Here is a 144,179-nt window from a genome sequence, read left to right on the forward strand (position 1 = left end):
ATAAAAGTGACCCCATCTAAGAAACTACACCCCTCAAGGTATTCAAAACTGATTTTACAAACTTTGTTAACCCTTTAGGTGTTGCACAAGAGTTATTGGCAAATGGGGATGAAATTTGAGAATTTAATTTTTTTGCCTAATTTTCCATTTTAACCCATTTTTTCCACTAACAAAGCAAGGGTTAACAGCCAAACAAGACTGTATCTTTATTGCCCTGACTCTGCCGTTTACAGAAACACGCCATATGTGGCCGTAAACTACTGTATGGCCACACAGCGGGGCGTAGAGTGAAAGGTGCGCCGTTTGGTTTTTGGAAGGCATGTTTTGCTGGACAGTTTTTTTGACACCATGTCCCATTTGAAGCCCCCTGATGCACCCCTAGAGTAGAAACTCCATAAAAGTGACCCCATCTAAGAAACTACACCCCTCAAGGTATTCAAAACTGATTTTACAAACTTTGTTAACCCTTTAGGTGTTGCACAAGATTTAATAGAAAATAGAGATACAATTTCAAAATTTCACTTTTTTGGCAGATTTTCCATTTTAATATTTTTTTTCCAGTTACAAAGCAAGGGTTAACAGCCAAACAAAACTCATTATTTCTGGCCCTGATTCTGTAGTTTACAGAAACACCTCATATGTGGTCGTAAACCACTGTACGGTCACACGGCAGGGCGCAGAAGGAAAGGAATGCCATACGGTTTTTGGAAGGCAGATTTTGCTGGACTGGTTTTTTTGACACCATGTCCCATTTGAAGCCCCCCTGATGCACCCCTAGAGTAGAAACTCCAGAAAAAGTGACCCCATTTTAGAAACTACGGGATAGGGTGGCAGTTTTGTTGGTACAAGTTTAGGGTACATATGATTTTTGGTTGCTCTATATTACACTTTTTGTGCGGCAAGGTAACAAGAAATTGCTTTTTTGGCACCGTTTTTTTTTTTTTTGTTATTTACACCATTCATCTGACAGGTTAGATCATGTGGTAATTTTATAGAGCAGGTTGTCACGGACGCGGTGATACCCAATATGTATACAATTTTTTTTATTTATGTACGTTTTACACAATAATTTCATTTTTAAAACAAAAAAAATGTTTTAGTGTCTCCATAGTCTAAGAGCCATAGTTTTTTAAATTTTTGGGCGATTATCTTAAGTAGGGTCTCATTTTTTGTGGGATGAGATGACGGTTTGATTGGCACTATTTTGGGGTGCACATGACTTTTTGATTGCTTGCTATTACACTTTTTGTGACGGAAGATGACAAAAAATGGCTTTTTTTACACCGTTTTTATTTTTATTTTTTTACGGTGGTCATCTGAGGGGTTAGGTCATGTGATATTTTTATAGAGCCGGTGAATACGGACGCGGCGATACCTAATATGTATACTTTTTTTTATTTATGTAAGTTTTACACAATGATTTCATTTTTGAAACAAAAGAAATCATGTTTTAGTGTTTCCATAGTGTAAGAGCCATAACTTTTTCAGTTTTTGGGCGATTATCTTGGGTAGGGTATGATTTTTGCGGGATGAGATAACGGTTTGATTGTTACAATTTTGGCATAGATGCGACTTTTTTGATCACTTTTATTACCTTTTTTGGGAAGTAAGGTGGGCAAAATTCCAATTTCATCATAGTTTTTAATTTTTTATTTTTATGGCGTTCACCGTTCGGGTAAAGTAACATTACCGTTTTATAGATCAGGTCGTTACGGACGCGGCGATACCAAACATGTGTAGGGAATTTAATTTTTTTCATTTTTAATCAGTGATAAATGTGTTTTTTGATTTTTACTTTATTTTTCACTTTTTTCACTTTTTTTTTGACCCAGACCCACTTGGTTCTTGAAGATCCAGTGGGTCTGATGTCTGCATAATACAGTACAGTACAATATATAGTACTATACTGTATTTTACACTTTGTCTGAACAGATCTATGCCTTTCAGCACAGATCTGTTCAGCACCATGGACAGCAGGACGCCTGAGAAGGCGTCCTGTTGCCATGGGAACCTTCCCCGTCTGCTCAGTAGTGGCCAGAACTGCGCAGACGGGGAAGGGTAAGGATGGGGCTTGGGGGGGCTGTCTGGAAGCTCTCTCCCTCTCCATTCGGGGGACTGCAAAGGCACAGCAGCCCCCCGATGGGAGAGGGAGGGAGCTCCCTCTTACTGTTAACCTTTTCCATACAGCGGTCCGTACGGACCGCTGTATGGAAAGGGTTAAACGGCTGACATCGCATCACGATGTCAGCCGTTTATACCAGGGTGCCAGCAATGTGCTGGCACCCTGGTATACCCACTAGACGCCAACGATTACGCAATGGGAGGCGGGCGGGGGATCGCGATCCCGCCTACCGCACCGCCCGCCTCCCGCACCGCCCGCACCGCCCGCAACCCTCCCCCTGCACCTCCCACCGGGCAAAAATCACTAAGGGGTGCAGGGGGGGGGGGATACAGATGCACTTTAGGAATACTAAAGTTTCTGATCCCCGCGGTCAGGGACCGCGGGGATCAGAAACTGCAGAAATCGCAGCAAACCGCAGGTCTGAATTGACCTGCGGTTTGCCGCGATCGCCGACATGGGGGGGTCACGGGACCCCCCCGCGCATTTAGCCTAGGTGCCTGCTCAATGATTTGAGCAGGCACCGGGGTCCGATCACTGCCAGCCGCACGGCAGTGATCGAAAATGCACAGGGCGTACATGTACGCCCTGTGTCCTTAAGTACCAGGGCACAAGGGCGTACCTGTACGCCCTGTGTCCTTAAGGGGTTAAGGAGTTAAATAAAGTAATATTTTTTAAAAGGGATATAATGTTACTCATTGGCTTTTTGATAATGTGTTGCTATAATGTGTAGCTGTCCCAAAACTTTTGTCCATAGCAGCATGGCATTGTCACCCGATCCACTTGAGTGTATGGGCGCACAATTTTTAAACTATTACTAATAGGTAAACTTTACTCATAACATCAGCAGCTAAGCAGCCTTTTCTATCAGTGCGATAGACTTTGAATGTAGCAGAAGGACACTTGTCTTGAGGCAGAGAACCAGTGTCTCCTGTCACTATCATGGAATGGATTAAACAAAGGGACTGGATTTATCTCCAATCCTAATTGCTGTATGGGGATAACTGTGTAATACAGCCAGCAACCTTGGTGTATGGAGTGGGCTTAACTCCTGAGCATGGTATATACGTTACCATTGATGTAAATGTATGTCATTTTTTATTAATGGGTTAACTGACAATTTTAAAATTGATGCGGTGACCTTAGGCACAGGTTGAACTGAAGTATAAGTAAATGTAGGTAAATCATTTGCAAGTGTAGTTAGTACTTGTGTACTTTACAGTAAAGCAAAGCTAGATTCTGCCCATCTGGGTAGATCATTAGAGATAAAGAAGAAGGTATAATAAACTATTCTGGAGCAGGAGTGTGTGATGAAGATGTCATAAGAATGTACTTATAAGAAGTGCCTACTGGTAACACCGGGGGCAATTTGTACTGCCGGGTTGACATCCCATTTTGTTTTCAGTTCTTATGATCTATCAGAAGAACAAAAAACAAAAAAAAAACGGATCCAGTATTTTAAGCATCTGTTTTAGCCATTTAGCTGTCTGAGATACGTTATTTTACACAGGAAAAAAAATACACGAACACTACCTACACAAAACGCAAAGTATTTTATTTTCCATCTTAAATAACGGATCTCATGTGGAAATAACTAAAACGGATACCAAGTGTGAATAACTGAGTATAACGGATGCCTTAAATACAGGATCTGTTTTGTGGTCTTCTGGCAGATCAGGAGAACGGAAATTGAAATGGTGATGTCTGTCAACCCTGTGATGTCTGTTTTCACCCCGTCTGCAGAAGCCCATATCATTTGATTTGTTGTTTTGGACTTATGAGGTGTTCATCCAAGACATCAACCTTCACAGACCAACTGTGAAAGACATATTCCTGGTGTATGGCCAGCTTAAAGGGGTTTTCCTCAGGACAGGTCATCAATATCTGATTGGTGGAGGTCTGACTTCAGTGACCCCTGCTATTTAGCTGTTGGGAGGGACCTGTGATGTAAGGTCCATTGGTCACATTACCTCTATGCAGCTCACTTTTGTCCAAGCGAATGGAATTGAGTTGCAATGCTTGGTATACCATGAATAGGCCAAATGCCTCATCTGGGTGCTGCTGAACTTTGAAATCAGCAGGGTTCCTGAGAGTTGAGCCCTCACAAATCGATATTGATGACCTATCTCAGAAAACCCCTTTAAGGCATCATGATTTATCAGTAGATCCCTTCTGGTTGCCTACCTTAACCTTAAAGCTTATATACACATAACAGTTTTGATGCTTTTTTTCAGCAAATTCCACAATAAAACTGTGGCCTATAAATAAGTTATTAAAGGGGTTATCCCATGATTAATATAGAAAATGAAGATCAGACATCATACAGTACATGACAGTGTCTCACCATTCATTTCTCTGCTAGATTTATATCAAGCTGACAGCTCACAGAGAGTGCCTTTTCTGCTGCAGCTCAGGGTGGACGTGTACTTTCTTCAGCAGCTCTCTTCCTGTAACTGTCACAGCTTCTAACAGTAGATCCAACTGGTGCCAATTGTAGGATGGATCTAAGGATGTGCGTCCACCTAAGCAATGTAACTGAGGTGGACAGAGAAGTAAAGAAAAGAACAAACAGCAGGTGGCACTATACAGATACATTTTGTTGAATTAGTACCTATACTTTATTTCTAAATACCGTACGTAGAATTAGAGATGTATTCAGATAGACATGTGGGTTTGAATAATGTACAATATTTTTCATGGGACAGCCCCGTTATTCATAGTAGTATAGTTTAATAGTTTTCTTTAGAACTGAAATCTTCCATGCCTCATATTAAGTTGGTTGCCCTTCTTTGTACTCTCTCTAGCACACATCTTTTTTTATTGACTGGTGCCCAAAACTGGACTGCTCACACAAGATGTGTTCACTCTATTGCTTTCTGAAGGAGAAAAATGATTCTTGTCTAGAAGCACTGCCTTTCCTGATACAGAGGTGATAACCAGCATGGGTTTACCAAGGACAGAAGTTGTCAGACTGACCTGATATGTTTTTATGAGGAGGTAAGTAGTAGCCTGGACAGAAGGGCGGCTGTGGATGTAGTGTTTCTGGTTTTTGCAAAGGCTTTTGATACTGTCCCTCATAGACGCTTAAAAGTAATGTAAGGTCTATTGGCTTGGAAAGTATACCGTATTTCTCGCCCTATAAGACGCACCGACCTATAAGACGCATGGAAAATCTGACAAAAAAGGGAAATTCTGACATTTCAATTGCTGTATTTTTTGCCCTATAAGACCTGCCCATAAGATGCACCTAGGTTTTTGAGGAGGAAAATAAGAAAAAAAATATTTTTAACCAAAAGGTGTGCTTTTGGTGGGTTTTGAATTAATGGTGGTCTGTGCATGACACTATTATGGGGGATTTGTGGATGACACACTGTCATGTGGGGGACCTGTGGATGGCACTGTTATGGGGGATCTGTGGATGGCGCTGTTATGAGGGACCTGTGGATGGCGCTGTTATGGGGGACCTGTGGATGGCGCTGTTATGGGGGATCTGTGATTGGTGCTGTTATGGGGGATCTGTGGATGGCGCTGTTATGGGGGCTCTGTGGATGGCACTGTTATGGGGGATCTGTGGATGGCGCTGTTATGGGGGACCTGTGGATGGCGCTGTTATGGGGGACCTGTGGATGGCGCTGTTATGGGGGATCTGTGATTGGTGCTGTTATGGGGGATCTGTGGATGGCGCTGTTATGGGGGATCTGTGGATGGCACTGTTATGGGGGATCTGTGGATGGCACTGTTATGGGGGATCTGTGGATGGCACTGTTATGGGGGATCTGTGGATGGCACTGTTATGGGGGATCTGTGGATGGTACCGCTATGGGGTGGGAGATCTGTGGATGGCATTGTTATGGGGTGTGGGGATCTGTGGATGGCATTGTTATGGGGTGGGGGGATCTGTGGATGGCATTGTTATGGGGGGGGGGATCTGTGTATGACACTGCTATATGTCATTCACAGATCCCCCTCATAACAGTGTCCCCCAATACACCGGCCCTCTGCTCACCGAAGTATTTATAAACATGAATCCTTATCCTGTTATTAAGTTTAACTAACGCTGTGCTTTCCCATGTTCCCCTGTATCCCCACAGCACTTACGAACAAGCTTCAATAGCAGGCAGAGCGGACGGCATCAGTAACGTCACTCACTGACGTCGAGCTCCTGCTCCTCCCACTTTATGAATGGAGCAGACGGAGCAGGCACGTGATGTCAGTGAGTGACGTTACTGATGCCGTCCGCTCTGCCTGCTATTGAAGCTTGTTCGTAAGTGCTGTGGGGATACAGGGGAACATGGGAGAGCACAGCGTTAGTTAAACTTAATAACAGGATAAGGATTCATGTTTATAAATACTTTGGTGAGCGGCTGGGCCCAGTGTAAGGGCTGTTTCACATGAGCGAGTCCATTGCGGGAATCACGCTCCGTGTGTGGGTGTGATCCTCTGCTCTGGACTTGCAGGAGCGCACGGCATTATCATGATTTATAATGCTATGTGCCTCTTCATATCCTTTTTTCCACAGAATCATAGTGACATAAAGCTGTCAGTATGATTCTGTAGAAAAAAGGCCATGCAGAGACACATAGCATTATAAATCATGATAATGCCGTGCGCTCCTGCAAGTCCAGAGCAGAGGATCACACTCACACACGGAGCGTGATTCCCGCAATGGACTTGCTCGTGTGAAACAGCCCTAAGAGTACAGTGACTGCCCCGGGCCCCGCCCCTAGTTCCGTACTCCAGCCCCTCCTCTCTCCTGGCTCATACATCGCAGTCTGCGATACTGCAGCGTCGCAGACTGCGATGTAAAATGGAAGCATTCGCCCCATAAGACGCAGGGGCATTTCCCCCCCACTTTTTTTGGGGGGGGGAAGTGCGTCTTATGGGGCGAAAAATACGGTAGTTTGTAATTGGATTGAAAACTGGCTGAAGGACCGTGTCCAGAGAGTTGTGGTCAATATTTCCTATTCTCAATAGTCCCAGGTTATAAGTGGTGTACCCCAAGGTTCAGTGCGGGGCCTTTATTATTTAATTTATTTATTAATGATATTAAGGATGGAATTAATAGCACCATTTCTATTTTTGCAGATGACACTTAGCTATGTAGTACTATGCAGTCTATGGAAGATGTCCATAAACTACAAGCTGACTTGAACACTGAGTGATTGGACATTAACTTGGCAAATGAGGTTCAATGTGGACAAATGTAAAGTTATGCATCTTGGTAGTAATAATCTCTGTGCTTCATATGTCCGAGGTGATGTAACACTGGGAGAGTCACTTATAGAGAAGGATTTGGGTGTCCTTGTGGATGGAAGATTAAATTACAACGCACAATGTCAATCAGCTGCTTCTAAGGCCACCAGGATATTGTCATGCATTAAACGAGGCATTGACTCGCGGGGCAGGGATGTAATACTACCACTTTACAAAGCACTTGTGCGGCCTCATCTGGAATGTGCAGTCCAGTTCTAGGCACCAGTACATAGAAAGGATGCACTGCAGCTGGAAAAAGTACAGAGAAGAGCGACTAAAATTATAAGGGACATGGAGGGTCTTAGTTATAAAGAAAGATTAAAAGAATTTAATTTATTTAGTCTTGAGAAAAGACGTCTAAGGGGGGGGACATGATTAACCTATACAAATATATAAATGGGCCATACAAAAAATACAGTGAAAAACTGTTCCATGTAAAATGCCCTCAAAAGATACAGGGGCACTGCCTCCGACTGGAGAAGAAAAAGTTCAGTCTCCAAAAGCGTCAAAGCTTCTTTACTGTAAGAACTGTGAATCTGTGGAATAGACTTCCTCAGGACGTGGTCACAGTAGGAACAGTGGACAGTTTCAAAAAGGGTTTAGATGAATTCTTAAAAGTAAAAAACATTAATGCTTATGAAATCTGAGTCTCACTTCCTTCTGGGATTCGCATCCCCACCTATCCCTTGGTTGAACTTGATGGACGTATGTCTTTCTTCAACCATATTAACTATGTAACTATGTAGGAATATCAATGATATATGTGTATAAGATAAATAATAGAATAGGGTTGTTGCGGGTATCGAAATTTTGATACCCAATCTATACTTTTGTCCCGGTATTGATACGATCCCGGGATTTCCATTTTTTCGATATTAGCCTGCGCTTCTGCGCAGTCTAGTATCTCTGAACATGAGCGCGCTCATGTTCCCTCAGTAGCACAAGGGAGAAGGAAGCAGTCTCTCCCATCCCCTTGTGCTGCCGCTGCCACCAATGGGGAGAGAGGGGCGGGCGCACTGCGCCACCAATGATAGGACTTTTCCTGGGTCCGGACTTTAAGCAGCAGGCTACACAGAGCGGCGCCCAGAGATGTCCCAGCACTTACTATTATTCCTGGGCGCCGCTCCGTTCGCCCGCTGTGCGCCTTTGCCCCATTACCGTCTCCTGCAGTCCTGCTCCATATGCTAATTACTATCGGAGCAATGGGGAGGAGACATCAGCTTCTCTAGTGGGCGTTCCTTCTCCCCTGGCTGTAGCGCTGTCCAATCGCAGGGAGAAGGAACGCCCACTAGAGAATCTGCTGTCTCCTCCCCATTGCTCCGATAGTAATTAGCATATGGAGCAGGACTGCAGGAGACTGTAATGGGGCACAGGCGCACAGCGGGCGAACGGAGCGGCGCCCAGGAATAATAGTAAGAACTGGGACATCCCTGGGCACCGCTCTGCGTAGCCTGCTGCTTAACAAAGTCCGGACCTGTGGCGAAACCAACCTCGCCACAGTGTTTTGGAGGGGGCTGTTTGAAGGCCTCTTGCCTCAGGATTATGGCCCATAGTAACTTTAAAAGAGAAGACAGACCGGCCAGGTTTAAGTACCCATCAATCCGGTATTCTCTTGACAGAACCTCATAAAAACTTCCTTTCTGCAGCCATAGTGTCTCCAATACCAGCAGGGGTCTCACACCTTTAGCCTGGGCAGCAAGCTTCAGAAGAAAAAGGACAGATCCTTATCACACAGCTGGTTGGTACAGGAGGAAAGATGACCTGAAAGTCACCTCCAATCCATAAACTTCATATTCTTCCCATATTTTCCTAATATTTCATGGGTTATGGAAATGGGAAAGGAACCATCTTTTCAGAGATGGTTTTGGTTCTCCTAACCCACCTTCTAGGAAACCCGCGGACAAATCAGAGATTCCCGCTCTGAGATATAAAGGTTCTCGGGCACCCTGTATTATCTTCTAGTCGTATTTGTTATCAGATGATGCGTAAAATTGTACTGATTATCAATATCTACTATATTTCTTGATTGGACTTACGGGATATGGAGAAATGGGCAAAGCAAAGATGCTGCCAGGTTTTCTCCCTATGGGGCAAAGGACTGCCCCTGTTCCAATTACCCAAGGCTGGACCTGAACGTGTCATAACCACTCCCCGCTTCAGAGTAGGTAAAAACAGTGACACACTGAGGTCCTGGGTCCTTCATCTACCATCTGACGTCGTCTAACATCTCGACCGCCCGCAGGGACACGGGCACCCCACCATCTTGGATTATTATTTCAAAGACTTTGCCTATTACTGGACACTACCACGGTAATTCTGAACTTACAGACATTCTATTCCCTTCCACCTCTTACCTATTTCTATCCAAACCAATCTGTTCAACTGGCCGGTATATTTATCTGTCAGCTTTAATATATATATTTTTGTGTGTAGTTTTAGAATAAAAACTAACGATTTCATCGTTCCAGTTTTGCCCTTGTTACTTGATGACCTGATCTATGCTAAGAACGCTGTCCTCAGAAGACATACTACCAAATTGTGTTATTTTTATAAATTGTTAATGTACTAGCTAGGTTGCAAATAACCGTTTCGTCCCTTTAGGATTAGCTAGCCGGGGTCTCTTCGCCCCGATTCAATACGAAGAGTGGTGGCAGCAAATTAATTTGATTTCCAGCGTGAAATCAGTAATTTTATTTTTACCGATTGTACATACAATCGTGATTGCATCCTTTCTGGGCCCACCAACCAATCTTAAACGTCTTCTGTGCTCACAGTGGATTCGCCTCCAGAAGTCTCTAGTGGAGACCTGTATGGCAACTGTGGCATAGTACGACGGGATTGGCGGGTGGTCGTCACAGTATGTTTCTTATGAATAAAAGAGGCTGTACTTGAAGTACAGTCAGACCACTGCTGACCCTCAAGACGGAGCCTTGTCTCGTTATTGGGGGGATTCCCTATATGCTTTTAGAGACTGATTGCCAGCTGACTGTACGCTTTTCCTGTTCGTCTGCCGGCAGCTATTCGCAAGGTTCCAGTTTGGAGTGCTATTTTGTATCCAGTTCGGGAGGTTGGTGTTCTGCAGTAGCTGTGCCTGTCTCTCAGAAAGGGGCATATCGCCTAAACGGATTTTAACCCCTTGTCTGCTGAAACGGTCCGTTACAGGACCCATATAAATAAGGTCGTCTAACTTTTAATACAGGAGGCAGGTGCCGGCAGCAGAATCGCATAGCCGACATCCTGCCTCTGACAGGGAGCTGCGATCAGTAGCAGTTAACACCTCATGTGCGGCACCTGAGGGGTTAACTGCAGCGAATCGCAGCTCCCTGTCATAGAGGTCGGGTGTCGGCAATTTGATTCCAGCACCCGCCTCCTGTATTTGTATTAACAGATCAGTTATCTTAATTGGCGGCGCAGTGCGCCCCCCCAACACCCCAGTATAATGAACATTGGTGACGCAGTGCCAATGAGGGTTAAAAAAATAAAAAATAAAAATTAACTCACCTCCTCCAATTGATCGCGTAGCTGCCGGTCTCCTGTTCTTTCTTCAAGACCTGTCAAAAGACCTGTGGTGATGTCACTGAGCTCATCACATGGTTCATTACCATGGTGATAGACCATGTGATGAACGCAGTGACGTCACCACAGGTCCTTTTTCTCACAGATGAAGACAGAAGAGAAGTCGGGCTGCGCAAAAAAGTGGATTAAGGTGAGTTAAATTATTTTAACATTTTTTTCAACCCCTCCAGCCCTATTTTACTTAACCATGTTATAAGAGAAAATAATTAAATCTACACAACCTTGAACCCAAACCTGAACTTCAGTGAAGAAGTTCGGGTCTGGGTACCACAGTCAGTTTTTTATCACGCGCATGCAAAACACATTGCACCCGCGCAATAAAAACTGAACAACAGAACGCAATCGCAGTCAAAACTGACTGCAATTGCGTACCTACCCGCGCGGGTTTGCCGCAATGCACCCGGGACGCATCCGGAGCCAAAACGTGACACCCGTCTGAAAGAGGCCTAAGGCTACTTTCACACTTGCGGCAGTGTGATCCGGCAAGCAGTTCTGTCGTTAGAACTGCCTGCCGGATCCGCCGATCTGGATGTGACTGAAAGAATTTGTGAGACGCATCTGGATGCGGATCCATCTCACAAATGCATTGCAAGAACGGATCTGTCTCTCTGCTTGTCATGTGGACAGACGGATCCGTCTTGTATCTTTTTACTCATTCCGGTATTTTGAATGCCAGATTCGGTGTAACGTTACATTACCCTACTTCGTGAGATTTCCCTACCTCATAACTTCCGGTCGCACCAGAAATGCGCCGGAGAGCCTCACCAGCCTTAGGGTAGGGAAACATTACGGCCCAGTGCGCAAGCGCGGCTAACTACAGAACATCCATCCGATCTCCGCACCTGCGCAGTGTGGGGGTAGGGAGATCTGATGGCCATTTTTTCTGGGCCGTAATTTTTCCCTACACTAAGGCTGGTGAGGCTCTCCGGCGCATGCGCAGTGTCCCGGTGTCTAGCTGAACTCCGCTGTGAGATTTCCCTAAACCGTCGTTTTGCGCATGTGCAGATCGGCACAACTCCGGCACGCCTCCTCACGTCATTTTCGGTGCGACCGGAAGTTATGAGGTAGGGAAATCTCACAAAGTAGGGTAATGTAACGTTACAGCGGCACTAATACATTCCTATGGGGAAAAATGCCGGATCCGGCATTCCGGCAAGTCTTCAGTTTTTTTCGCCGGAGATAAGCATGCTACGGTTTTATCTTTTGCCTGATCAGTCAAAATGACTGAACTGAAGACATCCTGATATATCCTGAACGGATTACTCTCCATTCAGAATGCATGGGGATATGCCTGATCAGTTATTTTCCGGTGTAGAGCCCCTGTGACGGAACTCTATGCCGGAAAAGAAAAACGCAAGTGTGAAAGTACCCTAAAATATTAAGTTTAAATCCCCCCTTTCCCAATTTTACATATAAAATATATAAACAATAAATAAATAAACATATTACATAGCGCTGCGCCCGAAAAGTCCAACTATTAAAAAATATCACCTATGCGGTGAGCGCCGTAACAGAAATAAATAAATTGAGGGCATGGAAAAATTGACTCCAAAGGTGTACATAGCCTTTAAAACCAGTTTAGGCTGTGTTCACTCTGCTTATTCAGTGGCAGCAATTGTTGCGGTTTCAACTGTGTTTTTTCAATTTCAGTGCTGCCCATTTGTTTCGGCTAAACTGCAAGCAGACTCCTGCCTCGGTTCCCTATTGTGTCCGCGCTGATATGTCCATTTTTGGCACGGTCTAGAAAACTACACATAAATAACCCCCAGCTGTTTGAATGCTGTACGGACACTGAGCAGTATTTGGAACAGAATTCACACTGAAATCTGCAGCAAAGCTCCGCCATTGGAACATGACTTAACTAGGTCTCGGGAAATATACAGTACAGACCAAAAGTTTGGACACACCTTCTCATTCAAAGAGTTTTCTTTATTTTCATGACTATGAAAATTGTAGATTCACACTGAAGGCATCAAAACTATGAATTAACACATGTGGAATTATATACATAACAAAAAAGTGTGAAACAACTGAAAATATGTCATATTCTAGGTTCTTCAAAATAGCCACCTTTTGCTTTGATTACTGCTTTGCACACTCTTGGCATTCTCTTGATGAGCTTCAAGAGGTAGTCACCTGAAATGGTCTTCCAACAGTCTTGAAAGAGTTCCCAGAGATGCTTAGCACTTGTTGGCCCTTTTGCCTTCACTCTGCGGTCCAGCTCACCCCAAACCATCTTGATTGGGTTCAGGTCCGGTGACTGTGGAGGCCAGGTCATCTGGCGCAGCACCCCATCACTCCTTCATGGTCAAATAGCCCTTACACAGCCTGGAGGTGTGTTTGGGGTCATTGTCCTGTTGAAAAATAAATGTTAGTCCAACTAAACGCAAACCGGATGGAATAGCATGCCGCTGCAAGATGCTGTGGTAGCCATGCTGGTTCAGTATGCCTTCAATTTTGAATAAATCCCCAACAGTGTCACCAGCAAAGCACCCCCACACCATCACACCTCCTCCTCCATGCTTCACGGTGGGAACCAGGCATGTAGAGTCCATCCGTTCACCTTTTCTGCGTCGCACAAAGACACGGTGGTTGGAACCAAAGATCTCAAATTTGGACTCATCAGACCAAAGCACAGATTTCCACTGGTCTAATGTCCATTCCTTGTGTTCTTTAGCCCAAACAAGTCTCTTCTGCTTGTTGCCTGTCCTTAGCAGTGGTTTCCTAGCAGATATTCTACCATGAAGGCCTGATTCACACAGTCTCCTCTTAACAGTTGTTCTAGAGATGTGTCTTCTGCTAGAACTCTGTGTGGCATTGACCTGGTCTCTAATCTGAGCTGCTGTTAACCTGCGATTTCTGAGGCTGGTGACTCGGATGAACTTATCCTCTGCAGCAGAGGTGACTCTTGGTCTTCCTTTCTTGGGGCGGTCCGCATGTGAGCCAGTTTCTTTGTAGCTCTTGATGGTTTTTGTGACTGCACTTGGGGACAATTTCAAAGTTTTCCCAATTTTTCGGACTGACTGACCTTCATTTCTTAAAGTAATGATGGCCACTCGTTTTTCTTTACTTAGCTGCTTTTTTCTTGCCATAATACAAATTCTAACAGTCTATTCAGTAGGACGATCAGCTGTGTATCCACCTGACTTCTCCACAACGCAACTGATGGTCCCAACCCCATTTATAAGGCAAGAAATCCCACTTATTAAACCTGACAGGGCACACCTGTGAAGTGAAAACCATTTCAGGTGACTACCTCTTGAAGCTCATCAAGAGAATGCCAAGAGTGTGCAAAGCAGTAATCAAAGCAAAAGGTGGCTACTTTGAAGAACCTAGAATATGACATATTTTCAGTTGTTTCACACTTTTTTGTTATGTATATAATTCCACATGTGTTAATTCATAGTTTTGATGCCTTCAGTGTGAATCTACAATTTTCATAGTCATGAAAATAAAGAAAACTCTTTGAATGAGAAGGTGTGTCCAAACTTTTGGTCTGTACTGTATACCTCACAAGAATAAATGTGCTAGATGCAGGAGAAAATCAGCGTGGTTGAGGCTCCTTTCACACGGCTGTGTATGGTCCATGTGATAGCCATATTTCCTGGACTGACCTTGGCTCATGTGACGTGAACTTACTGCATTATAGAGATCTAATGCTCCTGTTCTCACATGTGAGTATGGGGCATTGGACCTGCATTTGGGCTGGAACTCACAGCATGAAAGATCACTATCATTCAGTGAATGTGGCTCACATAACCACACATGGCTATGTGACAGCAGCCTAGGGCCTCATGCACACGGCTGTGCCGTTTTGTGCGGTCCGCACAGCACGGAGTGCTGTCCTCATCTTTTGCTGCCCCATTGAAGTGAATGGGTCCAAAACGGCGGCTTGGATGCGGACCCAAACAACGTGCATGAGGCCTAAATAAAAGGGTAAGGGGCGCAATGATATAAAGAAATCATACTAAAACCAAAAGGCAGCAATGAGGCATTAAAGGCTGCAAAAGAGGATTATTACCGAAGAAAGTAAAAAATAAACTAAAAGTATTCATTATTTTTCATTATACAAAGAATAAGGGCTAAAAACTGAAATAGGACCTACACTGAGAACGGAGACCCAAAAATTGTGCAGGGCGCACTGTGCATGCGCAGCCACCCTCCATTCATTTCTATGGGGCCATCAAAAATAGCCTGCTAGTTCCATCGGCCGCATGGAAATGAATGGGAGTGGTGGCCACGCAAGCGCGGTGCGCTCCCTTTACTATTACCGTTAGGCTACATTCACACGTCAGTATTTTTCTATAATCCGAATTTCGGTCCGTTTTTTGCGGATCCGTTGTTCCTGAAAATGTTTCCGTATGTCATCCGTATGTCATCCGTTTTTTGCGGATCCGCAAAAAACGGAAACATGTATACATTTCAATAATCAAATAAAGTTGTTTGGATTTCTTTGAAAAAAAATAAAAAATTTGCTATGTGTTTCCAGGAACGGATTCCGCAAAAAACGGAAGATATACGGAATGACATCCGAATGTCTTCCGTTTTTTGCGGAACCATTGACTTTGCATTGTACCAGGATCCGATTTTTCAGGAACATAATAGGACATGTTTTATATTTAAACGGACATGCGGAACGGAACAACGGAAACGGACAGCACACATTGTGCTGTCCGATTTTTTCCAGGACTCATTGAAAATGAATGGGTCCTGATCTGGTCCTGATCTGTTCCGCAAAAAACGGAGCAGATCAGGAAAGAAAAAACGGACGTGTGAATGGACCCTTAGAGCGCTTGGTGGTGGCCGGACCCCGGGTTTTCCACCTTCCGGTGCAAGTAACTCGAGCTTCACTGGAAGCAAGCATCGGGGAACAGATAAGGCTACTTTCACACTTGCGCTTTTCCTTTCCGCTATTGAGATCCGTCATAGGAGCTCAATAGCGGGGCAAAACACCTCAGTTTTGTCCCTATTCATTGTCAATGGGGACAAAACTGAACAAATCGGAATGCACCAAAATGCATTCCGTTCCGTTTGGCTGCGTCCCCATCGCAGACAGAAAAACGCTGCAAGCTGACACACAATGTAAGTCAATGGGGACGGATCTGTTTTCTCCGACACAATAGAAAAGGGATCCGTCCCCCATTGACTTATAATGGTGTTCATGACGGATCCGTCATGGCTATATAAGGCATAATACAAGCGGATCTGTTAATGACGGATGCAGATGGTTGTATTATCATAACAGAAGCATTTTTGCTGATCCATGACAGATGTGAAAGTAGCCTAAATGGAGATAATGCTGCTGCCAGTGAGGGAGGGGTTGGCAGGGGACAATAATGCTGAGTATTTTGTACTTCATCGTGGTATTTATTTGGTGCTGTTCGGGAGATATTTAGTGTTGCAATGTGGTATTATTTATATGGCGATTTTTGGGTTAGTATTGTGGACTGCATGCTGGTATCAGATGCTGCTGTGAGCATGGTATGTGTTGCTGTTGGGGAGGGTAACGTATGTCCCTGACCACATGGTTAGGCATTTTTATGTTCCGCTTTTAGTTCCTTTCTTGTTTTGATGGTTTACATAGGGTCATGACTAGTAAAGCAAAATTCACCTCCTCAGGGTCCAGTCACAGTCAGTATTTTTCCGTTCCAGATTTATGTTCCATGTTTCCGCAAAAACCTTCTGTTTTATTCCAAATGTGCATCCGTTCCGTGTTTCCGCAAAAAAAACGGAAGGAGGAATACATGTTGCTAGGGTACCAAAAAAAATAAAAAATAGATGTTTAAAACAGAGGACATGTGATAGTACAGGCGCCATTTTATTATGCTTTTGGTATCGTTCAGAGCTGGCATTGTTTTCTTTCTATTTCTTAGCGATCATCATGGCAGAAGACCTTATGAATGAAGTACTATTTCACAGGATTCTTTCTTCGGACTGCAGTCAGCGATGCTGGATGAAGAATCGGGGAGGAAGAGGAGACGGCAGTGGGTCAATCCTCTTCTCGCTCAGCGCCTTCACAAAGGTGAATTTCATACCTTGTATAACGATCTGTGACGTAACCTCATCAAGTTCAAGAACTATTGCCAGATGTCCATGGAAGCTTTTGATCACCTGCTGGTCTGTCTTCATCCTGACCTGACTTTCATGGACACCAGTATGAGGTAAAACACCAAAAAATAAATACCGTAAATATCCTGCGTGGTTATTCGTATATCACCTATAACGCTCAAAGAGCTACCACACAAGTAAATGTTATCAATTAATCCTTTATTAAGCATCCATATACAATACATTAATAATATGTTTAATAAAAATTACATAAAGCAGCAACCATGGAAACACAGAAGTGTATTAGAAAATTAAAAACAGAGTGAGCTCCAGAGCATAAGGGACTAGTATATACACAATTGGCAGCATCAAACAGGTGGGGCTCATATAGCATAGTGCACACAAACTGTAATACACTGCACAGCACTGGTCCGTGCACCCCTACGATATGAGGCTGCTAAAGGGAAAAATACATTAAATCACATATGTTACTGACCCAGTCTGGAGCAGCCGCCCGACCATCGTTTCGCTTCACGCTTCCTCTAGGAGCTCACTCTGTTTTTAATTTTCTGATGCACTTCTGTGTTTCCATGGTGGCTGCTTTATGTAATTTTTAAACATATTAATGTATTGTATATGGATGCTTAATAAGGGTTAATTGATAATTAATAATTAATTGATTTACTTGTGTGGTAGCTCTTTGAGCGTTAAAGGTGATACACCAGTATGAGGTGCAGCATCGCATTAGAACAAAGGTTGATAGTCACTTTTATTATTTATTTTTTATTTTTTTAGATTTCTTGCAACTGGAAACACATTTGCATCTTTACATTTTGAGTTTCTTTTTGGGATCTCAACAATCTCTGGTATTGTCTGTCATACCTGCAAAGTCATTTAGCAGCGACTCAGAGAAGCAGTGATGCCCACCCCTAAGGCGGAATATTGGCTTTGTATCGCCGAGGGATTTTACCAATCCACGCAGTTTCCTATCTGCATTGGGGCACTGGATGGAAAACATATTCGTGTAAATAAGCCACCACACTCAGGGTCCCGGAACTTCAATTACAATCAGTATTTTTCTGTAGTGCTGTTGGCCTTGGCTGACAGTAATTACAGGTTTGTAATTGTGGATATCGGGACCTATGGGAGCACTTAAGACGCCCGCATCTTTACTGCTTCCAGAATGGGTGAACGGCTTCAGACAACCCAGCTTGCCCTGCCAGAGCCCAGAAGACTACCCGGATCAGTAGATCCGCCGGCTCCATTTGTGATCGTGGCAGGTGAAGGATTTGCATTATTACCCCACCTGATGCAGCCCTATTTAAAATTGGTGTCTGGATTAGTGATGAGCGGGAGGTGCCATATTCGATTTCGCGAATATTCGATTGAATATTCGTTTTATATTCGTCGAAATTGAATATTTGTCATTAGTCTATTTCTCGCGAATAATATGCGATTTAATTATTCGCGTATTGCGATTTTCTTTTAACTGTATAAGGCAACTTTCCTATTGGTTGGCTATGGCTATGGCTAATACAGTCCTGATCAAAAGTTTAAGACCAATTTGAAAAATTGCAAAAAATCATATTTAGCATGGCTGGATCTTAACAAAGTTCCAAGTAGAGCTCCAACATGCAACAAGAAGAAATGGGAGAGACAAAACATTTTTTGAGCATTCAATTTAATGAAACAACGAATAAACTGAAACAGGCTGTTTTCAGCTGCTCAAAAGTTTAGGACCACACCTCCAAAAAAAAAAAAAACGAAACCCCCCCCAAAACAGAAATCCAACTTCCAAACATGAACTCAGTAATGAGTAGCTCCGCCGTTATTGTTTATCACTTCCTAAATTTGTTTCGGCATGCTTGATGCAAGCGTTTCCATGAGGTGAATGGGAACATTTCTCCAAGTGGTGAAGACGGCCGCACGAAGGCCATCTACTGTCTGGAATATGTTGTCCATTTTTGTAAACTTCCCTTGCCATCCATCCTCAAAGATTCTCAGTTGGATTTAGATCAGGGGAACACGCAGGATGGGCCAAAAGGGTGATGTTATTCTACTGGAAGAAGTCCCTTGTCCTGCGGGCATTGTGTACTGTAGCGTTGTCCTGCTGAAAAACCACACAGACGAGGGCCCTCAGTCATGAGGAATGCTCTCTGCAACATCTGGACATAACTAGCGGCCGTTTGACGCCCCTGCACTTCCTGAAGCTCCATTGTTCCACTGAAGGAAAAAGCACCCCAGACCATTATGGCGCCCCCTCCACTGTGGCACGTAGAAAACATCTCAGGTGGGATCTGCTTGTCATGCCAGTAACATTGGAAACCATCAGGACCATCAAGGTTAAATTTTTTCTCATCAGAGAATAAAACTTTCTTCCACCTTTGAACGTCCCATGTTTGGTGCTCTCTTGCAAAGTCCAAACGAGCAGTTCTGTGGCATTCAAGGAGACGAGGTCTTTGAAGACGTTTTTTGTTTTTGAAGCCCTTCAGTCTCAGATGACGTCTGATGGTAATGGGGCTGCAGTCAGCACCAGTAAGGGCCTTAATTTGGGTCGAGGATCGTCCAGTGTCTTGACGGACAGCCAATTGGATCCTCCGGCTCGGTGCTGATGACATTTTTTTGGGTCTTCCATTTGACTTTTTTGTTCCATAACCCTCAGGATCATTTAAGAATTTAAGAAATTCCTAATGACTGTCTTACTGCGTCCCACCTCAGCAGCGATGGCACGCTGTGAGAGACCCTGCTTATGCAGTTCAACAACCCGACCACGTTCAAAAAGGGAGAGTTTTTTGCGTTTGCCATCACAACGTGTGACTACCTGACAGAAAATGACAATGGATCCACATCTTTGCACAGATTTGTCCTTTTAAAGGCATGTGGTCCTAAAATGTGGATCAGCTGAAAAACAGCCTGTTTCGGTTTAATTGTTATTTTCAATTAATTAAATGCTCAAAAAATGTTTTGTCTCACTCCCATTTCTTCTTGTAGCATGTTGAAGCTCTACCTGGAGCCTTGTTAAGATCCAACAATGTAAAATATGATTTTTTGCAATTTTTCAAGCGGTCAGGACTGTATGTGTATTTTACGAATATTCTCTATATTGCTATAACTTCGTTTTTTAGAATATTACGAATATTATGAATATTCTAAAAAACGAGTTCTAGCACTATAGCGAATATTCGAAAAATACACTGTAATTTAGCTAATATAGTGCAATAGTATTTTTTTTAATAGTGTGAATTTTTCCCAAATATGAAGTTCAGAAGAAAAAAAAAATTACAGTCTATTTGTCTATTTTACGAATATTCGCTATATTGCTATAACTTAGTTTTTTAGAATATTCTAAAAAACAAAGTTATAGCATTATATCGAATATATATTCTTTTTTTTCGAGGTGTACTGTTATTTCACTTCGGCATACTGCTCCCCGACAAGCGTCCCGTCACCATGGGAACGGCTGTGGGTTATATAATATACCATTAGATTTAAGTTTTTCCTGCGATCGTGAAAACTCAGATCCGATGGTATATTCTAACCCACAGTTGTTCCTGGGGTGACAGGGACGCTTGTCAGGGAGGAGTATGCCGAACAACTGTACTAGTTGAAAAAAAAAAAGAATATTCTAAATATCGATTTTTTTTTTCTCTCTAATATTCGCTATATAGAAAGAAGTAGGGTGGAATCAATCTTTATATTCAAATTTTTGCCAGAAAATCGGAAACGTTATGAATGATCGCGTGAGGACGCGATAGTCTGACGTAATCTCGTCACATGACCTGGTTTTGGTATTGCTTTGGTTACTAGTGGATTGGCAGTCTTCCGAAAATAAAATCCTATAGATAAAATGATGCGAAAAACCTTTAATGAGGATGAAGAAGAAGTTATTCTCACTGTAAGTAATATTGTATTACAGTACTGTATTTTATTATATATTGCATGCCAGAACAATATTTTTCAATACTCGAACAATGTATAAACTATTCATATGTAGATCGACTGTTGCAAAATATTCGTATATGCCAATAAGAACTACATAGATACGTTTTTTGTTTGTTTGTTTGTTTTCCTCCCCCCCCCCCCCCCCCAATAGTAGATATTACAGATTGGTGCACTAAGTATTCTTGTTACTTCGCAGCACTATGTCAGTAGCATGTATGCATGGACAACAGATAAATATCTATCACATGCACATAGCACGTCCGTTTTCCTGCCATACAATATATACCACACACTATATACCATACACACAATATATATATAGATTTAATTTTATGTCCATGAGGTTTTTTTGTTGGACCAAAAGTATTTGCTGGTTTATTTAGCGTTACCCAGGGTGCACAACGGGGATGCAAACCAGCTTTACACCCCATACCGTATCATCACTCACTAGACAGGTACATTGCAGCTTAGCTGGCTAATATCTGATTGCTCAGACCTCACACACATAGAATCGCAATACAATCCGATCTTATAACATTAAATCTAATATTTTCCCTTCAAAGGCGTAACTACTTTTTGCGTATTTGTTGAGGATATTTTTTTTTATATTTGTATAATAAAACAATGGGGATTATATGCTTTAATCTTTATCCTTCAGCGCTTTCTGGAGCGGGGATATCATCTGACCCGGAAACACAAATAAAAAGAACGGATCATAATGTCTGTCCGGACCGAACTTTATTTAAAGCACGGGAAAAGGCACAAGAAGGAAGCCTTACAAAAGAAGTTTTGTGACCTAAAGCGCCTTCACCCTGATCTTGTCAACGAATATAGTCGGCGATTATGCCCAGGTACAATGCTTACATGAATTTTGTATTTCTCTCTACAACACTCTGTAATGTATATATTCAGTAATGCTGCTAATCCGTACAGATGTAGTATGGTTAACACACGACCTCTCAAATTTCTTAACTCATCCCGTAATCTTGAAACATAAAGCCATTTAAAAAAATAGCGTAACGCATTTAATTGCATTAAGTTTACATAACACGTCTCATAAAGCATGTGTGTTAACTCTACTACATCCGTGTTTCATCCCTTTTCAAATGATTACTTAATACCTGTTGTGACATGTCCAAAATATTCTGATTACATCATATATCTCTACCTCGCTGAGATTGTGTATATATATATATATATATATATAGAGAAGGAAAGTCCGCAGCACTCCTTTAAGTAAAAAAGTGAATTTTATTCACACATGTCAGACAACGTTTCGGTCCTCTCACAGGACCATTTTCAAGTCAAGACTTGACTTGAAAATGGTCCTGTGAGAGGACCGAAACGTTGTCTGACATGTGTGAATAAAATTCACTTTTTTACTTAAAGGAGTGCTGCGGACTTTCCTTCTCTACTGAATTTGTCCCATATCGAGGGACCACCGCGGGCACCTGCATTATTTCTGCACTAAAGGGAGTGCTGCCTGAATCTTTTTATGGATATATATATATATATATATATATATATACACTACGTGCAGAATTATTAGGCAAATGAGTATTTTGACCACATCATCCTCTTTATGCATGTTGTCTTACTCCAAGCTGTATAGGCTCGAAAGCCTACTACCAATTAAGCATATTAGGTGATGTGCATCTCTGTAATGAGAAGGGGTGTGGTCTAATGACATCAACACCCTATATCAGGTGTGCATAATTATTAGGCAACTTCCTTTCCTTTGGCAAAATGGGTCAAAAGAAGGACTTGACAGGCTCAGAAAAGTCAAAAATAGTGAGATATCTTGCAGAGGGATGCAGCACTCTTAAAATTGCAAAGCTTCTGAAGCGTGATCATCGAACAATCAAGCGTTTCATTCAAAATAGTCAACAGGGTCGCAAAAAGCGTGTGGAAAAACCAAGGCGCAAAATAACTGCCCATGAACTGAGAAAAGTCAAAGGTGCTGCTGCCAAGATGCCACTTGCCACCAGTTTGGCCATATTTCAGAGCTGCAACATCACTGGAGTGCCCAAAAGCACAAGGTGTGCAATACTCAGAGACATGGCCAAGGTAAGAAAGGCTGAAAGACGACCACCACTGAACAAGACACACAAGCTGAAACGTCAAGACTGGGCCAAGAAATATCTCAAGACTGATTTTTCTAAGGTTTTATGGACTGATGAAATGAGAGTGAGTCTTGATGGGCCAGATAGATGGGCCCGTGGCTGGATTGGTAAAGGGCAGAGAGCTCCAGTCCGACTCAGACGCCAGCAAGGTGGAGGTGGAGTACTTGTTTGGTATCATCAAAGATGAGCTTGTGGGGCCTTTTCGGGTTGAGGATGGAGTCAAGCTCAACTCCCAGTCCTACTGCCAGTTTCTGGAAGACACCTTCTTCAAGCAGTGGTACAGGAAGAAGTCTGCATCCTTCAAGAAAAACATGATTTTCATGCAGGACAATGCTCCATCACACGCGTCCAAGTACTCCACAGCGTGGCTGGCAAGAAAGGGTATAAAAGAAGAAAATCTAATGACATGGCCTCCTTGTTCACCTGATCTGAACCCCATTGAGAACCTGTGGTCCATCATCAAATGTGAGATTTACAAGGAGGGAAAACAGTACACCTCTCTGAACAGTGTCTGGGAGGCTGTGGTTGCTGCTGTACGCAATGTTGATGGTGAAGAGATCAAAACACTGACAGAATCCATGGATGGCAGGCTTTTGAGTGTCCTTGCAAAGAAAGGTGGCTATATTGGTCACTGATTTGTTTTTGTTTTGTTTTTGAATGTCAGAAATGTATATTTGTGAATGTTGAGATGTTATTTTGGTTTCACTGGTAAAAATAAATAATTGAAATGGGTATATATTTGTTTTTTGTTAAGTTGCCTAATAATTATGCACAGTAATAGTCACCTGCACACACAGATATCCCCCTAAAATAGCTAAAACTAAAAACAAACTAAAAACTACTTCCAAAAATATTCAGCTTTGATATTAATGAGTTTTTTGGGTTCATTGAGAACATGGTTGTTGTTCAATAATAAAATTAATCCTCAAAAATACAACTTGCCTAATAATTCTGCACTCCCTGTATATAGTTATACACATAGCGCGGTACTGATGTATGATGTCACCGGATGATTTCATACGTTTCACACACATAAATATATATAGGTCTTTTTGTTTATATCTACATAAACTGCAAACATGATTCAGTATTCAGGTCAAAGTCCCCGACCATTACATACATCCCCCACGTAATTTGCATGGGATTCAAGAATATAGATACATATATATATATATATATATATATATATAGTATGAAAAATTCCACGGCGCCTCTAAGGCGTAAAATCTGAAAAAACTTTTATTCACCAGACACGCGACGTTTCGATCCTCCTCCTGGGATCTTTCTCAAGCAGTGACAAGCAATACTAGTGCCCACCATATATTTATACAACTTACATCCTTGTTCAATCAAATTATAACAAGTATCAATTAATAAAACCATCAAAAATCAAAAGATAACCCTCCAGATACATCAAATATAAAGTGTAAATAGTGACATGATGAGTGTATCATGCAATAAGTATACTGCAGATATATATAATTAAAGTGTACTCATAAATACCATATTTAAACATACGGTCATCATAATTCATCAATTCCTAGACATCTACATACAGGTGTGCCTATAAACATAATTACATACAGGTGTACCTTTAAAAACCAAAACAGGACAGGTCCTAGAGAGAGCGTGGAAGGAGATCAGTGAGGGGTTTGGGGTTTGGCGTGCCGGTCTTTCATCTGCGCATGTCGCAGGACCTTAGAAAGCTTCTGGATCACGTGACTCAAAATCCGATCACATGATCGCTATGTGTATATGAATCCGACGTTCTGCGTTCCAGCGTGGAGCGCAAAGCGTCAGTATACGTCACCGCGTCTGTGTATTGAATCTGAGCTTGCGTTCCACAGATCAAATGGAACGCAAGCAACTTCAGAGCAACATGACATTCAGTCATATGGGAGGGCAAACTCCAGTGTATGCACCCGGTCCGTGCTCAGACACAGCACACAGCATGGGTCCAAAGTGGCAGCGCAGGGTACACTCCACGATCGGAGGCAACCCGGAATAAGGCGGATGGGATAACTGTCTATACATACATCAAAGATGTATATAGTTAATACCTAAAGAGATCTAATTAGTAGTAGAGATCAGATCATCTATTTTAGACCAATGCATCAATGTAGGATGACTCAAACTGGTCTATATTAATTGTAAACATATAAAAACAGTATCCATGTGCTGGACATAACCCCTAGTCATACGAGGAATCTGACCAGAGTATACCTGTTGTTTACACAGGGAAACCCGTCAAAGTGCTATCGCCGTCAGTAGATTGCCACTCCTGGCAGTCAATCTGACTGGTCGACAGTCTCATCCTCTAGATTATGGGGATATTGTCCCTACTCTATAGGTGAAACTGATTAAATAGTCCATCCACCATCTCCAGGTGAAACCCCAACAAAAGTGGGGCACCCACCGGTGCCAATCGGACAAAGAGTCAATGACTCACATGCTGTCGCGATGTCCAACACGGAACCTGTGCACCGACCAGAGAAGCCCAAACCCACAGCAAACGGCATATGGCTGCAAAGTATATATGATAAATCACTAGCGGTCGGGACAGTATAATAATTACAAATGTATATATAGAGTAATAACTTTATTCTTGTAGAAATTAGATTGTTAGATTCAAATTTCAGTGCTTCCTCCTATCCATCAATCTCATTCCAACGCTCCCCCTTCACATTAAGGACCACTCCTGAATAATAAGCTGCAAGAGAGTAAAAAACAAAACAAACAATTAATTAATTCCATATAACCACTGTATAAAACAGGGGGCACTAGTACATGTGCCCAAGAACAAAAAGCCAGCAACATCCGAATAACCCAATCAGGATAATATCCAAGGTCTATAGTCTACATTAAGTCCCTGAGGTTTTAATGTGTTCAGTTTGGAGATCCATTGGTTCTCACTTTTTTTTTAAAGTGACTGTTTCCACCCTGCTGAGGAGTGGGAATATGATCTATTAACATAAATCTCAAATCTCTTTTTTGATGTCCAAGATCAACAAAATGTTTGGGGACTGGGAGATCTAAACGTTTCTTTAGAATCGTGTATCTGTGTTGATTGATTCTCGATTTAAAATCTAATGATGTTTCCCCAACATATAGCAGTTGACATGGGCACCAAAGTATATATACAACAAACGCCGAATCACATGTCAGAAAATGTTTAATCGGATACTTCTTTTATGTCATGGGATGCAAAAAGAAGCTACCCTTATGCATGTAGCGGCAATTTACGCAGTTTAAACAGGGAAAGATTCCTAGTTTAGGACAGCGTAAAAATGTTTGACCAATTGGACGTTGTGGGCCTATATCGGTGTGCACCAATTTATCCTTCAGATTTCTTGCTCGTTTGAAAGACATGAGAGGAAGAAGTATGAATTCTTCAATCTCATCATGTCCACTTTTCAGAATAGACCAATGTCGTGAGACAATCTGTCGAATATGCATGCTATCCTCAGTGTAAACCGTGACCAATGGAATCCTGTTACTGCTCTTCCTAGTTAATTTCCTCCTATTTAGCAACTCAGTATGGGACCTTCTTTGTATAGTATCTAGATGTTCATGTAGTAATGGTGAAGGAAAGCCTCTATCCTTAAACGATTGTGACATAATGTCCAGTGTATCAGTCAGTTCCTGGTCATTACTCACAATACGTTTAGCACGTAAAAATTGACTAAGTGGAAAGGATTTTACCATTGCTCTGGGGTGTGCACTATTAAAAGTCAGTAGTGTATTCCGAAAATGTATCTGTTTATTAGAGTGTTCCAAAGTGAATTTAATATCCACATCTATGGTGTTCAGAAAAAAAAAAAATTCCAAGAGTTGATCCCCAGATCCAGTCCAAATCAAAAAAATATCATCTATGTATCGCCACCACCTCAGCACATGGCGAAAGTGGGGCGATACATAGATGTGTGTCTCCTCGAGGATGGAGACCTCTCAAGCAGTGACTGATGTATGATGTCACCGGATGATTTCATACGTTTCACACACATAAATATATATAGGTCTTTTTGTTTATATCTACATAAACTGTAAACATGATTCAGTATTCAGGTCAAAGTCCCCGACCATTACATACATTAAAGGGGCGGTCACCATGAAACTCACTGTTAAAGGGCCAGTCACTGTGAAAGTCACTGTTCAAGGGCCAGCCATCGCTAAAGTCACTGTTATTTAATATAAAATTGCTATGAATAAATACAAGAGCAACGCCGGGTCATTGACTAGTATATATATTGTAGGGATTCCCAAATGGTAGCCGTCATATAAATACACAGCAGCCTTTTTCCGGTGAAATCTTAAAATAACAAGTGTCCTTTATTGTTGGCACACAAACAATCAACAGGCAGCATTAATCGGCTTACTCCAGCCGACGCTTAAAGAAAAAACAATCACACAAGTAAGGTACAGTACCGTAAACCCCACAGAGTATCTTGCATTGTCCTCTGTATCCCAGCAGAGACCCTCTGGTCTTTCACTCAGTTCCAAACACAAACACCCAGCCATCCAGAGCTTCACCATCAGCCATGTAATCACCCCCACCTGACCCTGCTGGCTGACTTTTGTAAGCCATTCAAAACCTGGCCTGGATTGTGTAGAGAAGTCACCCGTCCAACTCTATGACTACTCCCAATAAGAACCATCCCGTAGCTTTTCACAGCATTGCTAACTACCAAAGTGTCCGTCAGTAACTGCTGCGGACATATGCACTAGTGGCTCCTACTGCACCGAGGCCAGAATCCTCGGTGACACATATCTTCCATCTATTATAGTCCCTTGTGCCTTTCTACGATAAATTATATATATATATATATATATATATACACACACACACACCCCCCCCACCCAGTAAATTAACCTCATAAACCACAAATTAAATGCTATATGAAAGGTAAGATTGTATAAAAAATGCGGCTGGGCAGACAGTATAACGATGACAGCCAAAAACATTAATATACCCAACATAATACCATGAAATAACCCCTGTTACGTCATCCTACCTTTTAAGTTAGGCCAGTTTTACCCATCTGTAAAAATGGTTTTGGCATGTTATATAACACCAAAATGAGGCAAATCCACCGTGTGGATAATCAGAATCCCATGCAGATCCCTCCATATAGGAATTTTTATTATATTTACATTTGTTATGATTTATGAGTTGTCTAAATTCCTAACATTCTGTGATTACAGGGGTTCCCGTTCCTTCTGTGAGACACATAAAATCTAAAAAGAAGGTGGTCGCAACGGGTGAGGAGGAAGAGTTGGAGGAGGAGCAGCAATAGAAAAAAAATATCAAATTAAAAAAACTCTGTAAACTACATTAAAACCATAAATTACCCAACTAATTCACATTAAACATTACATAACTATAACAAAGTAATTCTGTACTCTCATTAAGAAATACCAAATAAGAGTTGTGGCGGCTTGATACCTTTTAATGGCCAAAAAATAATAATTACTATGTCACATAGTGAGCTTCCAAGAACTCACCAGTCCCTTCATCTGTCATATATACAATAAGGAGGGAGACATGGCGGAATGAATGGGCATTTGAAATATAAGATACAAACATATCAAAGACCATCATAATAATTCCGTTATTATCTTGCCGATAAGGGGCTGAGTACATATTATTGTCTTTAAATTGATGGCATCTCCGATACCTGGTGCCATGGATATGTCTATAGAAGACTATTTAGATCTTGTAGTGTGTCCAAAATCCCTGTTGAAAATTAAATCCAGTCTTCGAAGTGTCAATGTCACAACCATGGTCATGACTCCTGTGACCGCATGCAGTTGCCTGTGGTCTGGTCTGGTTGTCAATCACAGGTGAGGGCTGAAGTATGTTGGCTCGCCTGTGGTTGCCGTTGGAAACATTATGTGGCAGCATATCAGCCTGAGCTGGTGCTAGGCAGCTTGCTGTAAGTGCATGCGGTTGCACCTGGCAACCTGTCTATGTAGGTGTGCCTTGTCTCTCTTTTTATGCATGAGGTTTATTTATGGGTGCACGACCCCTTTGGGTGGCTGTCTTCCCTTCCCTCGTGTGAGAAGAGTTAATTTCCTTCTTAGTGTTTGTGCACTGGGTGTGTCTGTGTGGGTGTGGCAACATGGGCTATTTAGCCTCAGTTGAGACCTGATGTCTGATGGGTACTTCAGGCATGTTGCTGAAGTCATCCTCCTGGTCTTTTACCATCTGCCAGTGAGGGCCACCCTTGTGGTCATAAATGTTATACATGATGTTTAGTTGATGTTGTTTTCTCTTTCATGTTTAATGCACCTATGGATCTGGGTTCCTGTGTGTTGATGTGTGTGTGTGCTGTGTCCATTTATGTTTGGGTGTGGACATCAGATTGTTGCGCACGGGATCCAGTCAGTGTGTCTGTGGCAGGTAGGTGTGGAAGTGCTTTTCATCCTCCTGCCATATCCATAGGCTGTTCATGTTTTTATCACCTTGCAGCTTGGCCAGTTTAGACTCCTGTTTCTCCGTGTCCAGGAGGAACAGGTTGTCTACCCAGCTCCTAGTCCAGGGCCACCCTGAGGGCTAGTAGGAATATTAGGTTCCGGAGTATGAGCCCTCCTACCATCAGGGTCGGCTCATACGGCTAGGAGACAGGGTCAGAATTAGGGATTGATAGGAGGTGACCTGATTCCTGTCCTGGCCTTGCAGCGACCAACATCTTCCGTCATCGCATGGCTAAGGGTTTTCCCCATCCTCAGCCGTGACAGTCAAGTAGTGTTTTCAAATTCCATTCAAAAAATCTTATAGCTCTTTTGTATTAGAAGTTTTATTTTAATATGAGAACTTTCATGTGTTTTCATATTGACCATGTCCATGCACTAGTGGCTCCTACTTCAACGAGGCCAGGATCCGCGGTGACACATATCTTCCATCTATTATAATCCCTTGTGCCTTTCTACAATATATATATATACACACACACATTATATATATATATATATATATATACACAGTACAGACCAAAAGTTTGGACACACCTTCTCATTCAAAGCGTTTTCTTTATTTTCAGGACTATGAAAATTGCAGATTCACACTGAAGGCATCAAAACTATGAATTAACACGTGGAATTATATACATAACAAAAAAGTGTGAAACAACTGAAAATATGTCATATTCTAGGTTCTTCAAAGTAGCCACCTTTTGCTTTGATTACTGCTTTGCACACTCTTGGCATTCTCTTGATGAGCTTCAAGAGGTAGCCACCTGAAATGGTCTTCCAACAGTCTTGAAGGAGTTCCCAGCACTTGTTGGCCCTTTTGCCTTCACTCTGCGGTCCAGCTCACCCCAAACCATCTCGATTGGGTTCAGGTCCGGTGACTGTGGAGGCCAGGTCATCTGGCACAGCACCCCATCACTCACCTTCATGGTCAAATAGCCCTTACACAGCCTGGAGGTGTGTTTGGGGTCATTGTCCTGTTGAAAAATTAATGATGGTCCAACTAAACGCAAACCGGATGGAATAGCATGCCGCTGCAAGATGCTGTGGTAGCCATGCTGGTTCAGTATGCCTTCAATTTTGAATAAATCCCCAACAGTGTCACCAGCAAAGCACCCCCACACCATCACACCTCCTCCTCCATGCTTCACGGTGGGAACCAGGCATGTAGAGTCCATCCGTTCACCTTTTCTGCGTCGCACAAAGACACGGTGGTTGGAACCAAAGATCTCAAATTTGGACTCATCAGACCAAAGCACAGATTTCCACTGGTCTAATGTCCATTCCTTGTGTTCTTTAGCCCTAACAAGTCTCTTCTGCTTGTTGCCTGTCCTTAGCAGTGGTTTCCTAGCAGATATTCTACCATGAAGACCTGATTCACACAGTCTCCTCTTAACAGTTGTTCTAGAGATGTGTCTGCTGCTAGAACTCTGTGTGGCATTGACCTGGTCTCTAATCTGAGCTGCTGTTAACCCGTGATTTCTGAGGCTGGTGACTCGGATGAACTTATCCTCCGCAGCAGAGGTGACTCTTGGTCTTCCTTTCCTGGGGCGGTCCGCATGTGAGCCAGTTTCTTTGTAGCGCTTGATGGTTTTTGTACTTGGTGACACTTTCAAAGTTTTCCCAATTTTTCGGACTGACTGACCTTCATTTCTTAAAGTAATGATGGCCACTAGTTTTTCTTTACTTAGCTGCTTTTTTCTTGCCATAATACAAATTCTAACAGTCTATTCAGTAGGACTATCAGCTGTGTATCCACCTGACTTCTCCACAACGCAACTGATGGTCCCAACCCCATTTATAAGCAAGAAATCCCACTTATTAAACCTGACAGGGCACACCTGTGAAGTGAAAACCATTTCAGGTGACTACCTCTTGAAGCTCATCAAGAGAATGCCAAGAGTGTGCAAAGCAGTAATCAAAGCAAAAGGTGGCTACTTTGAAGAACCTAGAATATGACATATTTTCAGTTGTTTCACACTTTTTTGTTATGTATATAATTCCACATGTGTTAATTCATAGTTTTGATGCCTTCAGTGTGAATCTACAATTTTCATAGTCATGAAAATAAAGAAAACTCTTTGAATGAGAAGGTGTGTCCAAACTTTTGGTCTGTACTGTATATATAGACACACACACACACCCCACCCAGTAAATTAACCTCATAAACCACAAATTAAATGCTATATGAAAGGTAATATTGTAATAGGGGTAAGGTAAGGGAGATCAGGATGTTAGTAGAGTAAAATAGGATTTTACATGACAGACTCCCTTTAACCACTGAATAGAACAGCGCTAAACAGTGCCTAAATAACATATAGGAATCTAGTCAGCTTGCCACCTCTCTGCAAGCTACTTTACCCCTCCTTCTATTAATAAAGTGACCGTGACAACAAAATCAACAGGGAGTGAAGACAGACAGCAGATATTTAAAATGCGGCTGGGCAGACAGTATAACGATGACAGACCAAAAATATAATATACCCAACATAATACCATCAAATGACCCCCGTTACGTCATACTACTTTTTAACTTAGGCCAGTTTTACCCATCTGCAACACTGGTTTTGGCATGTGATATAAACCCATAATGAGGCAAATTCACTGTGTGAATAATCAGAATCCCATGTAGATCCCTCCATATAGGATTTAAAAAAAATTGTATTTACCTTTGTCATGATTTATGAGTTGATTGTCTAAATTCTTAGCATTCTGTGACAACAGGGGTTCCCGTTCCTTCTGTGAGATACAGAAATTCTAGGAGAGCAGAGGAGGAGCAGCCTGGACCTGATCCAGGACGATCGCAGCCAGGGGATTCCTCTCCCCCACCTCCAGAAGAGGGGGAGAAGGAGGGTAAATATGTGCACACAGCTATATAATTAAATATCCATACGATGTTTATAAGAAAAAGGGCCTAAAATGATTTAAAATAGCGAAAGGTTGAGAAATAGATTTTTTTTAAAGTACAATAACTCTGTAATCTACATTAAAACCATAAAATCTATCTAACTAATTCACATTAAACATTACATTACTGTAACAAAGTAATTCTGTGCTCTCTTTAATAAATACAAAATAAGAGTTGTGGTGGCTTGATACATTTTAATGGCCATAAAATAATAATTAATATGTCACATAGTGAGCTTCCAAGAACTCACCAGTCCCTTCATCTGTCATATATACAATAAGAAGAGAGACATGGCGGAATGAATGGGCATTTATTATCTTACAGATAAGGGGCTGAGTACATATTATTGTCTTTAAATTGATGGCATCTCCGAGACCTGGTGCCACGGATATGTCTATAGAAGACTATTTACAGGGAGTGCAGAATTATTAGGCAAGTTGTATTTTTGAGGATTAATTTTATTATTGAACAACAACCATGTTCTCAATGAACCAAAAAAACTCATTAATATCAAAGCTGAATATTTTTGGAAGTAGTTTTTAGTTAGTTTTTAGTTTTAGCTATTTTAGGGGGATGTCTGTGTGTGCAGGTGACTATTACTGTGCATAATTATTAGGCAACTTAACAAAAAACAAATATATACCCATTTCAATTATTTATTTTTACCAGTGAAACCAATATAACATCTCAACATTCACAAATATACATTTCTGACATTCAAAAACAAAACAAAAACAAATCAGTGACCAATATAGCCACCTTTCTTTGCAAGGACACTCAAAAGCCTGCCATCCATGGATTCTGTCAGTGTTTTGATCTGTTCACCATCAACATTGCGTGCAGCAGCAACCACAGCCTCCCAGACACTGTTCAGAGAGGTGTGCTGTTTTCCCTCCTTGTAAATCTCACATTTGATGATGGACCACAGGTTCTCAATGGGGTTCAGATCAGGTGAACAAGGAGGCCATGTCATTAGATTTTCTTCTTTAATACCCTTTCTTGCCAGCCACGCTGTGGAGTACTTGGACGCGTGTGATGGAGCATTGTCCTGCATGAAAATCATGTTTTTCTTGAAGGATGCAGACTTCTTCCTGTACCACTGCTTGAAGAAGGTGTCTTCCAGAAACTGGCAGTAGGACTGGGAGTTGAGCTTGACTCCATCCTCAACCCGAAAAGGCCCCACAAGCTCATCTTTGATGATACCAAGCAAGTACTCCACCTCCACCTTGCTGGCGTCTGAGTCGGACTGGAGCTCTCTGCCCTTTACCAATCCAGCCACGGGCCCATCTATCTGGCCCATCAAGACTCACTCTCATTTCATCAGTCCATAAAACCTTAGAAAAATCAGTCTTGAGATATTTCTTGGCCCAGTCTTGACGTTTCAGCTTGTGTGTCTTGTTCAGTGGTGGTCGTCTTTCAGCCTTTCTTACCTTGGCCATGTCTCTGAGTATTGCACACCTTGTGCTTTTGGGCACTCCAGTGATGTTGCAGCTCTGAAATATGGCCAAACTGGTGGCAAGTGGCATCTTGGCAGCTGCACGCTTGACTTTTCTCAGTTCATGGGCAGTTATTTTGCGCCTTGGTTTTTCCACACGCTTCTTGCGACCCTGTTGACTATTTTGAATGAAACGCTTGATTGTTCGATGATCACGCTTCAGAAGCTTTGCAATTTTAAGAGTGCTGCATCCCTCTGCAAGATATCTCACTATTTTTGACTTTTCTGAGCCTGTCAAGTCCTTCTTTTGACCCATTTTGCCAAAGGAAAGGAAGTTGCCTAATAATTATGCACGCCTGATATAGGGTGTTGATGTCATTAGATCACACCCCTTCTCATTACAGAGATGCACATCACCTAATATGCTTAATTGGTAGTAGGCTTTCGAGCCTATACAGCTTGGAGTAAGACAACATGCATAAAGAGGATGATGTGGTCAAAATACTCATTTGCCTAATAATTCTGCACTCCCTGTAGATCTTGTAGTGTGTCCAAAATTTCTTTAAAAAAAAGTTTTGTTTTCAATTTGCATTCAAAAAATCTTATAGCTCTTTTGTATTAGAAGTTATATTTTAAGATGAGAACTTTCATGTGTTATTCATATTGACCATGGGCAACAGAAATGCCTTAGCAACACGAAAGTGTAGATTCTTCTTTCATCTCAAAGAAACCAACTAAATACTATTATACTCTAATGAACTTGCATTAATTAACCCACTAAATAACATTATACTATATTGAAATGCTAAATAACCAACTATATAATTTAAGTGTAATAAAAAAAATTTTGTTCTGTAAATGGACAGTACTGTAACAAACTCCACACAAACCACTAACTGCCTTCATCATAATTGAAAGTCATTGTCATTTATTTTTTTATCCTAACTGAAAAGAATGCTCCTTGAGCATCAGAAAGCTGAAGCCAATGAAATGCTGGCTATAAAAGCCCAACAAAATAAAATCCGGCTACTTGAAGCCAGGTTACAGCAGCTAAGCGTCAGCTGGATACTGAATTCAGCAAGCTGGAGGAGCAGAGAAAGATAAGGAATAAGGAGTTGCTGGACATCCAGAAAGAATTTCAAAGTTCGCCACATTTTACATACTTTCTATTTGTAAATAAATATTTTATTACGTTTAATCGTTTGCTTTCGTATGTTTGATATTGTTATTTAATACATAAACTAGCTGTGGACCCAGCGTTGCTTGGGTATTTATTTATTGCAAATTTATATTAAATAACAGTGACTTTAGCAATGGCCGCCCCTTTAACAGTGAGTGTCACGGTGAACGGCCCTTTAACTGTGAACTCCACTGCGCCCGTCATTTGGCAGTTAGGATTTAAGTGAAAGGCTGGAGGCAGGCTTGTATTGGCTAATGCAGGTGATATTTTGGGAATATCTTGGGAACAGTATGTCCTAGAGAGCTGAGACCCCCGCAATATTACTTTCCAGGTAGCAAGGGATGTTTATACAAAGTTTCATTGAATTTGATGGTTGCGTTTTTGAGTTTTTGCAGAACATACATACATATACACACACATACATCCTTTTTTAGATATATATTTAAAGTTATCAGGTTGCAGGAAGGCCCCTTGAGTCCTAGTGCAAAGTCATACGGATCAGGACAGACAGCAGCAGCAGGTTAAGGTAACAGTGGAGAGTACGGTGTACGCTAAACTTAATATGATCAGGACAGAAAAAATATGCTAACACAGAACAATATGAAAGAATGCAGACATTAGAACAGAACCAAAAAATAATTTATTAACAAACATGCCTCTATGGCAACTTTTTAAGTTGGTTATAAATTATAAACATGTCCCTCGTTTGTTTGAGGTGCTGTGCCTTCATCTTGGCCATCAGCCTCTGCGTTTCTCGCATGCTGGCATCATCGTGGTATAGATATAGAATTAAATTTGTGATGTGCACATATTTACCCTCTTGGTGGGGGTTGGTTACAACATCCTCCTCATTCTCATCATTTGGAGTGGTGGGGGTTCTTGTGGTGGCTGGGAGGGTCCACCGTCTTCCACCTCTTCTCCCACATCAGGTGTGTCTGTCACCTGAGGCTGCAGCTCCTGGGAGGGTCCTGGCTCATGACCTTTATATGTAGCCATCATATGGCCATCAGGTGGTGGAGGGGCCGCTACATCATCTGAGGGTCCTGCCTGCTCTTCTGAATCCTCATCTGTGGTGGAGACCTCCATCACCACCACATTCAGCACAGGTTTTCTCGGTCCTCTCTTTATAGATGGAACGAGAACCCCTGTAATCACAGAATGTTAAGAATTTTGACAAAGAACTCATAAATCAGAACAAAGTTAAAGATCCAGAAATTCATATACTGTATGGAGGGATCTGCATAGGATTATGATAAACCACAAAGTGTATTTGCCTCTTTTTGGCGTTATATAACATTTAAAAACCAGTGTTCCAGATGGGTAAAACTAGCCAAGGTAGGACGAGGTAACAAGGGATTTGTTAGGAAGGTGTCCTTTATGCTATTGTGGCTGGGTTATTGACTTTTAGTGAAAACAAGCAACTGTTTGGAAATTAGATAAGGGATTATTTGATGGTGTTATGTTGGGTATATAATATTTTGTGTCTGCCGGCGTTATACTGTCTGCCAAGCCGCATTTTGAAGATCTGCTGCCATGGTATTGTGGCTGGGTTATTGACTTTTAGTGAAAACAAGCAACTGTTTGGAAATTAGATAAGGGGTTATTGGATGGTGTTATGTTGGGTATATAATATTTTGTGTCTGCCGGCGTTATACTGTCTGCCAAGCCGCATTTTGAAGATCTGCTGCCAGTACGCTCTCCCTCCCTGTTGATTTAGTTTTCACGGTCACTTGATTATTAGACGGAGGGCTAAAGTGTATTGCAGAAAGGCGGAGAGAGGACTAAATTTTAATATTTTATTTAAGCAGAGTTTATCGTTGGTATATTCAGTGTTTAAAGGCAGTCTTTCATGTCAAATCATCATATTACAACTAAAAGATAAAAATCTCCCTTAAGATTGCATTTCATTAGTGGTTGTAGTGGATTGCGTTTCGGCTACAATGGATGTTTCACCTGTACTGTTGAATGGATTTACTATGTTAGGTTTAATTCCCTAATCAGTATGTCACCCGCTGAGCATTCGTCTGGTTGTGCGGTAGAAACACAATGGCTACAATGGATGTCTCAAATGGATTGTTGATTAAATTACTTCTCAGACTGAGGGGAACGATGTGTGGCCTGTAACCAGTCTGTGATTAAAGAATGGATAATTTTCTGTAGGTGTCTCCCTTGCATGGGAGAGGGGCATAAAAGTAGGGTATGTGGCATTAAACAGAGTCCTGCTCCTGATACTGTCTGTCGTCCAGTTATTGGGTAGAGTGATGGGATATTCGTTAATGGTTTTATTTACTAATGATGCTGTGCTTCCTTCCTGTTCGAACTACTTGATCCCGAAATAAACCCTTTTAATACCGGCGGACAAAGACTATGTCGCATTATGGCTCCGCTACAGTGGTTTATGTGGTTAGTTAACTGGGGTGTGTGTGTGTGTATATATATATATACAGACGTGGACAAAATTGTTGGTACCCTTTGGTCAATGAAAGAAAAAGTCACAATGGTCACAGAAATAACTTTAATCTGACAAAAGTAATAATAAATTAAAATTCTATAAATGTTAACCAATGAAAGTCAGACATTGTTTTTCAACCATGCTTCAACAGAATTATGTAAAAAAATAAACTCATGAAACAGGCATGGACAAAAATGATGGTACCCCTAGAAAACACAGAACATAATGTGACCAAAGGGACATGTTAATTCAAGGTGTGTCCACTAATTAGCATCACAGGTGTCTACAACCTTGTAATCAGCCATTGGGCCTATATATATGGCTCCAGGTAATCACTGTGTTGTTTGGTGATATGGTGTGTACCACACTCGACATGGACCAGAGGAAGCAAAGGAAAGAGCTGTCTCAAGAGATCAGAAAGAAAATTATAGACAAGCATGTTAAAGGTAAAGGCTATAAGACCATCTCCAAGCAACTAGATGTTCCTGTGAGTACAGTTGCACATATTATTCATAAGTTTAAGATCCATGGGACTGTAGCCAACCTCCCTGGACGTGGCCGCAGGAGGAAAATTGATGACAAATCTAAGAGACGGATAATCCGAATGGTAACAAAAGAGCCTAGAAAGACTTCTAAAGAGATTCAAGGTGAACTTCATGCTCAAGGAACATCAGTGTCAGATCGCACCATCCGTCGTTGTTTGAGCCAAAGTGGACTACATGGGAGACGACCAAGGAGGACACCATTGTTGAAAACGAATCATAAAAAAGCAAGACTGGAATATGCCAAACTACATGTTGACAAGCCACAAAGCTTCTGGGAGAATGTCCTGTGGACAGATGAGACAAAAATCGAAGTTTTTGCCAAGGCACATCAGCTGTATGTTCACAGACGAAAAAATGAAGCATATCAAGAAAAGAACACTGTCCCTACTGTGAAACATGGAGGAGGCTCTGTTATGTTCTGGGGCTGCTTTGCTGCGTCTGGCACAGGGTGTCTTGAATCTGTGCAGGGTACAATGAAATCTCAAGACTATCAAGGAATTCTAGAGAGAAATGTACTAGCCAGTGTCAGAAAGCTTGGTCTCAGTCGCAGGTCATGGGTCTTGCAACAGGACAATGACCCAAAACACACCGCTAAAAACACCCAAGAATGGCTAAGAGGAAAAAATTGGACTATTCTAAAGTGGCCTTCTATGAGCCCTGACCTCAATCCTATTGAGCATCTTTGGAAGGAGCTGAAACATGCAGTCTGGAAAAGGCACCCTTCAAACCGGACACAACTGGAGCAGTTTGCTCATGAGGAGTGGGCCAAAATACCTGCTGAGAGGTGCAGATGTCTCATTGACAGTTACAGGAAGCGTTTGATTGCAGTGATTGCCTCAAAAGGTTGCGCAACAAAATATTAAGTTAGGGGTACCATCATTTTTGTCCATGCCTGTTTCATGAGTTTATTTTTTTACATAATTCTGTTGAAGCATGGTTGAAAAACAATGTCTGACTTTCATTGGTTAACATTTATAGAATTTTAATTTATTATTACTTTTGTCAGATTAAAGTTATTTCTGTGACCATTGTGACTTTTTCTTTCATTGACCAAAGGGTACCAACAATTTTGTCCACGTCTGTATATATATATATATATATAATCTATAATCCCATGCAAATTACATAGGGGATGTATGTAATGGACGGGGCCTTTCAACAAAATACTGAATGATGTTTGCAGTTTATGTATATATAAACAAAAAGAAATACATATATATGTGTATGTGTGTCTGTGAAACGTATAAAATCATCCGGTGACATCATAAACCTGTACCGTGCTGTGTGTATAACTATATATATATACAATCACAGCGAGGAAGAGATGTATGATGTAAGCGGATGATTTTGTACGTGTTACACAAGGTATTAAGTAATCATTTTTAAAGGGATGAAATACGGATGTAGTAGATTTAACACACATGCTTTAGGAGACATGTTATGTAAACAAAATCCAATTAAATGCGTTACGCTATTTTTTTTAAATGTCTTTTGTTTCAAGATAATGCAATGAGTTAAGAGGTTGTGTGTTATCCCAACTACATCTGTACAGATTAGCAGCATAACTGAATATATACATTACATAGTGTTGTAGAGAGAGATACAAAAGTCATGTAAATATTGTACCTGGACATAATCGTTCGCTCATCTCTTTAAAAGATTGGGCTTAAACCTCTTTATATCGCACCACTTCTTCTGTAGTTCTCGATCTTTGTGCCACAAGGAGAATTTCATATACAACTCGGCACGGAGAGACCTCAGGATGGCCCGCTTCTCCTCTCTCTTCTTGGTAAGGGCGTATCCCCGCACCAACAAACGCTGCAAGATAAAGATGCAAGCATATAATTCCAATTTTTTACATTCAAAGTTTTAAAACATATGTCTTCAACAAACCAGCAAATAGTAGTTACGTCTTTAAAGGGGAAAACAACATTGCTTACCGGTAATCGTTTTTCTCGATACCCATGACGGCACCCTGTGCGACTCAGGACCTCCCATCAGGACAGGAAACCTGAGAAGATAAAAAGGACACACCTCCACCCAACACCAGTGGAAGAAATAAATTGTTCTCCGGAGAGAAGTGACAAAGGTTTTTTTTTATTTATTTTTATTTTTTCAATCTATATTACTTCATATAGACCGGGCAAAATGCCATATATATATATATATATATATATCTCTACATGGGGAGGGAAATATCGGGTGCCGTCATGGGTATCGAGAAAACGATTACCGGTAAGCAATGTTGTTTTCCCCTCACCCATGACGGCACCCTGTGCGAGATAAACTATAAGTAGAACCTAGGGGGGCAACAGCCTGAAGGACCTTTTCCCCAAAAAAGGCATCAGAATGGAGCTGCAATCTGTAATGTTTGAGAAAGGTATGCGGGGAGCCCCAGGTAGCCGCCCTGCAAATCTGAGCTAAAGATACATCAGCTCTCTCAGCCCACGAAGTAGACACTGCCCTAGTAGAATGGGCCCCAAAACCAGAAGGAGGGGGGAGACCCAGGGAAATATAAGCCCTAGCTATGGCCTTCTTCACCCATCTAGCAATAACCCCACGGGATGCTTTTTTCCCCTTATTTCCTCCTAAAAACTGGACCAGGAGGTTCTCGTCCTTTCTCCAAGGAGCCGTAACATCTAAACAGACTAACAAGCATCTCTTAACATCCAGGCAATGAAACTTTTCTTCCGAGCTATTGGAGGGGTTAGGAAAAAAGGAAGGCAACACAATGTCTTGGCTCCTATGAAAATCAGAGACAACCTTGGGGAGGAAAGAAGGCAGGGGCCTGATAACTATTTGGTTATCCTGGATGATAGTATAAGGCGGATATGCCGAGAAGGCCTGAATCTCCGAGATCCTCCTAGCAGAGGTAATAGCCAGGAGGAAAGCCATTTTAATGGATAAGATGTCAATTGGGACCTCTAATAAGGGCTCAAAGGGTCTATCGGTTAGGGCCGTCAAGACCCTGTTCAGGTCCCAAGGAGGGGAAAGAGGTCTTACAGAAGGACAGATTCTGGCAGCGGCAGAAAGGAAATGCTTGACCCACGGGTGGATTGCTAATTGGAAGTCAAAAAAGTAGCTCAAGGCCGACACCTGGACTTTTAAGGTGGAGGCCTTGAGCCCTTTGTCTAACCCTGCTTGTAAAAAGTCTAAAATCTTAGGCATTTCAGGAGGACTAAATGGATCAGGGCTAGAACCTAGAAAGGAAGAAAAGATATTCCAAACCCTATTATACTTCCTGGCTGTTGAAGTTTTTTCACTACCTAGAAGGGTGGAAACAACCTTGCTAGAAAGCCCTCTCTTCAACCAGATGTCCCTGTCAATCTCCATACTGCCAATTGAAGAATCCCCGGATTGGGATACCATACGGGCCCCTGGGATAGTAGATCCTCCCTTGGAGGGATCACCCAGGGAGGGCTTCTGGCTAGACTTAAGAGGGAGGAGTACCAGACTCTCTTGGGCCACTTTGGGGCTACCATGATTATGGTGGCTCCCTCCCTCCGCACTTTCTTCAGAACCTGCGGAATTAGGGAAATAGGTGGGAAGGCATAGCCGAGTTCCTGGCTCCAATCCTGAGCCAGACTGTCTACCGCTGTAGGATTCTCTGTGTAATTTAGGGAGAAGAATCTCTTTGTCTTCCTGTTTTTTCGGGTGGCAAAGAGGTCTATAGTTGGGGTCCCAAACTTTGTTACAATCTGGAAAAAGATCTCCTCGTTCAGACTCCACTCTGCCTGACTGAGTTCTAGTCGACTTAGAAAGTCGGCCACCGTGTTCTCTTTCCCTTTCAAATGTATTGCGGATAAGACCAGGTTTCTGTCTTCTGCTATTTTGAAAATTTGTTCCGCCCTGATGATTTATCTAGGCCACTGTCGTTGAATTGTCCGAGTAAAAGACCAACTTTCTGTTGGTGACATCTGGAACTGCCACCTTTAGTACTCTTTCTACTGCCTTGAGCTCCTTGTAATTTAACGTGCAGTCCCGGGTTCTTAAATCCCATCTTCCCTGCCAGTATTTTCCCTCTGAATGAGCTCCCCAACCCCACGGACTGGCGTCTGTCGTTATCAGCATGGGTTCCATGAAGGACCAAGGCATTCCTACCGAGAGGTTCTTCTCGGACATCCACCACAGAAGGGAATACCTTGCTCTGGAGGAGAGATGAAATTTTTCCTCTAGTGTTTGTGGAAGACCATTCCAATTCTTCAAGATGTCTGACTGTAACGGTCTTGTGTGGATCTGTGCAAATGGTACGGCTGGAATTGTAGCCGTCAGGTGCCCCAGTACTGCCATCGCCTCTCTGATGGAACATCGGAAGGACCGGAAAAGGAACCAAACATGCTGTATTGTTGAGGACACTTTCTTCTGAGGGAGGAATGTCTTCTGAGCCATGGAATCTAGCTGCATTCCTAAAAAGGTGCAAATTTGAGAAGGGGTTAGACAAGACTTCTCCTGATTCATCTTCCACCCCAGATCCTTCAACAGAGAGCACACCAGGACGAGCTCTGTTTGTAACAGCTCCCTCCCAAAAAATCGTCCAGATAGGGTACTACTACTATCCCAGACGATCGAAGGAATTCTCGGCGCTTGAGAGACCCCAAACGGGAGTGCCCTGTATTGCAGGTGTAGAAGTTGGCCCCTTACTTGAACAGCCGTTCTTAAATACTTTTGGGAGGAAGAATGAATTGGGATGTGATAATAGGCATCCTCTAAGTCTATACTTGCCATCCAGCAACCTTGGTATAACAGGTCTAAAGTCGTCTTTATAGTTTCCACCCGGAATTTCTTGTATCTCAGGAATTTGTTTAGCCGTTTTAGGTTCAGAATCATCCGAAAGGAACCGTTGGGTTTCTTTATTAAAAAGAGTGGGGAGTAGAACCCCCTGCCCTCCTCCTTCTTTGGGACTTGGCAAACAACCCCTTTGTCCAACAATAACTGAACCTCTCTCTCCAGAACTGTGGACTTTAGAGGATCCTTCGGAGTTGGAGTGTGGGTGAAAAAAAGCTTGGGGATAGGAGCGGAACTCCAACCTGAATCCCTCCGCTATCTTTCCCAAAACCCACTTGTTTTGGGTGACGTTCGCCCAAGCCGGGAGAAAAGCAGAGAATCTTACCCCAACCTGGAGTCTGGCGTCATTGCTTGTCCTTTGGTTTGCTATCCTGGGATTTAAAAAGGAAGCCGCTAGTTTTTCTTTGAAATCTATCCCTTTCCTTCCTATCGTATGGCTTACCCCTCTGTTTTCTAAAACCCTGCTGGGGCTTACGAAAAAAGGGGGTCTTCTGAGGGACAGGAAATCCTTTTTTCTTGCCGATGCCTTCTTCAAGATGTCATCCAGGGAGGACCCAAACAATCTCGCCCTCACACGGAAGGGCACAGAGTCTGGCCTTAGACCCCTGGTCACCATTCCATGATCTAAGCCAAATGGCTCTTTTTGCCGCATTCGTCATAGCTGAGGATTTGGCGGCAAAGCGCATAACATCCGTAGAAGCATCCGTTAAAAAATCTGCTGCTTTAGCAAAGGTGGGAAGAGAAGCTAAGAGTTCCTCCCTAGGCTTTTTCTCTTTAAGATGTGCCTCTAGCTGTTCAATCCACAATCTTAAGGACCGGGATACCCAAGTGGCTGCAACTGCGGGTCTAAGACAAGTAGCGGAAGTTTCCCACGCCAGTTTTAGGTATATGTCTGCTTTCTTATCTAACGGGTCCAAAAGACAACCCAGATCATCAAAGGGGAGGGCAGATCTCTTTGCTATCTTAGCGACTGGAGCATCTACCGTAGGGGCCCTATCCCAGCTGGAGGAGACTTTTTCTTCATAAGCATATTTCCTTTTCACCGAGGAGGGTAAGAAAAATTTCCTATCAGGATTTTTCCATTCTCTATTAATGATCGCTTGCATGTTTTCATGAATAGGGAAGACCCTATGCTTTTTAGGGCCTAATGCCTGAAAGGCCTGGTCCGCAACTGATCTGGTCTGCTTAACGTCTTCCAACTGCATGGTTGCTCTGACCGCTTTTAGTAACGACTGCGTATCCTCAGGGGAAAAGAAGGATCTCCCTGAATAATCTTCATCCGAAGAGTTGGAATTACTAGAAAAAAGTTGTCCAGATTCTCCACCATCATCGGATGAGTCCAACTCTATACTGTCGTACTCTGTATCCCTCCCTGGTTTATCTGGGGACCTGGCACGGCTTTTACTGAATGCTCTGAAGGATGCCTTGATAATAGACTTCATGGACTTAGTGAGGGTCTGGGATTGCTCTGCTACTAGTTTATCTATACTCGCTCAGCATAACGCCTTCTGATAAGATGCAGATAGGGACGTTTTACATTCCGCACATTCCCTGTGTTTTGTCTTGGAAGACGACTTTTTAGGTGGCTTAGGGATCTAAAAAGAAACAATCATATGAAACACCACATTAGAAATAAAAAGGAACGCTCTCACCCATTGAAGTTTTTCCTTTTTCCCCATCCTCAGACCAGTACCGGACTTGCAGGCTTCAAGGGTTCCTGGGGTTCAGCGCGTCCATCTGTAGGCTCCGACATGATTGAAACAGGATCGCTACACAGCACATCCAAATTGTGCCCCAGCTGGTTGCCTGAACCTGCCGCCGTATTTGTATTTTAAAGGACGCGCTCCGGCCTCTACTTCCAGGTCCTGCACTGGTGAAGCCCTGCCCCCCCCGACGTCATCGCCAAGAGACGGCCCCGCGCATGCGCATAAGCGCACGGACGCGCGGGCGCCATCTTTGAACTGGGGAGAGCGAGGAAGAGCATATGAACACTGCCACAGCGGCTCCCCGCAGGGCCGGAGAGAGGGCAGGCGCAGGCAGACTTATGGGGAGCGGCTTCCGGCACGGCCACAGAACTACCGCTTTCCAGGGATAGGACTTCCTATGGCACACAGCCACAGACCTTCCCCAGCTCCGGTGTCTTGGAGGTACGTCTTCTGCAGCGACTTGCGCTGCTTCTCAGGATCTCCCATCCGGAGGACAGGAAACCTGAACTGGTGTTGGGTGGAGGTGTGTCCTTTTTATCTTCTCAGGTTTCCTGTCCTGATGGGAGGTCCTGAGTCCTGAGTCGCACAGGGTGCCGTCATGGGTGAGGGGAAATATTAGATTGAATGTTACCGTTATAAGATCGGATTGTATTGCGATTCTATGTGTGTGGGGTCTGAGTGAGCAATCGGATATTGGCCAGCTAAGCTGCGATGTACTTGTCTAGTGAAGTGACGGTATGGTATTGGGTGTACAGCTGGTTTGCATCCCCGTGGTGCACCCTGGGTAACGCTAAATGAACCAGCAAATACGGTGAGACAAAGAAAGGTCATGGACATAAAATATTATATATATATATATATATATGTGTGTGTATGGTATATATTGTATAGTACCATATATAGTGTGTGGTATATATTGAGTGACAGGAGGAAAATGGACGTGCTATGTGATAGAAATGTATTTGTTGTCCATACATACATGCTACAAACATAGTGCTGTGATGTAACAAGAATACTTAGTGCACCAATCTGTATTATCTACTCTTACCATAAAAAATAAAAAAAATTCATAAGAAAAAAAATTTCGGATTCATATACAAACCGGATTCCCAAAAAGTTGGGACACTAAACAAATTGTGAATAAAAACTGAATGCAATGAAGTGGAGATGGCAAATGTCAATATTTTATTTGTAATAGAACGTAGATGACAGATCAAACGTTTAATCCGAGTAAATGTATCATTTTAAAGGAAAATACGTTGATTCAAATTTTCACAGTGTCAACAAATCCCCAAAAAGTTGGGACAAGTAGCAATAATAGAGCTGGAAAAAGTAAATTTGAGCATAACGAAGAGCTGGAAGACCAATTAACACTAATTAGGTCAATTGGCAACATGATTGGGTATAAAAAGAGCTTCTCAGAGTGGCAGTGTCTCTCAGAAGCCAAGATGGGTAGAGGATCACCAATTCCCACAATGTTGCGCAGAAAGATAGTGGAGCAATATCAGAAAGGTGTTACCCAGTGAAAAATTGCAAAGACTTTGCATCTATCATCATCAACTGTGTATAACATCATCCGAAGATTCAGAGAATCTGGAACAATCTCTGTGCGTAAATGTCAAGGCCGTAAAACCATACTGGATGCCCGTGATCTCCGGGCCCTTAAACGACACTGCACCACAAACAGGAATGCTACTGTAAAGGAAATCACAGAATGAGCTCAGGAATACTTCCAGAAACCATTGTCAGTGAACACAATCCACCGTGCCATCCGCCGTTGCCAGTTGAAACTCTACAGTGCAAAGAAGAAGCCATTTCTAAGCAAGATCCACAAGCTCAGGCGTTTTCACTGGGCCAGGGATCATTTAAAATGGAGTGTGGCAAAATGGAAGACTGTTCTGTGGTCAGACGAGTCACGATTCAAAGTTCTTTTTGGAAATCTGGGACGCCATGTCATCCGGACCAAAGAGGACAAGGACAACCCAAGTTGTTATCAACGCTCAGTTCAGAAGCCTGCATCTCTGATGGTATGGGGTTGCATGAGTGCGTGTGGCATGGGCAGCTTGCATGTCTGGAAAGGCACCATCAATGCAGAAAAATATATTCAGGTTCTAGAACAACATATGCTCCCATCCAGACGTCATCTCTTTCAGGGAAGACCCTGTATTTTTCAACAAGATAATGCCAGACCACATTCTGCATCAATCACAACATCATGGCTGCGTAGGAGAAGGATCCGGGTACTGAAATGGCCAGTCTGCAGTCCAGATCTTTCACCTATAGAGAACATTTGGCGCATCATAAAGAGGAAGGTGCAACAAAGAAGGCCCAAGACGATTGAACAGTTAGGCTGCGTTCACACGGGCGAGATTTCCGCGCGGGTGCAATGCAGTAGGTGAACGCATTGCACCTGCACTGAATCCTGACCCATTCATTTCAATGGGGCTGTGCACATGAGCATTTTTTTTCATGCATCACTTCTGCAATGCTTTAGGCTGCGTTCACACGGGCGAGATTTCCGCGCGGGTGCAATGCAGTAGGTGAACGCATTGCACCTGCACTGAATCCTGACCCATTCATTTCAATGGGGCTGTGCACATGAGCGTTTTTTTTCATGCATCACTTCTGCAATGCTTTAAAATCGCAGCATGCTCTATATTCTGCGTTTTTCACGCAGCCCTGGCTCCATAGAAGTGAATGGGGCTGCGTTAATAACGCATTGCATCTGCAAGCAAGTGCGGATGCAATGCGTTTTTCACTGATGGTTGCTAGGAGATGTTGTTTGTAAACCTTCAGTTTTTTATCACGAGCGTGAAAAACGCATCAAAACGCATTGCACCCGCGCGGAAAAAACTGAACAACTAAACGCAATTGCAGCCAAAACTGACTGAACTTGCTTGCAAAATGGTGCGAGTTTAACTGAACGCACCCTGAACGCATCCGGACCAAATCTGTCACGCTCGTGTGAACTCAGCCTTAGAGGCCTGTATTAGACAAGAATGGGAGAGCATTCCTATTTCTAAACTTGAGAAACTGGTCTCCTCGGTCCCCAGACGTCTGCTGAGTGTTGTAAGAAGAAGAGGAGATGCCACACAGTGGTGAAAATGGCCTTGTCCCAACTTTTTGGGGATTTGTTGACTCCATGAAATTCTGATTCAACATATTTTTCCCTTAAAATGGTACATTTTCTCAGTTTAAACTTTTGTTCCGTGATTTATGTTCTATTCTGAATAAAATATTAGAAGTTGGCACCTCCACATCATTGCATTCAGTTTTTATTCACGATTTGTATAGTGTCCCAACTTTTTTGGAATCCGGTTTGTAGAAAATATTCGTACTTACGAATATTATGCTAGACTCGATCTACATATAATAATTGTTCTGATATTCATGCGAAAGTACTGTAATACAATATTACTTACGGCTATCATATAAAGCGGTGTCTTATGATCTTTGCAGAGCACATTGTACTGTCTGCGAGTGTCTGGAGACTGTCAGGAAATACTTTGAAAAAACTTTATCGTCGCAAAGTAAATGACGTCATGCGGTCGGGCACACTCTAGGACATATTACCTTCACGATTTTTCAGTTTAAATCGTGAACTCGAATATTACAACTATTCGAGATTCTTGGTTTAGAATAGGACGAATATTCTAAAAAACGAAAATACAGCAATATAGCGAATATATTTGTTATTTACGATATTCGTCATATTTTGTCCATCTAAAAACGTGATTCCTTCTAGCTTCAAGTGCTTGTGGGCCAATGACTCATTGACCCACAAGCAAGAAGCAGGGATGAATCATATTTTCAGATGAAAAAAAAAAACGAAAAAAAAAACATTTTAATATTCAATATTGCGAATATATAGCACTATATTCTAAATATTCGTGAAATCTCAAAGTTGCGATATTTGAAATAAAAATTTGTTATTCGAATATTCGCGCTCAACACTAGTCTGGATTCACAGCTAAATGGGATATGTCTGTTCAGCTTTGAACAAGGACAACACCAGACGTAATCTACTTGTCAGACAAGGTAAGTATATAACATCAGCATTTGGCCCCATACACAAGGCTGTTGTGCGGCCGTTCCATGCATTGGGGACTACAATTTGCATTCAACTTAAAAGAGTCCGTGATCCGTCCTCACCGCAAAAAAATAGAACATGTCTGGATTGTGGACCCATTCAAGTGAATGGATCTGTGATGCGGGGAGCACACGGCAGGTGCCTGCATATTGCGGACCCACTTTTTACAGGCCACGGCCATGTGCATGAGGCCTTTTAAGGGAACTGCACATGATAACTTCTACTGTTTGCTCAAGCTCAATGCTGCTCAAGCATTGGTGAGATGGAAAAAATTCAAGTTATTATGTACCGTAAGCTGATGCAGGGGTCTCTATATTTAACATTTTGTCACGGCATGCTCCATACAATGAATAATGGCTCATGCACATGAGTGTTGCCTGGCCATGGCCGTATCGCGGGTCGCATACAGGGGGTTCGCAATACACCGGCATTGGCCGTGTGCACCCCGCATCGCGGACCTATTCACTTGAACTGGTCCGGGAGATGCAGAACGGAGGCACGGATTGGAAGCACTATGGAGTGCTTCTGTGGGTTTACTGTACGTGCCTCTGCACCGCAAAAAAGTACTTTTTTGCAGTGCGGATCTTGGACCCCATTTAAGTGAATGGTTCCGCGATCTGCATGCAGCTGCCCCGCGGTCGGTGCCCGTACATTGCGGTCCGCAGCACTCCTTGGTGAAGTAAGTCCCTGGGTCCGGCTTCTAGCCACGGAACACGGGTCCCTCCTGGCTTCGGCTGCGGGTTCCTGCACACTCCTTTACAGGCCTCAGCACACAGCCCAGCTCACCTCCACTTCTCACTCTCACAGCCAGAGAACACAGAAGCTCCACATTGAGCACCACACCCTTGTTGCTGGTCGGGTTTTAACCCTTCCCTGCAAAACCTGGCCTGGACCGTGGGGAGACAGGCACCCGCCCGCATATCTGCCTGCTCCCAGTAAGAGCCGGCCCGGATCCACTGTGTTAACAGCCTAACCGCTGCAAAATACACCCCCCTCTGGTATGTCACTGTCCATGTAACATTCAGTTAAATTTTTACGCCGCTGGTGACAGCGACATTACTTGTGCTACATCTCTTGTATAATGTTTGAGCATCATAAATATCAGTGACATTCAGTTTAATTTTTTTGCCTTTGCTGACAGCGACATTACCTGCACTACATCTCCTATATAACGTTTCAGCATCCTAAATATCAGTGACATTCAGTTTAATTTTTTCGCCGCTGGTGACAGCGACATTACCTGTGCTTCATCTGCGGTATAACGTTTAAGCATCCTAAATATCTGTGACATTCATAAAAAAAAAATTTCCGCTGGTGACAGCGACATTACCTGTGCTACATCTCCTGTATAACTTTTGCACATCCTAAATATCTGGGACATTCAGTTTAATTTATTTGCACATACACTTACAAAACCTGCGCTACTGTACGTGTGACATACTTGCAAGCATATATACTATTTAATATGCTAAAGGCGCGCAGTAAGGGACTGGGAAGTTGCCGTGGTGCTGATGGTGCACGCAGAGGCCTTGGCCCTGGGCGTAGTGAAACTGTGCCTGCTGCCAGAGCATAAGCAACACACTCATCCACAATACCTAGCTTCATGTCCCAGTTTGCAGGGCGGCACAGGACACCACTCTCGAAGTCACACCAGTGCGAGCAGGTGGTCGGTTGGATTGCAGCAGATAATGTTTCCAGTCGGTTTAGCACCACCCTGTCTTCCACAAAGTCTAGTCTCAATAGCTAAGAGTCTGGTCAACAGAATCCTCACCCTGATCTACCTTCCTCCCACCATGGAGTTTCTTGGCAAACAAGTTATCCCACACTTGGATATTCCGAGGAGCTCTTTTCATTGCCATTCCTTTATTTGGCCCTCTCACGAAGTCCGCTTGAAGAGGGACATGAGGAGATCTTGTGCACTAATTCCAAAACTCTTGAGCATCCACAGTCAGTAAAAGATGACAGTGTGGAAGGACAATTAGTGTTTCACGAAGTGGATGATGATGATGAGACAGTTGCCAATAAGTCAACCGCAATTAGTGTCTGAAGAGGTTCATGATGAGGATGAGACACAGTTGTCAATAAGTGAGGTTCTTGTTAGGTCAACAAGTCAGGAGGATGACCACAGTGAGAAAGTGGAAGAGGAGGTGATGGACGATGAAATCACTGACCCAACCTGGGAAGGTGGCAAGCCATGCAAGGACAACAGTACAGAGGGGGAAGGATCCGCAGCACCGCAACAGGCTGGAAGAGGCAGTAGGGTGGCAAAAGGGAGAAGGCGGGCCACACCAAACAGGCCTGCAACTGTTCCCCGGAGCACCCCCTTGCAGCAATCTCCCTTGCCAAGGGGTAGGTGTTCTGCAGTCTGGCGCTTTTTTGAGGAAAGTGCAGACGATAAAATAATTGTAATTTACAACCTGTACCAAAATGAGCAGGGGCGTGAACACTAGCAACCTCACCACCACCAGCATGATCTGCCATATGGCATAAAAACACCCTAATAGGTGGGATAAATGCCTGGGTCTACAATAGGTGTCTGCGGGTCTCACCACTGCCTCCTCTTCCCCTGTGTTATGTGCTGGCCAATCTCCTGTCCAAGATGCAGGCCCAGATGCCTCCCGCCATGCACCTGGACCTTTGCAAACACCATCATCTAGCACATCCACTTCTGTGTCCCAGCGCAGCGTACAGATGTCCATACCCCTGGCCTTTGAATGAAAGCTCAAATACCCAGCCACCCACCCACAGGCCATAGCACTAAATGCGCACCTTTCCAATTTGCTGGTGCTGGAAATGTTGCCATTTAGGCTTGTGGACACAGAGGCTTTCCGCAGCCTGATGATGGTGGCCATCCCTCGTTACTCAGTCCCCAGCCGCCACTATTTTTCCCTGCTGTGCCATCCCTGCCTTACACCAGCATGTGTCCTGTAACATCACCTGTGCTCTGACCAGCGCAGTTATTGGGAAGGTCCACTGACACATGGACAACTGCTTGTGGCAAGGGACACTACATTTCCCTGACGTTACACTGGGTGAACATTGTGAAGGCCAGGAGTGAGTCGTACCCTTGGATGGCACAGGTGCTAACGACGCCAAGGATTGCGGGCCCTACTTATATCAGGATTTCAACCACCACCTACATTAGTAGCTGCAACCCCCCCTTCTCCACCTCCACTTCCACCTCTGAATTCTCATTTTGCAGCACCAGTCAGACATCAGTCAGTAGCTGGAAGCATTGTAGCACTGCAGAGGGGACGCGGCAACAGGCCGTGCTGAAACCACACTGAACAAAAATATAAACGCAACACTTTCGGTTTTGCTCCCATTTTGCATGAGCTGAACTCAAAGATCTGAAACATTTTCTACATACACAAAAGACCCATTACTCTCAAATATTGTTCACAAATCTGTGTTAGTGAGCACTTCTCCTTTGCCAAGATAATCCATCCTACCTCACAGGTGTGGCATATCAAGGTGCTGATTAGACAGCATGAATATTGCACAGGTGTGCCTTAGACTGCCCACAATTAAAGGACACTCTGAAATGTGCACAGTTTTCCCTTACGGGGGGGGGGGGGGGGGGTCAGAAAACCAGTCAGTATCTGGTGTGGCCACCATTTACCTCACGCAGTGCAACACATCTCCGTCGCATAGAGTTGATTAGGTTGCTGATTGTGGAATGTTGGTCCACTACTCTTTAATAGCTGTGCGAAGTTGCAGAATATTGGCAGGAACTGGAACATGCTGACGTATACGCCGATCCAGAGCATCCCAAACATGCTCAATGGGTGTCATGTCCGGTGAGTATGCTGGCCATGAAAGAACTGGGATGTTTTCAGCTTCCAGGAATTGTTACATATCTTTGCAATATGAGGCCGTGCATTATTATGCTGCAACATGAGGTGATGGTCGTGGATGAATGGCACAACACAATGGGCCTCAAGATCTCGTCACGGTATTTCTGTGCATTCAAAATGCCATCAATAAAATGCACCTGTGTTCGTTGTCCATAACATGCCTGCCCATACCATAACCCTACCGCCACCATGGGCCACTCGATCCACAATGTTGATGTCAGCAAACCGCTCACCCACACATGCTGTCTGCCATCTGTCCTGAACAGTGAAAAACGGGACTCAGCCATGAACAGAACACCTATCCAATGTGCCAGACGCCATCGAATGTATGCATTTGCCCACTCAAGTGGGGTATAACGACGAACTGCAGTCAGATCCAGACCCCAATGAGAATGACGAGCGTGCAGATGAGCTTCCCTGAGACGGTTTCTGACAGTTTGTGCAGAAATTCTTTGGTTATGCAAACCGATTGTTGCTGCAGCTGTCCGGGTGGCTGGTCTCAGACGATAATGGAGGTGAACATGCTGTATGTGGAGGTCCTGGGCTGGTGTGGTTACACATGATCTGCGGTTGTGAGGCCGGTTGGATGTACTGCCAAATTCTCAGAAACACCTTTGGAGACGGCTTATGGTAGAGAAATAAACATTCGCTGCATGGGCAACAGCTCTGGTAGACATTCCTGCAGTCAGCATGCCAATTGCATGCTCCCTCAAACGTTGCAACATGTGTGGCATTGTGCTGTGTGATCAAACTGCACATTTCAGAGTGTCCTAGAGTAGTGGACCAACATTCCACAATCAGCAACCTAATCAACTCTATGCGACGGAGATGTGTTGCACTGCGTGAGGTAAATGGTGGCCACACCAGATACTGACTGGTTTTCTGACCCCCCCCCCCCCCCAGTAAGGGAAAACTGTGCACATTTCAGAGTGTCCTTTAATTGTGGGCAGTCTAAGGCACACCTGTGCAATATTCATGCTGTCTAATCAGCACCTTGATATGCCACACCTGTGAGGTAGGATGGATTATCTTGGCAAAGGAGAAGTGCTCACTAACACAGATTTGTGAACAATATTTGAGAGTAATGGGTCTTTTGTGTATGTAGAAAATGTTTCAGATCTTTTATGTTACGTTTTGCCTCACTGTGACTGTGTTGCCGTGTCGGCTGGCTGCACGTTCCCGAGCTTAGCGGCTGCAGGTTGCCGCCTCTGTAGGCTGGTTGCTCAGGGCTGCGTGCTGGCGATGGTACGATGGTGTGCGCAATCCGTGTACTTTTCTCTCTTCTTGGCAGTATGATCTCCTAGAGGGTATTTCAGGACGGTTGCTATTGGCAACGTCCGGTACTGCAGTTTTCGGTGCTGCGGTTTCTGTTAACTCTGACCTGCTTGTAGTACCTCCCATTTAGTTCTGAAAGGATTAACTCCCCTCTGATGTTCCGTGGGTGTGTCCTTGCAGGTGTGCTCATTAATTGGCTACTTCAGCCTGTGAGTGTGGAGTCTCATGGTCAGTCTTGTTTGTTCTGTTCCTGGTTATGATGTGTTTGCCCCTTGCTACTGACCCTTGGGGTCCCTGCTGCTGTTCATGTCTGTCTATGTTTCTGTGTGATATTGCTTGTTCTGCATTGATGTTTCCGTTTGGTTGCTATGTTATATCTTTGCCTGTTCTTGTCTGTATCTGAATCTGTCCATAGTTTAGCAGAGCTGTATCTGCGTCCGAGCGCTTAGAAGAGCTGTATCTGCGTCCGAGTGCCTAGCAGAGCGTATCTGCATCTGTTCCTGTTCTTGTCTGTCCATGCCCGTTCTGCTTACGTCTGTGGCAGCCTTTACTGCTCCTAGTGTTCTGTTCTCTTATGTCTGCCTATGTTTGGTTTCTGTTCTTGCTATTTCTGGTTTATGTTATTATCGGTATTCTGAATTGCCATGCCCTGTCTTTGCCTGCTCAATGTACTGCTGGTACCTTTGGTACCTTCTGGTTCCTGCTGCCACTGCCTGGTTTACGCTCTGGAGTCGTCCCGGGCAACTTCCGACGGTTAGTCTATCCTCACCATCGGTGGCTCTAGTGAAGTTTGGGTAGTTGCTTAGTTACGCCCCTCCAGAGTATGGCTAGTCAGTGGCACAGTGGGTTTCTCCCGCTGTTCGTGGCAGTACATTGGGGTTTCCTGTTTGTTTCATTGTCTCTAGTATTTCGGTCGTACTTGACGTTCCGGAGGCTTGTTCTGACCTCAGCTCATGCAAAATAGGAGCAAAACCGAAATTGTTGCGTTTATATTTTTAGTCAGTGTAGTTTATTATGTATCGTTGTTGTGCAACAGTGTGTGTCTTAAACAGAATCAAACATACTGTACCTCAGAACACATTATATTTTTATTTTAGATTTTTGTTTGCTATTAGTTTGAACTAATACATTTTTTTAAACAAATACAAATAAAAGTTCCACTTTCTTAAATTTCACAGTATACAGTACAGTAAAAAGAGTAAAGATTTTTCTTGGAGTTCAATATTGATGGCCTATCCTCAGGAAAATCATATATATGACTCTCTGTCAACTTTGTTTAAAGGCCAAAAAGTAAAGCAGCTGTTTTCTTCAAGATGCTTTGGCTCTATCTTCTGGGAAAAGGTGGGGTCTGCTTTCAACATGAAGCAATTATTCTCAGTATTTGGAAATTCAGGGTTAGGCTGAATTGTAGAGTAGTAAACATCTCTCTTCTCTGTAGCTTGGAATTTCTAGAGTTGTAATACATCAGTCATTTTCAAATTCAGCACAAAACATCTTAGGCCCCTTTCACACAGGCGAGTATTCCGCGCGGGTGCAATGCATGAGTTGAACGCATTGCACCCGCACTGAATCCCGACCCATTCATTTCTATGGGGCTATTCACATGAGCGGTGATTTTCACGTATCACTTATGCGTTGCATGAAAATCGCAGCATGTCCTATTTTGTGCATTTTTCACGTAACGCAGGCTCCATAGTAACGCAGGCTTTTTCACGTAACGCAGGCTCGATTTTCATGCACGGTTGCTAGGAGACGATCGGGATGGAGACCCGATCATTATTATTTTCCCTTATAACATGGTTATAAGGGAAAATAATAGCATTCTGAATACAGAATGCATAGTAATATAGCGCTGGAGGGGTTAAAAATAAATAAATTATTTGACTCACCTTAATCCACTTGATCGCGTAGCCGGCATCTCTTCTGTCTGTCTTCTGTGTTGTGTGCAGCAACAGGACCTGTGGTGACGTCACTCCGGTCATCACATGATCCATCACATGATGTTTTACCATGGTGATGGATCATGTGATGACCGGAGTGACGTCACCACAGGTCCTGTTGCTACACACAGCACAGAAGACAGACAGACGAGATGCCGGGCTACGTGATCAAGTGGATCAAGGTGAGTTAAATTATTTTTTATTTTTTTTTAACCCGTCCAGCGCTACTATGCATTCTGTATTTAGAATGCTATTATTTTCCCTTATAACCATGCTATAAGGGAAAATAATACAATCTTCAGAACATCAATCCCAAGCCCGAACTTCTGTGAAGAAGTTCGGGTTTGGGTACCAAACATGCGCGCTTTTTCTCACGCGCGTGCAAAACTCATTACAATGTTTTGCCTTCGTGCAGAAAAATTGTGCGTGTTACTGCAACGCACCCGCACATTTTTCCGCAACCGCCGTGTGAAAGAGGCCTAACAGTAAAATACCGCTTAACATTGTACCTTAAAGAGGACCGCTGTCACCTCTCCTGACATGCCTATTTTAATAGCTTCATGTATCTCCCCATGTAATAACAATTCTGGAACATCTATTCTTATGTCTCTACATTGTGCCATTCATTTATTAGTTCAAGCACAAGTTATGAATGAATTGCTAGCAGTCTGCCGTAAGGGTACAGAGGGGTGGTAACCAGTTGGGGGATGGGGGGTTTCCTTGCACAATCTGAAAATGGCAGCACTGATTGGAAAGAGTCAGTCTGTGCAGGTACACCTCCCCCCCCCCCCTCAACTGGTTACCACCCTCTGTACCCTTACTGCAGACTGCTAGAAATTCATTCATAACTTCTAGTAGAAATAATGAAGGAATGGCACAACACAGAGCCATAAGAAAAGATGCCCCAAAATTGTTATTACATTTGGAATGCATGTAGCTAATAAACCAGGCATGTCAGGAGTGGTGAAAGGTCCTCTTTAATGAAATAACACAGATGGAAACATGTAGATCAATCATAAAAATCAAGGTTAATACTTGTAACAAGCAAAACGTTTCCTCAATTTTAATAAATGCTGATCATAATTAGTGTTTAGTCAAGCGAGCTTCGAATCATAGATCCGAAGTTGCTTTGCTAAAAACTTAATTTGAATGTTGTACAGAGATCTGTCTCCGTACAGCATTCAAATGTATGGGCTCCGACTTCGGTGAATAACTTCATCGATTTTTAAATCGGCTTGTAGCTCGGTACCGAAGCAGACCTCAGATTCAGGTTTTAAAATGGTTTTCAAGTTTAAAAATTGAAGTTATTCACTGAAGTCTTGAGAGACTTCAGAAATAATGAATTTCACCTGGCGAGAGTCCATACATTTTAATGCTGTACGGAGACGGATCTCCGTACAGCATTCAAATTAAGTTTTGACCAAAGTAACTTTCAGCAGATTGATATATAGTTTTGTAGGAAAAGATTCAGTATAATTTATTAATTTAAATCTCAGCTCATTCTGAGCTTTGGAGTCTAGTGGGCGGTCATATCAGTGATTGACAGCTATCTGTGTATGCACAGTCAGAGAGGGAAGGCTGTTAGTCACTAAGGTGGCTCACTGAACTAAACTCGTCAACCGCTGGACCAAGGCATGCCAAAACTCATTGGGGTTGACGCCATGTCAATAGGTGAGTTATCATTAATGTTGTTACCTTCTTTTTAGACTGGGCTCATTTATCAGACTGGATTTTTTCATTGTATATGCCAGGGATGTGTCACCACCAGACATCTGAGAAGCTCTGACAGATGTTCTTCAGAACCTCCTGCTTGAGGTTCCTTTTGTTTTGCTTTCATTTTCTCATCTCATTAGCCTCTTTCAGCTGTCATTGCACTGATTGCATCCCTTTAAATCCCTTCCCATACTGCATCACTTTGCGGTTTATACAACTTCCTGGAGTGTGCTGATGCTAGAAGCTGTTACTACTGCATCCACAAGATAAGTCTGTTTTCTTTATTTCTGTTTGCCTGTGGGCTTGATCCTAGGTGACCCTGACTCCCTCCGTATTAAGTGTAGGGAGCCGGTGGTCGTGTCCCCTCACTATTTTAGGGTGTTCAGGTGCATACAGTCGAGTAATGAGGATATGCAATTTTCTACCATTGAGATTTTTGCATAGGCTGAGCAGTAAGGGAGAGAGCTAGGGCTTTTACAGGGCTTACCCTCCTGTTCCTTAGTTTTGGATCAAGTCAGTCGGATCTTCATTTGTGTCTTCTAGTTTTCTGTACACCTTCCGTGACATTATAAACCGCCAAAACCGTCTCAAGCATGGATCCGGTTTCACTTTTGACTGAACACATGCAGGGTCTTTCATTGGAGGTAGCAGATCTCCGTAAAACTGTTTCTCAGTTTCAGGTGACCGGTTCAGCTTGCGTTCATGGAGTTTATTCTGAGCCTAAGATCTCGCTCCCGGATACGTTCTCCGGGGGTAGTGAGAATTTTGTTTGTTTTAGAGAGGCTTGCAAACTCCATTTTCGCCTACTTCCCCATTCCTCTGGTGAAGAGGAGCAGAGGGTGGGGAGCATCATCTCGCTGCTCAGGGATAAAACTCAGTCCTGGGCCTTTTCGCTGCACGGCCCCTCTGTTCAGTGGATGAATTTTTTATAGCCCTGGGTCAGATATATGATATATGATGATCCGGATCGTATTACTCTGGCTGAGTCTAGACTACGTCTTTTATGCCAGGGTAAACAGTCTGCAGAGATATACTGTTGAGAATTTCGGAGATGGGCAGCTGATACTGGTTGGAATGATGCTGCACTCCGAAGTCAATTTTGCCATGGTCTTTCAGAGGGATTGAAAGATGCATTTGCCTTTCATGAGAGACCTACCTCCTTGGACTCTGCCATGTCTCGGGCCGTTCGTATTGACAGGCGTCTTAGAGAGAGAGGAGAGATCACTCCTTCCTGTCATACTCAGTCCAAGGACAGTGCGGCGGTCTCATTCAGTGCACCGGGGTCTCAGTCGCTCTCAATCCCATGCAGCTGGGTTTGCTTGCCTCTGACAATAGAGGATTCAGCTCTCATAGGAAGGTTTGTTTCTGTTGTGGAGGTATAAATCATTTGGCAAATGTTTGTCCCTCTAGGAGATTCAGGCAGTTTTTGAGAGTAATAAAGAAACAAAAAGAAAAAAATCCTCTAAAAACATTCCATCTGTTACTATTGGCAAGGTTGATGCGGAAATTGAAGCTTTTCCGTTTGCTTGTAGTTCCCGTTTTGTCCTACCTGCCAAGGTGGTGCTAGAGAGCAAGAACATTTTTTGTGAGATTTTTGTAGATAGTGGAGCAGCTGTCAATCTCATTGATAATCAATTTGCTATAACTCATGGTTTCCAGGTATGCACTTTGGGAAAGGATATACCTGTTTTTGCTATTGATTCCGTTCCACTTTCTCAGAAATCGTTAAAGGGCATAGTTCACAATATCCGTTTGATTGTGAGTGATACTCATGTTGAGGATGTGTCATGTTTCGTCCTAAGCGGGTTGCCTACTCCTCTAGTGTTGGGGCTGCTCTGGCTCACTAAACATAACCCCACCATTGATTGGCAAGCGAGGCAAATAAATGGTTGGAGTGACTTTTGCAGAGAGAATTGCCTCACGACATCTGTTTCTGAGGTTTCTACTAAGACTGTACCATCTTTTCTCTCTGAATTTTCGGATGTGTTTTCTGAGAGTGGTGTTCAGGACTTGCCCCCTCACAGGGAGTACGATTGCCCTATTAATCTCACCCCAGGCGCCAAGCTGCCTAAATCTCGTTTATACAATCTCTCCCAACCTGAAAGGGTCGCTATGCGTGCTTATATCTCTGAGAGTCTGAGAAAGGGACACATACGACCCTCAAAGTCACCTGTTGCCGCTGGTTTTTTCTTTGTTAAGAAAAAAGATGGTTCTTTAAGACCATGTCTGGATTTCAGGGAGCTGAACAGTATGACAATTCGTGACCCTTATCCGCTTCCTCTGATCCCAGACCTGTTTAACCAGATTGTTGGGGCTAAAGTTTTTTCCAAGTTGGATCTAAGAGGGGCATACAACCTGGTCAGGGTCAGAGAAGGAGACAAATGGAAGACGGCCTTCAATACCCCTGAGGGCCATTTTGAGAATTTGGTTATGCCTTTTGGTTTGATGAATGCTCCAGCCGTCTTTCAGCATTTTGTGAACAGCATTTTTTATCATTTAATGGGGAAATTTGTATTAGTGTATCTAGATGACATTTAGATTTTTTCTCCTGATTTCAAAACTCATAAGGACCACCTACGTCAGGTCTTGCTCATCCTGCGGGAGAATAAATTGTACGCTAAACTGGAAAAATGTGTATTTGCGGTTCCAGAAATTCAATTTCTGGGGTTTCTTCTCTCCGCTTCTGGTTTTCGCATGGACCCCGAGAAGGTCCGCGCTGTGCTTGAGTGGGAGCTTCCTGAGAATCAGAAGGCGCTGATGCGTTTTTTGGGTTTTGCCAATTATTATAGGAAGTTTATTTAGAATTATTCCTCTCTTGTTAAACAACTCACTGATATGACTAGAAAGGGGGTAGAGTTTTCCTCCTGGTCGGTAGAGGCGCGTAAGGCCTTTTCTAGTATCAAGGAGAGTTTTTCTTCCGCTCCCATCTTGGTACAACCTGATATCTCTCTGCCCTTCATAGTTGAGGTGGACGCTTCTGAGGTGGGTGTGGGTGCAGTCTTGTCTCAGGGTCCCTCTACTGCCAAATGGCGACCGTGTGCCTTTTTCTCGAAGAAACTCTCCTCCGCAGAGAGAAATTACGATGTGGGAGATAGGGAGTTGTTGGCCATCAAGTTATCTTTTGAGGAATGGCGCCATTGGCTAGAGGGAGCCACACACCCTATTACCGTGTTTACTGACCATAAGAATCTGGCCTACTTGGAGTCAGCCAAGCGTCTGAACCCGAGACAGGCCAGATGGTCTTTGTTCTTTTCAAGGTTTAATTTTGTTGTCACGTTCCGCACTGGGGTTAAGAATGTGAAGGCGGATGCCCTGTCACGTTGTTTTCCGGGAGGTGGGAATTTTGAAGACCCGGGTCCCATTTTGGCTGAAGGTGTGGTGGTCTCTGCTCTTTATCCTGAATTGGAGGCAGAGGTTCAGGTAGCCCAGTCAGAGGCTCCTGATCTTTGTCCTCCTGGGAGGTTGTTTGTGCCTCTCGCTTTAAGACACAAGATTTTTAAGGAGCACCACGATACTGTCCCTGCTGGGCACCCGGGGGCAAGAGCCACAGTGGATCTCATCGCTCAGAGATTCTGGTGGCCGGCGCTTCGTAAGTCGGTTGAGGGTTTTGTGGCAGCCTGCGAGACCTGCGCTCGTGCCAAAGTCCCTCATTCACGGCCATCAGGTCCTCTTCTTCCTTTACCCATTCCTTCCCGTCCTTGGACACATCTGTCCATGGACTTCATTACGGACCTCCCTCGTTTTAGCAGAATGGTGCATTTCATTCCTTTTCCTGGCTTGCCCAATGCTAAGACGCTGGCGCAGGCATTTATTGATCACATTGTCAAATTGCATGGTATTCCTTCAGACATAGTTTCTGATAGGGGCACGCAGTTTGTTTCCAGATTCTGGAAGGCTTTCTGTTCTCGCTTGGGGGTTCGGTTGTCATTCTTTTCTGCTTTCCACCCGCAGTCGAATGGCCAGACAGAGCGCGTCAATCAGAATCTGGAGACATATCTGCGCTGTTTTGTGGCGGAGAATCAAGAGTATTGGTGTTCTTTTTTGTCCCTTGCTGAGTTTGCTTTAAAAAACCGTCGTCAGGAGTCCTCTGATAAGTCACCATTTTTTGGTGCATATGGGTTTCATCCGCAGTTTGGGACATTCTCTGGAGAGGGGTCTTCTGGTTTACCTGATGAGGACAGATTCTCCTCATCTTTGTCATCTATTTGGCAAAATATTCAGGATAATCTAAAGAGCATGAGTGAGAGATATAAGCGTGTGGCGGATAAGAGACGTGTGCCTGGTCCGGACCTGAATGTTGGTAATCCGGTGTGGTTGTCTACTAAGAATATCAAATTGAAGGTTCCCTCCTGGAAGTTGGGTCCTAAGTTTATTGGGCCTTACAAAATCTTGTCCGTCATCAATCCTGTTGCCTACCGTCTTGATCTTCCTCAGACTTGGAAGAGCCATAATGTTTTTCATAAGTCCTTATTAAAACCTTATGTCCAACCCATTGTACCCTCGTCTTTGCCTCCTCCTCCGATTGTGGTTGATGGTAATCTTGAATTTCAGGTCTCTGAGGAGAGGATGTGGGTCCCAGTGACTGACATTAAGGCCACTCGTTTCATCAGGGCTTTCCATAGGTCCCATCCTGAGAAGGTGGGCTCTTAGTGTCCGGAGTCCACTCGTAGAAGGAGGGGTACTGTCACCACCAGTCATCTGAGAAGCTCTGACAGATGTTCTTCAGAACCTCCTGCTTGAGGTTCCTTTTGTTTTGCTTTCGTTTTCTCATCTCGTTAGCCTCTCTCAGCTGTCATGTAGTTGCACTGATTGCATCCCTTTAAATCCCTTCCCATACTGCATCACTTTGCGGTATATACAACTTCCTGGAGTGTGCTGATGCTAGAAGCTGTTACTACTGCATCCACAAGATAAGTCTGTTTTCTTTATTTCTGTTTGCCTGTGGGCTTGATCCTAGGAGACCCTGACTCCCTCCGTATTAAGTGTAGGGAGCCGGTCGTCGTGTCCCCTCACTATTATAGGGTGTTCAGGTGCATACAGTCAAGGAACGAGGATATGCAATTTTCTACCATTGAGATTTTTGCATAGGCTGAGCAGTAAGGGAGAGAGCTAGGGCTCTTACAGGGCTTACCCTCCTGTTCCTTAGTTTTGGATCAAGTCAGTCGGATCTTCATTTGTGTCTTCTAGTTTTCTGTAAACCTTCCGTGACAGGATGGCCAACCTGAGGCTCTCCAGCTGTTGCAAAACTACGACTCCCAGCATTCCCAGACTGCCTACAGATATCAGCCTACAGCAGGGCATGGTGGGACTTGTAGTTTTACAACAGCTGTAGAGCCACAGGTTGGCCATCCCTGGTATATGCACTCTGCTTATTTTGAAGTGGTACTCCAGCCATCTTTGTGTATCCCACTAGACATTTTGTGGCTCAGGGATGGCGTCTTTTCTGTCACCTATCTTTGTATCATGTAGTTTTACTCATTGTAAACATGTGTTATGATAAAAAAAAAAATTTTTTTTATAATTTATAGGTACATTGCTGGCTCATTTCCTTATGTAGGTTGTGATCAGAATAAGCAGAAATGTAAATGTTTAAATTGCAGATTATACTGAACTTTTTCCCATAAAACTCTATATCAATCTGCTCAGCTCCTCCTGCTCTACAACGTCATGCCTGCAGATCGCAATGCATTTTCACAGTAAGAATATGCCTGTAGATGTAAAATTCATGACCCAAGAGAAATCATATTTTTTTGCATTATAAAGAATCTTACACTTCGCCCATGTAAGCCCTCTCCTGCAGTTTCTTTGCCCTGACTACAAACTACTGAAACACATTGTACATAGGTTATTTTGGGGGTTTGGCAGCAATTGTACATAAATAAAGGGGAAGGGAGGGCACCAGGTATGTTAATTATACATTCTGCACAATAAATATACCCATTCTTCACCACTTCCTTCTGGCTCTGTCGCTCCCAGGCTCTCTTCATTCCTCACTCCACTTATGGTCCTCGTCTGTCAATTTCTGCCCAGACAGGGTCATGTGCAGCCAATGACTGGCCTCAGCAGTGACATGTTCCCAAGTGTCACATCACTGCTGGGTCATGTGTCACAACCTGTCCATGCAGAACCTGGACAACCCCTTTAAGGTTATGTTCACATCTGTAATGTTTTGGTAATAATGCATAGTTGTGTTGGCCAGAGCTTGAGAGACATTTCATTTCCCCCTCCCCAAATCCTGATATACTCCACTGACTTTACCCGGACCTCAAGGGTTTTTGATCACTGCAGACTGCGCTACTCTTGCCATCAGAAATAGCAGAGGACTTTAACTAAAGCTAGTCAGGACCCCATAGCACAAGTATCAACAAAAACTATCATGTTCACATACCTTCTCCCCCTCGGGTGGCATCTCTGTTGATTTTACAGTCTGTACCGTTCCTAGGTCCCACCAAAGCAGGCCATGAGCTAATGTTTCTCTCTTGGTAGGTCCTAAATAGCAGAGAACAAATTATCATTGTTTATGTATCCTGAATGTGTGATCAAACATGTCTGAATATGTGTTATGTTCAATGTTGAGCGACTTCAATATGAATTTCGGGGAAAATTTGATTTGCTGCAAAGCCGATTTTCCTCGTGTTTTGTGGTAACTAATCGATTTTCCCCTGAAATGGTGGTAAAAAAAAAAAAAAAATCATACTTACCTCATCCATTTGAGCACGAAGACGCCGCTGCGGCCATCTTGCTTGAAGATCCCACACAAAATCTCATGCGCGGGGACATATGACTTCACCATGCCAGTCAACGTGATGACTTCATCACTCCCCTCGTGAGATTTCATGCTGGATCCTCAAGTTAGATGCCTGCGGCGGCCTCTTCACGCTCAAATGGATGAGTATAATATAATATATATTTTTTTTTGTTGATCAGCCCCTGAAAGGCCCGATCTCAGATGCCATGATCAACGATGAATGTGGCATCTGAGGGGTTCAGTGAAAGGGGGCGGCGCAATTGCTGTTTACTCTCATCGCGTTCTCTATTTACAAAGAAATGCGCTTGGTGACTAAGTAATTTGTGACAAAGTAAAATTCAGCGAAGCAGCCAAATTTAATTTTTGAGAACTTCGTTCATCTCAAGTTATGTTACCTGTTGTATAGCTGACAAGAACTCCACTTATAATTGTAGAAAAGGTGCCCAAGGCACCATAATACAGATAAGACAGAGCGTAGAATTCATCAGCAATGGTTGTCCTGTGCAGAAAAATTAATGAAACAATTTCACACTTCAGTTTTACATTTGTGAACAGTATGGCAAGGCACAAATAATAGCAAATGTTGTCAGTTTTTGCTGTTAACGTATAATATTCTAAGTAGGTAAACTGTAACATTAAGGGGTTGTTCAGGTTCAGACATACTGTATATCCCCTTCTTCACCCAGGCAGCCCCTCTGAGTTTGGCATCGGAGCATTTCATACTCTGATGCTTTCCCTTGCCCTGCGCTGAACCACGCAAGAGCTTTTTCATTATATCCGGTGACAAACTACGGTAGGTCTCTGCTAGGCGAAGGCTTCTGCCTAGCAGTGTTCCTGGTGATGTCACCGGCACTAATAGGCACACTTTAGCACTGCCCTAGCCTGTAAAACGGCTAAAGGCCACCCATTAGTGCCAGTGACACCGGGAACACTGCTAGGTGGAAGCCTCCATCTAGCAGTGTAAAAATGTAAACAAAAAATCCCTTGCCATGCGTGATACAGCAAGGGCCTTTTTGTTTACATTTTTACACTGTTAGGCGGTGAAGAAGGGGATATGTCCGGGTTCAGCTCTGAACCTGTACAATTTTTTTATTAAAATCTATAACAGCTGTATGATGGCTTGTCTTTTGCGGGACAAGTTGTACATTCTAATGGCACCAGTTAATATTGCATACGATGTAGTGGTAAGCTGTAAAAATATTTCAAATGGGGTAGAACTGGAAAAAAATGCAATTCCGCCATAGTGTTAGTGTTTTTTTTTTTTTGTAAAAAAACTAACATGTTAACTTCATTCTGCAGGTCAGTATGATTACAGCAATACCACTTTTTTTGCATTGCCGTATTGTGACCCACATAGCTTCTTTATATTTATTTCTGTGGAGCTGTGTGAGGGCTTTTTTTTGTGAGATCTGTAGTTTTTATTGATAACACTTTGGGGCATATAGGACTTATTAATCACTTGTTCTTCAATTTGTTTAGGAAGTAAAGCGACCCAAAAATGGCAAAGTAGCCATTTGAACTTTTTTTTCCATTATGTTCACCATGCTGGTTAGACAGGAAAAAGACCAGGGCTCAGACCACTATTAACCCCTTGGTGGGTCTTTAAAGATGCTCAGATCCATAGCAGATGGGTGGGTACCTTCTGTTATACACAGCAGATATCTGCTGGCAGTGTCTGTAATTTTAAAAAACTCCAATCACAGACATTTAGCCACAGGTGCAATGATCAATTGTGATCATGGCACCTTAGTGGTCATTTGGAGATATGAGACTCCCTCCAGTGAACAAATGCCCCTTCACCGGAGACATAATCGCTTGGTTGTTATGGCAGTAAGGTGCTCTTTGAAGATTCCCAGGCCTGCCATAGTAAAGTTCCTATTAATGCCTCCCTCATGCATGGCTTAAAGGGAGCCTGTGAGCACCAAAATGGCTGATGTCATCTGGTTTCTAATGTTGTGTTTGTCTAAGTCGTTGGATGGGCATGATTGTTGTAGGTCGTATGCAAATGAGGATTTGAAAGTCAAATGGGCAACGACTTTCACGTTTGAAGTCAAGCTTGCTGTGCCCCCTTCTCGCCCCTTTGGATTTTTTTTCCCTTTTTTCCTTCACACGCGATTCCTTCTTGAGATCTCGCACATGTGCCATGTGCACCCTATAATAATGTTCTCTAGCACTCGCACATGAAGGAAATAAAAAAGCCCATCAATTAATTGCGAATGGGTGGGAAGGAGAGAGGCAAGCTTGACTTCAAGCGTGTTTGCACACAGTCTGTAGCGGAATAAAAGTTGTTTTACAGCGATCATGCCCATTATACTACTTAGACAAACACATCATTAGAAACCCAATGACATCAGTTGTAAGTTAATAAGGGCAGTTTAGGTTCCATGTTGATGCTCATCGGTTCCCTGCAATTTTACCATGGACTTCTATACTATTTGAACAATTACATGTTCAAGTCTCCACATAATTGGTATTGTCACATGCGAAAATGGCTGAACTATTAAGATATGAAATTATTAATCCTGTGCAGTGAACAACGTAAAAGGGAAATAAATTGCATTTTGTTTTGTTTCTTCGCCTCCCCCCCTTAAAATTGAATAGAACTACCGCTTACCCTGTAAAAAGAGCCCTCATACAACTCCATAGAGAGAAATATAAACAAGTTATGGGTTTCTGAATTTGGTGATGCCATTTTTTTTTTTCAAAGTTTTTATTTTTTAAGAATATTGAAGGGGTTTTCCAGGTTATCAATATCATATCAGTGGGGGTGTCTGATGTCAGATCTACTTTATCGGTCATTCACCATTAATGGAAACTAATCAGTGAATTCATTGGATGCAGCTACTGGATGAAGCTGGAAGCAGAAGGCTCCATCCACTGTTGTTTCCAGCATCTGCAGCTCAACTCCCATTCACTTGATTGGGAGCTGAGCTGCACGCTAAAAGGAAGGCGAGCAGTTACATAATAAAACTTAACTTTTATTGTATTCAAAAATACTAGAAAACAGGCTACTCAGATGGGGTCTCTCATTTGTTCCAACTACGAGGTTTGATTTGTTTCGTTGGGTCAGGGATCCACCTGTTTGCTCAGAAGCTTAGGTGGCTTAAGCACTATAAGTTGAAAGACCATAAAGAAAGTCGTGATCTGGGCATACTGGTGGAGATCCTTGAGGATGTCCATTTACTGTATAATTTGGACACCATGCCCATTAACTCTGAGGGGAGGTCCCCTTTACAGACCTGAAAAAGAAAAGCACCAAAAGGCCTCCAGTAGGGGAGGTCTCATGCATTGACGTGTTTGTAAAACAGACCATTGCAGAACTCTCCACCCTCGACTCTTCCTCTACTAGGTTCAACTGTAGTAAGGAAGAGAGACGTGTACTTAAGTCACTAGAAGGGGATAAAAATATAACTATTAAACCCTCGGATAAAGGGGGGAATATCGTCCTTATGGACACTTCGGCATACAAGGAAATGTGCCTAGTTATCCTTAGTGACAGACAGGGTTATGAGGTGCTACCGAGTGATCCGACCATGAGATACCAGAGTGAATTACAACAGATATTAACAAGCGCTGAGACTGTCCAACTTATCAGTGGTGAGGAGTTTGAGTTTTTATACCCCTCCCATCCAGTGGTAGCAACCTTCTACTGTTTGCGGAAGGTCCATAAGGACACCCTACCCATGAGGGGACGTCCTATCGTCTCAGGGGTGGGGAGTCTTTACCCTCGTATGTGAGGGATGCAGGTGATTTATTAACGAAATTGGAGCACATTTGTATAGAACCGGACTGGTTCCTAGCGTCAATTGACGTAGAGGCACTCAATTCCTCGATCCCCCATGACAAGGGCCTGGCAGCGTCCGCACATTTTCTGAAAGCCAGGGGCTGTCAGTTCTCTGAACACAACAACCTTGTCCTCGAATTACTAGAATTTGTCACTAGGATTTTTTTCCTATTTGATGGCCGGACATACCACCAGCTCAGGGGCACCGCTATGGGCAGCTCATGTGCGTCGTCCTACGCGAACTTGCTCCTGGGCTGGTGGGAGGAGACAATGGTGTTCGGGGACGCGCCCAGCTGGTATACTGGGCACATCGCCCTTTGGTCCCACTACATAGATGATATTTTCATTCTGTGGAGCGGGACCGAAGGGGATTTTGCTGGGTTGGTCCATGAGCTCAACAGTAACTCGATTGGTCTCAGATTTACCTCCACCATTATGAAGGACCATCTTCCTTTTTTAGATATTTCCATCTCTAGGGATGATGTCGGCGGGCTGCGGACCACCATCTACCGAAAACCTACGGCAACAAACTCCCTACTTAGGTGGGACAGTTGCCACCCTGCCCCACTAAAACGGGGAATCCCGTTTGGACAATACATACAATTAAGACACAATTGTTCTGAACAAAGGCAGTTTAAACGCCAGGCAGATGAAATGAGAAGGAGGTTTCGGGAACGTGGCTACCCCGATAGGACACTGAGACAAGCATATCAAATGGCCCTGGGACGGACACGGACTGCCCTTTTACACCCGACCACGCTCCCTGAGAATGACTCACAAAAAACTATACTGGTCATAGGTATCTTTGATTCAGCAGCAACCCGAGTGAAAGGTATTTTGGGCCGTAACTGAGATACCCTACTGATGTACCCAGACTTGGCTGAGGTACTTAGTCCGTATCCCTCAGTGACATTTAGAAGAGGTACTAATCTAAGGGACAAACTTGTGCACAGCCATTTTAGCCCCCCTGCAAGACAACAGACATGGCTAGACAGAATGACAAGTGTGGCCGCTGCAGTTTTTGTGGTTGGTTGGTTCAAGGCAAATCGTTTGCGTTGGACCCTGTGGGCAATACCCACATTGTACGGCATTTCATCAATTGCCGCACTGTGGGGGTGATTTATCTCCTCACTTGTGAGTGCGGGAAGCACTATGTGGGTAAAACCCGGATGGAGCTCCGCAAACGGATGAGCAAACACATTGGAGATATACGTAATGGGAGGTATACCCCAGTAGCGAGACATGTCCTCGCTGCACATAGGGGTCTTGCGTCAGCTATTACTTTTATGGGCATTGAGTGTGTTAAAAAATCACAACAGGGGGGGACTGGGATAGACGCATCCTTAAAAAAGAGTGTTGTTGGATTTTTAAACTCAACACCTCCCACCCCTATGGCTTGAATGAACAGATGCATTTTGGATGCTTTTTGTCACTGTTCATCGCCCTCTAAAAACCTCCACTAGATCAAAAACAACCCCTCCCCATTGGCATCTCCATCTGGATTAATGATATTTTTCCATTATTTAATTCTCTGACTATGGTTTGGTTTATAGATTTATAGATTTGATCCCTGCCACTAATGTTCTCTACTGGTGGGTCTCATTCCCCCAGGAATCTAGGGTGGTAATGTAGTAGCTGTGGGGTCTGTTTATTTCTCCCAACAGCTCCATCCCCCCAACGACGCTTACACGTCACCGAGGCTGCGCCCATTGTTGGCAGCCCTGGCACCGTTCGGCCGCGTGCGCCTGCGCACTGTATTTGAGAACCGCACCTCCGTTGGCCAGATCATGTGACAGGGGCCGATCCTTCTCCCCTTCCTTTTAAATACAGCGAGCTATTTAGTGCCTGTTAGGCCTACGCTTGTGAGTGAGGCACTGTGAACATCAGTGCCCACGACCCTAGACATCTGCGACACGCCTCTCCGGGAGTACTGTGAGTACTAGTCCTCACCCATTATTTATGTAGGCGGTGTGGGATCGTTTTTATAACGGGTTCCCCGTATGTTCATATGTCTTGCAAGTGATATTGTGGAATAACGCCATATGCCTCACTGTAGTATTTTTCTATCCTGCTTTTCATTGTAGGGTTATGATATAAGTGCCCCCCCTTCCTCTTTAAAGCAGGTAGATAAGTAGGATTTGCTTAGTACCAAGCCCTGTGTCACCTGACGATTCTTAGGGCTTTTCCAGTATATATAGCAGCCTTCTGATATGTTCATTTGATGAAAGGCGTATAGGGATTCCTGAGGACCCCGTGTTAGGTCACTAGGGCTAAATAGGTCATGTAGGGCTTTAATAGGGACAGTTTATTTCTCTTTTTGAGGCCTCCCTACTGCTACAATTGACCCAGTAATCGGATGCCTGTACCACTGTCATCTGGTACCGACAAGCCCATATTGTGTGACCACTCCTTCTACCAACACTTTCATACATTGTGAATAGTGAGGTTCTCAACGAAACCGGTAAGACCATTCAGTGTTTTTCTAGTGTCCCCACCGTCCCGGCACCTCCGTATGGGACTGGAACTCAGGGACCCCATGTCCTGACCTGCATGTACCCAGTTTTATGCGCATTCAGTCCCAGGGTGGATTGCACCTAGCCTGGTGTGTCGCCATGTCCATGGGTAGCACACCAATTTAGGTCCTACACTTGTTTGTCTTTGCTTGTATGTAAGGGGTATTATAACTCTCAGCCTTGGGAGTATTTTTGAATACAATAAAAGTTAAGTTTTATTATGTAACTGCTCCCCTTCCTTTTAGCCTTTGAGTATTTTTGAGCAGTATCCAGGAGGAATTGCACATGCAGTCACTTATCCTGGTTAGGCCTCATGCACACGGCTGTTGTTTGGGTCGCGGCTCGGATGCGGACCCATTCACTTCAATGGGGCCGCAAAAGATGCGGACAGCACTCTGTGTGCTGTCCGCATCCGTTGCTCCGTTCCGCGGCCCCGCAAAAAAAATATAACATGTCCTATTCTTGTCCGCAAAACGGACAAGAATAGGCAGTTATATCAATGCAGTTTGCGGACCGCAAAAAACGGCACGGTCGTGTGCATGTAGCCTTCGACAACACATTTGTTTTCTTTCTCCTGAGCTCAGCTGCTGTAACCAAGAACGGCATTTACACAGTGGATGGAGTGTTCCGCTTTCAGATTCATCCGGTATATAGTTTCCAGTGCCAGGAGCTGCACAGGCAAGCTGGTTTGTTGGCTTTGAAATCCATTAATCTGATATTGATGACCTATCCTGCGAATAGGTTATCAATATCTAAGCCCCATAAAAATTATTTAGAACATAAAAAAGGCTGTATAACTTTGGTAATGCTTAATGGTATTGACCTGTAGAATAAGTCTAGGGCTACACGACGACATTTGTCGCGTGACAATAAGTCGCACAACACATAGGGCACAACTACACTGCAACATGTCTTGCGCGACATTGATGTCGCACATCAATTTTTATAATAATACTCTATGGTGTCGCACACAGACATGCGACTGCGACACAATAGTCGCAGAAAAATCCACTTGGATGGATTTGTTGCTCCTGTTGTGTCGCAGTCTCAGCATGTTGCATGTTGCAGTGCGACACCTAGACTATCATTATGAAAACTGTCACACGACACGTGTCGTCGTGTAGCCCTAGCCTAAAGGTAAGGAGTCATTTTACTGCCCATTTTTTATTGCCATTTCATTTTATAACAACCAGTTGTTTTGCAATTTAGTACAGGGGTGACAGATTCTCTTGCTGCCTTCACTTAATAACAGGTTACCTTTAAAGGGATTCTGTCAGCACGATTTTTCATATTAAGCTGCCAACAGGTTCACTGAGGTCTCCTTGAGTATGTTAGAAATATACCTGTGTCTGACATATGAATGCTGTTGCTTGACAGGCCAAGGGACTGTCCTGGCGGTTAGTGGAGCCCAGCGCCCATTCTGACTAAGCCCTGAACCTCCCCCCATCATTAAGTCCCCTCCCAGCATCTCTGACATCAAGCAGGCCCTCCACTGTAATCTTGCTCAGGCACAAGATGTCACTTGAGTGCCTGTGCAGTCTACAATCCCTCTGCCAGCTTCAACCTACTGCGCATGCTGTATGCGTAGTTCTCCTGAATTGGAAGTGACTGTACTAATATTTACGTTCAGGAGAACTGTGCATACAGCTGGCACATGTGCAGTAGGTTATATGAAGCTGAAGCCGGCAGAGGGATTGCAGACCGCATGGGCAATCAAGTGACATCTTGTTGCACCTGTGTGTGATTATAGTGCAGGGTCTGCATGACGTCAGAGGAGCTGGGAGGGGACTTCAGGATGAATGGAGGTGTCAAGAAAAACTACAGATTGTCCCGCAAAAAAAATAAGCCCTGACACAGCTCTGTACACATAAAAATATGGCAATGTAAATTTTTTTATTTTTTTTCCAGTATTAGAACACAAGAAAAACTATATAAATGTAGTATTGTAGTAATTGTACTGACCCAGAGAATGAAAGTAACAGGTCAGTTTTACAGCATTTCCAAATTTTTTTATAATTCCAACCCATTTGAAATTTTTCCAGTCATCCACTACATTGTATGCAACACTAAATGGTGCTATTGGAAGGTACAACTTGTCCAGCAAAAAACAAGTCCCATACGGCTATGTGAATGAAAAAAAAAAAAAAGTAATGGGAAGACTGGGAAAACAGAAAAAAAAAAAAAAGAATGGAAAATGGCCTGGTCCTGACGAGGTTAATTTAGCCCCACTGATCAAATCAGACAACCTCTTTAACTTTACTCTTAGTAAATCTCTCACCTTGGTATAGGAGCTGTAATGTTTCTTGGTGGGGGTAACCCATATATGATACCTTGACTTGAATTATAGATAGGACATTGTTCTGCATACGTAGGCAGCACTCCCATTATTTCTGGAGATGGTGGATAAAGAGTACCTCCAACTGCTACCCAGAGGGTTAGACTAATTCCCACAATGAGGCCGGAGAACACACCCTGAACACAGGAAATAAGGAAGGACAACAATTAAGAATAATGACGAAAAAGAATGACTTATAAGTGATAAAAAAAGCTATATTATTAACATTATAAATAAATAACAATCTCAATCACCCAACAAATCTTGGATAAGGATGAATTTCATGGCTGGGCTTGATAGGAATGCACTGATTGATTCTCCATAGAGTGCAAGGGTAAATCACTGCAGTTTATGGTAGAAACCATAAGAAGATTGCATGTTAAAGTTCCCTAGGGGGGCTAACACTAAATGTGAAAATAAATGTTAAAAGTTTTTTAAAATATCAAAATAGAATTAAAAATTCAAATCATCCCCTCTTTCTCCATTTACAATACAATAAAAATAATTGGTAGCGCCACAAAATGCCCGAACGATTAAAAATATAAAAGTATTTATCCTGTATGGTGAACACCATATCAGGAAAAAAAATATCAGAATAACTGATTAGCTTTTTTTTGGTTGCTTCATCTCCTCCAAAAAAAGGGACGGGTGACGCTACGGAGGCTCGTCCCCGCCTGCCATTAGCTGCTGCTCCCTGACACCAGATGTTTTTGGTGTCAGGGAGCAGGAACGGTGCAGGGAGCGGATTAAGTATATTCAGTGTGGGGGGCCCGGCATGTTGGGGGGCTTTTATAGGATTGGATAACCCCTTTAACAGGTAATTTATGCTGCATACGGAACGCCGGAAAACCCTATATATTTTATTAAAAGGTACCACTAGAAGGTATAACTTATCCTTCAAAAAACAAACCCTGAAAAATAAAACATTATGGCTCATCGAAGGCAGAGAATAAATAACAAAAAAAAAAAGGAAAATGGCTGCACTAGGAAGGAGTTAACAATGAATATCTTGGTGATAGGTTCCCTAATCCCTATATAAAATTGTCTCGGTGTTATACGTTATAGTAAAATAGTCACATATATTGATAATACAGAATCCAGACAAAGAAGAATCCAAGGCTGTTTTCTCTTGTTGATTATGTCTACGGAGGCTGTGAGATTCACTCTACATTCTCCTTCTGATTTGGATATACCTGGCTCTCTTAGGCTGGGGGGTGTTCGGCATCTTTGGGGATGACGCACATTACGTGACCAAAGGTTACAGCATTGCAATGCTGCTGTACTCTAATGCAAAGCAACAGGTCATGGGCGCACAATTTGTGGGTCACATATACAATTATGATTCTGTGATGCACAGTACGCAATCTTGAGATCTTTGACCATGCAACCTGTGTCTTGCCCAAAGTCTCTGTGTAGCTCCAGCCTTGTGAATAGTGTTATAACAGTGCTAAGCAGTTAGCAGTGCCTGCCATGTGAAAAACCTTGTATTTCTGTAGTTCTTTGCAAACCTAGCATTGTAGTGAGATTAGTGATGGAGGTACATTATGTATTGTGGCCAGGAACATGGCACTGGTTCCTTGTTTGTTTCCTTAAGTAAGGAGGTTCTCATGAAAACTTTTTTTCCTTTATACATTTGTTGACAGATGGTTATATTACTTTTGAAGTAGGTAGTGTTATCACACCTCATAATGACAATTGACAATTGCTCCTTGAGTCAGAGACCTCATCACTAGCAAGGACTAGCAGTGACCCACCCTTTCGAGTGATTGGCTGAGCAGGCATTTCCTGTTTGTCACATCAGGAGGTAAAGACCAGCAGGGACTTAGTAAGCATTGGAACGGGAGCGAAGGAGGTCCGGTATCTTTTTAAAGAAGGTGGTTTAAAGAAAGCTCTCTCTAAATAATGGCGGGTGCGATGATAATGACTTAGGGAGCAAGAATAGTAATTCATTGTTATGAGATGTGATGAAACAATATACCATTAAACTATTAAGGCAAGGAGAGAAAATTACAAGAACATACTTCTTTTTTTTAAACGTGACAACTGTACTAGTATACTGTACATATATAAGTTACTGTATATTTCATTTTTTATTTTTTTTAGTAACTTATAGTAGACCATTCTATTAAAATGCACTGTCTATATAGAAATGTCCTGTAGGCATATATTTATAAAATGTGAAGTGTATTATCTTTATAATTTTAACATACTGTATATCATAATACATATAATCCTGCATATAATTTTAATATGAAGTTGGCTACTTCCTAAGCAAGAGCGTATGGCTAAAGGGCTCTACCCATCTCATATATTGGTGGCATGTCGCTAGGATATGCCACCAATGTCAGACAGATGCAAGTCCGACATCTGGGACCTGCTCCTTTCTCCAGAATGGGACCCCCAAATTGAAGGAGAGTACACCACATGCACGCATGCTCTCCCTTCACTTCTATGGGAGTTCCGAAAATTGCAAACTTGGTTAGTTTCGTAAGTCCCATAGAAGTAAATTGAAATAGCATTGTGCATGCATGGCCACCTCTCCATTCACCACTAAGGGATTGCAGAATTAGCCAAGACAGCGCTTGGCTGTTTTCAAACCTCCCATAGTGGTGAATGGAGGGTAGCCACACTTGCGCAATAAGCTCTCCTTCACTTTAGGAGCCAGTTCTGGAAAAATGAGTGGGTCCCAGAAGTGATACCCACATCTATCTGACATTGGTGGCACATACTAGCGATATGTCTGAGATGGGAATACCCCTTTAATGAATGCCTACATTAAATATCACATTTCAGAAAAGTCAGTCATACACAGTATTTGTATGTTGGGCAAACTCACTAATTACCTCATGGGGGCTTCCAGACTCTCCCTCAATGGCAGACGTTGAGGAAGATAATATCTAGTAATTGGATTCCACCTGCCAGATACTTTAATTTTCAGGGAGATACTATAAGCTGCTTGTTGGAGGTATCTGGCAGCACTTTCCCACTCACAACTTGTGCATGCTCAGGGGGATCAGGATTGTTCTCTTAAATGGATGGCTGGCTAAACGAGCCAATACAACAAGTTAAGTTATCAATACTGTGTCTGCGTCTCACATTCAAACATATTTAAAATGGCTTGGATTTTAAATATTCAAATATTACAAAATTGTGAGTTACTAAAGAGCAGTTCCAGTCTGGAGGACCAAGCATATCCATACATTACATAGACAGCTTATTGATTTTAATGGAAAGTGTGTAGTACTTCATTTCCCCTGTGGTGGTGCTGCAGGAAAATTCTTCCAGGATCCCCCACAGCCTGCCATCTTGATCTGCTCTAATAATACAATATATACATGGATTTTTTTTTTACGATGTAACTTTAAATACAGTAGAACAACCGACATACAGGAGTGTTGCATGAAGACGTGAACATTCCCAGCATAAAGGCCCCAAGCAATGGGCCACTGAACACTCCCATCACTGTAAATGAGCCCTGTATAAGTGAGAAAGATGAATTTACAGTCAGGATCATTAAATCAATGGTTAGGGAGTTATGCTATTACCCCTAGTTTAGTATACTGGTACCTGTAGGACTCCACCTCCTAGGAGTGATGATAAGGCAGCTACTATAATACACGAGGACCCATAGAGCACGGCTGAGAAAGAAAAGACAGGATCAGTCATTCATATTTATCTGCAGTGGAAGCTTGTTACAATTATCTGTGGGCAGAGTTAAACAGAGACCCCAAATTCACCACGGGGTAAAAACATTTTTTCATAAAATCACTCTTGAGCAGCTCGAGCCCAGTGTTGGGTCCTGCTGATCATGAATGCTCCCTCAACCATCCTGCAGATGACTGATAGTTTTCTTCCTATTCTGTGTTTCGGAGAAAGCTGCCAATTAGTGAGGGAAGGGAGGTGCACCTTGCAGCTCATAAATATTAAGTACCAGCACTCTCTTCAGATAGGGCAACATAACTCTGGTGACAAATATTGTTGAGCGAATATTCGAATAGCGAATTTTATCCTAAACGCAAACCGGATGGCATGCCGCTGCAAGATGCTGTGGTAGCCATGCTGGTTCAGTATGCCTTCAATTTTGAATAAATCCCCAACAGTGTCACCAGCAAAGCACCCCCACACCATCACACCTCCTCCTCCATGCTTCACGGTAGTAACCAGGCATGTAGAGTCCATCCGTTCACCTTTTCTGCGTCGCACAAAGACACGGTGGTTGGAACCAAAGATCTCAAATTTGGACTCACCAGACCAAAGATTTCCACTGGTCTAATGTCCATTCCTTGTGTTTTTTAGCCCAAACAAGTCTCTTCTGCTTGTTGCCTGTCCTTAGCAGTGGTTTCCTAGCAGATATTCTACCATGAAGGCCTGATTCACACAGTCTCCTCTTAGCAGTTGTTCTAGAGATGTGTCTGCTGCTAGAACTCTGTGTGGCATTGACCTGGTCTCTAATATGAGCTGCTGTTAACCTGCGATTCCTGAGGCTGGTGACTCGGATGAACTTATCCTCCGCAGCAGAGGTGACTCTTGGTCTTCCTTTCCTGGGGCGGTCCGCATGTGAGCCAGTTTCTTTGTAGCGCTTGATGGTTTTTGTGACTGCACTTGGGGATACTTTCAAAGTTTTCCCAATTTTTGGGACTGACTGACCTTCATTTCTTAAAGTAATGATGGCCACTCGTTTTTCTTTACTTAGCTGCTTTTTTCTTGCCATAATACAAATTCTAACAGTCTATTCAGTAGGACTCTCAGCTGTGTATCCACCTGACTTCTCCACAACGCAACTGATGGTCCCAACCCCATTGATAAGGCAAGAAATCCCACTTATTAAACCTGACAGGGCACACCTGTGAAGTGAAAACCATTTCAGGTGACTACCTCTTGAAGCTCATCAAGAGAATGCCAAGAGTGTGCAAAGCAGTAATCAAAGCAAAAGGTGGCTACTAGAAGAAGAACCTAGAATATGACATATTTTCAGTTGTTTCACACTTTTTTGTTATGTATATAATTCCACATGTGTTAATTCATAGTTTTGATGCCTTCAGTGTGAATCTACAATTTTCATAGTCATGAAAATAAAGAAAACTCTTTGAATGAGAAGGTGTGTCCAAACTTATGGTCTGTACTGTATATATACACACACAGTAAATGCATTTAAATACCTTTACATATAGCCATGCATGTAATCATATATTTATGCATTCATAAATATAACTACATACACAGGGTGATACTTTCCTCGAGGCTTGTGAAAACGCTCAATAGTATGTATGGAAGTTCAAGGAGTAAGCTGTATGGACGGGGAAGTTCAACCTCTCAGCAGCATGCAGGAGAGGACGCATGCAGAAAACACTTACAGTAGCAGGCACTTAAATGAACACTAACCCTAGAAAGAAAGGGATACAAATGAGCTCTTAACAAGCTCTGCCTCTAATGCCACCATAAGTCAGTGTTCGTATGGCCTATAAATCTCCTTACACCTCACATTAGGGCTACTTTCACACTTGTGTTTTTGCCTGATCCGGCAGGGATCAGAAAAAACGCTTCTGTTACTGATAATACAACCATCTGCATCGGTTATGAACGGATCCAGTTTTATTATCTTTAACATAGCAATGACGGATCATGTCATGAACACCATTGAAAGTCTGTTTTTTATTGCGTCATGCTGGATCCGTTGACGGAAATAAAACTGCGGTTTGCTCTCCGGTATGGGAACACAACTAATTGGAATGGAATGCATTTTAGAGCATTACATTCTGTTTAGTTAAGTTTTGTCCCCATTGACAATGAATGGGGACAAAACGGAAGCGTTTTTCTCCGGTATTGAGATCCTCTGCCGGATCTCAATACCGAAAAAGTTAAACACAAGAGTGAAAGTAGCCTAAGGCGCTCTCTCCCAAAGGAGAGATAGTACCCCCCAAAATCTAAAACTAGAAATGAATGCTAAAAGTAAACAAGAAGTATGTAGTCTCTCAGTCTGCATCATTTTCTGCATGATCCTGATGAAGTGTTGTAGAAATCAAATATGTTAACCCCTCCCGACAATCTCTTCCATCTTTGGCTAGAGACTAGTGCTGGACAAGCATGCTTGTTCGGCTCGAGCATCGCGATGCTCGGCACACCGCAGTGTTTGGCCGAATACCGCATGTGCTCGAGCGCGATGCTCAAGTCTCCTCCGAGCACGTTTGTTGGCTGCTACTCTGCCAATAAACGTGCAAGTAAGAACTGCCATTCACTGTAACCAGCCATGTTGGCTGGTGTCATTACAGTGATTAGCTGGCCGAAACGTGTCATTGGGTGCTACTGCTATATAGCACCCGATGACAAGTGTTCGGCTCAGTATTAGTCAGGGAGAGCTGGAGAGCAGAAGAGAGAGATAGTGTAGGGATGGAAATAGCAATATTTTCGTTTTTATACTTGTTATAGACCCAAAAGTCCTTTTAAGGACTATAGTTGTATCTGGCAGCAATATATATGTGGCGAAAATAACCTCGCCACTGGGTTTTGGAGGGGCCTGTTTGCCAGCCTCTTGCCTCAGGAATATGGCCCATATACTAACTTTGAAGGAGAAGACAGACCGGCCACACAGCCTAAATCTGTGGAACTGTTTTGGGCAGGAAAGCCATGCTTGCGGTCGGCCAAATGTGACTTCCATGGAATTCGGGAACTCCTGCTCGGATCTGGGTGATTTTTGGATATGTTGTTCACCCAGATCAGAGCTATCCATAGATGTATACATTATGGGGATATGTGGGGTTTTGAGGTGGTTTCTGTGTGTTGGAGAAAAATTTGTGTTTTCTGCCTGTGAGTGATTAAGTTAGCCCATTATGTTTGGTAATTGTATCACAGGCAGAGCCCATTATGTTTGGTAATTGTATATTGTTGATTGCGTCAAAGACAATGCCTATTCTGTTATTGAATGCGTCACAGGCAATGCCATTGTGTTTGTTAATTGCGTCACAGAAGATGCCATTGTGTTTGTTGAATGTATCGTTTTTGTGTTTAAACTGTAAAACTGTAAAGGATTGGCTGCTATGTTATGTCCTCAGTTCCCATCCAGGTCCACGGGGGTGGTACCCTTGTTGGAAAATGTGTATATAAGTCAATGCTTGTGTGTTCAATAAGGAGTTCCTGTTTTACCCTTCATCATGTTGAGGCTGGTGTTTGGGTAACTGACCGACACTGGGGATTGCTATACGCTGAAGAATTGCTATACTCCACTGGCTATAACTACTAGCTCTTGTAAGAGCTGTTCCTGGTTCCTGTGGTGGTTACGGTGTCGAGTGGAATGCTTGGAGTCCTCGGAAAGCACTAGGAGCATCCATCAATGGAGGTACCCAGTTGGGGTGCCAGGAAATCCGTTACAATATATTTTTAGCGCAACCTGCGCTAAATAGCTTGCAATTGTTTGGCCGCTGCAGACAGCGACATTATCTGTGCTACATCTCCTGTGTAACGTCTGCACAGCCTAAAAATATCTGTGACATCCAGTGTACTTTTTCCATAGACGGTGTCTGCTGCGGACAGTTACATTGCCTGCGCTGCATCTCCTGTATAACATTTGCGTATCCGAAATATCAGTGACATTCAATTTTTTTTTGCTGCTGGTGGCAGCGACATTATCTGCGCTATATCTCCTGTGTAACGTGTGCACAGCCTATACTTTCACACTCGCGTTTGGTGCGGATCTGTCATGGATCTGCACAGGCGGATCCGCACCGATAATACAACCGCATGCATCTGTTTAGAACGGATCCGTTTGTACTATATTTAACATTGCCAAAACGGATCCGTCTTTAACACCATTGAAAGTCAATGGGGGGCGGATCCATATTGTGTCAGTGAAAACGGATCTGTCCCCATTTACTTACATTGTGTTATCCGTTTGCCTCCGCATCGTCAGGCGGACACCAAAACGCTGCAAGCAGCTTTTTGGTGTCCGCCTCCAGAGTGGAATGGAGGCAGAACGGAGGCAAATTGATGCATTCTGAATGGATCCTTAGCCATTCAGAATGCATTAGGGCAAAACTGATTTGGTCTGGACTGCTTGTGAGGGCCCTAAAACGGATCTCACAAACGGAAAGCCAAAACGCCAGTGTGAAAGTAGCCTAAAAAGTGTACTTTTTCTGTAGACGGTGTCCGCTGCGGACAGTTACATTACCTGCGCTACATCTCCTGTATAACGTTTGCGTATCCAAAATATCGGTGACATTCAATTTTTTTTGCTGCTGGTGGCAGCGATATTACATGCGCTACATCTCCTGTATAACGTTTTACCATTCTAAATATCAGTGACATTAATTCAGTGTAATTTTTTATTAGCCGCTGGTGACAGCAACATTACTTGTGCTATACCTCCTGTATAATGTTTGTGCAACCTAAATATCAGTGACATTAATTCAGTGTAATTTTTTTCTTAGGCGGTGGTGACAGCGACATTACTTGCGCTATACCTCCTGTTTAACATGTGCGCATCCTAAATATCAGTGACATTCATTCAGTGTAATTTTTTATTAGGCGGTGGTGCACGCAGAGGCCGTGGCCCTGGGTGCGGTGAAACTGTGCCTGCTGCCAGAGCACAAGAAACACACTCATCCATGATACCTAGCTTCATGTCCCAGTTTGCAGGGCAGCGCAGGACACCACTCTCGAAGTCAGACCAATGCGAGCAGGTGGTCTGTTGGATTGCAGCAGATAATGCTTCCAGTCGGTTAAGCACCACCCTGTCTTCTACAAAGTCCAGTCTCAGTAGCCAAGAGTCTGGTCAACAGAATACTCCTTCCACCCACCATGTAGAGTCTTGGCAAACAAGTGATCCCACACTCGGATATTCCGAGGAGCTGTTTTCATTCTTTAATTTTGGCCTCTCGCCAAGACTACTTGAAGAGGAACATGAGGAGATCTTGTGCCCTGATTCCCAAACTCTGGAGCATCCACAGTCATAAGAAGATGACGGTGGGGTACGGCAATTAGTGTTTCGCAAGGTGGAGCATGATAATGAGACACAGTTGCCAATAAGTCAACCGCAATTAGCGTCTGAAGAGGTTCATGATAAGGATGAGACACAGCTGTCAATAAGTGAGATTCTTGTTAGGTCAACAAGTCAGGAGGATGACCAGAGTGAGGAAGTGGAAGAGGAGGTGGTGGACGATGAAATCACTGACCCAACCTGGAAAGGTGGCAAGCCAAGCAAGGACAGCAATACAGAGGGGGAGGGATCCGCAGCACTGCAACAGCCTGGAAGAGGCAGTGGGGTGGCAAAAGGGAGAAGGCGGGCCACATCAAACAGGCCCGCAACTGTTCCCTGGAGCACCCCCTTGCGGCAATCTCCCTTGCCAAGGGGTAGGTGTTCTGCAGTCTGGCCCTTTTGTGCGGACGATAATTGAATTGTCATTTGCAACCTGTGCTGTACCAAAATGAGCAGGGGCGTGAACACTAGCAACTTCACCAGCATGATCCTCTACATGGCATTAAAGCACCCTAATAGGTGGGCCGAACGCCTGGGTCCACAATCAGTGTCTGTGGGTCACACCACTGCCTCCTCTTCCCCTGTGTTATCTGCTGGCCAATTCCCTGTCCAAGACGCAGGCCCGGATGCCTCCCGCCATGCACCTGGACCTTCGCAAGCACCATCAGCCTGCACATCGACTTCTGTGTCCCAGCACAGCGTACAGATGTCCATACCCCAGGCCTTTAAACGAAAGCGCAAATACCCAGCCAACCATCCACAGACCATAGCACTAAATGTGCACCTTTTCAAATTGCTGGCCCTGGAAATGTTGCCATTTAGGCTTCTGGACACTGGGGCTTTATGCAGCCTGATGGCGGCGGCTGTCCCACGGTACTCTTTCCCCAGCCGCCAATATTTTTCACGGTGTGCAGTCCCAGCCTTACACCAGCATGTGTCCCTTAACATCACCTGTGCCCTGACCAACGCAGTTATTAGGAAGGTCCACTTAACTGACACATGGACAAGTGCTTTTGGCCAGGCATTCTACATTTCCCTGACGGCACACTGGATAAACGTTGTGGTGTGGAGGCTGGGAGCGAGTCGTACCCTGGGATGGCACAGGTGCTACTAATGCCAAGGATTGCGGGCCCTACTTCCATCAGGGTTTCCGCCGACACCTACGTTAGTGGCTACAACCCCCCTCTCCTCCTTCACTTCCACCTCTGTATTATCATCTTGCAGCACCAGTCAGTAGCTGGAAGCAGCGTAGCACTGCAGTGGGGAAGCGGCAACAGGCCTGCTTAAAATGATCTGCTTAGGTGACAAACAGCACACTGCCGCAGAGCTGTGGCAAGGGGATAAGGGACCAGACTGAGCTGTGGCTCTCGCCACTCAACCTAGAACTAGGCATGGTTGTGTCTGATAATGACCGTAACTTGGTGGCGGCTTATGCCTAGCCTAGCCCACGTATTCAACCTAGTGGTTCAGGTTAAGGTGCGCCGCGTGTGTGCCCATTTCCGCAAGTCATCAACAGCTTCCGCCGGTCTGGTAATGCTGCAGCAGCGCTTGGAATTTCCAGCTCACCGACTGTTGTGCGACGTGAGCACGCGCTGGAACTCCACATTCCACATGTTGGCCAGGTTTTGTGAGCAGCAGAGGACAGTAGTGGAATACCAGCTGCAACATGGTCGTCGCCTTTCCAGTCAGCTTCCGCTCTTCACAAGCGACGAGTGGGCATTGATGTCTGACTTCTGTGAGGTTTTAGGCAACTTTGAGGAATCAACACAGATGGTGAGCGGCGATAACTCTATTATCAGCGTAACCATCCCACTTCTGTGTCTACTCAAACGCTCGCTGCTCACAATTAAGGCGGAAAGTTTGCATGTGGAAGAGGTGGAAATGGGGGAAGACAGTACACAGAGTGATAGCCAGACCACACTCAGTTTGTCTTCTCAGCGCAAATTGGATGATGAGGAGGAGGACCAGGAGACGGTTGCCTCCGCTACATAGGGTAGTACCCGTGGAAGGTTTATTTAATCTGTTCAGCGTGGATGGGTAGAAGAGGAGGAAGAGTATGAGGATATTGAGAGTCTTCCTCTTGATGAGGACAGTGAAGTCTTGTCTGTTGGGACTCTGGCACACATGGTTGACTTTATGTGCGGCTGCCTTTCCCGTGACCCTCGCGTTGTACGCATTTTGGACAACACCGATTACTGGTTGGTCACCCTTTTCGACCCCTGCTACAAAGAGAACTTCTCATCTTTCATTCTTGTGGTGGATAGGACAAGCAAAATGGTGCAGTACCAGAAGGTCCTTTTGGAAAAATTGCTCCAAAAATTTCCAGCTGATAACGCTGGCTGCAGAGTACATAGTTCCTTGGCCAATCGAGTAGGGGAACACACAGCAGTTCCAACAGAGGCAGGTCAACACTCTCCAAGGCCTGGGACAGTTTTATGACACCCTGCCAGCACCCTCAACCTGATGCGCGGCCTAGTGTCACAAGGAGGGAAAACCGTGTCAGCATCCTCACTGATCCCTGTGTGCCTTACAACTCCGCCAGCGTTTTGTTAAAGTATGTATTTAGTGTTGCTGGGGGCATAATACCTGATAAGCACATCCGCCTGTCAACTGAAAATGCTGACCAGTTGACTCTTATAAAAATGAACAAGGCCTGGATTGCCCCTGACTTCTCTACTCCACCAGAGGAAAGCGGCTGAACATAAAGGCACTCTAAATGTGCCTTTTATGGTGTATTGAATACACTATATTCCATGCACCCCTTCCACCACTAAAAAGGGTATATGGTTCAATCTCCCTTTTCTCGTCCTCCTCCTCCATGCTTATTAGGCTGCCCTCACTCCTAATGTTTTAAAGGGTGAGCTCAGCAGCGGGCCATCACCCATAATGTTTAAGAGGGTCACCAGCAGGCCCTCACCCATAATGTTTTTAAGGGTCACCAGCAGGCCCTCAACCATAATATTTTAGAGAGTCAGCTTAGCAACAGACCCTCACCCCTATTTTTTAGATGGTCAACTCGGCAGCAGGCCCTTGCCCACAAATTTATTTAGATGGTCAGCTTGGCAGCAGGCCCTCACCCATAATGTTTTAGATGGTCAGCTCGGCAGCAGGCCCTCGCCCACAAATATTTTTAGATGATCAGCTCGGCAGCAGGCCCTCGCCCACAAAATTTTATAGATGGTCAGCTGGGCAGCAGGCCCTCAACCACAAAATTTTTTAGATGGTCAGCTCAGCAGCAGGCTCTCTCCTCTAATGTTTTAGATGGTCAGCTCAGCAGCAGACCCTCACCCCTAATGTTTTAGATGGTCAAATCAGCAGCAGGCCCTTTGCCCCTAATGTTTTAGAGCAGGCACGCTCAACCTGCGACCCTCCAGCTGTTGTAAAACTACAACTCCCACCATGCCCTGCTGATAGCTGTAGGCTATTCAGGCATGCTTGGAGTTGTAGTTTTGCAACAGCTGGAGGGCCGCAGGTTGAGCATGCCTGTTTTAGAGGGTCACCAGCAGGCCCTTGCTCCTAATGTTTTTGAGGGTCACCAGCAGGCCATCAATCATAATTTTTTAAGGGTGCCTATGATGCCCTCCTTCATGTGTAATAAAGGGTGTATTGGAGTGCCGGTTCCTTGTAATTTTTGGCAGCCCTTTCCCTTAGTGCATAGGCTTTATGAGTGTAGGAGTCCCACTACCTGAACAATTGTACCACTATGTGAATGAAGCCCTCCTTTATGTGATATACAGGTTGTATCAGAGTCCCTCTTCCTTGTAATTTTTGGCAGCACTTGCACTTTATATACAAGAAAATATACAGGAAAGAATGTTTTCTAACAATTTTTCCTCTAAAATCTATTTTATCTTCGGTTTGGTGCGTATTATTGTCAGTCTGTAAAAGTGGCGTACTATTTGGACAACATTGTTCCCAGCAGCGACCCGGGAGTCCAAGATGCATCCAGACATCCTCCTCATGCTGTTCCTGAGCCATTTCAGTGGCGTTTCCATCAATTTCTGACCTTTTCCTGTGAACCAGACACCCTCCCCTCTTCAGAGCAGGGATTGTCTGGTTTAATGCTCGGGTTCTCCCTTTCACTTCTATTGTGCTCAGGTGTTCGGTAGAGCACCCGAGCATCCTGAGGTGTTCTACTCAAGCACTTTGGTGCTCGACCAACACTACTAGAGACCGGCTTAGGGGTCGGGGCTTAACATCATTTTGCCCTAACACAGACAGAACACAACAGGGAGGCTCCAGCCATTTGTTTTACAGTTTATCACAGGATAATGAAAAGGAGTAGGGGGAACATGGCTGAGTTGGGACAGAGAGAGAATATTTCTCTATATTTTTTTATTTATATTTTGTACATTTTCTGTGTTTAGCTCCCTGTTTACAGCCCGCAGGGGCAAGGCTAGGGATGGAACAGTAGCCTACCCAGAGGTGACAAGCTTAGTTCAGGATCTGATAAAGCCTGTAGTATGTGTCCAACTCATCTTCAGTCTGTCAGCCCAGGTCTGCCTTAGCGTATACTAATCCTCTCCATCAGTTAAAAGTAACTGTGGAGACCCTTTCTCAGCATTTCGGCTATGTTCACATGGGCAAAATCTGCAACTGATTCAGCAGTGGAAAAAAGGTATTTTCTGCTGCGTAATCCATATCCTGCGATCTCCAGCTATGTACTGTGTGCCGAATGTTCTGCCGCGAGACTTCTGGGTCGGCCATGAGCATGTCTACACTGCCTGACCCTGTCAGTCAAAGTATTAGGACCTGTTTTTAGCTAATGACTCTGCTAATTATGTTTTTACTGCAGATTTTACAATGTGAACCTAGCCTGACTGTCGGCTTGTGTTACAAATGTATAATACCAACATAAGACTTTGATTCCCATACTTATAATCACCTACCTTCATAGGCATGCTCAATAAACAGGACCTGTTGGCAAGCACTGCAGTAAACTCTTCCGGTATTTTCCAAAATCTCTTATACAATTTTAAATACTCACACAGTCCCTTTGAAATGATTATTATTTTCTTCATAGAAATATGTGGCATTTTTGGCTTAATGAGGTCTTCAACGGTCACTGCAGCCATGGCATTTATGCTTGTAGATGCTGTGCTGTAGGAACAGGAAAAACATGAAGAAGAAGACTACACTGCAGAAAAGCCTATTAATTGTATAGCTCCATGAATCACTGTACCTGAGTGTCCCACTGTATGCACAGGCAAGGAAAAGACCTGGGACACCTGGATATTGTTCAAATATCTCCAACACCAGGTATGGAATGTACTAGAAGAAAACAGTAATTAGTTGGCTAGTCTTTCCCAGATCTAAATCCCTGTTATTACTATGGTGCCACCTTAGCTTAACAATGTCACTTGACTGTGTTTATTAGAGATTTGTTCTTTGAGAGAAAAAACAACAACATTTGTGTTCCCTCTTAATGCATCTCCATGCTGTGCTCTTGGTTTAGTCAGTATTTCTTTTTTGGGGGGGAGAAATAATGCAAACTCACCAGCAATATCTACTGATGTAATTTGTTTAATCCCAGCTCAGTCACAGTCATACATTTGAAACTTCCATTATGGGCATCTGGGTCATGTGATCTCCAATCTGATCACCAGTCCCGAGCTTGCTTGCCTGTGATTTACATGATTACATCACCATCTCTCAAAGCTCTCCTGACACCTCTCACATACCTCTCCGCCCAGCTGTTCCCTCCTTGTTTCTCTTTGTGTCCCTCCATGCATAGAATGATGCTGAAGATTTATTTTCTCTAAGAACAGTGATATAGCAGCAGAGTTAGGCCTCTTTCACACAACCGTTTATTTCCCCTGTTTGCGGGACGTCTTTTGCGGTCCGTATACTGAACCGTTCATTTCAATGGTTCCGTAAAAAAATAAAAACTTAATGTACTCCGTATGCATTCCATTTCTGTTTTTCCGTTCCACTGAAAGATAGAACATGTCCTATTAATGCCCGCAAATCACGTTCCGTGGCTCTATACAAGTCAATAAGTCCTCAAAAAAAAATCTGAACACGTACGTTCTGTTTTTGTGGAACCATCCATTGAAAATGTTATGCCCAGCCCAATTTTTTCTATGTAATTACTGTATACTGGATATGCCATACGGAAAAACAGAACGGAAACGGAAACACAACGGAAACAAAAACTGAACAACGGATCCATGAAAAACGGACCACAAAATACTGAAAAAGCTATACGGTCGTGTGAAAGAGGCCTTAGTCAGTGGTTAGGTCTAGTTATTAAACTCCCCTGACTCATACTTTTTTTATTTGTGAGTACCATGTGCAGAATCTCCAGTGTATTCTATGAGATGCAACTTCACACTGCTCTCCCTTGCCTCCTGCTTGTAATAGCAGACAGAGAGAAACCTATCACAAGTGGGAGATAGATTAAAGCTGCATCACATAGCGATACACTGAGACTTTGCTCTAAGTTCTATGTCACTGATCTCTCACTCACTGCACTTAGATAGGACTCAGAACAAAGCAACTATGCTAACTATGTGTCTGCAAAGCCAGAGGCATCATGGGAAGTGCAGTCTGCATCAGGGGAACCACATCAGAGGGGAATAAGGAATCAATTTGAGAGGAGATGTCTAAGGGTAACCTATACAAATATATAAATGGGCCATACAAAAAATACAATGAAAAATTGTTTCATGTAAAATGCGCTCTAAAGACAAGGGGCACTGCCTCCGATTAGAGAAGAAAAAGTTCAGTCTCCAGAAGCGTCAAAGCTTCTTTACTGTAAGAACGGTGAAGCTGTGGAATAGACTTCCTCAGGACGTGGTCACAGCAGGAACAGTGGACAGTTTTAAAAAGGGTTTAGATAAATTCTTAAAAGTAAACAACATTAATGCTTATGAAAACGTGTAGAAATCTGAGTCTCAATTCCTTCTGGGATTCGTGTCCCCACCTATCCTTGGTTGAACTTGATGGACTTGTCTTTTTTCAACCGTATTAACTATGTAAGATAGCAGACAATGTACAAATGTCACATCAACCTAAACAGGCATACACAAGACCTTCTACATTATTCTTTAATAGGCGTTAAAAATATATCAGTGGCTCACCTAATGAATACAAAAAAATGGGTGCACACCTCCGGGAATTGCCGGTAACAAGAAACAAATTGTATAACAAGTGGGAGTGGTAAAGTACTAATGCAGTGAAACTAACCAACCCTCTCTACCTGAATTGAGGGAGGAATGCTATATTTATTAACCCGGTTATACCGCCAGTGAGTCGGGCGTACACAGCCATACTGCTATTGAGTCAGGCTGTGCACATACAAATTGCCGGTTATTTTAGCACTAGTCCGGACTCATATATGAATTGAGTTAGACACTACCGGATCCAGGGGACATATCAACTACGGGCTGTGTGTTATTAGGATACAACAGTGCCCTTGGGACCATCTCATCATTTGTGTCTATCCTTGTAGTTTTTTAACCGCATGAGATTTTATATGTATTTTAATATATGTATTTTAGTCAAGTGGTATTAGAGTGAATGGATTAAACAATTGTGTTGTGTACCGTAAGTCCCATTTAGTGAGTGCCCCTCCATATTTTTATACAAATTATTCTTTAATAATAGCCTATACTGAACAATATAGACAAATTGAGTGCTATATAGTGCTTCTTTAATGGTTATATATTATTAACAGCAGAACTTTGCGCAGAATAAGAGTGGCATTTTAGACGCCGGTCTTAATAAAGGCCCATAGCTGGCGGTGGTTCCATAACTTCGGCGCATCTAGCGCCAGTTCTAAATGTAAGACAGCTTCCTTGCTGTCTTACATTTAGATCATTTTCTACACCTAAAACAGGCATGATGAATGAGCAGTGCCTGCCGGCCCATCCTCTTCCCCACCCACGACACGGCCACAATTTTAGACCCGGCGTCAGCGGGGAGAAGTTGCAGACAGCGCCTGAAATACGCCTAGTTTAGACGTATTTCAGAATAGTAAATGACCCCTATTGTGTAGAACAATGATGACAGAAATAATTAATTAGCTGTTATGACGTAAATGGGTCAAAAGGATGCCAAATGGATGCACAGGATTCGTATTTTTGCTGAATCTGTTATTTTTCTTAATTTTTCTGTTCTTATGATGGATCAGAAGAACAGAAATATAACGGTGATGTGAACTCTGCCTTAGGGCTCATGCACACAAACTTATTTTATTTCCGTGTCTGTTCTGTTTTTTTGCAGACCGTACGCGGAACCATTCATTTCAATTGGTCCGCAAAAAATGGAAGTTACTCCATGTGCATTCCGTTTCCGTATGTCCGTTCTGCAAAAAAAAAAAAATGTCCTATTATTGTCTGCATTATGAACAAGCATAGTATTGCGCATGCGCCGGCCGGCTGTCTTTAGATGGCCGGCGCATGCGCAATATGAAAGGATGTTCCTCTGCCCATAATGGGCAGAGCAGTGCGCAGGTGCGGGCCAGTTCCAAGCCCGCCGTCCTCTGGTGCCGCTCGTGACGTCCACCTGCTGGAGGTGTGTTTTTCTGGGCACATCGCACAGTAACGCCGCCCCTGGGCACCTTCAGAAGGTAATTTGCATAAGTTTAAAAAGTGTTATTTTCATTATCTGGGCGAGGGACACATAAGAGAAGGGTATGATCGTAATGAGGTTTAAAGAGTCTATAAAAACACAGAAATATAGTGGCAAATCTGGGGGAGCTGCTCAACCCCTAACACTGTAGCGTGTTTTTCATTGGGGGAGCAGCCCCACCGCATGTGGACCGCAGCAAACGACTATCCCCAGCAAAAAATATTTTGCATACGGTGGAGGATGTCGGCGCGGTCCACATGCACCACAAAGGCATCCTACACAAAACGGAGCATTGTGCAGATGAAAATATAATCATAAATCACAGAAAAAATGCACCACACGGATATGCCACTGACTATACTGGCTAGTCATAAATGCAGATATTAAAAGCTGAGACTTTTGCCAATATATTCCTGTCAGGAATATATCGGAGTGTTAGGGGTTGAGCAGCTCCCCCAGATTTGCCACTATATTTCTGTGTTTTTGTCTTGTTTTATATGTAGTGTATGTGCCTTCACCTGGCATTCAAACACTCTTTGCACCTGGTAGCCTCCATTACATAGTCTGATATGGGTGTGGCTTACAGTCTGGCTTTGTTCACATTGCACTAGTTGTCCTGCTAGGCGGTTGTGTGGAAGCTTGGCTGTGAGCTGGATTACATCACCCTCAGACCTTGTTCACACCATAGGTAGCGTAGTGGTAGGACCCCTTGCCATGCTGAGAACCGTGACGTGGTGCTTGGGGCTCCGATATCTTCCTGACAGGAATATATTGGCAAAAGTCTCAGCTTTTAATATCTGCATTTATGACTAGCCAGTATAGTCAGTGGCATATCCGTGTGGTGCATTTTTTCTGTGATTTATGATTATATTTTCATCCGCACAATGCTCCGTTTTGTGTAGGATGCCTTTGTGGTGCATGTGGACCGCGCCGACATCCTCCACCGTATGCAAAATATTTTTTGCTGGGGATAGTCGTTTGCTGCGGTCCACATGCGGTGGGACTGCTCCCCCAATGAAAAACACGCTACAGTGTTAGGGGTTGAGCAGCTCCCCCAGATTTGCCACTATATTTCTGTGTTTTTGTCTTGTTTTATATGTAGTGTATGTGCCTTCACCTGGCATTCAAACACTCTTTGCACCTGGTAGCCTCCATTACATAGTCTGATATGGGTGTGGCTTACAGTCTGGCTTTGTTCACATTGCACTAGTTGTCCTGCTAGGCGGTTGTGTGGAAGCCTGGCTGTGAGCTGGATTACATCACCCTCAGACCTTGTTCACACCATAGGTAGCGTAGTGGTAGGACCCCTTGCCATGCTGAGAACCGTGACGTGGTGCTTGGGGCTCCGATATCTTCCTGACAGGAATATATTGGCAAAAGTCTCAGCTTTTAATATCTGCATTTATGACTAGCCAGTATAGTCAGTGGCATATCCGTGTGGTGCATTTTTTCTGTGATTAAAGAGTCTATAACCTGATCTGAGCGGTCTAAAACGCTCAGATTAGGTGAAAGACTCCCTTTAAGGGCCAGATGTTCTGTTCTGCAAAATACGGAATATACACAGACGTCATTCATATTTTTTGTGGACCGCAAAATACATACGGTCGTGTGCATGAGTCCTTACTCTGTTCTTGAGAATACCTTTTGCAATTAAGACATAATGGCAGGTTATATTTTTATAACAGGTCACAATACTTTTAACTCCTTAAATACGTGACTATATAACTACCTGGTCAGGAGCAGAGACATATCCAGCAACAAGTGGGTCACAGTTCACGTAGAATGTGAACATTACAATTCCACAGATGACCGCGCTTGACACGATGATGCAAAGGGCCACTTGATTCACCAAGATTGCTCTGTGGGAAACAAGACTCTCAGACTCTAATCCATCCAAAACCAACACAAGTAGGAGAGGGGAAGTTAAAAGAGTAGGGAATCTAAACTGTCTTCTGTTCTATTCTACTGACTTCTGTATGTCTAACATCCCACCTTAATATGTTCATTATAATATTGATTGTATTTAATTGCATACAGGCTTCAGTCCGTCCCTAGTTTCAGATTCTGGTTGTTGTACCAGTATATGCTGTACAAGTACTCATTTATTTTTTATTTTTACAGTATATGTACATAACAATTAGCACATACGGTAATTTGTAAGATTGCACATTTCAAAGTAACATAGCCTGGTATAGCTCTTATGTATATGCAATATGGATGAGGTTTTTAGTATGGATTTATTTTTTTTGCTCTGGATATTACACCATTTTTGCACCTATTGCTTCTATTAGTCTATGGTGAGTGTATACTAATATTGGTTAACTTGTACTGACATACCTAATATACATTAAATGGCCACTTTATCAGAGACATACTCTGTTAGCCTCCAGAACTGCAACAATTCCTTGTGGAATAGATTCCAGCAGGTGTTGATATCATTCTGCAGAAATATTGGTCCGTGCTGACAAGATGGCTTCTCACAGCTGCCACAAGTTAGATGGAGGTATTGACGTTCTCTGAAAAGCCGGTTCTAGCTTGTCCCATAGGTGCTCTATGGCAGTGATGGCTAGCCTCTGGCACTGCAGCTGGGGTGAAACTATGACTTCGAGCATGCTCCAATTATTTCTATTGAGTTCTGAGACCAGCCAAAGCAAAGGGGGCATCTTGGGAGTTGTAGTTTTACCACAGCTGGAGTGCTGAAGGCACAGCTGAGGACTCTGGTTCCAGGAACATGAGTTCCCCTTGCTTCCCTGGCCTTCAATCTATGACTATCTGACCCTTGTGGCAGCTACTATAAAAGGATGAACTTGGTTAGCCACAATGCTCAGGTAAGCATGTGTAAGGTGGAGACTCCTGAAATATTGTGGCAGGGTGTGGAGGCCAAAATTTGAAAGACCCAGTGATCCTTATGGCTACTATGTAAAGAATGTTGGATGTAAAAGGAAAATAAAAGTTTACAATTCCCACAAGGATTGTGAGTATGTATTGATTGCTAACTGATCCAAATATAGTCAGGTCCATAAATATTGGGACATCAACACAATTCTAACATTTTTGGTTCTATATACCACCACAATGGATTTGAAATGAAATGAACAAGATGGGCTTTAACTGCAGACTGTCAGCTTTAATTTGACATCCAAATCAGGTGAACGGTGTAGGAATTACAACAGCTTGCATATGTGCCTCCCACTTGTTAGCCACCTCAGCTCCCCTAGCTTAAACCCCCTTAATGACTAGACCACTTTTTACAATTCTGCACTACACTACATTCACCGTTTATTGCTCGGTCATACAACTTACCACCCAAATGAATTTTACCTCCTTTTCTTCTCACTAATAGAGCTTTCATTTGGTGGTATTTGATTGCTGCTGACATTTTTACTTTTTTTTATATTAATTGAAATTGCAAAAAAAAGGTAGTTTTTCACTTTCGGTTGTAAAATTTTTCAATTAAAACTACATTTCTATATAAATTTTTCTCAAAATGTATTGTTCTACATGTCTTTGATAAAAAAAAAATGCAATAAGTGTATATTTATTGGTTTGGGTAAAAGTTATAGCATTTACAAACTATGGTGCAAAAATTTGAATTTCCGCATTTTGAAGCAGCTCTGTCTTTCTGAGCACCTGTCATGTTTCCTGAGGTTCTACAATGCCCAGACAGTAGAAACACCCCACAAATGACCCGATTTCGGAAAGTAGACACTCTAAGGTATTCGCTGATGGGCATAGTGAGTTCATGGAAGTTTTTATTTTTTGTTACAAGTTAGCAGAGAAAGATTATTATTATTATTATTTTTTTTCAAAGTCTCATATTCCACTAACTTGTGACAAAAAATAAAATTCTACATGAACGATAACCCAGCATTCCGCCCAGGACACTCCTCGAAACCCTTCCTTACTGGAACTAATTTGCGCCCCCTTCGGTTCTGTGATGTCCTCACTACCACAGGACTGAAACACTTAAACAAATTGATGGAGCCCTCTCAAATACGTCTCCGGCATAACTTTGAATATGTACAACTCCAACATTTTTACTCCTCTATACGTACAACCCACACCTTACGCAGGAGCTTTACGGTGTTTGAACAGATGTGTCTGGCCCCTTCTGCTGTCCTCAGGGACATTTCCACCATTTATAACTTGCTTGCTCTCCAGACTTCTGACCAGCTCCCCTCCTTCTGCCACGCCTGGAATCGTGACCTAGGGAATGGCCTTACTTCATCTCAATGGAAGCGGGCTTTTCTTCTCTCTCATAAAGCAGTAATTTCCACTAAGGAGCAGGAGACGAATTATAAAGTTCTCTCCAGGTGGTACAGAGTGCCATCTGTGCTTCACAAATGGTTCCCATCTGTTTCAGATCGCTGTTGGAGGTGCTATACTGATGAAGGCACCTTGTTACACATTTGGTGGCATTGTGCCGTCCTGCGACCTTACTGGAACTTTGTACATCGTATTGTGCGGGCAGTGACGGGAATACCCATTCCCAACGCTCCTGAAGCGCTTTTGTTGTTTATCTTTGATTTGACTATCCCTGCTTTTAAAGTTTCGCTCCTTAAGTATATGTTACAGGCTGCAAAAACGGTCATCCCTCGCCATTGGAAATCACCTACGCCTCCCTCCCCGGAGGAATGGTTTGAAGAAATTGCCCTACATCAGCGGATGGAGGATCTCATCTGCGTCTCCCCTCAGGACACCTCTCGATTCGTTCAAACCTGGAGCCCTTGGGAAACTTTCCGGGGGTCAGATGAGTTTCGTAATGCCCGTCTTTAACCCCGTACTCCCCCACTCTCTGCTTCCCCTGTACCTTCCTTTTCTGTCTTTGGTCTATTGTTAAGTGTCCCCCTTTTCTTGTTGTGTATATGTCTTACCAAGCTTAGATTCCTATGGCCTTCTATGTTCCATTTGAGCAATATGCTTCTCTTACTCATATATTGCCACATGTTCTTAATGCCCTTTCATATGAGAAATTGTACCTTGCTGCCTCCCTTGTCTGGAGATTGCTCTATAATGTACGCGGAATTGCATGACACTGTAATATGTTACCTTTATGTATTACATTTACATCTACTTATTTGAAAAACTCAATAAATCCTTGAATGAGAAAATTCTACATGAACTAACCAAATCCATAACGGAATACCTTGGGGTGTCTTCTTTCCAAAATGGGGTCACATGTGGGGTATTTATACTGCCCTGGCATTTTAGGGGCCCTAAAGCGTGAGAAGTAGTTTGGAATCCAAATTCGTAAAAATGCCCTGTGAAATCCTGAAAGTACTCATTGGAAATTGGGCCCCTTTGCGCATCTTGGCTGCAAAAAAGTGTCACACATGTGGTATCGCCGTACTCAGAAGAAGTAGGGCAATGTGTTTTGGGGTGTCTTTTTACATATACCCATGCTGGGTGAGAGAAATATCTCTCTAAAAGACAACTTTTCCCTTTTTTTTATACAAAGTTGTCATTCGACAGAGATATTTCTCACACAAAGTTTGGGTACATGTAAAAATACACCCCAAAACACATTGCCCTACTTCTCCTTAGTACAGCGATACCACATGTGTGACACTTTTTTGTAGCCTAGATGGGCAAAGGGGCCCAAATTCCAATGAGTACCATTTAGGAGGGCATTTTTAAGCATTTGGATTCCAGACTTCTCACGCTTTAGGGCCCCTAAAATGCCAGGGCAGTATAAATACCCCACAAGTGACCCCATTTTGGAAAGAAGACACCCCAAGGTATTTCGTGAGGGGCATGGCGAGTTCCTAGAATTTTTTTTTTTTTGGGCACAAGTTAGCGGAAAATGATTTTGTAAGAGAAAAAAATAAATAAAATAATAATTTTCCCCTAACTTGTGCCAAAAAAAAAATATATATGGAACTCGCCATGCCCCTCACGGAATACCTTGGGGTGTCTTCTTTCCAAAATGGGGTAACTTGTGGGGTATTTATACTGCCCTGCCATTTTAGGGGCCCTAAAGCGTGAGAAGAAGTCTAGAATGTAAATATCTAAAAAAAAATACGCATTTATGGTGTATGGGGTATGGTGAGTTCATGTGAGATTTTATTTTTTGGCACAAGTTAGTGGAATATGAGACTTTGTAAGAAAAAAATAAATAAATAAATTTCCGCTAACTTGTGCCCAAAAAAAAAATTATTCTATGAACTCGCCATGCCCCTCAAAAGTGATCTTTTTATAGCGCTGCATCGATTTTACGGTGTTTTTGCAGTGATCAGAAAAAAAAATTCTGTCACTGCGGTGGGGCGGACTGAACGCAAGTGTGCGCACAAGATCAGGCCTGATCGGGCGAACACTGCGTTTTATGTAGAGCCTATAGAACATGTCCTATGCTTGTCCGCAATTGCGGACAAGAAAAGGCATTTTCTATATAGCTCTGGCAATGTGCGGATCCGCAAAATGCGGAAAGCACATTGCCGGTTTCCGTGTTTTGCGGATCCGTGGATCCGCAAAACACATACGGACGTCTGAATGGAGCCTTACAGGGGGGTGATCAGGGAGTCTATATGGGGTGATCACCCCCCTGTAAGGCTCCATTCAGACGTCCGTATGTGTTTTGCGGATCCGTGGATCCGCAAAACACATACGGACGTCTGAATGGAGCCTTACAGGGGGGTGATCAATGACAGGGGGGTGAAGGGGGGTGATCAGGGAGTCTATATGGGGTGATCAGGGGTTAATAAGTGACAGGGGGGGTGGAGGGTGTAGTTTAGTGGTGTTTGGTGCTACTTACAGAGCTACCTGTGTCCTCTGGTGGTCGATCCAAGCAAAAGGAACCACCAGAGGACACAGGTAGCAGGTATATCAGATGCTGTTAACAAAACAGTGTCTGATATACCTTTCAAGGGTTAAAAAATCGCATATACAGCCTGCCAGCGAACGATCGCCACTGGCAGGCTGTAGATGCATCGAAGAGGAACAAACCGGCCGCCTCCGGACCGCAATTCTGCGTTAGGCGGTCCGGAGGCGGTTAAGGAACCAAAAGTAATGGGACAATTGGCTTTGCAGCTGTTCCATGGCCAGGTGTGTGTTATTCCCGCATTATCCCAATTACAATGAGCAGATAAAAGGTCCAGAGTTCATTTCAAGTGTGCTATTTGGAATTTGTTGCTGTCAACTCTCAAGATGAGATCCAAAGAGCTGTCACTATCAGTGAAGCAAGCCATCATTAGGCTGAAAAAACAAACCCATCAGAGAGATAGCAAAAACATTAGGCATGGCCAAAACAACTGTTTGGAACATTCTTAAAAAGAAGGAACGCAACGGTGAGCTCAGTAACACCAAAGACCTGGAAAACCACGGAAAACAACTGTGGTGGATGACCGAAGAATTATTTCCCTGGTGAAGGAAACACCCTTCACAACAGTTGGCCAGATCAAGAACACTCTCCAGGAGGTACAGTAGGTGTATGTGTGTCAAAGTCCACAATCAAGAGAAGGCTTCACCAGAGTGAATACAGAGGGTTTACCACAAGATGTAAACCATTGGTGAGCCTCAAAAACAGGAAGGCCAGATTAGAGTTTGCCAAGTGACATCTAAAAAAGCCTTCACAGTTCTGGAACAACATCCTATGGGCAGATGAGACCAAGATCAACTTGTACCAGAGTGATGGTAAGAGAAGAGTATGGAGAAGGAAAGGAACTGCTCATTATCCTAAGCATACCACCTCATCAGTGAAGCATGGTGGTGGTAGTGTCATGGCGTGGGCATGTATGGCTGCCAATGGAACTGGTTCTTTTGTATTTATTGATGATGTGACAAAAGCAGCAGGATGAATTCTGAAGTGTTTCAGGCAATATTATCTGCTCATATTCAGCCAAATGCTTCAAAACTCATTGGACAGCGCTTTCAAAGAATACTGCAAAAGCAACCAAAGAGTTTTTGTAAGGGAAAGAAGTGGAATGTTATGCAATGGCCAAGTCAATCACCTGACCTGAATCCGATTGAGCATGCATTTCACTTGCTGAAGACAAAACTGAATGGGAAAATGCACCAAGAACAAGAAGTAACTGAAGACAGTTGCAGTAGAGGCCTGGCAGAGCATCACCAGGGATGAAACCAAACGTCTGGTGATGTCTAGGCGTTCCAGACTTCAGGCTGTAATTGACTGCAAAGGATTTGCAACCAAGTATTGAAAAGTGAAAGTTTGATTTATGATTATGATGTCCCATTACTTTTGGTCCCTTAACAAGTGGGAGGCACATATGCAAGCTGTTGTAATTCCTACACCGTTCACCTGATTTGGATGTCAAATTAAAGCTGACAGTCTGCAGTTAAAGCCCATCTTGTTCATTTCATTTCAAATCCATTGTGGTGGTGTATAGGGCCAAAAATGTTAGAATTATGTTGATGTCCCAGTATTTATGGACCTGACTGTATATGTAAATCCTGTTATGTCCAGGTCACTTAGACTGTGTGCTATTTTGTACAGTAATTTTTGGCAGAGTTTGTGAAAAAGGCTCTTGTGGAATGTGAACAAAGGCTTTGGTGGAGACCAGGTTAGAAAAAACTAATGGTGCAACTGATAGTTAGGATTTTACCCTACCATAACAATTAGTTATATCTGGTAGAGTATCTGTAATGCCTGTAGGTAGGTAAAGACACAGACTGTGAGCCCTGACCTAGAACCCTAGGTAGCAAGACCGCAACTGGTCCTTATACTACTAAGGTGCAGAGACACACAAACACACACAACACAAAAACAGGGTCGTACGTAAATGGGTCAGAACCAGACAGGCTATGCAGTACCAAACGAGAGATAGAGAGTGGTCAGAAGACAAGCCGAGATCAGAACCAGACGGAGAACGCAGTACCAAACGGGAGACAGAGATTGGTCAGAAGACAAACCGGGGTTACAGGAATGAGCAATCCAAAAAGCACAGGAACCAGGAACACAGCTAGTGAGTCAGAGACTCTCAATGGCACTAGTGTATGGCCAGGAAGGGGTTTAAATAGAGCACCGAGTTCCAGGATTAAACCTGATAGGTCATGACTCCGCACTCCATTAGTCAGAACACTAGCACACAGGAATAAAGCAGCTGAGAAATTAGCCCACTGCTTGTCTCCTCCAGCACACACCAGATGTGGGGAGAAACAGAGCATTACATCCTGTTGCTAAGGATGCTGTCATGTCATCAGAGAGCGTGGTTTGTCAGCACGTCTCTCCCTGCTCGACCGCCACCAAAGCCAGAGATTGCGCCGCTGGAGCACAGAAAGGTGAGTTTGTGACAGTAGCTGGACAACTTATTCTTATCTTACAAGAAACATCGTATTTATTTTCTTCAACACCTACTATATACATATATATATATATATATATATATATATCAGATGCATATCTGACTCTTTGGCTATGGTTCCCTTCTGGTCATGGGCCCTTAGCTACTATCCTAATGTCCCCATGGTCAGTCCCCCCCTTTCCTTATTATAATTTATTAATAATAGAAATGAATTTGTGAAGCAGATCATCTGTCTTATGTGTCATAGTTAATAGGCTGCTGCAGTGGTTAGAGGGTTTTTTCCACCTTAAGGTGGATTTAGAAGAGACGATTCTGCAGCCAATTGTCGGGAAGGAAGCGTTCCTTCCTGAGAGTCAGCTGCTGCTTCAATGAATGACACTGATGCATTTACATGCCATGTTCTACTTCACTGTATGAGGCATGGTGAGACCTGTCCTCTTCTCTACGGCTACCTGTGGTGCATGTTTCCAAACAAAATTTTTCAGTGGATTTTCGTGCAGATTTCTCCACGTTTCTGGATCAAAATCCACCTATTACTTTCGAATTTCGATGCTCCAATTTGAAAATATGCACAGCAAGTCCATTTCCGCACAGAAAAAATATGCAAAGTGTACATGAGATAGATTCTAATTTCTTATACTATATTATGCTGTGGTTTTTCCACACAAAAATCCGCTCAGAAAAAAGTGTGTAATCCGCAACGTCTGCAGGTAGCCTAGGAAGGCCTAATAAGCGTTTGAGGTAACAGGGACTGGTCCTTCGATAACCTCTTATAAAATATCTATTTGCCTACCAAATTACTGTAGATGTAAGTTATTAGCACCATCCGCATAGCACCTATGGCACTGTGATGTCAGGCATTTATGGTTTATCCCTTTTAAGTTACTTTTCACACAAACAACCGTAGGAAATTAAAACATTCACAATAATCTATAATTACAGAGGATGTGTCAGCTCTCCTGACATGTGAAACAACAATTCTTAAGCATCTTTTCTCATAAGTCAGCTTTGTGCCGTTCCTCCTGAATATGCCTTAATAGATAGGCAACTGGGTGTTACCATTCATCTTGTCAAAAGGGTGTATCTTATCATAATCTGTAAGGACACATCCCCAGTTGATACCATCCAGTGCATTACTCACTTACAATGCACAGTTCTAAGAAAAAAATCAGGAATAATACAAGCATTTATTAAAATAAGACTTGTCTGGAGAACTAACAGGCCCACTTTAATATGAGAATGGATTACTCACAGTTTGGCTGTACTTTCAGATTTACAGGATATGTAGCGCTGAACCTGTGCTTGATGGACCCCATACATAGATAGCCACAGAAACGTGCTGCCACAGACAAACGTCCAGAAGGTGTATCGCCTGCGAGGGTCTGGGTCAAAGCTGTTACAAATACAGAATATCACTGTCATGTACACACCTGTGAGAAGCCATATAATACTATATTATTAAGGGCTCATGCACATGAACATGTGTCGGCCGGGCCTGTATTGCAGCGGGTCCACACTATACGGGCCCCGGACATTTTTCCACAGCATCATGGAGGCACGGAACTACACGGAAGCCCTACGGAGTGCTTATGTGGGGTTTCTCTCCTTGCCTCCGCACTGCAAAAAAATAGAACATGTTCTATTTTTTTATGTTGTGGAATGATCACGGACCCATTTAGGTTGAATGGGTCTGGATCTGTCTGCGGCAGCCACACGGATGTTGCCCATGCATTGGGGAACACAAATTGCGGTCTCCAATGCACGGAATGGCCGGGCAACAGCGGTCGGTGTACATGAGCCCTAAAGGGGTTTTCCATGATTTTCGCATCAATGTCATATCCTCAATATCAGATCGGCAATGTCAAAAAAACAGAACGGTCACGGAAAAAAAATGTGTTCATGTGCATGAGCCCTAAGGGCTCATGCACACGAATGTATTTTTGGTCTGCATCCAATCTGCACTTTTTGCGGGTCGTGTGTGGACTCATTCACCTCAATGGGGCAGCAAAAGATGCTGTCTGCATCAGTATGTCCATTCCGTGGCCTCACAAAAGAATAGAACATGGATATTCCATTTTATGGACAGGGATAGGACAGTTCTATAAAGGGCAGGACAATTCGTTTCGCAAAATGCAAAACATTTACGGCCAGTATCTGTGTTTTGTGGATCCACAGTTTGCAGATCGCAAAAACGCCGACGGCTTTGTGCATGAGCCCTAAACCTCTTCTAAAAACGCCTCTACAACCTTCACCAAATGACAAATCTGCCACTAAAAACGACCTGTTTTCAGCTACTAATCTGCTACTTATTTTCTGCCACTTATTTTGCCGTGTGAACTTAGCCTGACAGGTTTTGCAAGGCTGTTCTTGAGTTATTAACCCCTTCCCCAAATACATTTATGTCATGGACAGGAGGATCTGAATAAAAATTACCGTGACTGTAGGGTGCAATCACACATGGTGGAATTTTCCTCCAGAAAATGCAAAGGTGCAGATTTTTGGGTGTGAATTATGGTGCGGACTTTGTTGTGGGTTTCTCTCTATTCAATTCAATGAGAAACTGATTCTGCAGTGGATAACACTGCGGAAAAATCCATAACAAAATCTGCGATGTTTCTGTTGCGGATATTTCCTCTGCAGAATCAATCTCCAATTGAATTGAATGGAGAGATTCTCATACAGAAAATCTGTAACACAACATTATTTACGCTGGGGAATGGATAGACAATTTTCAGCCGCATAGGATAACATATGGGAAGTCTTGATGTTTCAGGTAGAATTTTCTACCACATGTGAGTGCATCCGTACATGTATAATGCTGGTTCTCCTAATATGGTGACACAAACAAATGATAAGAAAAAAAAAAAAGTTATGGCTCTCAGAATGCAAATGTTAAAAAGAAAAAAAAAACTGAGCTCAAATGGTTGAAATGAAAGAATGTGTCCTCAAGTGGTTAAAAGCTGCATCCTCAAGGGCTTAAAATAAATTCTACGATTGCTAAGCATTTTATACTTACTCGCCAAAGTTAATTCTGGAGTGATTTCTTGCAATTTCAAGGACAGCAGTGGGTCCACCAACCAGCAAAGCACCCCGAATTGCGATTGCCAGGAAACCAGAAATCATTACTAGTACTTGAAATACATCTGTCCATATCACAGCTTTCATACCACCCTATGGGAGACATACACAAGGAGGCACATCAAGCTCGCCTGTTTTTAGGCGTGCACTTAGACAAATATTTGCTTTGTCTGTCTTTCTTTTGCCGACAATTTTTTAAAAGTCTTACAGTCTTACAGCATATCATGAATTAGACTAAGGGCTCATGCACACGGCCGTTGCCCGGCCGTGGCCGTATTGCGGCCCACATATGGTGGGTCTGCAATACACGGGCACCGGCCATTTTCACCCTGCATCACGGATGCGGACCCATTCACTTGAATGGGTCCGCAATCTGGGAGATGCGGTCCGGTGCAGAACGGAAGCACGGATCAGAACCCCATGGAAGTACTATGGAGTGCTTCTGTGGTGTTTCTGTCCGTGCCTCTGCACCGCAAAAAAATAAAACATGTTCAATTTTTTTTATGGTGCGGATGGATCATGGACCCATTCAAGTTGAATAGGTATCGATCCGACCCGGCTGCCGCATGGATGTTGCCCGTTCATTGGGGACCGCAAACGGCTGTGTGCATGAGCCCTACGTATTGCTAGTAGTCTGACATCTGGTGGTTCTTTATCACTTTATCAGTACGACAGGTTCATATTCACTAAGACATATCTAATTAGTATGTGCATAAAAATGTTGCGCAATTTAGCTCAAAGTAGGCGCACATCTCTGTGAAAGGGCGACTTGTTAGGCAAAATGTGGCGCAACTCACCACTCAAAACACACTTGGAGTACAAATTAAAATGTTTTTACAACAAAATGTGGTGCAAAATAAGGCGCACCTACATAAATAAGTCAGAAAATAGGCGCAAAAGTTGGAAAACTTTTGAATTACCAGTAGTCTAAAAAATCAACAGGCCAAACAGGCAAACAAGGCACAAATGCCTCCAAAACAGGCCATTTTCAGAAGTAAATGCAACAAAAAAAATAAGACAGTCTAAAACAGCATTTTTATGCCTAAAAACAGGCGCAGACACTATAGCAAATGTGCCCCAAGGTGATAACTTGTAATCTTAAATTATACGTAGTTTCTGCTTTTTATATTGTGTTACTGTTGCATTACAATTAGGGTTGAGCGAACCCGAACTCTAAAGTTCGGGTTTGTACAGAACTTTAAGGTTTTTTTGTACCCGGACCCGAACATTTTCGTAAAAGTTCAGGTTTGAGTCCGAGGTTCGGCGATTTAATGGTGCTTGTTGAAAGGCTCCAGGGCAGCCAATCAACAAGCGTTTAACTCGTGTGCCCTTAGAAGCCATCGCAGCCATGCCTACTAACGGCATTGCTGTGATTGGCCAAGTGCAGCATGTGACCCAGCCTCTATATAAGCTGGAGTCACGTAGCGCTGTACGTCACTCTGCTTTTACTAGTTGTAGGAATAGGATGCTGCTGCTGTGAGGGAGAGATTAGGAAATAATCTGCACTTGGTGTGAAGTCTGCGATCTACAGCGTTTTTTTTGTTTTGGGGGTGCAATGCAACATTTTTGTACCCTGCCCTGAGCCCAGTGAGACTGAAAACAAAGTTTTAATCCGTCTGTTAGTTAGGTGGGCGTTGGCGGCCATTTTGTGCAACAGCAGTGCACCAGCACTGCATATGTGCCAGGGACAATCATTTAATCCTGTTCTTGTAGTTCAGTGGCTGACATATACCCATTTTTAAAGTGCACCTGCACTGCATATGTGCCATGGAAAGGGAAAAAAATACCGTCTGTGAGTTCAGGGACCCAGGGGGTGACATATCCCTATTTTTTTCTATAAAGTACCCCTGTGCTGCATTTCTGAGAGTGAAATATAATCAGTTAAATCCATCTGTTCCATTGTGGGGTGACATATTTACATTTTTGGTTGTAAAGTACCTCTGATGCCTGCACTGCATATGTGACAGGCAGGCACATAAATTCAGCAAATCCATCTGTTCCATTGTAGTGGTGACATAGCCCTAATTTTTTAAGTAAAAAAAAAACTGTACTTAATTTGTGAGATTGAAATATAATCTCAGTTGAATCCATCTGTTTCATTTATGGTTAAAGAAACCCTTTTTTGGGGCAATAAAGTACCTTTTTGCCCTGTACTGCATTTCTGACAGTCCAATAAAACCACAATTTTTTATGTAAAAAACCCCTGTGCTCCATTTGTGACAGTGAAATATAATCTCAGTTAAATCCATCTGTTTAATTTAGGGTAAAAAAAAACTTTTTGGGCAATAAAGTACCTTTTTGCCCTGTGCTGTATTTCTGACAATCCAATGAAAGCGCCAAATACTGCAGTTACATTTTTTGTTGAAAAATACCAATTTTAGTTGCTATAAAGTACATTTGCGGCCTACGCTGCGTTCCTGTCAGTCAAAACCATGAAATACCGCTGTTACATTTTTGGGCTTCAAATTCCCATTTTGGGGTGTAAAGTACCTCTAAAGCCTGCACATGTGACAAGCAGGCACATAAATGCAGCAAATCCATCTGTTCCATTGTAGGGGTGACATATCCACAATTTTTTATTTAAAAAACCCATGTGCTTCACTTGTGAGAATGAAATATTATCTCAGTTAAATCCATCTGTTTCATTTAGGGTTAAAATAAACCCTTTTTTGGGCAATAAAGTACCTTTTTGCCCTGTGCGGCATTTCTGACAGTCTAATAAAACCTCCAAATACTGCAGTTAAATTTTTTTGTTGAAAAATGCCAATTTTTGTTGCTAGAAAGTACATTTGCGGCCTACGTTGCATTCCTGTCAGTCAAATAAAACCATTAAATACCGCTGTTACATTTTTGGGTTTCAAATTCCCATTTTTGGGTGTAAAGTACCTCTGAGGCCTGCGCATGTTACAGGCAGGCAGATACATTCAGCAAATCCATCTGTTCCATTGTACAGGTGACATAGCCACCATTTTTTATGTAAAAAAAAACATGTGCTTCATTTGTGAGAGTGAAATATAATCTCAGTAAGATCCATCTGTTTCATTTAGGGTTAAAAAAACCTTTTTTGGGGGGCAATAAAGTACCTTTTTGCCCTGTTCTGCATTTCTGGTAGTTAAAGAAATACAGTTAAATCCATCTGTTTCATTGTGTGTGAGAAAAAAACTTTTTTTTGGCAATAGAGTACCTTTGCTGCCTGCACTGCATAGCAGACCGGGCAATAAGTTAAAAAAACTAATCTGTTCCATTGTTGGGTGACATTAACTTATTTTTCCCGTCAAAAAAACCCTGCTCTGCCTAGGTGACAGGGACCTAAATTTCAAAAATTTGACTGTTCCATTGTTGGGTGACATTAACCCATTTTGGCTATCAAAAAACCCCTGCTCTGCATTGTTCACAAGGAACTTAATTTAGTAAAAATGTCTGTTACTTCGGTGGGTGACCGCAAAAAATGAGGAGAGCGTCAAACAAGGGACGTGGCCCTGTTCGTGGTGCTGCTGGTGTTGGTGGAGATCCTGTTGCATGGAGAGGACGTGGTCGATCTCTGCCAACTACTCGCCCAAGTGAAATACCTTTCTCAGGTGCAAGTAGGCAACAGAACCTTCAGCTTAATTTTGTGGGGCCGAATGCGGATCTACGAATGGTGAGGCCAGAACAAGTACAGGCGATAGTAGATTGGGTTGCTGACAGTGCCTCCAGTTCCTTTACATTGTCTCCCACCCAGTCTCCTGCTGAAAGATCAGAGTTTGCACCTGCAGCCGATGTCCATCAGTCTTTCACCTCACCCCCTTGCAAATCAACCGAGCAGTCTAAGCCCCAAGTCATGGAGCAATCTCTTCTGCTTTTTTATGACTCTGCTGGCAGGGTTTCCCAAGGCCATCCACATAGCCCTGCCCCAGAAGTGGAAGAGATTGAGTGCACCGATGCCCAACCACTTATGTTTCAGGATGAGTACATGGGAGGACAACCGCAGCACTTCTTGGATGATGACGAAACACAGGTGCCAACTGCTGCAGCTTTCTGCAGTCTGCAGACCGAGAAGGAGGGCAGGGGTAAAGAGTGGGTTGAAGATGATGAGGTACTAGACCCCACATGGAATCAAGGTCTTGCGTGTGACGTGTGCAGTTTGGCAGGGACCTAAATTTCTAAAATTCGTCTGTTACATTGATGGTTGACATTAACTTATTTTTGCTGGTGAAAAAACCCTGCTCTGCATTGCTGACCGTGAACTAAATTTAGTAAAAATGTCTGTTACTGATCAGACGATGCGTGACCACAAGCGCACGCTGGTAGACGCGCTGCTGATGGCATTCCCACCTGACAGCGGGGGCTCAGTGGAAGCACAAGGCGAAGACTGAGGAGGAGGAAGAGGTTGCCAGCGCTGCTCGGGCACCGCCAGCACCTCAGAAGGCAGGGTTAGCATGGCTGAAATGTGGAAAAGTTTTGTCAGCATGCCACAACAACCTGCACCACCAACTGATATGGAACGTCTTAGCAGGAGGCAGCATTTCAGCAACATGGTGGAGCAGTATGTGTGCACACGCCTATATGTACTGAATGATGGGTCTGCTCCCTTCAACTTCTGGGTCTCCAAATTGGGCACATGGCCTGAGCTTGCCCTTTACGCCTTGGAGGTGCTGGCCTGCCCTGCAGCCAGTGTATTGTCTGAACATTTGTTTAGCATGGCAGGAGGGTGTTATCACAGACAAGCGCAGCCGCCTGTCCACAGCCAATGTGGACAAGCTCACGTTCATTAAAATGAACCAGGTATGGATCGCACAGGACTTGTCCGTACCTTGTGCAGAATAGACATGTATACCAGCCTCACCCAGCCATTGTTGTTCTCCAGCGCACTCTTTGTTTTATTTTTTATATTTCCAAATGTTTTGGGGTCTACCCAAATTTAAACAGAAAATAAAAAACAAAACAAAAAAACTGTGTTTGCTACCTCCTCTTCCTCCACCGATGCTTCCACTTACACCGCCACATCCACCGCCTCATCATCCTCCTACTCCATATGGACCTCCTCCTCCTAGATCAAGAATCTTATTTTATATTATTACGTATTTTATGTTATTTTAAGTCATTTCCCTATTTACATTTGTTTCAGAGCATTTGCCATGCTCTTAACCACATTTTGCTACCTTTTGCAGCCCTCTAGCCCTTTCCATTACTTTTTAGAGCCATTTTAGTGCTCCAAAGTTCGGGTCCCCATTGACTTCAATGGGGTTCGGGGTCAAGTTCGGGTCCCGAACTTCCAGGTGTCCACTCAACTCTAATTACAATCCAACTGGATTAAAACAATGGTCCAGTCTCTAGATAAAGTTTTTTTTTTAATCAAATTGGTGTAAAGTAGAACTGGCTTAGTTGCCCATAGCATCCAATCAGACTCCACCTTTCATTTTCCAAAGGAGCTATCCAAAATGAAAAGTGGAATCTTATTGGTTGCTATGATCATATGAGCGCGGGACAATAGCCCTGCGGGCGGGCCGATGTCCACAGCATCATTGTAACCTATGATGCTGTGCGCTCCCGTGCACACTATCAATGCTGCTCCGGGACCTATGGCCCGCTAACGGACCGTATATCTCGGAGGGCATACGGTCATGGGCAAGAGGCCGTAGTGTACTAAATCTGTTAAGTCAGAAGAGTATGGCACATACACAAATCCCACTGCACAGGTTAGTAACAGACAAACAGTCACTCACTCCACCTGCTGGTCCCCAAAATGACCTGGTAGTGACTGACTAGAAACTAGTAGATATGAGCACTAAACATGTTCAGTAGTTTCACAGGCATTTACGTTATATGTCACTTTTATGTCCAAATCATTAAAATATAGCAGTCATTTCATTATTAACCTATAAAACAGTTTCATATTTCAGTGATAAAAAATTTGTTGGATAATGTATTTTTTCTACTTACTACTGATGTATAAAATGTGCATATTGCTCCAGTGGAAAACAGAGATGCCCAAATGTCCAATCCCGTGACTAATAATAATAATATGAAGAAAAAAATGAATGAAAGAACTTTAGTTAATATGCGAGCAATAAAAGTAGCAATAATATAAGAACCTTGGTTGAGTATTAGTGCAGGAGCATAGATGACAATGCCAGTGTATAACATCTGCAGAAAGAGGAAGATCACTTAATAACAGCACGTCTACTTTATTAATTGTCCTTTTATGACAAATGTATACTCACAGTTCCCAAAAGGAATTGGATAGTACCATAGAGGCGAACACTTCTCCCAAACCTCATTTCCAAATACTGTATTGAAGATGAAGAAACATTATCAGGTTGTCATGGGGCAAGTTACATGATCAGCAGGGGTGCACCTAGCCTTTCCGCTTCCTGAGGCGAAAACTGGAATGGCGCCCCTCCCTCCCCATTGCCAATTTCTTAACCTAAACCCTTCCTTTCAGCCCATGGCCCTTCAGCTGCCCCTCTCTTTCCCCCACCTGGTGCTGACTGAGGCGATCGCCTCACCTAGCCTCATTGGTTGTGCACCCTTGGTGATCAGTAGGTAAAATGCTGGGAAAATACACCAAAAAAAAGCCCTAAACAAACAACGCATAATGATTTATGCAGCAAAGCCTAAATCGGATTTTTGCACTACAGAAATAAGTTGATTATATAACTTCCTTACTTGATAAGTACTTGTGATACCAAGCCTGTAGAACATAGGCATGAATACGTAGGCAGTCAGGGCACTGTTTAATGCCTGACCTAGGCACATCTGAAGAAACTTGGCACCATAACGATAAGCTTCAGCTGGAACTCCAAGCACTTGTATAGCAGACATGAAGCTGGCAGATAAAGACAATCCTACTGGCACAGCTGACATGCTTCTACCCCCTGTAAAGAAGTCATCTGATGTCTTTTGCCCTCCACGTGCCAGAGCATAGAAAAGTCCAATTCCTGTGGATCCCAGGAGCATTGCAGCAAACACCCCATAGTCCCACAGAGAAAAGGTCAATTTGTCCCTCACGTATGGTACATAATCTGCCATTGGACCTAAGATAAATGAACAAAAGAAAATAAAAAGTCACTTTGTATCCTATCCTAGTATCGTATTCATCTGATATTCTAGATTCCATTGACAATGAAAATCAACTTAACCTATTAATGGGAGTTAAGACTGCAAACAATAAATCAAATTAAACATAATGCATAAATATTTTTATGTTAATAACTCATAAATCTCAATGGATTTTAGGGTCAGAACTCACCTATGGCTGAAATCAAAGACGCCTAGATTTTGCTGGTTCAAGAAACTTAGGAGGCAGGGAGAAGGTGCTTTATAGTATGACGAAGGGTGGAAAGGAGGAGTTGTTAACATCTTACAGGAGAACCAGGTGATACAGCTATCTGTGCATACTGCAGCTATCTTCAGCTGAACGCCTATGCCATACAATTAACAGTAGAATTCTTTATGTGTTTAATCCTATTCTGGACAATAATCTTTAACTGTAGTACTAATTAGTATGTGCCTATGTGACTCCTAGGTGAGGCTATCATGTTAATGATCCCTTGTGGACTGTATTAATGTATATCAACACATTTCCCTCCCGAGCAATCATTTCCTTCTAAAATTAGGACTCAATTATCTCAAATGACAGCACACGTGCATGTGTCTAAGTGTAGAAACAAAATACTGTATATCTACAAGCCATACCCAGTGCAGCAATATGTCAACAGGTATGCAGCAGGTCACAAATACAGCATAGAGCGTTCTGCTTTATAGGGAATCTGATGTAATATTGCATGACCCTGGACTGGTATATTTCCTTGATTTGATTTTTAGAGCATGAACACAAATTAATAATAGAATGTTATATAGTTACATACGTAGTTGATACAGTTCAAAAAAGACATAAATCCATCAAGTTCAACCAAGAGATAGGTGGGGGCGCGAATCGCAAAAGGAAGTGAGAATTCTACATGTTTTCATAAGCATTAATGTTGCTTACTTTTAAGAATTCATCTAAACCCTTTTTAAAACTGTCCACTGTTCCTGCTGTGACCACGTCCTGAGGAAGCCTATTCCACAGATTCACAGTTCTTACAGTAAAGAAGATTTGACGCTTCTGGAGATTGAACTTTTTCTTCTCCAGTCAGAGGCCGTGCCCCCTTGTCTTTTGATGGCATTTTACATGAACAGTTTTTCACCATATTTTTTGTATGCCCCATTTATATATTTGTATAGGATAATCATGTCCCCTCTTAGACATCTCTTCTCAAGACTAAATTAATTCAATTCTTTTAATCATTCTTCATAACTATGACCCTCCATGCCCCTTATCAGTTTAGTCGCTCTCCTCTGTACTTTTTCCAGCTGCAGTGCTTCCTTTCTATGGACTGGTGCCCAGAACTGCATATTCCAGTTACCACTCCGCCACCCAGGAAGCCTGGCTCTTTTGAAAGACTAAATCCCATGGTCCCCAGAGAGATTACGGCCCATGGGGGAAATATGTGGCAGCAGTCAGTCAGAGTATGGGATCGACCCCAGCCCAGGGACCCGATTTTTGAGAGGAGGACCGGGAGCATGGTGTGGTTCTCGGTTGAGAGGGGGTCTGGCTTCATCCAAGATGACAAGACCGGTCAGGAGCTGTATGTTAACAGGTGCTGTAACGAGGGGCAGGCGGCACGTGCTTCCTTCGTAGCATCTCAGGCAACCTTCGCAAGGAGAGGGGCAAGGACGTACCCTGCGTCCTCGTCTCCATGGCAGCAGGGGAACCGAGCGCCAATAATGATGATCTGTGCTCGGCTGAGTTTGGCTGCTGTGAGTCATGTAATGCTGGCCATGTCATGTGACTCACCAGCCAGGCTGTCATGGAACCATGAACCAGACGTACACAAGAGATAAGTGGAAATAAGAAGGCTTTATTGAAAACCAAGCTGTAAGGCAAAAGTCCAAACGGATGGCTAAACCGAAGCAGGGTCTTGCGAAGCCAGAGGTCAGGAACCAGAAGGGTAGTCAGACGAAGCCAGGATCAGGAACCAGAAGGGTAGTCAGACGAAGCCAGGATCAGGAACCAGAAGGGTAGTCAGACGAAGCCAGGATCAGGAACCAGAAGCAGCAGCAGTCTTAGAAGCATGTGAACACAGGAGGACCAAGCAAGGAACTGAAGCCACAGACCTCCTATATATATGAGCTAGGCATCCAGCTCCTCCCAGTGGGAAGGAGAAGCCGCAGGGTGGGAGGCTACAAGAAACCCAGAAACCAAGATGGCCGCCAGCACATGTCAAACGAAGGAGAACAGCAAGAAGGTAAGACCATGACAGTACCTCCCCCTCAAGGGCCCCTCCTCCGCGGAGTAAAGAACGGTTTCTGAGGGAAGCGTGCGTGGAAGGCTCGGAGCAAGGCAGGAGCATGGACATCTGCGGAGGGAACCCAGGAACGCTCCTCTGGACCATAACCACGCCAATGGACCAAAAACTGCACCCGACCGCGGACCAGGCGTGAGTCCAGGATATTGCTCACCTCATACTCCTCACGATTGCCCACTTGGACCGGACGAGGCCGAGGAACCGAGGAAGTGAAACGATTACACACCAGTGGCTTCAACAGGGAGACATGAAACACGTTGGAGATCCGCATGCCAGGAGGAAGCGCAAGGGCATAGTTTACCGGGTTTACCCTGCGAAGCACTCGGAAGGGACCAACAAAGCGCGGCGCCAGCTTGGGAGTGGGCACTCGAAGGTTGAGGTTGCGGGTGGACAACCATACGCGATCTCCGACCTGGTAGGAAGGAGCGGGCGCTCGTCTGCGATCAGCCTGGAGTCTCTGGCGCTGCGCAGAGACCTCAAGGGACCTCTGGATCTGTACCCAAGAAGCACGTAGGACGGAAAGGTGATCCTCCACAGCCGGAATATCCTGGGGAGAGAATACCTCCGGTAACACGGCAGGTTGGAACCCATAATTGGCCATGAAGGGAGACGTCCCAGAGGAAGAGTTCACCGCCGTGTTCCTGGCAAACTCAGCCCAAGGCAGGAGGTCAACCCAATTGTCTTGGTGATCGGAGACATAGCAACGAAGGAATTGCTCCAAGGCCTGATTGGATCGTTCTGCGGCCCCATTGGACTGAGGGTGGTAGGCCGAGGAGAAAGAGAGATGAATCCCCAACTGGGAGCAAAAGGCGCGCCAGAACCTGGACACAAACTGACTCCCCCGATCCGACACAATCTCCTTGGGCAAACCGTGCAACCGGAAGACCTCCCTGGCAAAAATCGTGGCCAACTCTTGTGCAGAGGGTAACTTCTTGAGAGGAACACAGTGGCACATTTTGGAAAACCGATCCACAATCATGAGAATGACCGTATGGCCTCGGGATGCAGGGAGGTCCACAATGAAATCCATCCCCAGGTGTGACCATGCACGCTCCCCGGTGGCTATGGGTTGCAAAAGGCCCAACGGAAGGTGCCGAGGGGACTTACTCTGGGCACAAACGGAGCATGCCGCTACATATGCGGCGATGTCGGAACGTAGAGAAGGCCACCAGAACAGACGTGAAACAGCCCAGGACAGCTGATTCTTTCCAGGATGCCCCGCGGCCTTGGAGTTATGGTAGGTTCGCAACAACCGAGTGCGCAACTCCTCAGGCACAAAACATCTGCCGTTGGGTCTCCCAGAGGGAGCACCAGATTGAGCCGCCAAAATCTGCTCACCCAGGGGAGAGGTCAGGCTGGTGCGAATGGCGGCCAGGATCTGATTCGGAGGTATGACCGAAGTCGGAGTCGACTCCTCCCCGGACAGCTCGGAGTACTGCCGTGATAAGGCATCCGCTCTGATGTTCTTGGAACCGGGTAGGTAGGAGACCACGTAATTAAAACGTGACAAGAACAGAGCCCATCTGGCCTGACGTGGTGTCAATCTCTTGGCCTCAGAGAGGTAGGTCAGATTCTTGTGGTCCGTCAGGATGAGAACCGGAACCACCGAGCCCTCGAGCAAGTGCCTCCATTCTTTAAGGGCCTGCACGATGGCCAATAACTCCCTGTCACCAATCTGATAGTTGCACTCCGCGGAAGACAGTTTCCGGGAGTAAAACCCACAAGGAAGCAGAGGACCCTCTGGTGTTCTACGCTGAGACAGAAGGGCGCCTACTCCCGTCTCAGACGCGTCCACCTCGAGGACAAAAGGCAACCCAGGGTTGGGATGCGACAGAATCGGAGCCGACACAAAGGCGGACTTTAGAGCCTCAAAAGCTCGGATGGCCTCGAGCGGCCAGACCTGGGGATTACTGCCCTTCCTGGTCAGATCCGTGAGAGGCTTGGCTAGCATGGAAAAGTCCCTGATGAACTTCCGATAATAATTGGCGAAGCCCAAAAAGCGCTGCAGGGCACGAAGACCACTGGGCTGGGGCCACTTTAAGACAGCCGAAACCTTCTCAGGATCCATGGAGAACCCCTCAGCGGAAATGATGTAACCTAAGAAGGTTACCTGGGATCGGTGAAATTCGCATTTCTCAAGCTTACCGAACAGCTTGTTCTCTCGTAACCGTTGCAACACTCGTCTGACATCCAGAATGTGGGCCTCCATGGATTCAGAATAAACCAAGATGTCATCCAAATAGACCACCACACACTGCTGCAACAGGTCACGGAAAACATCGTTGATGAATTCCTGGAAGACTGCGGGCGCATTGCACAACCCAAAGGGCATAACCAAGGATTCATAATGACCGGTCCTGGTGTTAAACGCGGTCTTCCACTCATCGCCCGCCTTGATCCTTACCAGGTTATATGCCGCCCTCAGGTCGAGTTTGGTAAAGACCGTGGCCCCTTTGAGGCGATCGAACAGCTCGGAAATCAAGGGTAAGCGTTCTTGATCGTGATGCGATTAAGACCCCTGTAATCGATGCAAGGCCTCAACTCACCGCCCTTCTTTTTCACAAAGAAAAATCCAGCCCCTGCCGGGGACGAGGATTTGCGAATGTGTCCGCGTGAAAGCGCCTCCCTCACGTACTCCTCCATGGCCTCATTCTCCGCTACCGACAGTGGATAGACTTTGCCACGAGGAGGAACGGCACCAGGTTGTAACTCTATGGCACAATCGTATGGGCGGTGCAGAGGTAGGGCAACCGCACGCACCTTATCGAATACATCCCGGTACTCCTCGTATTCAGGAGGCAACAGAGAGTCAGAGGAAGTACACAGCAACTTGACAGGCCCATGGATGCAACTAGCCCCACACTGCGGTGACCACGAGAGGATCTCGGCCGATCTCCAATCAAAAGTCGGATTATGCTTCTGGAGCCAGGGGTACCCCAAGACCACCGAGTAGTGTGGAGACGAAATAACCTGGAGACAGACCGACTCTCTGTGAACGGCACCAATGGCCATCCCCACTGGAAGGGTCTCCTGAGTCACGTGTGGCGGCAGAAGGGGTCTGCCGTCTATCGCCTCAAGAGCCAGTGGGGAACCTCGAGGCTGCAGAGGAATGGAATTGGCGGCAGCGAACACACCATCAATGAACAAACCACCAGCACCAGAGTCCACCAACGCCTGGGTCGTCACCGAGCCCCCGACCCAGGAGAGGGCAACAGTAAACAGTGTTTTGTCAACACGGGAAACCGGGGACGAGGAGACTCCACCCAAGATCTGCCCCCGACAGGATCTCAGGTGCGAGCGTTTCCCGGACGGTTCGGGCATGCCAACCGAAAATGCCCACCGAGACCACAGTACATGCATCGGCCCTCGCGTCTCCGGAGTGCCCTCTCCCCCTCGAACAGGTGAGCAAACCCCAGCTGCATGGGTTCACCCCCAGACAAATCATCCCCAGGAGGCGTGGGAGGAGAGGGAGGCACGGGTGGGACAGCAAACGTAGGCGCCAATCTGTTAGGAGACCTCCGCAGGCTCTCCTTAAAGGAAGGTCTCTCCCTGAGTCTGGTGTCAATCAAAATCAGGAAAGAAATAAGAGACTCGAGCTCCACTGGTAGGTCCTTAGCTGCAACCTCATCCTTCAAGGCATCCGAGAGACCATGAGAGAAAGCAGCGACCAGAGCCTCATTATTCCAGCCCACCTCTGCTGCCAGGGTACGAAACTCAATGGCGTATTCAGCTACGGATCGTGAACCCTGTCTGATGGACATAAGGAGCTTCGCAGCAGAGGCAGCACGAGCCGGCACATCGAATACCTTCCGAAGAGAAGCAACAAAACCGGAAAACTCGGCAACCACCGGATTGTTGTTCTCCCATAAAGGGCTGGCCCAGGCCAAGGCCTTGTCCGAGAGCAGCGAGATCAAGAAGCCCACCTTTGATCTCTCAGTAGGAAAGGCATGTGGCAGCAACTCGAAATAAATGCCCACCTGGTTAAGGAAACCTCGGCACTGAGTTGGCTCTCCCCCAAAGCGCTGTGGAAGGGGGGCAGAACCGGTCATACCCCGAAACACCGCAGGCGCAGCAACAGGTGTCGGGGTAGACTCTGGCGCAACAACCGGAGCGGCAGTAGGAGCGGGCCCAGGAGCGACAACCGACCCATCGGCAACGGAAGCTAAATGAGCCGTGCGTTCAAGCAGGGTTTGCAACGCCACAGCGAACCGACCCAACAGGTGATCCTGCTGATCAAGTCTGGCAACCAGCGTAGGTAGCGAGGATGGCCCTGTACCGTCAGAATTCATGGCTTGGTCCTAATGTCATGGAACCATGAACCAGACTTACACAAGAGATAAGTGGAAATAAGAAGGCTTTATTGAAAACCAAGCTGTAAGGCAAAAGTCCAAACGGATGGCTAAACCGAAGCAGGGTCTTGCGAAGCCAGAGGTCAGGAACCAGAAGGGTAGTCAGACGAAGCCAGGATCAGGAACCAGAAGGGTAGTCAGACGAAGCCAGGATCAGGAACCAGAAGGGTAGTCAGACGAAGCCAGGATCAGGAACCAGAAGCAGCAGCAGTCTTAGAAGCATGTGAACACAGGAGGACCAAGCAAGGAACTGAAGCCACAGACCTCCTATATATATGAGCTAGGCATCCAGCTCCTCCCAGTGGGAAGGAGAAGCCGCAGGGTGGGAGGCTACAAGAAACCCAGAAACCAAGATGGCCGCCAGCACATGTCAAACGAAGGAGAACAGCAAGAAGGTAAGACCATGACACAGGCCTATTTAAACAGGCTGTCTGCTGGCCGCAGGTTGCCTGTGATTAAGGTCTTTATACGATCCTGTATTCTTGGCATTGTGTTCCTGAATCCTGACCTCGGCTCTGCTCATTTGACCTCGCTTCTGCTCATCCCCTGTTGCTTGTCGTGATCTCCTGGTACTGACTTTCGGCTTGTGTTTGGACTCGCTATTGTTGCTCCCTTGTACTGATTTTACTTTCTGGTATTTAACTTTGGCTAGTTTGACTTGCTTTGTGTTCCGTTTGTCCTGTCTTTCCCCTGCACTTACTTAAGTTAGGGACTGCCGTCCAGTTGCGCCCTGTTACCTAGGACAGATTGTGCAAGTAGGTAGGGGCAGAGGCGTGGGTCGCAGTCAGGGGTGCACGCTTCCCTAACCCCATCCGTGACAGAATCACAGGCCACCTACATTATGGACCCGATGTGAGTGCTTACTGATCAGGTCCATAACCTTGCGCAAATTGTACAGGAGTTAAGAGAAAGATTACAGCAACAGGAATCTGCTCAGCCTCTACCTGTACCAGGTTCCGCCGTACAGCACATGGAACCCCACCTTAAGTTGCTGGATCGGTTTTCGGGGGACCGCATATGTTTCCTTGCATTTAGGGAGAGCTGTAAGTTTCCACAGGCTACAACCAAACCTGACTCCTTTCCTGTGGGGGTCAATAGGGAAGCTCTTTTGGATGAGCCTATACAACTTAGCATGATGAGGAGAGACCAACATCACCAGCGTGGTACATATTTCTATTGTGGCAAGTTCGGCCATTGGGTACGACATTGCCCCAAGGTCCCTCCTTCCGGAAGGTCACCCAAACCGGATGTTTCCAAGGATAAGGTACTTCCAGAGGTGGTAAAGAAAAAACTATTAGTACCAGTGATGATTTCTTTTGGTTCCTGTAAGGGTACTGGGGAGGCCTTTATTGACTCGGGTTCCACCTCTAGTTTTGTTGATTATAAATGTATTCTCTCTATGGGAATACGCATGTTGGCTCTTTCTAACCCCATCCACATAGTTGCCATTGACTCTACTGCTTTGGTAGGTTGTACAGTCAAATTTTGTACTCCTGAGGTTACTATGACTGTGGGTGTTTGTCACACTAAAATTTGTTATTTTCTTGTATTAGGGAACTTACCAGTAGAAGTGGTTTTGTTGTTCAAATTCTTTTATTAGGAAGAGCCAAGAAAAGATGTGATACAACAAAAACAGACGCCGATTGCAGGCCGAGGCTGTGTACATATATGTACATACAATCAAAGGACCATAAAAATTAGCAAGTGGTTACACTGTTGATTCATAAGACATACCAATTAATCAACTTCAGGTATATATATGCAATTGAACCTCGATGGGGACAACACGACATAGGAATACAAGGCGTTAGACATACAGTTGTATCATCGCTAACGCTCCTTTTTTTTGCATAACGTTACTACTGAAGCGCGAGTTCTCATCCTTTGCTATAAACGAAACAAACACTGCAGCTGCAATACATAACAAAGCCAGTAGATGGCAGTGTTAATCTAAAGTAGGTAATTACACTACACAATACACTTTGCTATATGTAATCACAGCCCTATATTCAATCTGTATGTCCCGGTATATATCATCAATCCCTGTATATCTTAATGTTCCATATATAGTTGTGAATTTCTCCATTGAGCCAGAGTATAAGTCTCTCCGATCCTTAGTCTGGTAATATAGTCTCCCCAGCTTTAGTGTAGATATCCCCGATATCTTAATTATGTGATAGAGAGAAGATCTATATCTTAATTGCAGGGATATCTACACTAAATCTGCGGAGTGAAGGTGTACTATATATACATAGGCATGTATAGGTAACGAAAATATTTAACCTGTCTTTATTTCAGTTATAGAAGAGCTGTATGCTGGCGGTATGCGCCGGTGACTAGCGCGATGTGGCAGCAGGAGGAGCACGGGCCCGCTGTGTGTCTATAATAATATTAATAAACTGTTAATTTATTTAATAGTCAATTCAGCTAAGAAGGAGTTAACATTGGGACTCTGGATGTTGGGAGATGGTGCTATGGTGGGTTCAGCCGGGGAGAGATTTCAATGGGGACTTCAGATGGTAATGCTGCCAGAGACCGCAATCCTAACTACATAGCAGGATCGCACTGAGCGCCTGTTGTATCTGTGCTGCGGCAATGATTAACAGAGGTAGGTGCGCTCATGTCATGAAAGAAAATGCTACATGTGGTAAGAAGGTGTCTAGTGTAGGGGGGAAAAAGTTATTTATTAGTACAAAGCTTTGTACATATATATCCACTCTCTAATATTTTTATTTTTATTAATTAATGATTAATTTTTATACATCAATTTTTGTAATCAATTAAATATTGCTATAACAAGCAGGTGTGCACATGCCATGCTGGGGGCTCCAATGCTGCAGTGGAAGGGGGAGGGGACAACCCTATACAACCACATACATATCTCGGGATTGCGGACTCACTGAAAGTAAAGTATCCATCTTTTATTGTACAGTATGTTGGCACTATTACTAGGGACAAACCACATTAAACAAGAAAGTACCGTGTCTACCCTTTTGTATATATGTAAATATATGCAATATAAATATTGTATATATAAAATAATATACAGTGCATAAAAACACAAAAATCCATGTTATTACTACCATAGTATAGTACTGTAGTGAGCAGATAACCACTATACAAGATACACGATTGTTCACCACAAAAACGGCTATCTATGAAATTATATGAATGGCCGAACTTGAGACATTCCTACATATATATACTGTAGATATGCGCATTATATTATATTGAAAACTGTGCAGTTAATAATATAATATAATGTGCATATCTACAGTATATATATATATATATGGGAATGGCTTAAGTTCGGCCATGGATCCGCTTTATTAAGCTCAGGATGTCGGGCAGATCCTATCGATCTTACCAGTAAGAGATCTCCACTTGTTTTTGTTCTTCTTCTAGGTTTATATAATTCTCGACATTGGTATGAAATCAATGTCACTCATGTTCATAGACTAGAACTGACGGGCTTATGAATTTTATAATATTGCAAAGTAATATGGATATAAAGTTTTGTATTACAACAATAAAGTATTTTGAAAATAAAAAAAAAAAAAAAAAAAGGATTGCGGTCTCTGGCAGCATTACCATCTGGAGTCCCCATCGAAATCTCTCTCCGCCTGAACCCACCATAGCACCATCTCCCAACATCCAGAGTCCCAATGTTAACTCCTTCTTAGCTGAATTGACTATTAAATAACGTAACAGTTTATTAATATTATTATAGACACACAGCGGGACCGTGCTCCTCCTGCTGCCACATCGCGCTAGTCACCGGCGCATACCGCCAGCATACAGCTCTTCTATAATTGAAATAAAGGCAGGTTAAATATTTTTGTTACCTATACATGCCTATGTATATATAGTACACCTTCACTCCGCAGATTTCGTGTAGATATCCCTGCAATTAAGATATAGATCTTCTCTCTATCACATAATTAAGATATCGGGGATATCTACACTAAAGCTGGGGAGACTATATTACCGGACTAAGGATCGGAGAGACTCATACTCTGGCTCAATGGAGAAATTCACAACTATTGATGATATATACCGGGACATACAGATATATGGCTGTGATTACATATATCAAATAACTTTATATATATATTTGAAGGGAACTCAAATGTGTAGCAAAAATATATTCGTATCTACACCAACCCTCCGTAGATCTTATACTGAATAAGGATTATTGAATACAACTTTTTAAATCTTTTGTTTATTAATGGTCTTTTATTATATAACACATTTTAATGTCTGTGTTTATATATTAATAAATGGTACACATTTTTTTATAATCTCATCTATATGCCAGCAGCAGGCTGCGGGAGAAGGGTTAGCCATGTAGTTCCATCCGCCATCTGGTGTTCACAAACCTAAATTGCACCCTAAATTTTCTCACTCTATTTACGCGCTTCGGGTTTGTTAATGAAATTGGATATCGCTATGCACTCACGCGAGTCTGAAGGGAGCGTTAGCGATGCTGTATCTGTAAGACACATAAGAAGGGAGGGGGGTAAAGATGGTTCCTGACAAGAATTGTAGTGAGATACTGGACAAGGTAATAATAAGTCCAAATCTGCCCAAACATAATTAGTATACCAAAGAGCTCAAGTACAACTACCCATGCCTGTAGAAGTGCTTTTGGGCATGCCATGGCTTCAACTTCATAACTCTTTCCTTAATTGGGCTACTGGTGAAGTTGAGAAGCTGCCACCCCACGGACCATATTATTGTGCCATTAATCTCGTTGCAGGATCTAAGTTTCCAAAGGGCCGTATTTATAATTTATCCGATCCTGAGCGAATTTCTATGAAAGAGTATCTCAAAGAAAGTTTATTAAAAGGTCATATTAGACCCCCTGTTTCACCTATGGGGGACAGGGTTCTTTTTTGTGGAGAAAAAGGATGGAGGTTTGAGACCCTGTATCGATTATAGGGAATTAAACAAAATCACTATTAAAAATCAGTATTCCCTACCATTGATTCCAGACCTGTTCTGTTCAATCAGGTCCTTGGGGCCTGTTGGTTTTCAAAGCTTGATTTAAAAGGAGCCTACAAATTGATTTGTATTAGTGAGGGGGATGAATGGAAGACAGCTTTTAACACTGCTGAGGGTCACTATGAATATTTGGTCATGCCGTTTGGTCTCTGTAATGTGCCGGCGGTATTTCAAAACTTCGTTAATTACATTTTCAGGAACTTTATTGGCAAATTTATGATAGTTTACTTGGATGACATCCTTATATTTTCACCTAGTTGGGAATCCCATGTCACCCATACCAGACAAGTGTTGGAAGTTCTTAGTGAAAATCAATTATTTGCCAAGAAAGAAAAGTGTATTTTTGGGGTACAAGAGATTTTGTTTTTAGGTTATATACTTACCCCTCAATCTTTTAAGATGGATCCCGGGGAAAGTACAAGCCATTCAAGAGTAGGTGAGACCTTCTTCCCTTAAGGTGTTGCAACGCTTTCTGGGGTTGCTAATTATTATCGAAAATGTATTAAAGACTTTTCGGTAATCGCTAAACCTCTGACCGACCTAGCCAGGAAGGGGGTGGATCTTGTTAATTGGTCATCTGAGGCCATAGAAGCCATCAAAACCCTCAAGAGGTGTTTCAGTAACGCCCCGGTCCTGATTCAGCCGGATCAAGAAAAGACGTTAATAGCCGAGGTCGATGCATCTGAGGACGGAGTAGGAGCAGTTCTCTCTTAGGGATCATCTAATCTTACTAATTTAAGGCCATGTGCGTTTTTCTCCCGGAAGTTCTTCCCTTCCGAGAGAAATTACGACTTCAGGAACCGAGAACTGTTCGCTATTAAATGGGCTTTTGAGAAATGGCAACATTTTTTGAAGGGGGCTCAGCATTGCATCACTGTTCTTATGGATCATAAAAATCTATTGTTTCTGGAATCCGCAAAACATTGAAATCCTAGACAAGCAAGTTGGGCGTTATCTTTACGCGTTTTAACTTTTCTATTACTTTCAGGGCAGGAAGTAAAAATGTAAAAGCCGATGCCTTGTCCCGAAGTTTTCATGCCTTTCAACCGCCAGACACTCCTCCTGAACCTATTTTGCCCGCTGTTATCATTGTGGCCTCAATGTCCTCCGATCTTACCACCGAAATTGAGGCTGCACAACATCTAGCTCTGGTACAGTCTTCCCATGATAAATTGTTTGTTCCAGTTCACTTATGTCTCCGGCTTTTGGGGGAGTGTCATAATTCAGTGTTATGTGGACACCCCAGTGTTTATGCCACCAAGGAACTCATGTGCAGGTCCTACTGGTGGCCCACGTTATCTAGAAATGTGAACTCGTATGTGTCTTCATGTGAGGTATGTGCCAGAGCCAAAACTCCCAGAACTCGCCCGGCTGGTGAGTTACGACTAGAGTTGAGCGAACACCTGGATGTTCGGGTTCGAGAAGTTCGGCCGAACATCCCGGAAATGTTCGGGTTCGGGATCCGAACCCGATCCGAACTTCGTCCCGAACCCGAACCCCATTGAAGTCAATGGGGACCCGAACTTTTCGGCACTAAAAAGGCTGTAAAACAGCCCAGGAAAGAGCTAGAGGGCTGCAAAAGGCAGCAACATGTAGGTAAATCCCCTGCAAACAAATGTGGATAGGGAAATGAATTAAAATAAAAATTAAATAAATAAAAATTAACCAAAATCAATTGGAGAGAGGTTCCATAGCAGAGAATCTGGCTTCCCGTCACCCACCACTGGAACAGTCCATTCTCAGATATTTAGGCCCCGGCACCCAGGCAGAGGAGAGAGGTCCCGTAACAGAGAATCTGTCTTCATGTCAGCAGAGAATTAGTCTGCATGTCATAGCAGAGAATGAGGCTTCACGTCAGCCACCACTGCAACAGTCCATTGGCATATATTTAGGCCCAGCACACACACAGGCAGAGGAGAGAGGTCCCGTAACAGAGAATCTGGCTTCATGTCAGCAGAGAATCAGTCTGCATGTCATAGCAGAGAATCAGGCTTCACGTCAGCCACCACTGCAACAGTCCATTGTCATAAATTTAGGCCCAGCACCCAGGCAGAGGAGAGAGGTCCCGTAACAGAGAATCTGGCTTCATGTCAGCAGAGAATCAGTCTTCATATCATAGCAGAGAATCAGGCTTCACGTCACCCACCACTGTAAGAGTCAATTTTCATAAATTTAGGCCCAGAACCCAGGCAGAGGAGAAAGGTCCCGTAACAGACAATCTGGCTTCATGTCAGCAGAGAATCAGTCTTCATATCATAGCAGAGAATCAGGCTTCACGTCACCCACCACTGTAAGAGTCAATTTTCATAAATTTAGGCCCAGAACCCAGGCAGAGGAGAAAGGTCCCGTAACAGACAATCTGGCTTCATGTCAGCAGAGAATCAGTCTTCATATCATAGCAGAGAATCAGGCTTCACGTCACCCACCACTGTAAGAGTCAATTTTCATAAATTTAGGCCCAGAACCCAGGCAGAGGAGAAAGGTCCCGTAACAGACAATCTGGCTTCATGTCAGCAGAGAATCAGTCTTCATATCATAGCAGAGAATCAGGCTTCACGTCACTCACCACTGTAAGAGTCAATTTTCATAAATTTAGGCCCAGAACCCAGGCAGAGGAGAAAGGTCCCGTAACAGACAATCTGGCTTCATGTCAGCAGAGAATCAGTCTTCATATCATAGCAGAGAATCAGGCTTCACGTCACCCACCACTGTAAGAGTCAATTTTCATAAATTTAGGCCCAGAACCCAGGCAGAGGAGAAAGGTCCCGTAACAGACAATCTGGCTTCATGTCAGCAGAGAATCAGTCTTCATATCATAGCAGAGAATCAGGCTTCACGTCACCCACCACTGTAAGAGTCAATTTTCATAAATTTAGGCCCAGAACCCAGGCAGAGGAGAAAGGTCCCGTAACAGACAATCTGGCTTCATGTCAGCAGAGAATCAGTCTTCATATCATAGCAGAGAATCAGGCTTCACGTCACCCACCACTGTAAGAGTCAATTTTCATAAATTTAGGCCCAGAACCCAGGTAGAGGAGAAAGGTCCCGTAACAGACAATCTGGCTTCATGACAGCAGAGAATCAGTCTGCATGTCATAGCAGAGAATCAGGCTTCACGTCAGCCACCACTGCAACAGTCCATTGTCATAAATTTAGGCCCAGCACCCAGGCAGAGGAGAGAGGTCCCGTAACAGAGGATCTGGCTTCATGTCAGCAGAGAATCAGTCTGCATGTCATAGCAGAGAATGAGGCTTCACGTCAGCCACCACTGCAACAGTCCATTGGCATATATTTAGGCCCAGCACACACACAGGCAGAGGAGAGAGGTCCCGTAACAGACAATCTGGCTTCATGTCAGCAGAGAATTAGTCTGCATGTCATAGCAGAGAATGAGGCTTCACGTCACCCACCACTGCAACAGTCCATTGGCATATATTCAGGCCCAGCACCCAGGCAGAGGAGAGAGGTCCCGTAACAGAGGATCTGGCTTCATGTCAGCAGAGAATCAGTCTGCATGTCATAGCAGAGAATGAGGCTTCACGTCAGCCACCACTGCAACAGTCCATTGTCATAAATTTAGGCCCAGCACCCAGGCAGAGGAGAGAGGTCCCGTAAAAGAGGATCTGGCTTCATGTCAGCAGAGAATCAGTCTGCATGTCATAGCAGAGAATCAGGCTTCACGTCAGCCACCACTGCAACAGTCCATTGTCATAAATTTAGGCCCAGCACCCAGGCAGAGGAGAGAGGTCCCGTAAAAGAGGATCTGGCTTCATGTCAGCAGAGAATCAGTCTGCATGTCATAGCAGAGAATCAGGCTTCACGTCAGCCACCACTGCAACAGTCCATTGTCATAAATTTAGGCCCAGCACCCAGGCAGAGGAGAGAGGTCCCGTAACAGAGGATCTGGCTTCATGTCAGCAGAGAATCAGTCTGCATGTCATAGCAGAGAATCAGGCTTCACGTCAGCCACCACTGCAACAGTCCATTGTCATAAATTTAGGCCCAGCACCCAGGCAGAGGAGAGAGGTCCCGTAACAGACAATCTGGCTTCATGTCAGCAGAGAATTAGTCTGCATGTCATAGCAGAGAATCAGGCTTCATGTCAGCCACCACTGCAACAGTCCATTGGCATATATTTAGGCCTAGCACACAGGCAGAGGAGAGGTTCATTCAACTTTGGGTAGCATCGCAATATAATGGTAAAATGAAAATAAAAATAGGATTGAATGAGGAAGTGCCCTGGAGTCCAATAATATATGGTTATGGGGAGGTAGTTAATGTCTAATCTGGACAAGGGACGGACAGGTCCTGTGGGATCCATGCCTGGTTCATTTTTATGAACGTCAGCTTGTCCACATTGGCTGTAGACAGGCGGCTGCGTTTGTCTGTAATGACGCCCCCTGCCGTGCTGAATACACGTTCAGACAAAACGCTGGCTGCCGGGCAGGCCAGCACCTCCAAGGCATAAAAGGCTAGCTCTGGCCACGTGGACAATTTAGAGACCCAGAAGTTGAATGGGGCCGAACCATCAGTCAGTACGTGGAGGGGTGTGCACACGTACTGTTCCACCATGTTAGTGAAATGTTGCCTCCTGCTAACACGTTGCGTATCAGGTGGTGGTGCAGTTAGCTGTGGCGTGTTGACAAAAGTTTTCCACATCTCTGCCATGCTAACCCTGCCCTCAGAGGAGCTGGCCGTGACACAGCTGCCTTGGCGACCTCTTGCTCCTCCTCTGCCTTGGCCTTGGGCTTCCACTTGTTCCCCTGTGACATTTGGGAATGCTCTCAGTAGCGCGTCTACCAACGTGCGCTTGTACTCGCGCATCTTCCTATCACGCTCCAGTGCAGGAAGTAAGGTGGGCACATTGTCTTTGTAGCGTGGATCCAGCAGGGTGGCAACCCAGTAGTCCGCACAGGTTAAAATGTGGGCAACTCTGCTGTCGTTGCGCAGGCACTGCAGCATGTAGTCGCTCATGTGTGCCAGGCTGCCCAGGGGTAAGGACAAGCTGTCCTCTGTGGGAGGCGTATCGTCATCGTCCTGCCTTTCCCCCCAGCCACGCACCAGTGATGGACCCGAGCTGCGTTGGGTGCCACCCCGCTGTGACCATGCTTCATCCTCATCCTCCTCCACCTCCTCCTCATCCTCGTCCTCCTCGTCCTCCAGTAGTGGGCCCTGGCTGGCCACATTTGTACCTGGCCTCTGCTGTTGCAAAAAACCTCCCTCTGAGTCACTTCGAAGAGACTGGCCTGAAAGTGCTAAAAATGACCCCTCTTCCTCATCCTCCTCCTCCTCCTCCTGGGCCACCTCCTGTTCCATCATCGCCCTAAGTGTTTTCTCAAGGAGACATAGAAGTGGTATTGTAACGCTGATAACGGTGTCATCGCCACTGGCCATGTTGGTGGAGTACTCGAAACAGCGCAACAGGGCACACAGGTCTCGCATGGAGGCCCAGTCATTGGTGGTGAAGTGGTGCTGTTCTGTAGTGCGACTGACCCGTGCGTGCTGCAGCTGAAACTCCACTATGGCCTGCTGCTGCTCGCACAGTCTGTCCAGCATGTGCAAGGTGGAGTTCCACCTGGTGGGCACGTCGCATATGAGGCGGTGAGCGGGAAGGCCGAAGTTACGCTGTAGCGCAGACAGGCGAGCAGCGGCAGGATGTGAACGCCGGAAGCGCGAACAGACGGCCCGCACTTTATGCAGCAGCTCTGACATGTCGGGGTAGTTGTGAATGAACTTCTGCACCACCAAATTCAGCACATGCGCCAAGCAAGGGATGTGCGTCAAATTGGCTAGTCCCAGAGCTGCAACGAGATTTCGCCCATTATCACACACCACCAGGCCGGGCTTGAGGCTCACCGGCAGCAACCACTCGTCGGTCTGTTGTTCAATACCCCGCCACAACTCCTGTGCGGTGTGGGGCCTGTCCCCCAAACATATGAGTTTCAGAATGGCCTGCTGACGTTTACCCCGGGCTGTGCTGAAGTTGGTGGTGAAGGTGTGTGGCTGACTGGATGAGCAGGTGGAAGAAGAGGAGGAGGAAGCCGAGAAGGAGGAGGTGGCAACAGGAGGCAAAGAATGTTGCCCTGCGATCCTTGGCGGCGGCAGGACGTGCGCCAAACAGCTCTCCGCCTGGGGCCCAGCTGCCACTACATTTACCCAGTGTGCAGTTAGGGAGATATAGCGTCCCTGGCCGTGCTTACTGGTCCACGTATCTGTGGTTAGGTGGACCTTGCTACAGATGGCGTTGCGCAGTGCACACTTGATTTTATCGGATACTTGGTTGTGCAGGGAAGGCACGGCTCTCTTGGAGAAGTAGTGCCGGCTGGGAACAACATACTGTGGGACAGCAAGCGACATGAGCTGTTTGAAGCTGTCTGTGTCCACCAGCCTAAATGACAGCATTTCATAGGCCAGTAGTTTAGAAATGCTGGCATTCAGGGCCAGGGATCGAGGGTGGCTAGGTGGGAATTTACGCTTTCTATCAAATGTTTGTGAGATGGAGAGCTGAACGCTGGCGTGTGACATGGTTGAGACGCTTGGTGACGGAGGTGGTGGTGGTGGTGTTGGTGGTACATCCCCTGTTTGCTGGGCGGCAGGTGCCAACGTTCCTCCAGAGGCGGAGGAAGAGGCCGAGGCGGCAGCAGCAGAATAGGCCGAGGCGGCAGCAGCAGAAGAGGTAGCAGGGGGAGCCTGAGTGACTTCCTTGGTTTTAAGGTGTTTACTCCACTGCAGTTCATGCTTTGCATGCAGGTGCCTGGTCATGCAGGTTGTGCTCAGGTTCAGAACGTTAATGCCTCGCTTCAGGCTCTGATGGCACAGCGTGCAAACCACTCGGGTCTTGTCGTCAGCACATTGTTTGAAGAAGTGCCATGCCAGGGAACTCCTTGAAGCTGCCTTTGGGGTGCTCGGTCCCAGATGGCGGCGGTCAGTAGCAGGCGGAGTCTCTTGGCGGCGGGTGTTCTGCTTTTGCCCACTGCTCCCTCTTTTGCTACGCTGTTGGCTCGGTCTCACCACTGCCTCTTCCTCCGAACTGTGAAAGTCAGTGGCACGACCTTCATTCCATGTGGGGTCTAGGACCTCATCGTCCCCTGCATCGTCTTCCACCCAGTCTTGATCCCTGACCTCCTGTTCAGTCTGCACACTGCAGAAAGACGCAGCAGTTGGCACCTGTGTTTCGTCATCATCAGAGACATGCTGAGGTGGTATTCCCATGTCCTCATCATCAGGAAACATAAGTGGTTGTGCGTCAGTGCATTCTATGTCTTTCACCGCTGGGGAAGGGCTAGGTGGATGCCCTTGGGAAACCCTGCCAGCGGAGTCTTCAAACAGCATAAGAGACTGCTGCATAACTTGAGGCTGAGACAGTTTCCCTGGTATGCATGGGGGTGATGTGACAGACTGATGGGGTTGGTTTTCAGGCGCCATCTGTGCGCTTTCTGCAGAAGACTGGGTGGGAGATAATGTGAACGTGCTGGATCCACTGTCGGCCACCCAATTGACTAATGCCTGTACCTGCTCAGGCCTTACCATCCTTAGAACGGCATTGGGCCCCACCATATATCGCTGTAAATTCTGGCGGCTACTGGGACCTGAGGTAGTTGGTACACTAGGACGTGTGGATGTGGCAGAACGGCCACGTCCTCTCCCAGCACCAGAGGGTCCACTAACACCACCACGACCATGTCCACGTCCGCGTCCCTTACTAGATGTTTTTCTCATTGTTATGGTTCACCACAACAACAAATATATTATTTGGCCCAATGTATTGTATTCAAATTCAGCGGGATATAAATTTGAGGCCTAGTATTTAGGCGCTGGGTGACCGGTATGGATTTAGTGACAGAATTAGACTTGGAAATGCACAGAAGCGTGTGTGTGAAGTTATTCTGAATGACCCTATGTGCACCTTCAATATTATATACCCTTTTAGGGATAGATTTCAAATAGCTCTGATATAGCAGAAACCACTAAATTATGAAATTGCTAAATTGGGAATTGTACTTCAACCCAGAACAAAAAATGTGCTTGAACGGACACTAAATATCTTGCCCAGCAACAACAGTACACCGGTGGGTAACGAGAGATTTAGAGGGAATTAAATTTGAGGCCTAGTATTTAGGCGCTGGGTGACCGGTATGGATTTAGTGACAGAATTAGACTTGGAAATGCACAGAAGCGTGTGTGTGAAGTTATTCTGAATGACCCAATGTGCACCTTGAATATTATATACCCTTTTTGGGATAGATTTCAAATAGCTCTGATATAGCAGGAACCACTAAATTATGAAATTGCTAAATTGGGAATTGTACTTCAACCCAGAACAAAAAATGTGCTTTGACGGGCACTAAATAACTTTCCCAGCTACAACAGGACAGCGGTAACGAGAGATTTAGAGGGATTTAAATTTGAGGCCTAGTATTTAGGCGCTGGGTGACAGGTATGGGTTTAGTGACAGAATTAGACTTGGAAATACACAGTAGCGGGTGTGTGTGAAGTTATTCTGAATGACCCAATGTGCACCTTCAATATTATATACCCTTTTTGGGATAGATTTCAAATAGCTCTGATATAGCAGGAACCACTAAATTATGAAATTGCTAAATTGGGAATTGTACTTCAACCCAGAACAAAAAATGTGCTTTGACGGACACTAAATATCTTGCCCAGCAACAACAGTACAGCGGTAACGAGAGATTTAGCGGGATATAAATTTGAGGCCTAGTATTTAGGCGCTGGGTCACCGGTATGGATTTAGTGACAGAATTAGACTTGGAAATGCACAGAAGCGTGTGTGTGAAGTTATTCTGAATGACCCTATGTGCACCTTCAATATTATATACCCTTTTAGGGATAGATTTCAAATAGCTCTGATATAGCAGAAACCACTAAATTATGAAATTGCTAAATTGGGAATTGTACTTCAACCCAGAACAAAAAATGTGCTTTGACGGACACTAAATATCTTGCCCAGCAACAACAGTACAGCGGTGGGTAACGAGAGATTTAGAGGGATTTAAATTTGAGGCCTAGTATTTAGGCGCTGGGTCACCGGTATGGATTTAGTGACAGAATTAGACTTGGAAATGCACAGAAGCGTGTGTGTGAAGTTATTCTGAATGACCCTATGTGCACCTTCAATATTATATACCCTTTTAGGGATAGATTTCAAATAGCTCTGATATAGCAGAAACCACTAAATTATGAAATTGCTAAATTGGGAATTGTACTTCAACCCAGAACAAAAAATGTGCTTTGACGGACACTAAATATCTTGCCCAGCAACAACAGTACAGCGGTGGGTAACGAGAGATTTAGAGGGATTTAAATTTGAGGCCTAGTATTTAGGCGCTGGGTCACCGGTATGGATTTAGTGACAGAATTAGACTTGGAAATGCACAGAAGCGTGTGTGTGAAGTTATTCTGAATGACCCAATGTGCACCTTCAATATTATATACCCTTTTAGGGATAGATTTCAAATAGCTCTGATATAGCAGAAACCACTAAATTATGAAATTGCTAAATTGGGAATTGTACTTCAACCCAGAACAAAAAATGTGCTTTGACGGACACTAAATATCTTGCCCAGCAACAACAGTACAGCGGTAACGAGAGATTTAGAGGGATTTAAATTTGAGGCCTAGTATTTAGGCGCTGGGTGACAGGTATGGGTTTAGTGACAGAATTAGACTTGGAAATACACAGTAGCGGGTGTGTGTGAAGTTATTCTGAATGACCCTATGTGCACCTTCAATATTATATACCCTTTTAGGGATAGATTTCAAATAGCTCTGATATAGCAGAAACCACTAAATTATGAAATTGCTAAATTGGGAATTGTACTTCAACCCAGAACAAAAAATGTGCTTTGACGGACACTAAATATCTTGCCCAGCAACAACAGTACAGCGGTGGGTAACGAGAGATTTAGAGGGATTTAAATTTGAGGCCTAGTATTTAGGCGCTGGGTCACCGGTATGGATTTAGTGACAGAATTAGACTTGGAAATGCACAGAAGCGTGTGTGTGAAGTTATTCTGAATGACCCAATGTGCACCTTCAATATTATATACCCTTTTAGGGATAGATTTCAAATAGCTCTGATATAGCAGAAACCACTAAATTATGAAATTGCTAAATTGGGAATTGTACTTCAACCCAGAACAAAAAATGTGCTTTGACGGACACTAAATATCTTGCCCAGCAACAACAGTACAGCGGTAACGAGAGATTTAGAGGGATTTAAATTTGAGGCCTAGTATTTAGGCGCTGGGTGACAGGTATGGGTTTAGTGACAGAATTAGACTTGGAAATACACAGTAGCGGGTGTGTGTGAAGTTATTCTGAATGACCCAATGTGCACCTTCAATATTATATACCCTTTTTGGGATAGATTTCAAATAGCTCTGATATAGCAGGAACCACTAAATTATGAAATTGCTAAATTGGGAATTGTACTTCAACCCAGAACAAAAAATGTGCTTTGACGGACACTAAATATCTTGCCCAGCAACAACAGTACAGCGGTAACGAGAGATTTAGCGGGATATAAATTTGAGGCCTAGTATTTAGGCGCTGGGTCACCGGTATGGATTTAGTGACAGAATTAGACTTGGAAATGCACAGAAGCGTGTGTGTGAAGTTATTCTGAATGACCCTATGTGCACCTTCAATATTATATACCCTTTTAGGGATAGATTTCAAATAGCTCTGATATAGCAGAAATCACTAAATTATGAAATTGCTAAATTGGGAATTGTACTTCAACCCAGAACAAAAAATGTGCTTTGACGGACACTAAATATCTTGCCCAGCAACAACAGTACAGCGGTAACGAGAGATTTAGAGGGATTTAAATTTGAGGCCTAGTATTTAGGCGCTGGGTGACAGGTATGGGTTTAGTGACAGAATTAGACTTGGAAATACACAGTAGCGGGTGTGTGTGAAGTTATTCTGAATGACCCAATGTGCACCTTCAATATTATATACCCTTTTAGGGATAGATTCCAAATAGCTCTGATATAGCAGGAACCACTAAATTATGAAATTGCTAAATTGGGAATTGTACTTCAACCCAGAACAAAAAATGTGCTTTGACGGACACTAAATATCTTGCCCAGCAACAACAGTACAGCGGTAACGAGAGATTTAGAGGGATTTAAATTTGAGGCCTAGTATTTAGGCGCTGGGTGACAGGTATGGGTTTAGTGACAGAATTAGACTTGGAAATACACAGTAGCGGGTGTGTGTGAAGTTATTCTGAATGACCCAATGTGCACCTTCAATATTATATACCCTTTTAGGGATAGATTCCAAATAGCTCTGATATAGCAGGAACCACTAAATTATGAAATTGCTAAATTGGGAATTGTACTTCAACCCAGAACAAAAAATGTGCTTTGACGGACACTAAATATCTTGCCCAGCAACAACAGTACAGCGGTAACGAGAGATTTAGAGGGATTTAAATTTGAGGCCTAGTATTTAGGCGCTGGGTGACAGGTATGGGTTTAGTGACAGAATTAGACTTGGAAATACACAGTAGCGGGTGTGTGTGAAGTTATTCTGAATGACCCAATGTGCACCTTCAATATTATATACCCTTTTTGGGATAGATTTCAAATAGCTCTGATATAGCAGGAACCACTAAATTATGAAATTGCTAAATTGGGAATTGTACTTCAACCCAGAACAAAAAATGTGCTTGAACGGACACTAAATAACTCGCCCAGCTACAGCACTAGGGACAGATTTAGCTGGATATAAATTTGAGGCCTAGTATTTAGGCGCTGGGTGACCGGTATGGATTTAGTGACAGAATTAGACTGGGATATGGCCAAAAAATAAACAGACTATTGCTGGTTAAATGCACTTGGTGTGACAGCTTCACCCTGATGTAGGCTTTAGCCAAAAAACAACCACACCATTGAGGGTTAAATGCACTTGGTGACAGGCGCAGCTTGCCCCTGATTTTGTATATGGCCAAAAAATGAACAGACTATTGCTGGTTAAATGCACTTGGTGTGACAGCTTCACCCTGATGTAGGCTTTAGCCAAAAAACAACCACACCATTGAGGGTTAAATGCACTTGGTGACAGGCGCAGCTTGCCCCTGATTTTGTATATGGCCAAAAAATGAACAGACTATTGCTGGTTAAATGCACTTGGTGTCACAGCTTCACCCTGATGTAGGCTTTAGCCAAAAAACAACCACACCATTGAGGGTTAAATGCACTTGGTGACAGGCGCAGCTTGCCCCTGATTTTGTATATGGCCAACAAATGAACAGACTATTGCTGGTTAAATGCACTTGGTGTGACAGCTTCACCCTGATGTAGGCTTTAGCCAAAAAACAACCACACCATTGAGGGTTAAATGCACTTGGTCGCAGCTTGTGCTGGCGCACCACAAGACACAAAATGGCCGCCGATCACCCCAGAAAGATGAGACTGACAAACGGTCTGTGCAGCCTAAAAACAGTGAGCAATTGAGGATCAGCAGCTCAATGATCCACAGCTGCAGATCGATCAGTTAATCAAGTCCTTTGGAGGAGTTAATCTGCCTAATCTCGCCCTACTGTCGCAGCCGCAACCTCTCCCTACGCTAATCAGAGCAGAGTGACGGGCGGCGCTATGTGACTCCAGCTTAAATAGAGGCTGGGTCACATGGTGCTCTGGCCAATCACAGCCATGCCAATAGTAGGCATGGCTGTGATGGCCTCTTGGGGCAAGTAGTATGACGCTTGTTGATTGGCTGCTTTGCAGCCTTTCAAAAAGCGCCAAGAAAGCGTCACAAAAGCGCCAAGAAAGCGACGAACACCGAACCCGAACCCGGACTTTTACGAAAATGTCCGGGTTCGGGTCCGTGTCACGGACACCCCAAAATTCGGTACGAACCCGAACTATACAGTTCGAGTTCGCTCATCCCTAGTTACGACCACTGGCCATTCTCAGTAGAATGTGGTCCCATATTTCCATGGATTTTATCACCGAATTGCCAGTCTCTGAGCATAAGTCGGTGGTATGGGTAGTGATCGATAGATTTAGTAAAATGGTCCATTTTGTTCAACTTACAAAGCTCCCTAATGCTAAAACTTTGGCTTCTCTGTTTGTAGATTATGTGGTACGTCTTCATGGGATTCCAGAGAATGTTGTCTCTGATAGAGGCGTTCAATTTGTTTCTAGGTTCTGGAGAGCCTTCTGTCATAAATGTGATATTTTTTTGTCCTTTTCAACTGTTGTGGGTGCAACATCTACCCTTGTCTCAGTTTGCTATCAATAACCAGGTGAACTCATCCACGGGAGTGTCACCATTCTTCAGTAATCTTGGGTTCCATCCACGATTAAATTCATTGTCGCTGTCTTCTTCCCAAGTTCCGGAAGCAGATAAATTGGTTAGAGAACTGTGCACAGTCTGGGCCCAGGTTCAGGCGAACCTGAAGAAAGCCCAGGAGGTTCAGAAAATCAAGGCTCATAATAGACGCTCTCATGGGGTGGATTTTGTGGTGGGCGAGAAGGTATGGCTATCTACCAAAAAGTTATCTCTTAAAGTACCATCTAATAAGTTTGCTCCACGATTCATTGGTCCTTACGAGATTATTAAGGTTATTATTAAGGTTATTAACCCTGTATCATTTAAACTAAAACTACCTGATTCCTTTCGCATCCACAATGTGTTTCACAAATCTTTACTAAGGAAGTATGTGTCACCTGTCGTTCTTTCAGAGGAACCTACGCCTCCAGTGGAAGTTGCCGGACAAATGGAATTCGAGGTCTTAAGGATTATTGACATTAGAAAGGTCCGGAATTCTTTCCAGTATCTGGTACATTGGAAGGGTTTTGGGCCAGAAGAGAGGTCTTGGGTGCCAATGAGTAAGTTACATGCTGCCAGACTGGTGAAGAGGTTCCATCTGGCTCATCCGGAGAAACCCAATCCTATGACTTTGGGTCCGACCCCTCGTAGAAGGGGGGGTACTGTAACGAGGGGCAGGCGGCACGTGCTTCCTTTGCAACACCACCGGCAACCTGTGCAAGGAGAGAGGAAAGGACTTAGCTTGTGTCCTCGTCTCCATGGCAGCAGGAGGGGAGCCGAGCTCTGTTAATGATGATCTGTGCTTGGCTGAGTTTGGCTGCTGTGAGTCACGTGATGCTGGCCACGTCATGTGACTCACCATCCAGGCGTATTTAAACAGGCAGTCTGCTGGCCACAGGTTGCCTGAGATTAAGGTCTTTATATGATCCTGTATTCTTGGGATTGTGTTCCTGAATCCTGACCTCGGCTCTGCTCATTTGACCTCGCTTCTGCTCATCCCCTGTTGTGATCTCCTGGTACTGACTTCTGGCTTGTGTTTGGACTCGCTCTTGTTGCTCCCTTGTACTGATTTTACTTCCTGGTATTTGACTTTGGCTAGTTTGACTTGCTTTGTGTTCCGTTTGTCCTGTCTTTTGTTTCCCCTGCACTTACTTAAGTTAGGGACTGCCGTCCAGTTGCGCCCTGTTATCTAGGACGGATCGTGCAAGTAGGTAGGGGCAGAGGCATGGGTGGCAGTCAGGGGTGCACGCTTCCCTACCTCCGTCTGTGAAGCGCTGTTACCTTCCTCAGGCCTGCCACAGCCTACAGATGTAGCAGGGTTAGCACTCAAGCTCTTAACTCAAATTTCTTAACTCATCGTGTTATCTTGAGACAAAAGCTATTGAAAATTAATTGAAGGTGTTTGCTTAACGCATTTAGTTTAGATAACACGTCTCCTAAAGCATGAATGTTAACTCTGCTACACCTGTATATAAGGGGGACACCGTAGAATACATCCCCATGGAGTCCCTTCAGGGTCCATTTGCTGTAGTGTTAATCTGCCTCGAGAAACCTCTGGTCTCGTTGTCAGCACCGGAGGTATGGCCGGATGACCCAGCTGCAATAAGCAAAGTGCGCTGTCTGCAAGAGTCGGCAGACTGTGTGCTCTGCTTCCGAGAACAACCTCAGCCAAAGCTGGAGCCGCTCATCCCAGGGATGCCTACTCCACCTGAGAGATGGGAGGAGCACCAAACCACTGACCTCCCTGCTTGTGGCCTATGTGAGACCCTGTCACGGATTAATTTGCAGATAGCTGGAACTTATAAATAAACAAGCGACTGGCTTGATCCCAAACTAAGGAGCATATAGGTGAGCCCTATAAAACCCTAAGAGCTCTCCCTGACTGCTACGCACATGCAAGGGTCTTTATGGTAGACTATTGCATGCCCACGTACCTAAGACTGTGTGACACCTGAAAACTCTATAATAGTGAGGGGACACGACCACCGGCTCCCTGCACTTAATACGGACGGAGTCAGGGTCACCTAGAATCAAGCCAGCAAGGAAACACAATAAAGGAAAGGAGATGAGAAAGTGAAACCAAAACAAAGAACATCATACAAGAGGTAGAGAAGAACGTCTGCCAGACCTTCTCACAGAACTGGCGGTGACAGACCCCAGAAGGTTTTTGCTATGGCCCTGTCTCCCAGCCGGAAGTTCGGGCTGAACCTTCCTAGCTTCCTTCAGAGCGAGAAACATGTACCACCGTAAGCAACATGTAGCTTCAACTTCCTCTGATGTGTATGTCTACAGAGTCCTATTGTTATGGCTTTCCACAGGAAGCAACAATGTTGTGCACAATTCTGATAGAACTCCTGATCTTAAGAAACTGGACTTGGAATCCAAAGCAGAAGCTCTCCTATCATGTCTTGTGTGCTGTGGAGATCGAATGCAGACGGAACAGATAAAAACACATTAATGTTTTCAACTTGCTGAAGCTGCTTGATTTACTTGTGCATAGATGGTAAAGGCAAAGTCTGCTGGTGTGTTGTCATCTGCGTCTTCATTATGTTTACTGCTGGACCCACGACAATGTAATTTGGTCCATACCGGAAAAGAAGGTCTACAAGCACCCATCAATTTTCCCAAAGAAAACATGGTTGAAATAAAAAATGTCACCAATGAAAGCATAATGGAATTCTGTTTATACAGAAGAAAGTGTACATTCACCCATACATTTTCTGAAAAAAAGCCAGTGTCACATGAAAAATTTCACCACTAAGTAAGTCGTTCCATACCTCAAAAAGAGGTATACATTCACCCATACATTTTCCGAAAAAAAAGTCAGTGTCACATAAAGAATTTCACCACTAAGTAAGTCGTTTCATACCGCAAAAGGAGGTATACCGTACATTCACCCATACATATTCCCCCAAAAAAGCTAGTGTCACATAAAGAATTTTACCACTAAGTACTTTAGTCCATACCGCAAAAGGAGGTGTACATTCAGCCATACATTTCCTAAAAAAAGCCAGTGTCACATAAAGAATTTCACCACTAAATAAGTCGTTCCATACCGCAAAAGGAGGTGTACATTCACCCATACATTTTCTGAATAAAAGGCAGTGTCACATAAATAATTTCACCACTAAGTCTTTCCATACCGCAAAAGGAGGTATACATTCACCCATATATTTTCTGAAAAAAAGCCAGTTTTACATAAAGAATTTCACCACCAAGTAAGTAATTCCATATCGCAAAAGGAGGTTTACATTCACCTATACATTTTCCCAAAAAAAGCCAGTGTCACATAAAGAATTTCACCACTAAATACTTCAGTCCATACCACAAAAGGAGGTGTACATTCATCATATATTTTACGAAAAAAAGCCTGTGTCACATAAAGAATTTCACTACTAAGTAAGTCTTTCCATACCGCAAAAGAGGTGTACATTCACCCATACATTTTCTGAAAAAAATTTCATATAACAAATTTGACCACTAAGTAGTTCGGCCCGTACCGCAAAAAGAAGGGTACAATCACCCTAAAATTTTCCCCAAGAAAGCCTGTGTCACATAAAAAATTTCACTACTAAGTAATTTCGTCCATACAGCAAAGGGAGGTGTCCAATCACCCATAAATTTGATGAATAAAATCCAGTATTATATAAAAAATGTCATCACTACATAATTCGGTCCGTACAGAAAAAGGAGATGTACAGGCACCCACGAAATTTCACCAAAAAATCCAGCTTCACAGAAAAAATTTCACCAAGTAAGTCGTCCCATACCGCAAAAGGAGATGTACATTCACCCATACATTTTCTGAGAAAAAGCCAGTGTCACATAAATAATTTCACCACTAAGTAAGTCGTAATTCACATAAAAAATTTAACTACTAAGTAATTTGGTTGATACCGCAAAAGGAGATGTTCAATCACCCATAAATTTGATGAAAAAAATCCTCTTTCATATAACAAATTTCACCACTATGTAATTCGGTCCATACAGCAAAAGGAGGTGTACAGTCACCCATGATTTTCCCCAAAAATTCAGTTTCACAGAAAAAATGTCACCACTACGTAATTCAGTCCATACAGAAAAAGGAGGTGTACAGGCACCCATTAAAATTTCCCCAAAAAAGCCCACTTCACAGAAAAAAAATTCACAGCAAAAACTCCTTTACCACATATAACTGCACCACTAATCGGCAATAGAGTTGCAAGAAAAAGTATGTTAACCCTTTGAAATGATATGGATTTCTGCACAAATTGGTCAGAAAATGTGATCTGATCTTCATCTAAGTCACAACAATAGACACTCACAGTCTGCTTAAACTAATAACACACAAAGAATTAAATGTTACCATGTTTTTATTGAACACACCATGAAAACATTCACAGTGCAGGTGGAAAAAGTATGTGAACCCTTGGATTTAATAACTGGTTGAACATCCGGTCAGGAGTAATTCTTGACCATTCCTCTTTATAGAACTGTTTCAGTTCAGCAATATTCTTGGGATGTCTGGTGTGAATCACTTTCTTGAGGTCATGCAACAGCATCTCAATCGGGTTGAGGTCAGGACTCTGACTGGGCCACTTCAGAAGGCGTATTTTCTTCTGTTTAAGCCATTCTGTTGTTGATTTACTTCAATGCTTTGGGTCTTTGTTCTGTTGCAATACTCATCTTCTGTTGAGCTTCAGCTGGTGGACAGATGGCCTTAAGTTCTCCTGCATAATGTCTTGATAAACTTGGGAATTTATTTTTCCTTCGATGATGGCAATCCGTCCAGGCCCTGACTCAGCAAACTAGCCCCTAACCATGATGCCCCCACCACCATACTTCACAGTTGGGATGAGGTTTTGATGTTGGTGTACTGTGCCTCTTTTTCTCCACACATAGTATTGTGTGTTTCTTCCAAACAACTCAACTTTGGTTTTTTCTGTCCACAGAATATTTTGCCAGTACTCTTGTGCAAACTGTAGACGTGCAGCAATGTTTTTTTTGGACAGCAGTGGCTTCCTCTGTGGTATCCTCCCATGAAATCCATTCTGGTTAAGTGTTTTACGTATCGTAGATTCGCTAACAGGGATGTTAGCATATGCCAGAAAAAAGTCTTTAGCTGACACTCTAGGAATCTTCTTTACCTCATTGAGCAGTCTGCGCTGTGCTCATGCAGTCATCTTTACAGGACGGCCACTCCTAGGGAGAGTAGCAGCAGTGCTGAACTTTCTCCATTTATAGACAATTTGTCTTACTGTGGACTGATGAACAGCAAAGCTTTTGGAGATACTTTTATAACGCTTTCCAGCTTTATGCAAGTCAACAATTATTAATCATAGGTCTTCTGAGAGCTCTTTTGTGCGAGGTATCATTCACATCAGGCAATGCTTCTTGTAAAAAGCAAACCCAGAACTGGTGTGTGTTTTTTATAGGGCAGGGCAGCTGTAACCAACACTTCCAATCTCATCTCATTGATTGTACTCCAGTTGGCTGACACCTCACTCCAATTAGCTCTTGGAGATGTCATTAGTCTAGGGGTTCATATACTTTTTCCACCTGCACAGTGAATGTTTACATGGTGTGTTCAATAAAAACATGGTAACATTTAATTCTTTGTGTGTTATTAGTTTAAGCAGACTGTTATTGTCTATTGTTGTGACTTAGATGAAGATCAGATCACATTTTATGACCTATTTGTGCAGAAATCCATATCATCCCAAAGGGTTCACATACTTTTTCTTGCAACTGTATGTCTTTATTTTTTTCAACTTTTACACTATACAAGGCTTATCAACAGATAAATGCAACGATGAACGACGAATATAATTTTTTTTTCTTCCACTAATACATGGCAAACTGGGTTTCCGAATATATCACTGCACCGCTGAGTGGCAATTAGGCCCTATTTTTTTCCCTTTTTACACAAAAGGCTTTTCAACTGATAAATGAAATGCTGGATGGCAAATATAATTTTATTTCGCCACTAATACACGGCAAACTAGGCTTCACAATATATCAATGCACCGTAGAAAATCAATTTGGCCCAAATTTTGGTCTACTTTTACACAACAGGCTTTTCAACAGAGATGTACAACGCTGGACGGCAAATATATTTTTATTTCGCCAGTAATACACTGAAAACAGGGCTTCACAATATATCACTGCACCGCTGAGTGGCAATTAGGCCCTAATTTTTTTCCATTTTTACACAAAAGGCTTTTCAACAGAGAAGTACAACGCTGGACAGTGAATATATTTTTATTTTGCCACTAATACACTGCAAACAGGGCTTCACAATATATCACTGCACCGCAGAATGTCAATTAAGCCCAAATATTTTTCTACTTTCACAGGGATTCTGAATATATCACTGTACCGCTGAGCAGCAAAGATATTTTTTCTTTTTCCACTAATACACGGAAAAAAGAGCTTTAAGAACAGATAACTGCACCGCTGAGCCGCAAATATATTTCACATTTGCCACTAATACACAACAAAAAGGGCTGTAATTTTTGCCCCACACAACTGATAATAAGCCCTTTTCCCCACTAATACAAGCCAAAAAATGCTTTAGAACATATAACTGCACCGCACAAGGGAAAACAAAACGTATAAATATTTCCTTGTAATAAAACCCTGTTAATGCCTGTATCAAACAGCATAAGACAGGTTTGCTGGAATTACAGAGCTGTATAATGGCAATTTGGATCCCCAGTCAGTGCAGCAAGGTGTAATCGGATTGTTCCTATTACCCAGGCTGTCACCTCTCCGACTGAACCCTGTTCAACACAAATGCTGGTGGAATGATTCTTCCCTATTCTCTCCTTACACCTTGAGGATTCTTTCCCTGCACTTGTAATTTTTTTTTTTCACCACAATCTTTCCTATCACTGTCCCTAGTGCCAGCAGACACGTCTCTCCATGCCCTAAGCACGCTGGTGAATGGCAGAATCTAAGATGGCCGCTGTATTTATAGTGCTGTGACATCACAGGGCTGGCTGGCTGCTGATTGGCTGCTTACATGTCAGTATGGGTGATCCCGCCTTCCCAGAGTTTATTGCCCCATGTCCTCACACGTGTAGCAGCCATTTTAGAAAAAAATTCAATTAATTACCACGAAGCGCTAGGAAATTTGCATCGCTCATTTCTTTTTTTTTCTTTTTATTATAAGTTCCATACATCTTCAACAATCACTTAAATTGTATTGCATTATAAAACAGCATATATACAATTTAACATATTACCCTCCCACATTTCCCTGCTGCCCCCCCCCCCCTTTAGGGGAGAAAAAATAAAATAAAACACCTTTTAATTTCCCCCCTTTCTTCCCCTCTGACCCCTCCCCCGATCCCATCCCCTGCATCGGCTATCTCCTCATCTTTAATTTTTTTACAATTTCTGCCATAATCCAGCGAATCTATGTTTTTTTTTGTAGATACCAGATGAGATTCTTCTCTGACAAGCGAGACCCAAGTCAGGTTCTCCCACACTATCTCCCCAATGTCCAATAATGCACCTCCTAGCCTGAAATAGGAGTTTAGAGGCTATAACTTGATCTTTAAAGTTATCTATCGTATCCATCACCCCAAAATACATAATTCAAACTCCCTATGATATGCCTCTATTCTTTCGTTTACCTTCCGCCAGAATTCTTGAATCTTTATACATGTCCAAAGTATATGCACATCATCCACACCTATGTGGCCACATTTTTTACAGCTAAATTCTTTAGATTTATAATATTTCATAAGACTCTTGGGGGAGTAATATAATCGATATAGTATATTAAATTGAGTGATCCTATGAGAGAAGTTGTTTTAAACCCCACTTTTAGCCTGTATAACCGTCTCCCAGAACTCTTCTCGTTGAAACTTAAGAGCATCTTGCCATTTATTCGTTAGACAATTAATTGCTCTTTTTTCTGTCTTTTGATGTAACAGGCATTCATATATCCTAGACACCAGTTTCTTTCCTACTGTAAATTTATAAATATTAGCTAAAGGGTGTGGGAAAGTGACAATTTGTGTTCCCCTTCCCAACGACACACGTAAAGCATGTTTCAATTGTCGATAAAAGAAACTCATGTCTTTATCCCCAATTCCACACTCGTTTTTAAAGGGCTTCTGTCACCCCCAAAAGTCTTTTTCAATATATAGGGCTCTTACCCTTTTCTGTTGGCTAGTTTCTTTAAAAATGGCACTTTTATAATATGTAAATTACCTCTCTACCAGCAAGTAGGGCGGTTACTTGCTGGTAGCTGCTGCATCCTCCTTTAAAAAAAACGCCCCCTCCTCCTGCTGATTGACATAGCCAGCGAGTGCTCTCCTCCTCCGGCTGGCCTGTCTGCAATTCAAATCCCGCGCCAGCCGGAGGAGGAGATCACTCGCTGGCCCTGTCAATCAGCAGGAGGATGCTGCAGCTACCAGCAAGTAACCGCCCTACTTGCTGGTAGAGAGGTAATTTACATATTATAAAAGTGCAGTTTTTAAAGGAACTAGCCAACAGAAAAGGGTAAGAGCCCTATATATTGAAAAATCACAGTATAAGGATTTTAATTAGCCCAAAAAAATAAATGACTTTTGGGGGGTGACAGAAGCCCTTTAAGATCCAGGTATGTGATTATATCTCCCTCCTTCCATACTTGGCCCAATCTAAAGATTCCATATTTCCACCAGATTTCCTGTTCAGCTTTAATTCTATAAGTTGAGTATTATCCCACAGTAATGTGTCTGTATGTAATCTGGTCTGTGGCCACAGTTCTCTTACCTCTTTCCAGATTTTTAGCCCACAGGCCAAATATCGGTATTTAACTGGTTTGCTGTTGTGACAAAATGTCAGCTTCCACCAGTTGGAAGATGCTGCAGTTGTCCAACTTTTTATTGATCCCTGCTATCATGGTTTTATATCTTTGTGAATTGCTCCATATTAACATATTTCCAATATGGCCAGAGAAAAAATTGAGTTCCAAATCCGGGGCATAGTTCCAAATTTACTGGACATAGTCCTTAGAGTTAGGGGTTATCTGAATTCCTAAATATTTTACAGGTTCATCTACTCTCTTAATTTCCAATGACCCCGGTATTAAGTTGTTCAAAGGATCAATCGGGATACAGGCCGATTTAGACCAGTTAATATTTAGTCCAGCATATTTACTATAATCATCAAATATCTGAAAAATCCTATCGAGTGATCCGTGGGAACCAACAAACAGCATAATATCATCTGCATATAAAGCAATTTTTTCTTCATGAGATCCAAACCTAAAACCCACAATTTCTTTATCTTGCCTGATCATATCCGCTAAGGGTTCCATGACTATAGCAAATAGCAGGGGGAAAAGGGGGCATCCCTGTCTAACCCCCCTGCCAATAGCTATATTGTCAGAATATTCTCCATTCAAAATCACCCTTGCAGAGATTTCGTTTGATCCAACAGTTTGATCCAAGAAAGAAATATATAGCCGAATCCTATTTTCTTCAGTGTTGCCATTAAAAAGGGCCACTCTATAGTGTCAAAAGCTGAGATATAGTGT

General features: G+C 43.8%; 1 protein-coding gene across 1 annotated transcript; it reads right to left on the minus strand.

The window, feature by feature from the left end:
* Positions 1 to 54,980: 54,980 nt before the first annotated feature.
* On the minus strand, positions 54,981 to 109,936 carry LOC122931243 (sodium/iodide cotransporter-like). Its single transcript, XM_044285295.1, has 16 exons — positions 109,904 to 109,936; positions 109,321 to 109,688; positions 108,876 to 108,941; positions 108,747 to 108,798; positions 108,595 to 108,662; positions 102,611 to 102,765; positions 100,847 to 100,987; positions 92,067 to 92,196; positions 86,946 to 87,034; positions 86,751 to 86,863; positions 76,363 to 76,433; positions 76,184 to 76,270; positions 72,739 to 72,932; positions 64,559 to 64,662; positions 63,804 to 63,904; positions 54,981 to 55,210 (listed from the first exon to the last, which is right to left on the minus strand). The coding sequence occupies exons 2-16, from the start codon at positions 109,681 to 109,683 to the stop codon at positions 55,010 to 55,012; spliced, it is 1,935 nt and encodes a 644-aa protein (XP_044141230.1). The 5' UTR covers positions 109,684 to 109,688; positions 109,904 to 109,936; the 3' UTR covers positions 54,981 to 55,009.
* Positions 109,937 to 144,179: the final 34,243 nt, after the last annotated feature.

The sequence above is a fragment of the Bufo gargarizans genome, chromosome 1, assembly GCF_014858855.1.
Source record: "Bufo gargarizans isolate SCDJY-AF-19 chromosome 1, ASM1485885v1, whole genome shotgun sequence".
Classification (NCBI taxonomy): domain Eukaryota; kingdom Metazoa; phylum Chordata; class Amphibia; order Anura; family Bufonidae; genus Bufo; species Bufo gargarizans.

Excerpts from the sequence above, each read along its gene's own strand:
- LOC122931243 (XM_044285295.1), bottom strand. The coding sequence starts at position 109,683 with ATGGCAGATTATGTACCATACGTGAGGGACAAATTGACCTTTTCTCTG. Across the intron at positions 92,197-100,846 it reads TCTGAAAGTACAGCCAAACT|AGCAATCTTGGTGAATCAAG; the intron begins GTGAGTAATCCA and ends TGTTTCCCACAG. Across the intron at positions 86,864-86,945 it reads GCATACAGTGGGACACTCAG|CACAGCATCTACAAGCATAA; the intron begins GTACAGTGATTC and ends CTGTTCCTACAG.